Below are 144,179 nucleotides of genomic sequence, written 5' to 3' on the forward strand. Positions count from 1 at the left end.
GCATATTTGATGTGCAGGATTTTATGCTGCAGATTCCAATATAAACTAAATGACTGAATACAACTTCAAATCCTACGCAGAATACTGTACATGTGAATAGACCCTAAGGGTACGTTCACACATACAAGATCCTGTGCAGATTTGATGCCCAGGATTTGTAACTGACGATTAGAATTACAGCTGTTATAGATAATAGATGTAAAATCATTCTTCTAAAATGGAGGTCACATCCTGTATTACTCCCTGTGCTTGGCACAGAAAAATATGAAGCAATGATTACATAAAGTGTTTGCTAACCAAACAGAGGCAGTCTTAGTATATATTCACAAGAAGATAGAAAATTTGTCCGCACTCACCATGCCGTGGTAGTAGGTAAGCTTTACTGAAATCTTCAGAATTTCATATAGATAGCCAGTATCAAAAACACCCGAGTGCAGGGAGGGGGGAGCAGCTCCGTTCACGAAGACTAGGAGCAGCTGTCAGGAACAACAGCACCGTTTCACGTTATCCACGCATCTTCCGGTTATACAATGTGCTACGCCCTACTGAAGGATTTATCTTGTGTGTATACTATACAATAAATCAGAAACAACAATTTTGATCTAAAGTGTGTCAGTGTGAGTTTTTTCTCTACGTGCACGTATTTTATCTAATTTGGAGCAGTACATCAACCTAGAGAGTCACTTGGAACGCATCCAAAACAGTTGGTGCCCGAACGTGGGGATCGAGATGGTCTTCTCTGACTGAGCATCAGGACTGCAGCCCGTTAATCAAGGTAAGAAAGTTTGTAATCTTACCTCTGATAGTGTCCTTTGTTAGCGTTACTCTGATATCTGGTGTGGGAGGCACAGTCACAGAGGACAGCTTCAAGGGGCAAGAATAAGAACCCGAATCTGTGAGTAGGTTGATGTTCTGTGAATTTTGTCAGTAAATCTTACTCATGTGCGATATTGAAACTTCTGTGGTGTGAGGCGCTTCTCATATTCCTGTATTGAAGTCAGCCCAGTGTCTGATTCAAGGACAGAAAGGGGAGAAGACAAGAGCTGTTGAGATAGCTGAAGGTGTCTGCCTCAAGGCAAAATCACAGTTAAAAAATACACAAAGGGAGCTGAGAGGAGAAGTACTCAGTCATTTAGTTTACATTGAAATCTGCAGCAGAAAATCCTGAGCATCAAATCCTGTGCATCAAATCTGCGTAAGTGTGAACGAACCCTTAAAGGAAATCTCTCTACAGAGAGCTTCTGTAAAAACTACTACTTGTGAGTGTGTGCTGAGTAGTCCACAATATTTTTGAGCTTCCACTACAGACTGGTAGTGTTGCTCACGAATATTCGCAATACAAATTTTATTCGTGAATATCGCATATTCGCGAATTCGCGAATATTCGCAAATATAGCACTATATATTCGTAATTACGAATATTCGCTTTCTTTTTTTTTTCACAGTACACATCACAGTGATCACCCCTCTCTGCTTCCAGCTTGTGTGGTGTAAACAAGGCTCAAATACTACTGTGTGAGACTTTGCATATGTAAATTTTCGCATATGCGAATTTTGTCTTATGGTAATTTTTGATATGCTAATTTTCGCATATGCAAATGTTCGCATATGCGAATTTTTCGCATATGCGAAAATAAAACGCGAATATTACGAATATGCGAATTTAGCGAATATATGACGAATATTCGTCCATATATTCGCGAAATATCGCAAATTCGAATATGACCTATGCCGCTCAACACTACAGACTGGCAGTTTTCTGTCTATACGGTGCATAGAAAGTAAGCTGCCATTTATTGGTGGATAGCTCATAACCATTGCAGACTACATTTAGGCCATGTTCCCACATCCGGAATTCTGCATTGGAATTCTGCAGGAGATTCCACAGCAGCAGAGTCCAATTGTATTCAATGGGATTCTGCTGATCTGTGCACACAGCGGAATGGCACAGAAATTCCGATTTCCATGTCCACAGAAAGAATTAACCTGTCCATTCTTTCTGTGGAATCTGGATGGAATGCACTGTCGTCTATGAGACTGCACATTCTCATGTGGTCCTAGCGTCAGTGGACCGCTTCCGCAGTCTACGTAATTTCCGCATGGAAATTTCCCATTCTGTCATTACAGACGTGTAAATATAGCCTTAATTAGGGCATCGGGAAAAAGAATAAACACAGTGCCCCAGGCTTGGTGTGATAAGGTACATGTCCTTGAAATGCCTCACTGCTGTTAAAGTAGGTATCACTATGTGTTGTTTATCTAAGAAACCATTTTATCTTGGTCTCCATCTTGTCTGCACACAGAGAAGTTGAGAATTCCCTACTTCAAACGTCCTGCATAGTTTTAATAGATAACATTGTTTAGTTTCTCTTACAGGCAGAAATGTATAAAGGCCTCTTTGGTGAGGGGGCAGTCAGATATCTGTAGTACATTCCTTATTTCTTCTCATGGGAAAATAAATTCAGATAATTAATAATTTCTTTTCAGGAGTTAATGTTATTATAATGTATTCATGCATAAAAAATGTTATGTACTCATACATATTGTATCATGTGTAATGATGATTGTTCAATTGATATCTGATATGTTACTGTCTTTAAATGGATTGTTATAAAAGCTGTGTAATCTGCCCAAAAAATCAGAGAACCGTGAAGAGAAGTTTTTCTTCTATAATATGCTATAATATATTTTTTATTAGACCACTGCTGGTACCCTTTGAGCAAATTAATTGCTCTCCCAAATTGATGAGTTCACACCAGCACTACTTTAAAGCTGTTTTTCCACTTAGGGAATTTTTTGTAAAACTGTTACTGCAGTTTTTTAAGGGTGTGTTCACATATGTCCAGCATCCGGTATAGGTAAACTCAACCTAGATCTTGACGCAACTGTTGCCACAACTGATGTGCATCAGTTGTCATCAGCTGTATGGCATCCAGCGTCCATTGTTTCTGGACACCGTACAGGGGAACGCAGCAAGCAGCAAGTGCCATCCGGCGTGTCCAACTATCAAGCATCAAAATTGAGACACTAGATGATTGTGAACTGTCATATTCAAATCAATGGGATCAGTTCTATCATCAGTTTCCATGCGATGCACACTGGAGGGAAACCATGCCGGATGCTGGATATATTTGAACCCAGCCTAAAATATCCAGAAGTGGATCCAGTAGGAAGGAGACCTTCAAGTCCTTTCTTCATGTTTCCATTTAGAGATGAGCGAACTTTTGAAATATTTTGATTCGGCCAATTCGCTGAATTTTCCGAAAAAAAAATAGTTTCGGGTTGAATTTATTAATTGCGAATTTATAATAAAAATGGCTATTTCTGGCCTACAGAGAGCCTCAATAGGGGTGCAGAACACTTTGCTTTGTTCTAACACGCATATGGAGTGTGATGGGGTAGTGAAATAATACTGTTATTCAGTACGACATGCAGATTACAGGCATTGCTATTAGAATCACTGCAGCAGAACGGCACAATGACAGAGTCTGGAGGTGGCATCAGTATGAGGAGATCATATAGTGGCTGAATGACACAGCCTGGAGTTGTCAGAAGCATGAGGAAACCATATAGTGGCTGAATAGCACAGCCTGGAGGTATTGGCAGCATAAGGAGACCACATAGTGGCTGAATGACACAGCGTGGAGGTGTTGGCAGCATAAGGAGACTATATAGTGGCTGAATGACACAGTGTGGAGGTGTTGGCAGCATGAGGAGACCATATAGTGGCTAAATGACACAGCGTGGAGGTGTTGGCATCATGAGGAAACCATACAGTGGCTGAATGGCACAGCCTAGAGGTGGCTGAAGCATGAGGATACCATATAGTGGCAGAATGGCGCAGCCTGGAGGTGGCTGAAGCATGAGGAGACAATATAGTGGCAGAATGGCACAGCCTGGAGGTGGCTGAAGCATGAGGAGATGATATAGTGTCTGAATGGCACAGCCTGGAGTTGGCTGAAGCATGAAGAGACCATGTAGTGTCTGAATGGCACAGCCTGGAGTTGGCAGAAGCATGAGGAGACCATTGAAATTTAAGATATTTAAATTTAAGAATTTGAAATTGAAATTTGAACTCCCAGATTTTAGTGTCCCGGGCCCGGCGTGTTGGTACAAAGGACCAAATTTAACAAGGAGTCACATGGCAGCACAATGACAGAGCCTGGAGGTGGCATCAGTATGAGGATACCATATAGTGGCTGAATGACTGCCTGGACTTTGTGGCAGCATGGGGAGACCATATAGTGTCTGAATGGCACAGCCTTGAGTTGGCTGAAGCATGAGAAAAGACCATATAGTGGCTGAATAGCACAGTCTGGAGTTGGCTGAAGCATGAGGATACCATATAGTTGCTGAATGGCACAGCCTGGAGTTGGCAGAAGCATGAGGAGACCATTGAAATTTAAGATTTCACTTGGAATGTCACTTGGGATGAAGTGGATGACTGAGTGAACCGATCAATCATGACTGCTGGGTTGCTGGTCGAGACCCAACTGCTAGCTGACATCGGGAGCTCAGACCTCTCGCTGCAACTCTGGCTGCCACACGCCCCTACTCTGCTGCGACCGATTAATTTAGGCCTCTGCCACTCCACTGTGCACATCCTGGCACTACTGAGGTGACTAGGAGATGAAATGCTGCTGCTTTTCTGTGTAACACACACACAGCGATGTCCATCCTATCTCTATACAGTGTAATGAATGAAATTACGAGTCGCAAAATGGCTGCCGAATATATAGGGCTGTGACATCACAGTTGTGACTGGCTGCTGATAAGCTGCATAGTGCATGTGATTCAGGGTCATCCTGCCTACCTACCTACCTTCCCGCCTTGTCTTCCCGCTTTCCTTGCCCCATGTATTGACATGTAGAATCTCCATTTTAGATGCCCTGGAGCCTGGACCGCAGTAAATGGAGTTTAATGAAGCAATTTGCTTCAAAGAATCGTGGCTATATTCGTTTTCGTTGCAAATCAAATTTTTCCTGAAATTCATAACGAATTCGGGTTTGTCCGCTTCGATTCGCTCATCTCTATTTCCATTCCTATTGAATCCACCTCTGGCTTTAGCTCAAAAACTGCTGGGGCAGTTTTCCATAATAACTGCAAAGTGGAAACCCAGCCTTATACATAGTCAGCTAATGTATAGTGACTACAAGTATATTTGCTTATTTGGCTTTTTCAGTAAAGAAGTGTAACTATTGTTGCATGCTATGCATTACTTATTCATCTCCTGCATAATAGAATCACATATCACTTATCTGAAATATACACCACCGTGATTGATATCCTCCTCCTTCATTAAATATTTATCCTTTTCACAGGGTGTTCAATACATTAGCTTCCTATAAGGGAAAACAAATTGGATAAAATTAAATTAATATTTTTTAGCTCCTATCAGTAAAGAACTTTTTGCTGATCTTTCCACTTCAAAGAGACATTTATGAAGTTGTAATCAGTAGAGATAGATAAAGGATAGGGAAAAAGATTTCTGATCACTGAGGGTCTGGCCGTTGGGACCCCAGCGATCTCGGCCTGCACCCTGATGTGCTGAACATTTATGTTCATAACATTGGTTATGAACACCCGCGGTCATGATGTCACACCCCCTCCACTTCATTCATGTCTACGGGAGGTCAAGCTCAGCCATCATGCCCCCTCCCATAGACATGAATGGAGGGGAGGGGGCGTGACATCACGACCATGGCCGCCACAAACCAGAGTTCTGAACATAAATGTTCAGAATGCTGGGGTGCAAGCCAAGGATTGACATCTTATGATTGACATCTTATGACATCTTATGACATCTTATGATGTCTAGGGGTGGAGGACCGCAGCATGCAGGGTAGTGCTTGGAACCCACCAAATCAGACACTCATAACATATGATTCATGTCCTTCATGGGAAAACCCATTGCCAGTACAGCATATTCTTGCTTCTGGAATATAAACAAAGAAAATACATGAAAAAAAAAAAATGAAAAAAACTGTGTGGATTCCTAGCCTTAAAGGGGTACTCCAGCGCTAAGACATCTTATCCCCTATCCAAAGGATAGGGGATAAGATGCCTGATCACGGGGGTCCCACCACTGGGGACCCCCATGATCTTCCACGCCGCACCCCGCTAGAATCAGCCTGATTACTGGCGATCACGGGGACGGAGCATAGTGACGTCATGGCTCCGCCCCGTGTGACGTCACGCTCCGTCCCCTCAATGCAAGCCTATGGAGGGGGCGTGACAGCAACCAATCAGATCGCTTCTTTCATTTTTCACGAGGCATCTGCAAAATCAAATAAGCGATCTGATTGGTTGCTATGGGCAACTGGACAACGTCCTTCATTTTTCAGAGGCCTTTTCAAAAATGAAAGAAGCAATCTGATTGGTTGCTATGGGCAACTCAGAAACTTTTCCTCTGGACAGGTTTTGATTTTATCAAAATCTGTACAAAGGAAAAGTTGTCCAGTTGCCCATAGCAACCAATCAGATCGCTTATTTAATTTTGCAGACGCCTTGTGAAAAATGAAAGAAACTATCTGATTGGTTGCTATGGGCAACTCATCAGCTTTTCCAGGAAAATCTGCTGAGTTGCCCATAGCAACCAATCTGATCGCTTCTTTCATTTAGCAGAGGCCATGTGAAAAATTAAATAAGTGATCTGATTGGTTGCTAAGGGCAACTCAGCAGCTTTTCCAGGAAAATCTGCTGAGTTGCCAATAGCAACCAATCAGATCGCTTCTTTCATTTAGCAGAGGCCATGTGAAAAATGAAATAAGCGATCTGATTGGTTGCTATGGGCAACTCAGCAGATTTTCCTTGAAAGTAAAATTTAGCCACAACACTGTAACACTCCGTCCACCCCCGTGACTCAAACCACCACCAGTGTCTCCCATGCACTGTACTGCCAAGACCCTCTTGCTTATCTTACAGTTTTACATACCGTTGAGATCCCCATAGACCACAATGGGCCTATTGGTTTCAATGGGCAAAAAATCAGAGTTAATGCACTAGCCCATAAGTTCCCTATAAAGAAAGGAGGGCTCAATATTCGCGAATATGAGCATATGCGCAGCTATTTTCACATATGCGCATATATATTTTCATATATGCGCAAAAAAAGCAAATATAACAAATTTGCGAATTTCGCAAATATATGACGAATATTCGTCCATATATTCGCTAAATATCGCAAATTCGAATATGGCCTATGCCGCTCATCACTACTGACTTTGTGATGTTTGTCACATGCTAATTCAAAGGCTCTAACATTCATCTATTAATAATTGGTGCTATGGGAAAGCATCTACTCCATTTATGCTAGAGTACAAGTATATATTACATGGTTAAGCATCTTCAAATGAACAATAGCAAATCCCAAACATAGCCTCCACCACCCTATGTTCTATGCGCTTTGCCCACACTGTGTTCCAGATACCTGACAACACTGCAAAATGTTGAAAGACACTGGCCCTCATTTACTATTCTAAACCTGACTTGTTTTGTCGGGTTTTTTTGTCGCATCTTTGTCTGCGACATGTCGCAGACATCGTGCGCCAGTCTGCGACACGATGCGACATTTTTTCCCGACGGACCGGATGTGGATTCTCCCAAACCCGAAAAAGGGGCATAACCCGACATTTCTGAGCTTTCCCAAGTATTTATAAAGGTTTCCAACCCGAATTTGTTGAATAGTTGTGGATTTTTTCCCGACAACTCAGAGGAGTTGGAAACCAAAACCTACAAAACCCACGTGCGACAGACAGGATGCGACATAATAATAAATATCAGGGGAAAAAAGCAGTCGGGTAAGAAAGCAAGATAGACTTACAACCCGATTTTCTAAGTAAATGAGGGCCACTAAGTGTTTGGGAATTTTAAAGGAAATCTGGAGTGTTAGACACTTATCCCCTATCCGCAGCAAAGGGTATAAGTATCTGATCATGAGGGGGTCTGAATTCTGGGACCCCCCCCCCCCCTGCGATCTCCTCCCGTGCAGGAGGCATGTCGGCCGCAGCATGACACAGTGGCCAACATGCCCCCTCCATGTATCTCTATGGGAGAGGCAGAGATTCTACACTCGTGCATCCCCTCCTTTCCAATATTGCTTTATGGAGGGGGCTTGTCATCGACCTTAGTGAGGTCGACGACACGCGCATTAGCTGCACAGAGCCACGGCAAAGCAGGGTCCCCGTCTGGGAGATTGTGGGCGGGTGAGGGGGGGGGTGCAATCAGACACTTATAGTGTCTAACACTGCAGTACTCCTTTAACCCCTTAAGGACTGAGCCCTTTTTCACCTTAAGGACTCGGCCATTTTTTACAAATCTGACCACTGTCACTTTAAACATTAATAACTCTGGAATGCTTTTAGTTATCATTCTGATTCCGAGATTGTTTTTTCGTGACATATTCTACTTTAACTTAGTGGTAAAAATTTTTTGGTAACTTGCATCCTTTCTTGGTGAAAAATCCCAAAATTTTATGAAAAATTTGAAAATTTAGCATTTTTCTAACTTTGAAGCTCTCTGCTTGTAAGGAAAATGGATATTCAAAATATTATTTTTTTTTATTCACATATACAATATGTCTACTTTATATTTGCATCATAAAATTGATGAGTTTTTACCTTTGGAAGACACCAGAGGGCTTCAAAGTTTTGCAGCAATTTTCCAATTTTTCACAAAATTTTGAAACTCACTTTTTTTCAGGGACCAGTTCAGGTTTGAAGTGGATTTGAAGGGTCTTCATATTAGAAATACCCCATAAATGACCCCATTATAAAAACTGCACCCCCGAAAGTATTCAAAATGACATTCAGTAAGCGTTTTAACCCTTTACGGGTTTCACAGGAATAGCAGCAAAGTGAAGGAGAAAATTCACAATCTTCATTTTTTACACTCGCATGTTCTTGTAGACCCAATTTTTGAATTTTTGCAAGGGGTAAAAAGGAGAAAATTTTTACTTGTATTTGAAACCCAATTTCTCTCGAGTAAGCACATACCTCATATGTCTATGTGAAGTGTTCGGCGGGCGCAGTAGAGGGCTCAGAAGGGAAGGAGCGTCAAATGGTTTTTGGGGGCATGTCACCTTTAGGAAGCCCCTATGGTGCCAGAACAGCAAAAAAACCCACATGGCATACCATTTTGGAAACTAGACCCCTCGGGGAACGTAATAAGGGGTAATGTGAACCTTAATACCCCACAGGTGATTCACGACTTTTGCATATGTAAAAAAAATAAAAAATAAAAAAATTTACCTAAAATGCTTGGTTTCCCTAAAGTTTTACATTTTTAAAAAGGGTAATAGCAGAAAATACCCCCCAAAATTTGAAGCCCAATTTCTCCCGATTCAGAAAACACCCCATATGGGGGTGAGAAGTGCTCTGCTGGCGCACTACAGGTCTCAGAAGAGAAGGAGTCACATTTAGCTTTTTTGAAGGAAATTTTGTTCTGGGGGCATGCCGCATTTAGGAAGCCCCTATGGTGCCAGGACAGCAAAAAAAACCACATGGCATACCATTTTGGAAACTAGACCCCTCGGGGAACGTAACAAGGGGTAAAGTGAACCTTAATACCCCACAGGTGTTTCACGACTTTTGCATATGTAAAAAAAAATAAAAAAATGTACCTAAAATGCTTGGTTTCCCAAAAAATTTACATTTATACAAAGGGTTAAAGCAGAAAATACCCCCCAAAATTTGAAGCCCAATTTCTCCCGATTCAGAAAACACCCCATATGGGGGTGAAAAGTGCTCTGTTGGCGCACTACAGGTCTCAGAAGAGAAGGAGTCACATTTGGCTTTTTGAAAGCAAATTTTGCTCTGGGGGCATGCCGCATTTAGGAAGCCCCTATGGTGCCAGGACCACAAAAAAAAAACACATGGCATACCATTTTGGAAACTAGAGCCCTCGGGGAATGTAACAAGGGGTTAAGTGAACCTTAATACCCCACAGGCGTTTCACGACTATTGCATATGTAAAAAAAAAAATAATAATTTTTACCTAAAATGCTTCTTTTCCCAAAAACTTTACATTTTTAAAAAGGGTAAAAGCAGAAAATACCCCCCAAAATTTGAAGCCCAATTTCTCCCGAGTACGGCGATACCCCATATGTGATCCTTAACTGTTGCCTTGAAATACGACAGGGCTCCAAAGTGAGAGCGCCATTCGCATTTGAGGCCTAAATTAGGGATTGCATAGGGGTGGACATAGGGGTATTCTACGCCAGTGATTCCCAAACAGAGTGCCTCCAGCTGTTGTAAAACTCCCAGCATGCCTGGACAGTCAACGGATGTCTGACAATACTGGGAGTTGTTGTTTTGCAACAGCTGGAGGCTCCGTTTTGGAAACCGTGGCGTACCAGACGTTTTTCATTTTTATTGGGGAGGGGAGCGGGGCTGTGTAGGGGTATGTGTATATGTAGTGTTTTTTTACTTTTTATTTTATTTTTTGTGGTAGTGTAGTGTAGTGTTTTTAGGGTACAGTCGCACGGGCGGGGGTTCACAGTAGTTTCTCGCTGGAAGTTTGAGCTGTTGCAGAAAATTTGCTGCAGCTCAAACTTGCAGCCCGATACTTACTGTAAGCCTCCGCCCATGTGAGTGTACCCTGTACATTCACATTGGGGGGGACATCCAGCTGTTGCAAAACTACAACTCCCAGCATGCGCTGACAGACTGTACATGCTGAGAGTTTTAGTTTTGCAACAGCTGTAGGCACACTGGTTATGTATCACGGAGTTTGTGACCTTACTCAGTGTTTCAAAACCAGTGTGCCTCCAGCTGTTGCAAAACTACAACTCCCAGCATGTACGGTGCATGGTGTAAGGTGACTGCTGGGAGTTGTAGTTTGCAACAGCTGGAGGCACACCGGTCGTGAAACACTGAGTTAGGTAAAAAAAAAAACTCTAAGTTTCACAACCAGTGTGCCTTCAGCTGTTGCAAAACTACAACTCTCAGCACTCACCGACAGCCAAAGGGCATGCTGGAAGTTGTAGTTATGCAACCAGCAGATGCACCACTACAACTCCCAGCATGCACTTTAGCTGTTTGTGCAAGCTGGGAGTTGTAGTTATACAACAGCTGAAGGTACACTTTTCCATAGAAAAAATGTGCCTCCAGCTGTTGCAAAACCATAAGTCCCAGCATGCCCATAAGGGAATGCTGGGAGTTGTGGTGGTCTGCCTCCTGCTGTTGCATAACTACAGCTCCCAGCATGCCCTTTTTGCATGCTGGGAGCTGTTGCTAAGCAACAGCAGGAGGCTGTAACTCACCTCCTGCTGCTGCTTCATCGCTGGACTGTCCCTCGCCGCCGTCGCTCCTGGGGCCCCGATCCCAACATGGACGCCGGGGATCGGGGTCCCCAGCACCCGGGGTCGTCTTACCGCACCCGCTCACGCCCTCCGGAAGAGGGGCGGAGCGGGTGCGGGAGTGACACCCGCAGCAGGCGCCCTGATTGGTCGGCCGGTAATCCGGCCGACGAATCAGGGCGATCGTGAGGTGGCACCAGTGCCACCTCCCCCCTGCAGGCTCTGGCTGTTCGGGGCCGTCAGAGACGGCCCCGAACAGCCAGTAATTCCGGGTCACCGGGTCACTGGAGACCCGATTGACCCGGAATCGCCGCAGATCGCTGGACTGAATTGTCCAGCGATCTGCGGCGATCGCCGACATGGGGGGCATAATGACCCCCCTGGGTGATATGCCGGGATGCCTGCTGAACGATTTCAGCAGGCATCCGGCTCCGGTCCCCAACCGGCTAGCGGTGGGGACCGGAATTCCCACGGGCGTATGGATACGCCCTGCGTCCTTAAGGACTCGGAATGCAGGGCGTATCCATACGCCCTGCGTCCTTAAGAGGTTAAGTCGCAGTGTTTTCTGCTAAAAATTATATCGATAAGCAATACCAGCCAACAATCTTTATGAAAAAAAATACAAGAGATGATAAAAGTGAGGAATGGTTTAGGCCACTGTTTAGGCCAAAGTTTTTTTGCCAAAACCTGGAGTGATCAGGAGAGAGAAGTATACATTCTTCCTTCATATTTCCCATTCTGACTTTTGCTGAAAATGCTGTGTGTAACAGGCCAATTAGGCCATTTCCAGACATCCGGAATTTCTATGTGGAATTCTGCATTGGAATTCTGCCAGAGATTCCAGAGCAGTAGAGTCCTGTTGTATTCAATGGGATTCTGCTGCACTGTGCACACAGTAGAATTTCCCCACCAGATGGTAATGGCACAGAAATTCCTTTTTTCCCTGTCTGCAGAAAAAATTAACCTGTTCATTCTTTCTGTGGACTCAGCACAGAATGCATCTGTGAGACGGCGCATTCCCGTGCGGTCCTAGCGCCGGCATATTATGCCAGTGCCCACAGTCTTCAGAATGTCTGCATGGAGATTTTTCATGCGGACATTCCGGATGTCTGAACATAGCCTTAGAGCAGGGACTGGGTTGTTGCTTAATCAATTATCTGATCACTGTTTTTCTCATGCTGCCCATTCTTTAAAATAACAAAGAGCTAAAGGTATGTTCACACAACATATTTTTTTCTGGATTTCTGCAGTGTATTTTGACACTTTGGACCACACTTTTGAATGAAGATTTCAGTTCGGCTAATCGGCACCCTACATCTTTAATGGTTACTCCTGAGCTAAACTCTGGCAATAAGTGGTTTGTCAATGACATTTCAGTTATTCTAACATATTTTAATGTGTGTGTAAAAAAAGAAATCATGCTACAACTGCAGCACCTTACAAGTGTAAAAAGACACGAAGTTTTGAGTAAAACTCTCAATTTTTAACAAAAATGGTTACTGAAAAATGTATGAGAATTTTTTTTTACCAAAGCCATCACAAAATCAGTTTACAAATTTCCCACAATGGATGCAGTGGGTAGCCCTGTGTGTCTGTTCATAGGAGAATACGCCAGTGGTGGATATAAGGGGAGGGCCAATGGGCCCCCGAGATTAAAAAATAAATAATAATAATAATAAAAATAATAAAAATGGCCTGAGCCTGGGGGGGGTTTCAATCGCTTCCAAGCAACGGTCACTGTTTCGCTCCTTCCTCAGCCCCCTGAGGAAGGAGCGAAACAGTGACTGTAGGGGTCCGGTGGTGTGCAGACGCTTATATATCATGGGTGAGTGCATATGATTCTGTGATTGTTTGACATCAGGCAGTGTGGGCATAATACATGCACACAGAGCAATTCTGGCTACGGAAAGGTCATTATAGACGGGAGGTTTTGTCCCCCTAGAGATACTAAGTAGTCCGCAGACTATAACAAGAATTCTATATGGTTCATGTGCAATAATACAATAACAGCACTTGCATTTAATATGGTCTGTACTCCACTGCAAGTTTTTATTGGTGTGCCATTTAGATTTATACCTCATGTTTTAAAATTCTTTCTATAATGTACAATAAAGTTTGGTATTTTTTTGGAGATTGTTTAAGCTATATTTTTTTCATTGATATAAAATGTGTATATATATATATATATATATATATATATATATATATATATATATATGATACATCATACAACTATCATTCATACACACTTCTATCATAAATACATACATGTATCATACATACATCTGTCATACATACACACATCTATCATAGACACATGTATCATACATACATACATCTATCTATCACATGCACATCATACACACATCTATCATACATACATACATACATCTATCATACATACACACATCTATTTTTTGTAAAACATTTTATTATGAAAACAGACAACAATACAATGTATAAATAATTGAGAGAAAATCGAAGACAGGTTTGTAGGAGCGCAATGATAATGTACAGCAGAAAGAGTTGAAACACTTTACAGTACTAGATTGTTAGTCATATAGGGAGTACGACAATATATTACAACTGAACCGTAAAAACAATTGTTGCAGAAAACATAGACCTATAGAGAAGTTAGCTTAATTGACAATCCTGATACCTCCTGAAACAGGAATAATTTTGATCATTATGCAGGAGCTCAGTGTAAGCATACAGAAATCTTGTGCACTTTATGAATGGGCATGGCTGTAAGTGGACTATAATGATCGGGTGCGTTGACTGCAAAAAACAAGACAATACATAAAGAAGAAAAAGCAAGCAGTCATTGAATATCGCACACCAACTAGGTTACAAAAATGAGAAAAAATCTTTATTTTACACAAGAAAAACACAGACATTTAAAAACATATAAAATAGAATGTACAGAGTGGAGGCTCACACATCCCTAGTTTGCTAAACTCACTTCTGAAGGGATATTATGGAACTTCAGTTGTCATCTTTCCCGCAGGGGTGAGTGTAGCAGGTCTGTAGCAGGTACATTTTATTTGAAATGTTTTATTTTTTTTATTTTTTTTATTCAAATGTTTATTTTTCATTTCATACAGAATACAAAAAAAAACACAACACAACATTTATAAAGTGTTTTTCCTGTGTAAAATAAAGATGTTTTATTTTTGTAACCTAGTTGGTGTGCGATATTCCATGACTGCTTGCTTTTTCTTGTACATACAGTATGTACATACACACATCTATCATACATACACATCTATCATGCACACACATCTATCATACATCTATCATACATACACACATCTATCATACATCTATCATACACACACATCTATCATACATCTATCATACACACACATCTATCTATCATACATCTATCAGACACATACATCTACCATACACACAAATCTATCATACATCTACCATGCACACACATCTATCATACATTTATCATACATACACACATCTATCAAACATCTATCATATACACATCTATCATATTTACACCAGTCATATACACATCTATCATACATACACATCTATCATGTACACACATCTATCATACACACATACATATACTGTATATCAATGCTGAGGGTTGAGGGATAGGGGACTGGTCGGCCTAAAGCAACATAACAAGCAAAAAATATTGAATTTACATAAAAACCTGTAAATAAATGGCAGGAAATTCTCAACAAGAAAAAGCTGGTCCGAATTTTACTGACCTTTGTAAATAAAGTGAAATCTGCCATCTGATTAAACTAATAGACTAATATAAACCCAACACTCCTAGTAACTCAGAGACCTAGATTTGTCAAAATATGTGAGAGAAAAACAGAAGAGATTTTACCCACAACGACCAATCACAACTCAGCTTTCATATCTTAACGAGCTCTGGTTAAGTGAACGCTGAGCTGTGATTGATTGATGTTGACAAAATCTCTCCAGTTTTTCTCTTACACAATTTGATAAATCAGGGATAGCTGGAGATTTAACCTCTTCCAGGTATAGGATGTCTACATACGTCCAATCATCCGACACGTTCGCGCAATTGGACGTATGCATACGTCATAGCGATCTCCTGCACTGGGCAGCGCAGGAGTTCGGCGATGGGACCTGGCTGTTAATCACAGCCGGAGTCCCGCCGCAGCTGCCGGAGCCACGATTGCGACGATCTCGGCAGCATTAACCCCCTAGATGCCGTGATCAATCCTGATCATGGTATCTATGGTATTGACAGAGGCTGGATCGCACAGGCTGTAGTGTGTGCAGCTCATCAGGTCATACTGTGCTGCAGTACAAATGCATTGCAGCATAGTATAACCTGTAAAAAATCTAATAAAAAGTTCTTCAATAAAAGTATCAAGTGTAAAAAAAAAACATGTACTATTAAACTATAATGTAAATTATCCCACACGGTGAACGCCGTAAAAAAAAACATTTAAAAAAGCGCAAAATTTACCAATTTTGGTACAAATAGCGGAATAAAAAGATTAAAAGGTAGCACAAAAATTATACCAATAAAAAGTACAGCTCATCCCGCAAAAAATAAGTCCATACTCAATGGCGTCAGACGAAAAATAAAAAAAGTTACGGCTGTTGGAAAATGAATTGCAGAAAAATAATTTTGCTCAGAAAAGGAAAAAGAACATAGAAAGCTATATAAAATGGGTATCGACATAATCGTACTGACCCACAGAATAAATATAACGTCACTTTTACCACGCAGTGTACACTATGAAAAAAATACGCCAAAAATGTTCCAGTTTTTCACAATATTTTGACGTTTTTCACAAAAAATGCAGCATGTGTCAACAAAAATGCCCTACTTATATAAAGTACAATATGTCACGAAAAAACAATCTCAGAATCGCTCTGCTCAGAAAAAGCGTTCTGACGTTATTACCATTTAAAGAGATACATGTCAAATTTAAAAAAAAGAGCCTGGTCATTGAGGTAAAAAAATGGGTCCGTCCTTAAGGGGTTAAGGACTGAGCGTTTTTATGTTTTTGCACTTTCGTTTTTTTCCTCTTTACCTTTTAAAAAATCATAACCCTTTCAATTTTGAACCTACAGATCCATATGATGGCTTGTTTGCTGCGCCACCAATTATACTTTGTGATGACATCAGTCATTTTACCCAAAAATATTTGTGGGACAAAATTTTTTAAAAAAATGCCATTTTAGGGGCTTCCGTAACTACGCAGTGCATTTTTCGGTAAAAATGAAACCTTATCTTTATTCTGTAGGTCCATACGATTAAAATGATACCCTACTCATATAGGTTTGATTTTGTTTTACTTCTGGTAAAAATTAATTTTTCAGAAGCCTTGTTAAAAATGAAAGAAGCAATCTGATTGGTTGGTATGGGCAACTGGGCAACTTTTCTCTGCACAGGTTTTGATAAATCTTCCACAATTAACTTTAGTCTTCTCAAAACTTGCAGGGCTGAGAGAAAAGACATGTTGCTCTGGCAAAGGCCAGACTCGAGTAACACTGTCAGTGACTTACTAGAACAAGGTTAGGTCCACATCTTTTCTCTGGGAGAGGAAGGCAGACTTGGACTGACCATTAATTAAGCACCAGTGTACATGTGACCACATTAATAATATGTCCAGAAAATACAGAGGAAGCTTTATCAAAACCTGTGTAGAGGAAGAGTGGTGCAGTTGCCCTAAGCAACCAATCAGAACGCTATTTTCATTTTCCAGAAAGATTTTTATAAATGAAAGAAGTAAGTTGACTGGTTACTATGGGCAACTGCACCACTCTACTCAGGATTTTATAGATCTCCCCCACAGTGTAATGACCATACAATCTTGGAGAAACATACTTTGGGAGATGTATTAAAACCTGTGCAAAGAAAAAGTTAAACAGTTGCCCATAGGAACCAATCATATTGCTTTTTTATTCTACAAAATTCTACAACCGTTTGAAAAACCATATACATAGACCTCCTATGCAAAAACATATGCAAGGTGCATCTGGTTGTGTATGTTATTGGTCGTGTATGGTTTTGTGTGTTATTTTTACCGTACACAAAACTGCAGTCTACTACAGTTTTGTGTCCTGTTTAACCCATTATGGATGCAGCTCATTTTCACCTTAACCCCTTAAGGACACATGACGTACTGGAACGTCATGTGTCCACTCCCAATCTATAACGCGGGGCCACGGCGTGGCCCCGCGTCATAGCGGGTCGGGCTCGGCCTCTAACAACGGCCTGAACCCGTGGCATTGATCGCAGTGCCGCGCGCTACTAACCCTTTAGATGCGGCGTTCAAAGTTGAACGCCGTGTCTAAAATGAAAGTGAAAGTGTGCCGGTTAGCTCAGTGGGCTGTTCGGGATAGCCGCGGTGAAATCGCGGCATCCCGAACAGCTTACAGGACAGCAGGAGGGTCCCTACCTGCCTCCTCACTGTCCGATTCCCTATGGGAGCTATAACACTGCAAAAAAAAATGTGAAAAAAAAAGTGAATAAAGATTTAACCCCTTTTCCCATTAAAAAAAAAAAACACAGTGTAAATAAAAATAAAAATAAACATATATGGTATCGCCGCGTGCGGAAATGTCCGAATTGTAAAAATATATTGTTAATTAAACCGCACGGTCAATGGCGTGCGCGCGAAAAAATTCCAACGTCCAAAATAGTGCATTTTTGGTCACTTTTTATATCATGAAAAAATGAATAAAAAGCGATCAATAAGTCCTATCAATGCAAAAATGGTACCGTTAAAAACTTCAGATCACGGCGCAAAAAAATTTGCCCTCATACTGCCCCATACACGGAAAAATTAAAAAGTTATAGGGGTCAGAAATGACAATTTTAAACGTATTAATTTTCCTGCATGAAGTTATGATTTTTTCCAGAAGTACGACAAAATCAAACCTATATAAGTAGGGTATCATGTTAACCGTATGGAAATACAGAATAAATATCAGGTGTCATTTTTACCGAAATATGTACTACGTAGAAACGGAAGCCCCCAAAAGTTACAAAACGGCGTTTTTTTTTTCAATTTTGTCTCACAATGATTTTTTTTTCCGTTTCACTGTAGATTTTTGGGCAAAATGACTGATGTCATTACAAAGTAGAATTGGTGGAGCAAAAAATAAGCCATTATATGAATTTTTAGGTGCAAAATTGAAAGGGTTATGATTTTTAAAAGGTAAGGAGGAAAAAACGAAAGTGTAAAAACAGAAAAATGCTTGGTCCTTAAGGGGTTAAGGACGGAGCCATTTTTTGCAAGTCTGACCACTTTCACTTTATGCATTAATAACTCTAAGATGCTTTTACCGATTATTCTGATTCTGAGAATGTTTTTTCGTGACATATTCTATTTTGTTAGTGGTAAATTTTCGTCATTATTTGCATCCTTTCTTGGTGAAAAATCCCAAAATGTCATGAAAATTTAGAAAATGTAGCATTTTTCTAACTGTGAAACTCTCTGCTTGTAAGGAAAATTGATATTCCAAATGCATTTTATATTGATTCACAAATACAATATGTCTACTTTATGTTGACATCATAAAGTTGACATGTTTTTACTTTTGGAAGACATCAGAGGGCTTCAAAGTATAGCAGCGATTTAAAAAATTTTCATGAAAATTTCAAAATCTGAATTTTTCAGGGACCAGTTAAGTTTGAAGTGGATTTGAGGCGCCTTTCTGTGAGAAATACCCCCTAAATGACCCCATTATAGAAACTACACCCCTCAAAATATTCAAAATGACATTCAGAAAGTTTGTTAACCCTTTAGGAGTTTCACAAGAATAGCAGCAAAGTAGAGGATAAAAATCTAAATCTGCATTTTTTACATTAACATGTTCTTGTACCCCCATTTTTTTCATTTTTAAAAGTGGTATTAGGTGAAAAAAAATTTTGCCCAATTTCTCTCGAGAACGGAAATACCTCATATGTTGGCATAAAGTGCTCTGTGGGCTCACAACATGACTCAAGAGGGAAAGAGCATCTGTGAGATTTTTTAAAACAATTTTTGCTGTCATGGTTTTTGGGGGCCATGTTGCATTTAGGAAGCCCCCCATGGTGCCATAACAGCAAAAAAAAACACATGGCATACTATTTTGGAAACTACACCCCTCAAGGAACGTAACAAGGGGTTTAGTGAGCCTTAACATCTCACAGGTGTTTGACGACTTTGCGTTGAAGTTGGACGTGAAAATGGAAAATTTTATTTTTTACACTAAATTGATGGTGTTACCCCAAATTTTTCATTTTCACAAGAGGTAATAGGAGAAAATGGACCCCAAAATTTGAAGCCCAATTTCTCCCATTTAAGAAAACGCCCCATATGTGCACGTTAAGTGCTCTGCTGGCGCACTACAGGTCTCAGAAGAGAAGGAGCAAACTTTGGCTTTTTGAAAGAGAATTTTGCTGAAATGGTTTCTGGAGGGTATGTTGCATTTAGAAAGTCCCCAGGGTGCCAGAACAGCAAAAAAAAAAAAAACACATGGCATACTATTTTGGAAACTACACCCCTCAAGGAAGGTAACAAGGGGTATAGTGAGCCTTAACACCTCACAGGTGTTTGACGGCTTTGCGTTGAAGTTGGACTTGAAAAGGGAAAATTTTATTTTTTACACTAAATTGACGGTGTTACCCCAAATTTCTCATTTTCACAAGGGATAATAGGAGAAAATGGACCCCAAAATTTGAAGCCCAATTTCTCCCATTTAAGAAAACGCCCCATATGTGCACGTTAAGTGCTCTGCTGGCACACTACAGGTCTCAGAAGAGAAGGAGCAAACTTTGGCTTTTTAAAAGAGAATTTTGCTGAAATGGTTTCTGGGGGGTATGTTGCATTTAGAAAGTCCCCAGGGTGCCAGAACAGCAAACAAAAAAAAAAACACATGGCAAACTATTTTGTAAACTACACCCCTCAAGGAACGTAACAAGGGGTATAGTGAGCCTTAACACCTCACAGGTGTTTGACAACTTTGCGTTGAAGTTGGACGTGAAAATGGAAAATGTGATTTTTTTACACTAAATTGATGGTGTTACCCCAAATTTTTAATTTTCACAAGGGATAATTTGAGAAAATGGACCACAAAATTTGAAGCCCAATTTCTCCCGATTAAGAAAATGCCTCATATGTGGATGTTAAGTGCTCTGTTGACATACTACAGGACTCAGAACAGAAGGATTGCCATTGGTCTTTTGAAGAGAGAATTTTGAAATTGAAGTCGGGGGTCATGTACATTTTCAAACCTCCCATGATGCCAGAACAGCATAAACCCCCCACATGTGACACCATTTTGGAAAGTAGACCCCTCCAGGAATGTAACAAGGTTACAGTGAGTACTTACACCTCATAGGTTTTTTGAACAGTGGGCCGTGAAAGTGAAAAATTAGATTTTTAACACTAAAATGATGGTGTTACTCCAAATTTTTCATTTTCACATGGTGTAATAGGAGAAAATGGACCCCAAAATTTGAAGCCCAATTTCTCCCGATTATGAAAATGCCCCATATGTGGATGTTAAGTGCTCTGCTGGCGCACTACAGGTCTCAGAACAGAAGGAGCGCCATTGGTCTTTTGAAGAGAGAATTTTGCTGAAATTGAAGTCGGGGTCATGTACATTATCAAACCTCCCATGGAGCCAGAACAGCAGAAACCCCCCACATGTGACACCATTTTGGAATCTAGACCCCTCCAGGAACGTAACAAGGGGTACAGTGAGTACTTACACCTCACAGGTTATTTGAAAAGTGGGCCGTAAAAGTGAAAATTTTAATTTTTAATACTACATTGCTGGTATTAACCAAATTTTTTTAGTTTCACAAGTAGTAAGAAAAAAAAGCTCCACAAAATTTGTAGCCCAATTTCTCCAGAATAAGAATATACCCCATTTATGGCGGTAAAGCACTATGCGGGTGCAAAATAGGGCTTAGGAGTGAGACAGCACTGATGAGATTTGAGGACTAAAGTGGTGCTTTGCACTGCAATGGTTGAGGTTCTGACGTAAAAGCTAAAAAAAAAAAAAAAAAAACAGCAAGTGACCCCAATTTTGAAACTACACCCCTCAAGGAAGGTAACAAGGGGTACAGTGAGTACTTATATCTCACAGTTTTTTTGAACAGTGAGCTGTAAAATTAAAAATTAGATTTTTTTACACTAAAATGCTGGAGTTACCCAATTTTTGACATTTTCACAAGGGGTAATTGGAGAAATTGGGTAGAAAATTGCAATTTTAATACTAATATGCCAATTCCCAGAATGATGACCCAGAGTATAGCCGAAAGTAAAAATTATGCCCACCACAAACCCTATGCTCTGAATCATCATTCTGGGAATGTGATGTGTGTGGCTGTCCCTAACCTGTTACCTCAAATGTGCACCCCGGTCAGGTGAAGAGAGAGCGCTGTGCATTTGAGGCGACTGCAAACCCCCAATGCTGTTGACTCTGTGTCCCATGACGATTTTTTGGGTGGGAAAAAAAAGATAACAGGGGTATTGGGAAAGAGGTTTTGGGATTTTTTTTTGGGGGGGGGGTTGTTTTGGTTTTAAAATTTGGAAGACAATGTACTCTGGACTGGTACATTGGAGTTGATTTCTGGGGGGAAAAAATCAGGTGAAAGGATAAAAAATTTAGTACTCCATGGAAGTGTGATACTCCCTGAAGCAATCGTTAATGCAGAGGCCCGGATGATCGGCGCAAGTGTCGCATTGAGTGGTGGTGTCCTTACGAATCCCCCTCTTGCGACACACTCTGCATTTTTTCTGAGATCGTCCCTTCTTTCCAGTGTGGGGGACCTCACTTGGAAAATGTTGGCTGGGGACGATCCGGGGGCCCACAGTTCCAGAGGTGCTCTGACCCGCTCTTTGGCGGTCACCAAAGATGAGGGTCTTTAGAACTTCCTCTTGAAACTGCAGGAATGTCCCTGTGTTGCCAGCATACTGGGACAGTACAAAAGCACTGTACATGGCAACCTGTACCATGTAGATCGCAAATTTTTTGTACCATGTACATGTTTTCTGCATGGCATTATATGGTTTGAGGACTTGATCAGAAAGATCAATGCCCCCCATATACCGATTGTAGTCCAGAATACAATCGGGCTTGAGGATCGGTCCCACGGTACCTTGCACAGGGACAGGGGTGCTGCCATTCCCATGAATAGCGGTGAGCATAAGGACATCCCTCTTGTCCTTATACCTGACCAGCAACAGGTTGTCATGGGAAAAGGCATGGGACTCACCCCGGGGGATAGGAGTCTGCAGGGGATAGGAAGGAAGGCCTCTTCGATTCTTCCGGACTGTCCCACAAGCGAGCGTGGATCTGGGGGCGAGGGATGTGAAGAGAGGGATACTAGTATAAAAGTTATCCACATAAAGGTGGTAACCTTTATCTAGCAATGGGTGCAAAGGGCCCCAAACGATTTTCCCGCTAACACCCAGAGTGGGAGAATAATCTGGGGGTTCAATGCTGGAATCTCGTCCCTCATACACCATAAACTTGCAAGTATACCCTGAGGTACTCTCGCAAAGTTTATACATCTTCACGCCATACCGCGTTCGCTTGGTAGGGATGTATTGCTGGAAGCTGAGTCTCCCCTTAAAGCTGATGAGAGACTCATCAATAGTGACCTCCCTTCCAGGGACATAGGCCTCCCATAATTTGGCTCCGAAGTGATTGATGACCGGCCTGATCATACGCGGGATCAGTTCGGGGGGGACATGCCACATTATCAGCATAATGCAAACATTTCTGAATGGCCTTGAACCGTGGACGTGCCATGGCCATATTGTAGAGCAGGGTCTGGTAAAGGATGTCCCCACTCCAATATTGCCGGACACTTGGTTTCTTGAGCAGGCCCATATGCAGCACGAGGCCCCAAAACCAGCCATTGGGCCTAGCCAAGAGTGAGCCCGGGTGAGCGGCGACAAACTGTTGAGCGTTCAGATTCGTCTGGTCAACCATCAGATTGACAAAGTCGTCACTGAAAAAATAAATAAAGAAGTCTATTTCAGTGAACCCGACAATGGCAATCTTGATTCCTGAGTCGCCAACAAACTCAAAAAACGGGGCACCAGTGAACTTGGCCGGGGGGCTTGACTAGTATGAGCGCCAGGTGGACTCATACTAGCATGGGGCACAGGGTCAGGAGCAGAGGAGGTTTGCGGACCCGCTTGGCGGCGTCTCCGCCGCCTTGGTGGCTCATCATCAGAACTAGATGATGAGGAGGACGAGGAAATAAGGAAGGTGGGGTCTTCCTCGTCCTCTGAGACGCTTTCAGTGTCGGAGGCAAGTATGGCATATGCCTCCTCTGCTGAAAACGCCTTGCGGGCCATTTCCCTACTCTAATGTGGGTGAAGTGTATATATGTGGGGGGAAAAACTTTATTGGTGTATGTGCTGCGTGTGGTGCGGTGTGATAATACCTCCATAACCAGCCCTAACCCGCCCTAACCTAACTAACCCGCCCTAACAGAAAAAATATAAACTAAAAAGGGGAAAAAAATGTTTAAAAAAAAAAAGGACTTCTAGCGGAAAAAAAAAGCCCTGCGCCAAAAAAAATTGTGTACCTAATCAGTGGTGTGCACACTGATTAGCTCTTGGTGGCGACAGGTAGCGCAGACATCAGTGGGGGTCCAGCCACTCAGCCCAGAACAGTGGCTGGTGGTACGTACACAGACCCCCACACAAAATACCCGAAAAATAAAATAATAAAACGCTTAACCCCCCCAAAAAATGCAACCGCCTCAACCCAAAAAAACGCTGATCAGTGATAAATCACTGACAGCAGTGGGGCAGGTCGCACACAGACGTACGGTCCGTCCACACAGCACAGGCGAGCTACTGGTGGCACGGACCGACTGTAGGTGCAAAAATAAAAAAGCTGCTATAAGCCGAAAAATGTCTGCACCTCAAAAAAAAAGCTGATCAGTACTATGGAACTAATCAGCGGCGGGTGGGCTTTAGCTAACTGTGGCGGACCGCTCTTTTATAGCTAAGAGGGTCCAGCTACATGTTAAGCAAAAAAAAAAAAGGTCTGCGAAAAAAAAAATGCTGGCGGCAGACCGCAGCGACCCAGTAGGGCTGGGGTCACACAGCTAAAGGTGCTACGGACCCACGGACACCTATTGAAAATTCTTTTTTTTAACTACTAACTGTCCCTACTTAATCTAAAGCTAACCATTACTGTTTTCTGTGCCAAGGGGCCACAGAAACGGGGCAAGGGGGCACTTTTTCACACTTTTTTAGGTGTGAGGGGGAGATGTAGGAACAGAGCTCCGTCCTGCACACCAGATGAGGCGAAAACGGTGGGCAAAACGGAGCATCGTGCTCCTGATCCCACCTCCCCCTCCCCAAACTGCAGTGATTGGTGCGGTCACTGCGGCCGCCCAATCATTGCTGTTCTGGGGGATGGCTACATTGCCGCCCCCCAGTACGTTATGGATGATGATTGGTGGTGTCTGTTACACCACCGATCATCATCCTTATTCGGGTCATGGGGTCACATGTGATCCACGTGACCCGGAAGCGCCGCAGACGGCCGGTAAGTGTTTACCGGCGTACTGCGGCGATCGCCTGTATGAGGGGATCTCAGGATCCCCTCTGGCGATGAGACGGGATGCCTGCTGAATGATTTCAGCAGGCATCCCGTTCCGGTCCCCGCCCGGTGAGCAGCTGGAACCGGAATTGCAGAAAATTGCATGTCTGAATTGACATGCAATTTTCTGCGATCGCCGACATGGGGGGGTCTCAGGACCCCCCTCGGCGATGTCCCGGGATGCCCGCTGAATGATTTCAGCAGGCATCCGGGTCTAGTCCCCAACCGGCTAGCGGCAGGGACCGGAATTCCCACGGGCATATGCATACGCCCCACGTCCTTAAGGACTTGGGATGCAGGGCGTATGCATACGCCCTACGTCCTTAAGAGGTTAAAAGACGCATACATATTTTTTTTTTAACACTGAAATTAATGAAAAACAGATGTGTCTACAGTGCCATACATTTTTTGGGATATGTTTTTTTCTTGTACATGACAAACCACACCTACTTTCCTTGGAATTTCAATTAAACAATTGGAACTTTATTGCACTTAAGTGTTAACCAAAAAAGTAAACGTTTTTTATTACAAAAACTGATGCGACTAGACCTCTAAATGCAAACCGCATACCGTTTAAAACCGTATACAGTTTACTTTCAGAGCATATGTTTACAAACAGTTTTATCAGTTTTTAGGGCATACTTTCTGCAAAAAAACTGATGCAAAACAGTATGGCAAAATCGTGATGTGAATGCACCTAATTTGCTGATCAGGGCAGAGGCTGGGTTCACACCATGTTTTTGCAATACAGTTCCTGTATACATTTTCAATTTGAAAACCGTACAGAACCATATTGAAAACCATATGCATTGACTCTTCATTGAAAAGATGCATCCGGTTGTGTCCGTTTTGCAGCTTGTACGGTTTTGTCAATTTTTTTTCCCGCATTACCATGTTTTTTGATCCGGGTGAAAAACCGTATTGAAACGTATGCTTTTTTTTTAACATGGGAGTCAATGGGGACCATACAGAACCATATGTGCGTGCGGTTCCATCCAGTTTTCAACGCATCATTTTTGACTTTGCACAGTTTTTCTCTTGGAATTTCAATCAAACAAGTGAAACTTTATTTATAATGGAGTGAAAAGTTAAAAACATATACATTTTTTTTCTTAAAAAACGGATGCAACCGGACATAATTTTTCAAACTGTATACGAATTTAAATGTGTACACATGTTTTGATACAGTTTAGTCAGGTTTTGAGGAATCTGTTTTTTATTCAAAACCTGATAAGGGAACTGTATTGCAAAAATGTGGCGCGAACCCAGCCTTACTCTGTGCCATAAGGAAAAATTGTTTTTACAGTGAATCTCAGTAACGTTTTTACAGTGAATCTCAGTAACGTTCACCCATTTTTGCAGGTTATCAGTAGGTCTAGATTGTATCAGTTGCACACACATTACAGGTACACCCCTCCAGACATGTCACCCAAGTATATGCTTGATTCAGGAACCTACAGGGTTAGCAAGCCTTCCCTGACAATAAAATACACTTTGCCCTGGGGAATAATGGGGGAGATTTATCAAAACCTATGTAGAGGAAGAGTGGTGTAGTTGCCCATGGCAACCAATCAGATTGTTTCTATCATTTTTAAAGAAACCTGTAGAAAAATGAAAGAAGCAATCTGATTGGTTGCCATGGGAAAGTGCACCACTCTTCCTCTGCACAGTTTTTGATAAATCTCCCCCAATATCCTCAGCTGCCGAAGACTGCTATCCCCAACCTCATGTACTATTTTGGTCCTGTGCATATTTAGGTGAAACAAGTATGGGAAAATGCATTTCACTTTATTTATTAATGTTTTTCACTTTAAAAGGGTTAATCAGCATGAGGGGTTTTTTTCAGGACTAAACACTATTAGTTTACATTGAATTAAAAACCAAACGATTACTGTACTCCAGCAGTGGCTCTGGTGACCCACTCCGGTCCACGGTCGCGGTCCTCTTCTGCTTAGAAACCGTGATGCCTGGGCCTGGATTGTCACACTGAGCATAGGAGCAGTGTTACACTCTGGGCCCTGATTTTTGAGGAGAAGAAGTCTTGGAAAAAAAAAAAACCCTACTGCTGGATAACCCCTTTTAAGGGGTAATCCACTCCTAGACATCTTATCCCCTATCCAAAGTATAGGGGATAAGATGTCTGATTGGGAAGGTCCAGCCTCTGGGACCCCCATGATCTCGGTGCAGCACCCAGCGTTCTGAACATTATGTTCAGAACGATTGGTGTGGGCGGCCATGGTCGTCACGTCCCACCACACCCCCTTGTGATGTCATCCCACACCCCCTTCATTCATGTCTATGGGAGGGGGCGTGGTGGCCATCATAGACATGAATGAAGGGGGCATGGTAGACATCACGAAGGGGGCGTGGCATGATGTCACAACCATGGCTACCCACACCAAGTGCTCTGAACATAATATTCAGAAGCTGTGTGCTGCACAAAGATTTCACTATGAAAAGGAAAAAAAAGGGGAAGCAAACTACATGAGACCCCGTGTGTAAAAGCCTTGAGTGGCCCAGCCAGAGCCTTGACTTAAACCTAATCGAACATCTCTAAAGAGACCTCCAGAAATCCAGGTGTGCAAACAACAGCAGCATCCCCAAGAAGAGCGGTGGCTGTCATCACTGCCAAGGGGACTTCAACTAAGTACTGAGTAAAGGGTCTGAATACTTATGTCAATGCTATATTTCAGCGTTTTCTTTTCAAACAATTAGCAAAGATTTGTACCCTTCTGTTCTTACTTTGTCTTTAGGGGGTATTAAGTGCAGGACATTTTTTTTTTACTTGGCACTAGTCCACAACATAGCAAAATGTGAAAAAAGTGTAAGGGTCTGAAGACTTTCTGAATGCAGTATAACCTAACATGAAATATATATTCCCCCTTACTTCAAAATATTGATAGGATACACCGACCTGCATCCCAACTGATCAGGGGTGGACATATCACCTGTTCAGCTGGTTCGGCTGCACAGGGGCCCAGCGTGTTAGGGGACCCGCCTGGTGGCCCAGGTCACAGTCTGGGCCCCTGCAGGGCCCCCTGCCAGTACTTCATACTATATGCTGCAGCAACAGGTCCCGGACCTGCCGCTGACAGCAGTAATTTACCAAACCGGCCAGGCGAGATGGACAGGCCAGGGGCTGATGGGAACAGACGCAGGCACGCACGTCTGTTCCAAGCCCCTGACATCACGTGTCATGGCCTCTGAACCCGGCAGAAACGACAGGAGCAGCAAACCCTCCCGCCTCACACGGCTGCATCGCTGAGCAGATGAGGTGAGGAGAGTGACGATCGGGTGCAGGGTGGTGGTGGGGGTGGGGGTATTGTAATGATGATGAAGAGGACAGGAGGGGTGCTGAAGAGGTTGGTAGTGTAATGATAAGGAGGTTTGGGGGTCTGGGAGAGCGTAGTGTTGATAAGGAGGACCAGAAGGGGGGTCAGGGGTGTAGTGATTAGGGGGTTTAATGTTGATGAGAAAGATCGGGGGGGGGGTCAGCTGCATAATAATGATGAGGTGCTTGATGCATATGGGGTGATGAGGAGACTGAGGATGGAGTGCATGGGGTGTATGGGGTGATGAGGATGGAGTGCTTGGGGTGTATGGGGGTGATGAGGAGACTGAGGAGGGGGTGCGTGGGGTGTATGGGGGTGATGAGGAGACTGAGGATGGGGTGCGTGGGGTGTATGGGGGTGATGAGGAGACTGAGGATGGGGTGCGTGAGGTGTATAGGGGTGATGAGGAGACTGAGGATGGGTTGCATGGGGTGTATGGGGTGATGAGGAGAGAGTGCGTGGGGTGTATGGGGTGATGAGGAGACTGAAGATGGAGTGCGTGGGGTGTATGGGGTGATGAGGAGCATGAGGATGGGGTGCGTGGGTGTATGAGGGTGATGAGGAGACTGAGGATGGAGTGCCATATGGGGGTGATGAGGAGACTGAGGATGGGGTGCGTGGGGTGTATGGGGGTGATGAGGAGACTGAGGATGGAGTGCGTGGGGTGTATGAGGTGATGAGGAGACTGAGGATGGGGTGCGTGGGGTGTATGAGGGTGATGAGGAGACTGAGGATGGAGTGCGTGGGGTGTATGGGGGTGATGAGGAGACTGAGGATGGGGTGTATGGGGGTGATGAGGAGACTGAGGATGGGGTGCGTGGGGTGTATGGGGTGATGAGGAGACTGAGGATGGAGTGCGTGGGGTGTATGGGGGTGATGAGGAGACTGGGGATGGAGTGCGTGGGGTGTATGGGGTGATGAGGAGACTGATGATGGAGTGCGTGGGGTGTATGGGGTGATGAGGAGCATGAGGATGGGGTGCGTGGGTGTATGAGGGTGATGAGGAGACTGAGGATGGAGTGCCGTATGGGGGTGATGAGGAGACTGAGGATGGGGTGCGTGGGGTGTATGGGGGTGATGAGGAGACTGAGGATGGAGTGCGTGGGGTGTATGAGGTGATGAGGAGACTGAGGATGGGGTGCGTGGGGTGTATGAGGGTGATGAGGAGACTGAGGATGGAGTGCGTGGGGTGTATGGGGGTGATGAGGAGACTGAGGATGGGGTGTATGGGGGTGATGAGGAGACTGAGGATGGGGTGCGTGGGGTGTATGGGGTGATGAGGAGACTGAGGATGGAGTGCGTGGGGTGTATGGGGGTGATGAGGAGACTGGGGATGGAGTGCGTGGGGTGTATGGGGTGATGAGGAGACTGAGGATGGGGTGCGTGGGGTGTATGGGGGTGATGAGGAGACTGAGGATGGAGTGCGTGGGGTGTATGGGGTGATGAGGAGACTGAAGATGGAGTGCGTGGGGTGTATGGGGTGATGAGGAGACTGAGGATGAAGTGCATGGGGTGATGAGGAGACAGAGGATGGAGTGCATGGGGTGTATGGGGTGATGAGGAGACTGAGGATGGAGTGCATGGGGTGATGAGGAGACTGAGGATGGAGTGCATAGGGTGTATGGGGTGATGAGGAGACTGAGGATGGAGTGCGTGGGGTGCATGGGGTGATGAGGAGACTGAGGATGGGGTGCGTGGGGTGTATGGGGTGATGAGGAGACTGAAGATGGGGTGTGTGGGGTGTATGGGATGATGAGGAGACAGAGGATGGGTTGTGTGGGGTGTATGGGGTGATGAGACTGAAGATGAGTTGCGTGGGGTGTATGGGGGAGTGATGAGACTTAGGATGGGGTGCGTGGGGTGTATGGGGTGATGAGGAGACTGAGGATGGGGTGCGTGGGGTGTATGGGGTGATGAGGAGACTGAAGATGGGGTGTGTGGGGTGTATGGGGTGATGAGGAGACTGAGGATGGAGTGCGTGGGGTGTATGGGGTGATTCAGTGGTTGGTACAGTTTGGCAGTATTATATTCATGGAGTACAGTGGTTGGTAGTATTATATTAATGGAGTACAGTGGTTGGCAGTATTATATTCAGGGGTACAGTATTTGGCAGTATTATATTCAGGGTACATTGGTTGGCAGTATTATATTCATGGATTACAGTGGTTGGCAGAATTATATTCATGGAGTACAGTGGTTGGCAGTATTATTTTCAGGTGTACAGTAGTTGGCAGTGTTATATTCATGGAGTACAGTGCTTGGCAGTATTATATTCATGGAGTACAGTGGTTGGCAGTATTATATTCAGGGGTACAGTGGTTAGCAGTATTATATTCATGGAGTACAGTGGTTGGCAGTATTATATTCAGGGGTACAGTGGTTGGCAGTATTATATTCGGGTACAGTGGCTGGCAGTATTCAGGGAGTACTGTGGTTGGCAGTATTATATTCAGGGGGTACAGTATTATAACGATTATTGTCATCATACAGAGGATGAGGATCCACTGACAATTTAAGGAACCAATGATGTCCAGGTGTCAGACTCTGCAGAGAAGATGGAAGAAATCCTGGTGTCTGGACTAGATGAAGAAGAAAAGTAAAGACAACAGAGAAGACGTCACTCAGGTCAGTGATATCATTCCTAACTGTCCCATCAGAGCTGTAGTCACTGATATCATTGTGTAGTCTCCTGACTGTCCCATCAGCTGTAGTCACTTCAGACATGATGGGAGTTGCAGCTTTCCAACATCTGGGGATCCACTTGAACCAATGTGATTGGTAGGGGTCCCATGTAGAGATGAGCGAACTCTTCAAAAATTCGATTCGGCCGATTCGCCGAATTTTCCCGAAAAGTTTGTTTCGATCTGAATTTTTTCGCGGCAAATCAATGTTAAAAAAGGCTATTTCTAGCCTACATACAGCCTCTACAGGGGTACAGAACACTTTGCTGTGTCCTAAAACGCATATGGAGTGTGCTGGGGTAGTGAAATAATTCTGTTATGCAGAATAGCATGCAGATTACCGGCATCGCTCTTAAAATCACTGCCGCACACACAGCACAATGACAGAGCCTGGTGGTGGCATCAGTGTCAGGAGACCATATAGTGACTGATTGACATAGCGTGGCAAGAGGAGATCATTTAGTGGCTGAATGGCACAGCGTGGAGTTGGCTGATGCACTAGTACACTACATGCCAGGGCTTCACAATCCCTCCCAAAAAAACAACACAATATATGAAATTTTTGACAAAGATTTCTCATTGGTAGCACCCGCTATCCAAAAATTAGAAATTTCCAGACCCAGGCCCCACCTCTGCGGCATCAGTAACCCATATATTGCCTATAGGACACAGCCTGGAGTTGGCTGATGCACCAGTACACACCAGGGCTTCACAATCCCCCCTCCAAAATCAACACAATGAGACATTTTTGTCAAAGATTTCTCATTGGTAGCACCAGCTATCCAAAAATTTGAAATTTCCAGAACCAGGCCCCACCCCTGTGGCATCAGTAACCCATATATTGCCTGCATGACACAGCCTGGAGTTGGCTGATGCAAGAGTACACACCAGGGCTTCATAATCCCCCCCCCCCCCCCCCCAAAAAAAAAAAAACAACACAATATATGAAATTTTTGTCAAAGATTTCTCATTGGTAGCACCCCCTATCCAAAAATGTGAAATTTCCAGAACCAGGCCCCACCCCTGCGGCATCAATAACCCATATATTGCCTGCATGACACAGCCTGGAGTTGGCTGATGCAAGAGTGCACACCAGGGCTTCACAATCCACCCCCAAAAACCAACACAATATATGACATTTTTGTCAAAGATTTCTCATTGGTAGCACCCGCTATCAAAAAATTTGAAATTTCAAGACCCAGGCCCCACCTCTGCAGCATCAGGAACCCATATATTGCCTGAAGGACACAGCCTGGAGTTGGCTGATGCACCAGTACACACCCGGGCTTCACAATCCCCTCCAAAAAACATTTTAATTTTTTTTTAAAGAAATACCTTTGTGTAAGAACAAGCGCATATCCAACAGTTCACAAGACTCTATAATGCAGGACGGTGGACCACCCAAAGACATTCTTCTCAAAAATAATAAACCACACAATGTTTAAAAAATTTTTACAAAAACTAATTCAATATGTGTGTAAGCGCATCTGTGTCCAAAAGATCAGATCACCAAAGGACTTTTTTCGCCCAAAATGATTAAGCAGAGTTAATCCCTGTCCGTATTTTATATTTTTATTTTTTAATTTTCATTAAAAAATCACACGCAACAAGCGTTCCGTTGTGTAACGATTAGCATTCTGGAAAATTCAATTTTATTACTGATAAAATTATCAGTAAATAAAAAAAAAACACTACCCAAGAGTGTTTAATTACCCCATACATTGCACCAGGAGCAGTCAAGAGTAGGCCTCAGCAGTACCCAAGAGGCTTTAATAACCCCCTACCTTTGCACGATCTATTGAGAGATCGAGCAATACCAGGTGTGTTATGCCCCCTGATTTCCAGGGCCGCAGGCGCGCTCCACTGAACGGATTAGCGTGTCTCTATCGTTCATCGACCGGTGCTGGTAACCCGCTAACTCCCGGAAATGTAAGCTGCAGCGAAGCAGGTGGTCTCCCCCGTGCACGTTTGGCTCCAGAATTTCCACTACTGCCACACCACGCTGACTGCCAACCATGCTACCGCCTTGCTGACTCAAGGGCAACTCTCTTCTCCCGATGATGAACCCCCTTCTCCTGAGATCGAGCAATAACAGGTGTGTTATGCCCTCAGATGTCCGGGGCCGCAGGCGCGCTCCACTGAACGGATTAGGGTGTGTCCATCTTTTTTTGTAGCACCAGCAATCCAAAAATTTTAAATTCCCAGACCCAGGCTCCACCTCTGCGGCATCAGGAACCCATTTATTGCCTGAAGGACAAAGCCTGGAGTTGGCTGATGCACCAATACACACAGGGCTTCACAATCCACCCCAAAATCATTTTTTTTTAAATTTACAACTTTGTGTAAGCACAAGCGCATATCCAACATTTCAGAAGACTCTATAAGGCAGGACGGTGGACCACCCAAAGACTTTCTTCTCAAAAATAATGAAACACACAATTGTTGAATTAAAAAAAAAATAAATGAAATCCCTAGACCCAGGCCCCACCTCAGCTGCATCAGTAACCCATAGATTGCCTGAAAGACAAAGCCTGGAGTTGGCTGATGCACGAGTACACACCCGGGCTTTACAATCCACCCCAAAAAAAATGCAAATGTTTTTGAAATTGTCTGACAAAATACCTTTTTGTTAAAACAAGCGCATATACAGCAGTTCAGAAGACTCTATAATGCAGGACGGTGGACCACCCAAAGACATTCTTCTATAATATAATAAACCACACAATATGTACAATTTTTCTTAAATAATTGAAATTCCAAGACCAAGGCCCCACCTCTGCTGCATCAGTAACCCATATATTGCCTAACGGACACAGACTGGAGTTGACTGATGCACGAGTACACACTACACACCCATCTACAGGGCTTCACAATCCACCCCAAAAAAACACAACATTTTATCGAAATTGTCTGACAAAAGACCTTTTTTTTTTTAAAAAACAAGTGCATATACAGCAGTTCAGAAGACTCTGTAATGCAGGACGTTGGACCACCCAAAGACATTCTTCTAAAATATAATGAACCACACAATATGTTAAATTTTTTAAATAATTGAACTTCCAAGACCAAGGCCCCACCTCTGCTGCATCAGTAACCCATATATTGCCTAACGGACACAGACTGGAGTTTACTGATGCACGAGTACACACTACACACCCGTCAACCGGGCTTCACAATCCACCCCAAAAAAAACGCTAAATTTTATCGAAATTGTCGGACAAAATACCTTTTTTTTAAAAAACAAGCGCATATACAGCAGTTCAGAAGACTCTATAATGCAGGATGGTGGACCCCCCAAAGACATTCTTCTCAAAAGTAATAAACCCCACAATGTTTGAAATTTGGTTAAAAAAATTATTACATGTGTGTAAGTGCATCTGTCTCCAAAAAATCAGATGGCAAAAGGATACTATTCGCCAAAAATGATTAAGCAGAGTTAATCCCTCTCCATCTATTTATTTGTTTTTTTCATTAAAAAATCACACGCAACAAGCGTTCCGTTGTGTAACGGTTAGCATTCTGCAAAATTCAATTTTATTACTGATATAATTACCAGTAAATTTAACAATAACACTACCCAAGAGTGTTTAATTACCCCATACATTGCACCAGGAGCAGTCAGGAGTAGGCCTCAGCAGTACCCAAGAAGCTTTAAAAACCCCTTATCTTGCCCGATCAATTGCGAGATCGAGCAATAACAGGTGTGTTATGGCCTCAGATGTCCTGGGCCGCACTAGCGCTCCACTGAACGGATTAGCGTCTCTCTATCTTTCAAGGACAGGTGCGTGTTGCACGCTGAAACCAGTTCGTGATAGGGATCTGTGATTGCAATTATTTAATCTTAAAACGAGGAATTACCAGTAAGTGAGGGTCATAAGCTGGCGTTTATTAAGTCCCTGTCCTTAGTACACACAGCCCATCGCTATAAGCGATTGGATTAGTTAGTGAGTTGGTTAGTGAGGTCCTCGGATCGGCCCAGGCGGGGTAGGAGAAGGCCCTGGCAGAGCGGCGAGAATTTAACGATCATTGTTGAAATTTATATTAAGCATGTATTCAGCTACTGCTAAACATCCAAAAATGTAAGGCCCAAGGCCAGAGGCACCAGGGAGGCAAGAAGTTCCTGAAAGACACAGAATGAGTCTGGAGCATGCATTTGCAGTACCCAACCCCTTACATAACCCCTTACATTTAAAGATCAATGTTTACATTTGCATTAAGCATGTATTTAGCTACTGCTAAACTTCAAAAAATTATAGGCCCAAGGCCTGAGGCACCAGGGAGGCAAGTAGTTTGTGAAAGACACAGAATGAGTCTGGAGCAGTCATTCGCAGTACCCAAGAGGGTTTCATAACACCTTACATTTAAAGATCAATGTTGACATTTGCATTAAGCATGTATTTAGCTACTGCTAAACTTCAAAAAATTATAGGCCCAAGGCCAGGAGCTTCAGTTTTCCCCATATTAGGAGCATAGTTGTCCCCCAGATTAGGCAGCATAGATGTCCCCCAGATTAGGCAGTATAGATGTCACCCAGATTAGGCAGCATAGATGTCCCCCAGAGTAGGCAGCATAGATGTCCCCCAGATTAGGAGCATACTTGTCCCCCAGATTAGGCAGCATAGATGTCACCCAGATTAGGAGCATAGTTGTCCCCCAGAGTAGGCAGCATAGATGTCACCCAGATGAGGCAGCATAGATGTCCCCCAGATTAGGAGCATACTTGTCCCCCAGATTAGGCAGCATAGTCGTCCCCCAATCAGCGCGGGCCGGTCAGAGCCAATCAAAGGGTCGTATGTGTCAAGCGGGCCGTACAATGCCCAGGTCTGCCCCAGAGGGTTTCATAACCAACCACAATAGAGAAAATTTAGTTGTAGGAGCATGGTCAATCTACTCAGACCCATCTGTCATTGGTGGCTGGAAATCCTGGCTGATCCATCCCTGATTCATCTTGACAAACGTCAGTCTCTCCACATTTTTAGTGGACAGACGAGTTCACCTTGGGGTGACTATGGCCCCGGTCGCACTAAACACCCGCTCTGATGGCACACTACTGGCCGGGCAGGACAGCTTTTCCAGGGCAAACTCCGCTAGTTGCGGCCATAAATTGAGTTTGGCTGCCCAGAAGTCCAGCGGATCTTCAACGGTTGTTGGCAGGGTCATGTCGAGGTAAGCCATCACCTGCTGGTTCAGGTCCTGCTCCATGTCCACCTGCTGATGATGAGTAGCTTCACTATGCAGCTGAAGGAAGCTACTCATCAGCGACTGTAGACTCAGGCTGCTGCTGATTGAGCCGGTACTGCTCCTGCCACCCCTCCCCTCCCCAGAAGCCCCGGCAGTGGAAGGTGAGCGCAGAGGGTCCCCCGAGTCAGACCTGCGAGTGGATTGACCATGTGGCCGATAAGCATCGGCCAACCGACTACGTAGAAGCTCCCTGAAGTAGGTCAGTTTGTCCTCCCTCTCAGTGGGTGTAAAAAAGACCCCCATTCTGGCCCAGTAGCGAGGGTCTAATAAGGTGGAGATCCAGAAGTCACCGCGAATTTTGACAATTCGGGGGTCACTACGCAAGCAACTCAGCATGCATTGTGCCATTTGTGACAGTGTCTCACTGGGACTACCTGCCTCCATCTCCACTGCATACTGCCACGGTGTATCTGGGTCCTCTGTCTCGCCTCCCTCGTAATAACCCTCCAACTCCTCTGGCTGCTCCTGCTCCTCCCCTCCTGTCCAATGACCAGAAACACCGGCCATCTCATCCACCGTAAACTGCTCCGCTCTGCCCCTCATCATCCTCCTCTAGTTCATCCCCCACAGGACTCATGTAGCCTTCTGATGTAGGAGCAACATCTCCATTGCCGTGACCAGCCATGTTTTCAATCATTTTTTGGAGTAAATGTAGGAGTGGAATTACGTCATTCATGGCGTAATTCAAGCTTCCTCAAAGGGCCTCAGCAAACGGCAGGTGTCACGTATGAGCTGCCACTCGTTCACATTGAAGTTACATAGGGGAGTACTCCTATCTGCTTGTATCATCAAAAAATCCGTGATGGCTTTTCTTTGTTCGTATAGTCTGTCCAACATATGGAGGGTGGAATTCCAACGTGTGGTAACGTCACAAATGAGACTATGTTGTGGGATACCGTTCTGACGCTGCAGCTCAAGCAAAGTAAGCTTGGCGGTGTATGAGTGGCTGAAGTGCATGCACAGTTTCCTTGCCATTGTCAGGACGTCTTGCAAATGGGGTGAATACTTGATGAACTTCTTGACAACCAGGTTCAACACGTGTGCCATGCAGGGCGAATGGTTCACACTTCCTTGTCGCAGCGCGGCCACAATGTTCTTCCCATTGTCGGTCACCATGGTTCCCAATTCCAGATTTCGTGGAGTAAGCCATACTCGGATTTCTTCCCTAATGAACTTCAGCAGTTCCTCCCCATGGCGCATACTGTTGTCTCTTGGACATGGCTTCGCCGATCGAATGTTGGCGGAATGGCTGACTACGAGCGGAGGAAGCAGAAGCGCAAGAAGGATGGTTTGACACAATGCTCCCTTCGGCTGAGGTGGTGGAGCCATGGCTGGATGACGGAGGGAGCGGATGGCCACTGGGTGATGCGGCAGGCTGGACCACTACCTCGGAGCCACGGTTATCCCAGGCTGCTTTATGGTGGCGAATCATGTGTTGACACAGGGCCGTGGTGCCGAGATCGGGACCATGGCCACGCTTCACTTTCTGCCCACAGATTTTGCATGTGACTACGCTAAGGTCCTCCGGATTCTTTATGAAGAACAACCACACCGCAGAGTAGCTGATTCTCCCACCCGTAGTTCGCATTATTTCACTGCTATTGGCACCGTCTCCAGGAACCCCTGTTCCACTACTTCCCTGAATGGTAGCTTGCCGCGAAGCAAGTGGTCTCCCCCTGGCACGTTTGGCTCCTGAATTTCCACTACTGCCACCACCACACTGATTGCCAACCGTGCTACCGCCTTGCTGCCTCATAGACAAAGAGCAAATCTCTTCTCCTGATGATGATGAAGCCCCGGCTTCTGCACCCGGCTCCCAATTGTGATCGGCTTCATCATCATCAAAAGATGTGTGCACGTCACTGATGTCCTCCTCGTGTTCCACAACAGTGTCTGCCTCAGGACCCTGAGCAATTGAAACACTGCCTCCCATGTCACTCTCCGCATCACTACTTGGCCGCCTTGCGGAGCAAGGGACGCATGTCTCCTCACATTCTTGGCTGCCCATTAGATGCTGACTGTCCTCTATTACATCGTCCTTGCTAAATAGTGGAGCTGAACCCAAAGCATGAGATACTTCTTTGGGAGAGGGAACAGCATAAGACAAAGGCAATGGGATTACAGGGACTGCTCCAACTGAGGGTTGTGTCTGAGGAACCCACCGACTCTTGACTGGGGTTGTCAGATGTCGCTTGTGATGATGGGGATGAGTGTGCAAACCAATTGACGAGGAGAGATCGGTTGACGACACGACCGCTGGGTGTTAACAGGAGCTCAGGCCTATTGCTGCGACTCCTGCTGCCACTCGCCCCAAGTCTGCTGCCAACTCTGCCTGACGTATGTAGGCCTCTGCCCCTTCTCTGTGCACGTCCTGGCACTTCCCTGCCTGACATACTTAGTGAGTTTATGAGGGTATAGAACAGCAGCAGGCGATTACTTACGGCAGTCCTTTCAAAGTATATAGGCCCTAGACAGAATAACAGTTACTAAATAGTACACTCCTTTGTTGTATGTATGCCCTTTGCATTGATGAGTGCACTGTTAAGTGAATTTATACGCAGAAAAAAACTCTTTTTTTGTTGTATACACCAGCCAGTGTATACTAATGTGTGGAATAGCACTGAATTTAGCACCGAGACAGAAATACAGGTGCTAAATAGTACACTACTTGGTTGTATGTATGCCCTTTGCAATGATGAGCGCACTGTTAAGTGTATTTGTACGCAGGAAAAACGTTTTGTTTTCTTTAATACACCGGCAGGTGTATAACGTGTGGTATAACACTTAATTTAGCACAGAGACAGAAAAAAAGGTGGTATATGGTACGCTATTTGCTTGTATTTAGGCCCTTTGCAATGATAAGGCCACTGTAAAGCGTATTTGTACTCAGGAAAAAAAAAAATTCTTTAATACACCGGCAGGTGTATAACGTGTGGTATAACACTTAATTTAGCACAGAGACCGAAAAAAAGGTAGTATATGGTACGCTATTTGCTTGTATTTATGCCCTTTGCAATGATAAGGCCACTGTTAAGCGTATGTTTACTCAGGAAAAAATTAATTTTCTTTAATACACCGGCAGGTGTATAACGTGTGGTATAACACTGAATTTAGCACAGAGACAGAAAAAAAGGTGGTATACGGTACGCTATTTGCTTGAATGTAGGCCCTTTGCAATGATAATGCCACTGAAAAAGCGTATTTGTACTCAGGAAAAACTTTTTTTTCTTTAATACACCGACAGGTGTATAACGTGTGGTATAACACTGAATTTAGCACAGAGACAGAAAAAAAGGTAGTATATGGTACGCTATTTGCTTGTATTTAGGCCCTTTGCAATGATAAGGCCACTGTTAAGCGTATTTTTACTCAGGAAAAACTTTTTTTTCTTTAATACACGGGCAGGTGTATAATGTGTGGTATAACACTGAATTTAGCACAGAGACAGATTAACAGGTGAAAAATGGTAAAAAGGCACTAAAGTCCACACTAATATGACTTATTTCTGAACAGCAGCAGGACCCAACAGTGTAGCACCACCCAAAAAAAAATCCAGGGATTAAACCCTAAATTGCACTCTGTCACACAATTCTGAGCAGCAGAAGATTTGTAGGGGGGAAAAAACTCAATTGAGCTGAAAAATGAGGAGATAAGATGATTCAGAAAGTTCAGGCAGCTTGGAGATCTGTATGAGGCAGCTGACAGCTATCTGCCACTCTCTGCTGCAATGCTCAATAACGTGAATAGGAGGTTTAGCTATCAATGATCCTTCTCAGTGTAACAGCACAGGTCTCTGCACTCCTGCCTTTCCCTAATGCTGATGTGACTAGCAGTTGCAGTGTAACGCTGTGGTATGAGCTATTCACACACACACACAGTCCCGTCCTCTCCATCTGAGTGCATAGATGAAATGAAGGGAGGCAAAATGGCCACCGATTATATAGAGGCTGTGACATCACAGGGGTCAGTGAACACTGATAGGCTGCATCTCACATGTGTTTCTGGGTCAGCCCGCCTACCTTCATTCCCGCCACTGTTTCTCACCCTCCCATAATCCTCTGCCCCATGTACTCACATGTGGATCCAACATCTTAGCTCTACAATAGCCTGGAACGCTGTAAAATGGAGTTTAATGAAGCGATTTGTGCGATAGAATTGCGGCGATATTCGTATTCGTTGCAAATCGAATTTTTCATGAAATTCGTAACGAATTCGGGTTCGTCAAGTTCGATTCGCTCATCTCTAGTCCCATGAGTCAGACCCCCACCATAAAAATGGGCTGTTTATTTAAAAATGCCTGGGCCTGTTTGTGGTCCCAGTCTGGCCCTGCCTGTAAGTCACTTCTATCACTAAGGAGCCAAGGAACCAGGGGGTGCCAAGGGGTGTCGTGCTAAGTCCAGGGGTGTGAGTGTAAAGGGGAGCACTGCCCTCTGCCTCCCAGCTAGATACGGGTCAGGCTGACCCGTGGGAGTACTCACTGGGCCTGGGTTGCACACTGAGAGGGATAGAGGCCACCCGAAGCCCACCTCAGGAGCCGTTCCATCCACCTGTGGCGACACTACACGCGCGGGGTAAGTGGAGGCACTCCGGTGGGGTCTAGGTACATGAGGGGGCACAGTGCTGAGGGGGGGGCACATTTTTTGCACAGGGGCCCTCTGCTGTCTGTGTCTGCCCCTGCACCTGGTGAGGCATCTGCTGGAGCCTGCCTCCAAGTGAATAATAATGAAAGATGTGGCCATGCATGTACACGGCTGTCAAAGACAACATGGGTAGGGCCCATGGATTTGCACCATGATATGTCATCTAGTAGTTAAAGGGAACTTTTTACCAGATTTTACCATATATAACGCATGGCAACGTGTTATGTATGGTAAAACCTTCTTCCTTACTATCCCCAAGAGACGTTCCTGCCCACATAGATGGTGAGGATATAGGCCCAGATTTATCAAACTGTGTGGAAGAAAAAGTAGAGTGTTTTTCCCACAGCAACCAATCACAGCTCAGATAACGAGCTATGGTAAAGTGAAAGTTGAGCTGTGATTGGTTGTTGTGGGAAAACCACTCAATTTTTTCTCTCTTAAAATTTGATAAATCTGGGCTTTATAGTTAAAAGTGTCTCCCGTCGGCCCTGTAAGTAGTTCCCTGGCAAAGAAGCTATACTCACCTAGTCCTGCTGCTCCATCTGTAATCATGCCCCCTCAGTGTGATTGACAGCCCTCGTCTCTAAGCAGACGGAGCAGAGCAATGATGCGGGCTGTGCCTGGGCTGTAAAACACCCTGAGGGGATGTGATTATGTGGTGTGGGATGGGGTAATGTTTGTATTAACCTCTTCGTGACGCTAGGGCGTGGTTATCCTATACACCACCCGAGGTAGACCAGCTTTACCTAGGCCAGGCACGGGGCAAATATTCATTCCGACGCAAGGTTACAGTTAACTGGTATGCTTTACTGTGGTAGGCAAGGTGTTACAGTCTTTACAGCTCAGTTCAGAACTGGGGAGATGCAGGGTGAACTTCAGGAAGCTTATCGGCTTGCTGGGACTTATAGTTGCTATTGACTTGACTGATGCAGCAACGCTTGTTAACAGACTTGTGTGGTGGCGGGGTGTGTGGTGCAGGGCAGATGTTGTTACCCTAGAGGCAGATGGTATTAAACCCTTGTATTTGTGACGCCAGGGCATGGTTTAGCCTATAACCACCCGAAGGTATACCACTGGATCCTGGGCTAGGCACGGGGGCAATAAAGACTCCAACGCCAAGTTATGGACAACGGTAGCTTTACTGATGGTGGACAGTTGGTAAAGTCTATACAGTTCAGCCAGGGCCCAAGGAGGTGACCAGTGATGCAGAGACCTTAAGGGCTTGCTGGGACTTGTAGTAGGACTGGACAATTGAATGCAGACCATGCTGACTTGACAGATGACGTGGCTGCAGGACTTGACTTATCTCCAATATCTGGACACACACACAAGGCACGACTGCACTGGACCTCATCTTAGCAGAAGAGCAGAGCTCAAAGAGAGGAAAGCTAGCTCTATCCAAAGCTTATATGGGGGAGACTAGCAGGGAGCCCATAGGTCACTCTTAGGATCACCTGGTCACTGGTACCTCCTGGGTAACAATCACATGACATATCACATGGTATAACTCTTAAAGCAACGTAACATTTTATAACACTTTACATGGTAAACATATTTACAATGGGAAAACAAGTGCAGGGAGCCTTGGGGACACTGAAAAAGGCTGCCTGACAGGACAGCAGGAGCACGGGGTAACACCACTTGACTGTATCTCAGCATGCACGAATCTCAAGAGAGCCAGCTGAAACCTGATCTCACTATATAAGAGGGCCAGTTTAGAGAGATCCCATTGGTCACTGGCAAGCCACCTTGTTTAATGCATAGATGCGGCGGCAGCTCTTCTCTGGTCCTCTGCACTCACGTATATATACACATATTCATATTTCCCGCAGAGCTGTGATTGGCCAGATGGTTCCAGCCAATCACAGCTCTCTGTGAGAAATAGGAATATGTGTATATATACGGCCGTGCAGGGGACCATAGGAGAGCGGCTGCCGCATCCATTCATTATACAGGAGCATCACAGCGGTGTCAGGAGTGATACCCGCAGTGATCTTTCCTTTACTACAAGTACTACTACTCCCAACATGGGGTACACTCTGCTCCATGCTGGGAGCTGTAGTACCTGCATTAATAGACAGATCGCATCGGGTGTCAGAAGTTACACTCGCTGCGATATTTCTATTAATGCAGGTACTACAGCTCCCAGCATGGAGCAGAGTGTGCTCCATGTTGGGAGTATTAGTACCTGAAGTAAGGGACAGATCCCAGCGGATGTCACTCCTCCTGACACCTGCTGCGATCATCCTTATGTGAATGTCGGGATCAGCTGTTCTCAGGGCTACAGAGCCCGGAGAACAGCTGATGCTGAGCCGTAGGTATACATAGTATATCTACTGCCCAGCAAGAACTTACAGTGAGCCTGCAATGTGTATACAGTATACACATTGCTGGCTCACTTAACCCCTTGCTGAGCTGTGCGCTATGCACAAACCAAGCAAGGAAAGAGTTAACTTGCACTGCTGGACAGTGTAGGTTAACCCTTTGGGTGGTATACACCATATACAGCTATCTACAGACAGCTGTGTATAGTGTCTACAGAAGACGAAGTCCGCTTACTTCCCTCGAGCAGGTCTGTGTAGCTCCGCCCCTAGTGATGATGTCATTAGGGGCGGAGCTACAGAAGGGAACAAGGCTAGTTAATCTGAAGCTCTGTTCACATTGTCCGTTTTGTATATTGTGAACAGACACTTCTGGCAGTGTCTACCCAGACAGGGAGACTCCAGCTGTTGCTAAACTACAACTCCCAGCATGCCCAGACAGCCAAAGGCTGTCTGGGCATGCTGGGAGTTGTAGTTTTGCACCAATTGGTGGCTCCCTGTTTGGGTAGCCATTGCATCATGGGTGCTCTCCCCAGCGGACAGTGCCAAAAATGTCATAACCAATTTTTTGTGTTTTTTTTCTTCTCGTTTCAGATCCATGTATGCAGAGGATTACTGCGGATTTGATGGATTACGGCGGATTATTTTTTTTTTCTTTTAATAAAATGGTTAACGAGGGCTGTGGGGGAGTGTTATTTAAAATAAAATAATTTTTCCAATGTGTTGTGTTTTTTTTAATTGAATTTTCAGGCTTAGTAGTGGAAGCCGGTCTTATTGACGGAAGCCATTACTAAGCCAGGGCTTAGCGCTAGCCCCAAAAACAGCTAGGTCTGTTCACATTATGCAAAACGGAGAATGTGAACAGAGCTTCAGATTAACTAGCCTAGTTCCCTTCTGTAGCTCCGCCCCTAATGACGTCATCACTATGGGGCGGAGCTACACGGACCTCGAGGGAAGTAAGCAGACTTCGTCTTCTGTATACACTATATACAGCTATCTATAGATAGCTGTATATAGTGTATACCACCCAAAGGGTTAACCTACACTGTCCAGCAGTGCAAGTTAACTCTTTCCTTGCTCGGTTTGCACATAGCGCACAGCTCAGCAAGGGGTTAAGTGAGCCAGCAATGTGTATACTGTATACACATTGCAGGCTCACTGTAAGTTCTTGCTGGGCAGTAGATATACGATGTATACCTACGGCTCAGCGTCAGCTGTTCTCCAGGCTCTGTAGCCCTGAGAACAGCTGATCCCGACATTCACATCAGGAGGATCGCAGCGGGTGTCAGGAGAAGTGACAACCCTGGGATCTGTCCCTTACTGCAGGTACTAATACTCCCAACATGGAGCACACTCTGCTCCATGCTGGGAGCTGTAGTACCTGCATTAATAGACATATCGCAGAGAGTGTAACTTTTGACACCCAATGCGATCTGTCTATTAATGCAGGTACTACAGCTCCCAGCATGGAGCAGAGTGTACTCCATGTTGGGAGTAGTAGTACTTGTAGTAAAGGAAAGATCACTGTGGGTATCACTCCTGACACCCGCTGTGATGCTCCTGTATAATGTATGGATGCGGCGGCCGCTCTCCTATGGTCCCCTGCACGGCCCTATATATACACATATTCCTATTTCTCACAGAGAGCTGTGATTGGCTGGAACCATCTGGCCAATTACAGCTCTGCGGGAAATATGAATATGTGTATATACGTGAGTGCAGGGGACCATAGAAGAGCGGCCGCCGTATCTATACATTATACAAGAGGATCGCAAGGGACCCCTGCGATCTGTCAATTAGTACAGGTAACTACTACTCCCATCATGGAAGAGTGTGTTCCATGCTGGGAGTAGTAGTACTACCTAAAAAATGTTTAAAAAAAAGTGAAAAGCATGCACACACTACATTTTTATTATTGTCGGCTACATTTTTAGCGCTTTACCCGCTCACATAAATTGATCCCTGTTTAAAAACGAATAAACATTTCATAATAAAAAAGATACATTTCGTTAGATACAATTTTTTCCATCACTACTGTATCTTTTTTATTATGATTTTTTTATGGTACCCTACAAAATTTTTAAAAAAAAAGGTATCTCCATAATTTTTTAGGATCGCTAAAGTCCAAAAAAAAGAAAAAATTTACCGAATGTACCTGAATACCGAATGTATCCGGAAAAAAAAATCAACCCGAACACCCGAATACCGAATGTATCCGAAAAATCTAAACCGAAAATATTGCCGAACCGAAATTTTTTTCCAAAACTAAAAAACGAAACGAAATGAAACGAAAATGTTTCTAGTGCACAAGTCTAGCGGACAGTACTAGGTGAGTATACCTCCCCGACCAGGGGACTACTTACAGGGCCGGCGGGGAACACTTTATAACATCATTTCCTCACCATTCCTGCAGGCATGAACATTTCCCAGGGTTGGTGAGGAAGAAGATTTTACTATACATAATGCATTAACACACATTATATATGATCAAATCTGATGAAAGGTTCACCTGTACTGAAGAGCACCTAACATTGTCTCAGTATAGTAAAGTGGCACAAGTCATGTGACCCATGGCATTTAGCTAGCCCTAAGGTTACATGATAAAGAACTGGTGCTGGTTCAACACAAAGGACACCTCCATGAGGTAACACTGAATGAAACGAATAATTGAAATAATATTATCATTAGTATTTTTTATATTTAAATATCTAGAGTGCTGTACTGAGACATCTTACTTGTATAAAATGGCTTCCTATCTCAAAATGTTGTATGACATGGTTTCTTGTCTCTAGGAGATGTATAACATGGCTGCCTATGATTTATCAAACTGTGTGAATAACAAACTGAAGAGATTTTACCACAGCAACCAATCACAGTTCTGCTTTCACTTTACCAAAGCTTGTCAAGATAGGAAGTTGAGCTGTGATTGGTTGTTATGGGAAAATATCAGTTTTTTTTCTTTCACACATTTTGATGTGCTGTCATGTTGTTAATAAAGTTAAACGAAAACACATTCCTTATTCTCCTGTTAGATACCTGGACAGTGCTAACTGAATACCAATGGTCACATGACTGGCACCATGTGTAGTAAGAATTATAGAGGGAGATTCATCAATACTTGTGCATAGGGAAACATAGAAACATAGAATGTGTGGGCAGGGCTGGATTAATGTAGGGGCGGATGGAGCTGCCGCTCCAGGCCCTTACATTAAAATAGGCCCAGTGGCCTGCACAGGCGGCCCGCATAGGCCGCCCGGACCGGTGACCCGCCTCCCGTTCTGCCGCCAACACCTAACGCCGACACCTAACACCTAACGCCCCCCCCCCCCCCCCCCGCTCCTCACTATCTTACAACACCCGGGCCGTCGTCACCTCCGCCAGTCACACGCGCTGCGGCAGCTGTCAGTGAGAGCTGCGGTGACGTCATCCACTTCACGGCGGCGCCCGGAAGTCATGTCCCCGCGGCTCCCACTGACACAAGGACTGAGCAGCAGCCGCCGCAGCGTGTCAGTCTGAGTCGCCGGGTCTCGGAGAGAAAGGTGACAGCCCTTGGGGCCATTTATAATGTAAGGCACTGTGAGGGGCACAATTTAACATGTCAGGGGGGCAGCAACCGCATTATAGGTTGCAAGACATGGTTTATTATATATGAGGGGGACATTATATGTGGGGGCACATGACAGAACCCCCCTGTCATGTGCCCAAATAATGCCCCCCTGTCATGTGCCCCTCATATATAATACCCCATGTCCTGTGCCCCTCACATATAATGCCCCCCTGACATGTGCCCCTCACATATAATGCCCCTGGCTGTCCTGCCCCCTCAGGGGCATTATATGTGAGGGGCACATGTCAGGGGGGCATTATATGTGAGGGGCACATGTCAGGGGGGCATTATATGTGAGGGGCACAGGACATGGGGTATTATATATGAGGGGCACATGACAGGAGGACATTATATGTGGGGGCACATGACAGGACCCCCCCCCCCTGTCATGTGTCCATATAATGCCCCCCTGTCATGTGCCCCTCATATATAATACCTCATGTCCTGTGCCCCTCATATATAATGCCCCTCATATATAATACCCCATGTCCTGTGCCCCTCATATATAATGCCCCTCATATATAGTACCCCATGTCCAGGGGGCATTATATGTGAGGGGCACATGTCAGGGGGCATTATATATGGGGGGAAAATGACAGGGGGGCATTATATGTGGGGGCACATGACAGGGTCCCCCCTGTCATGTGCCAATATAATGCACATATAATGCCCCCTGACATTTGCAGCTTACTTATAATAGCCCCTGTCCTGTGCCCCTCACATATAATGCCCCCCTGTCATGTGCCCCCACATATAATGCCCCCCTGTCATTTGCTCCTCACATATAATGCCCCCTGACATGTGCTCCTCATATATAAAGCCACATGTCCTATGCCCCTCATATATAATGCCCCTCATATATAATACCCCATGTCCAGGGGGCATTATATATGAGGGGCACATGTCAGGGGGCATTATATGTGGGGGGCAAATGACAGGGGGGCATTATATGTGGGGGGCAAATGACAGGGGGGCATTATATATGGGGGCACATGACAGGGGCCCCCTTGTCATGTGCCAATATAATGCACATATAATGCCCCCTTGACATTTGCCGCTTACTTATAATACCCCTTGTCCTGTGCCCCTCATATATAATGCCCCATGTCCTGTGCCCCTCACATATAATGCCCCCTGACAGGTACCCCTTATACATAATGCCCCATGTCCTGTGCCCTTCACATATAATGCCCCCTGTCCTGCCCCCTCAGGGGGCATTATATTTTAGGGGCACAGGACAGGGGGCACTATAAGTCAGGGACATATGTCAGGGGGCATTATATGTGCATTATATGGGCACATGACGGGGGGGGGGGCTATCCTGTGCCCCCCACATATAATGCCCCCTGAAATGTGCCCCTCATATATAATGCCCCATGTCCTGTGCCCCTCACATATAATGCCCCCTGACATGTGCCCCTTATACATAATGCCCCATGTGCTGTCCTGTGCCCCCCACATATAATGCCCTATGTCCTGTGCCCCTCACATGTAATGCCCCCTGAGGAGGCAGGACAGGGGGCATTATATGTGAGGGGAACATGACAGGGTGCATTATCTGCGAGGGGCACAGGACAAAGGGCATTATTATTATGTGGGGGGAACAGGACGGGTTATCATTATTATATGTGGGGGCACAGGATGGGGCATTATTACCATATATGAGGGGCACAGAGTGTTTTGCATTTCAGAGGTATGGGCCGGCATTTATTATTGTAGGTGTAAGAGAAGCATTTTTAATGCTGTAATGTGTAGGAGCACCAAATTTATTAAAAGGTAGCAGACCATTTGATAAATTTTGTGCAGGTCACATTTTCTAAAATTTCACATACACCAAAAAGCTAAGTCTGGGCTGGTGTAATTTTAGAGACTTTTCAGTGGTTTTGCGCATTTTTTGTGCCTTTTCACAAAAAGGTGCAGTTCATAAAACCCGTCCATATTATGTGTATTGCCAAAATCAGTGGATTACAACTCAAGCGCAAAAAAGGAACAAATAAACCCTGCTTGCGCCTTTTTTGCACCATTTTTAGACACAAAAAAAACTGTCTAAAGACAATTATACATGTCGGCCATAGTGTATATTATAAGGAATTTTGGGGTAGTATGGTTTTTATGGGCCACATAATTACGGTATTGTATTCAGAGGGTGCATGGCAAGGTTATATTCAGAGAGCACAGTATGTGGTAGTATTATATTCAAAGGGTTCAGTGTGTTGTAGTAATATATTCAGAGGATATGGTGTTTGGCAGTATTATAATAATTATTGTTTTCATATAGAGGATCAGAATCCGCTGACATAGTGAGGAGACGTCTGGGCATCAAGTTCTGCTGAGTGAACATTTAGCTGAAACAATTCCTGGCGGTATGTACCATCTGAATTAGATAAGAAAAGACTATAGAGAAGACGTCACCTGTAGTAACAGATTTTATTGTGTATTCTCTTCACTATAGAGAAGACGTCACCTGTAGTCACTGATATCATTGTGTATTCTCCTCACTATAGAGAAGACGTCACCTGTAATCACTGATATCATTGTGTATTCTCTTCACTATAGAGAAGACCTCACCTGTAGTCACTGATATCGTTGTGTATTCTCCTCACTATAGAGAAACCATCACCTGTAGTCACTGATATCATTGTGTATTCTCTTCACTATAGAGAAGACGTCACCTGTAGTCACTGATATCATTGTGTATTCTCCTCACTATAGAGAAGATGTCACCTGTAGTCACTGATATCATTGTGTATTCTCTTCACTATGTCCTATCAGAGCTGGAGTCACTAGTAAGTTCTGCAGTAATGAGGGGTGAAACAACAACTCCTAGCATCTCTTCACCACATACTTAAGGTCATACTGGGAGCTGTAATTTTAAATGGTAAAAACTTTTTTAGCACTTTCCCATTCTGTGGCAGTTGGTATATTTGATTATTATACTGGAAATAATTTTCTGCAACATGCTACAGTGTGGGCATCACAACATGCTACAGCGCGGGCATCACAACATGCTACAGTGTGGGCATCACAACATGCTACAGCGCGGGCATCACAACATGCTACAGCGCGGGCATCACAACATGCTACAGCGCGGGCATCACAACATGCTACAGCGCGGGCATCACAACATGCTACAGCGCGGGCATCACAACATGCTAAAAAAATCAGGGCCTATATCCCTTAATGTTATGTTTTTGCAAATATTCATCCATTTGCTGTTTAAACGTCTTTACAGACTCTAATAAGATCATATCTGCAGGCAGAGGATTCCACATCCTTATTGTTCTTAGTGTAAAAAACCCTTTCCTTTGCCTTAGACAAAATCTCTTTTCTTCCAGTATAAAAGTTGCTGAGTTGTCCATAGCAACCAATCAGATCACTTCTTTCATTTTTGAAAAAGCCTCTGGAAAATGAAAGAAGCGATCGGATTGGTTGCTATGGTTAACTCAGCAATTTTTCCTCTGGACACTAACATATATTCAGCTATCCTGGTAATTTCATATGCATAAAACATGTGACAGATGCGCTTTATTTGTGTTAAGAAAAATTACTTTGTGTTGCATTTTCATTTTATATATTCCGATAAAAAGGCCCATCAAAATCTTCAGCACCAGGCCCATGATGCTCTTAATCCGGCCCTGTGTGTGGGCAGATAATAACCATTTGTCCCATCTAGTCTGCCCAATAATCTAAATCATATCAATAGTCCCTGGCCCTATCTTATATGAAGGGTAGCCTTATGCTTATCCCTATCTTATATGAAGGATAGCCTTATGCCTATCCCTATCTCATATGAAGGATAGCCTTATATTTATCCCATGCATGTTTAAACTCCTTCACTGTATTTGCAGTGACCACTTCTGCAGGAAGGCTATTCCATGCATCCACTACTCTCTCAGTAAAGTAATACTTTCTGATATTACTTTGAAACCTTTGCCCCTCTAATTTAAAACGATGTCCTCTTGTGGTAGTTTTAAATATGTTCTCCTCCTTTACCGTGTTGATTCCCTTTATGTTTTTAAAAGTCTCTATCATACTGCCTCTGTCTTGTCTTTCTTCCAAGCTATACATGTTAAAGGGGTACTCCGGTGCTTAAACATCTTATCCCCTATCCAAAGGATAGGGGATAAGATGCCTGATCGCGGGAGTCCCGCCGCTGGGGACCCCCGGGATCATGCACGCGGCACCCCGTTTGTAATCAGTGCCCGGAGCGTGTTCGCTCCGGGACTGATTACCGGCGACCGTAGGGCCGGCGGCATGTGACGTCACCCCATTCACCCCCGTGTGACGTCACGCTCCGCCCCTCAATGTAAGCCGACGGGAGGGGGTGTGATAGCTATCACGCCCCCTACCGTAGGCTTGCATTGAAGGGCGGAGCATGACATCACACGGGGGCAGAGGCGTGACGTCACACGCCGCCCGCCCTGCGGTCGACCATAATCAGACCCGGAGCGAACACGCTCCGGGCACTGATTACAAACAGGGTGCCGCGTGCATGATCCCGGGGGTCCCCAGCGGCGGGACTCCCGCGATCAGGCATCTTATCCTATCCTTTGGATAGGGGATAAGATGTTTAAGCACCAGAGTATTCCTTTAAGCTCCTTTAAAGCGCAACTGTCATGACATTTTAGTGTAATAACCTGCACACAGCCTTTGTACTGTGTGCAGGTGTTGTGTACAGCAAGTATTTTACCTCATATTTGCAGGCTTTCGTGACGCTAAAAAGTGCTTTTAATCAAAGCCACTGAAGGTCGGATAGGCGTGGTGCATGGTATGCGATGCCCCGCCACTGCCACGCCCACCCATATCCCCACTTTGCATTTCATTGCTGGGACCGCTGAGTGATTGACACAAAGGTCCCAGCACATGCGCCCTTCAACTAATGTAACATGAGCGCCACTGCGTGTCATCCAGCAAGCGCTCGCTCCTCCAGCAAGCGCTCGCTACCGCCGCTGTCGTCGTCCTCAGTGCACTTGCGCAGGGCTAGGTGCAGAGAGTGCGGGGGAGAGCGCTTGCTGGAGGAGCGAGCGTTCGCTGGATGACACGCAGCAGCGCGCACGATACATTAGTTGAAGGGCACATGCGCTGGGACCTGTGTGTCAATCACACAGCGGTCCCAGCACTGAGATACAAAGTGAGCATGTTGGTGGGCGTGGGGGCGGCGGGGCATCGCATACCATGCACCACGCCTATCCGACCTTCAGTGGCTTTGATTAAAAGCACTTTTTAGCGTCACGAAAGCCTGCAAATATGAGGTAAAATACTTGCTGTACACAACACCTGCACACAGTACAAAGGCTGTGTGCAGGTTATTACACTAACATTTCATGACAGTTGCGCTTTAAAGGAGCTTAAAGGAATACTCCGGTGCTTAAACATCTTATCCCCTATCCAAAGGATAGTATAAGATGCCTGATCGCGGGAGTCCCGCCGCTGGGGACCCCCGGGATCACACTAAAATTTCATGACAGTTGCCCTTTAACCTTTCCTGGTAAGTTTTATCCTGCAATCCATGTAGTAGTTTAGTAGCTTTTCTCTGAACTCTCTCTATAGTATCTATATCCTTCTGTAGATACGGCCTCCAGTACTGCGCACAATACTCCAAGTGAGGCCTCACCAGTGTTCTGTACAGCGGCATGAGCACTTCTCTCTTTCTACTGCTTATACCTCTTCCTATACATCCAAGCATTCTGCTAGCAATTCCTGCTGTCACATTGTCATACCATCTTTAAGTCTTCTGAAATATTTAGCTAGCCCTAAGGCTAAGTTTCTACTTGTTTTATTTATTTATTTTTTGGGGAAAAACGCCAATTCTGACGGCGTTTTTTGGGGCAAAAAATGCTGCGGCCAGATGTTAGCTGTAAATCAATGAGAAATCGCAAAATTCTTATTTCACTTGGCATTTTTCACTTTTGCGTTTCTTTAATCCTTTTGGCGCTTTTCACTCTCTATTGGCGTTTTTCAGCTCCTTGGCGCTTTTCAAAAATTGCAGCATGTTGAGCCACTGGCGATTCTTTTGTCAAAATCGGGGCGTTTTTCTTCCATAGAAGTCTATGAGAGTGAAAAACGTCATGAAAAATGATATGTGGGAGATACCTTTTTTAATAAAATTTCGTAGGGTACCATTAAAAAAATAAAAAAGATACAGTAGTGAAGGAAAAAATTGTATCTTACGAAATGTATCTTTTTTATTACAACATTTTTATTAATTTTTAAACAGGGATCAACTTATGTGGGCGGGCAGGGACCCAAAAATCTAGCCGACAATAATAAAAATGTAGTGTGTGTTTTTCACTTTTTTTTCTTCATTTTTTACATTGTTTTAGGTAGTACTGCTACTCCCAGCATGGAACACACTGTTCCATGATGGGAGTAGTAGTACCTGTACCAATTGACAGATCGCCCATTGCGATCCTCCTGTATAATTTATAGATGCGGCTGCTCTTCTATGGTCCTCAGCACTGCCGTATATATACATATTTTGCGGTATATATATACATATATTCATATTTCCTGCAGAGAGCTGTGATTGGCCAGATGGTTCCAGCCAATCACAGTTCTCTGTTTGAAATAGGAATATGTGTATATATACAGCAGTGCAGGGGACCATAGAAGAGCGGCCACTGCATCTATACATTATACAGGAGGATCACAGCGGGTGTCAGGAGTGACATCCGCTGTGATGTGTCCTTAACTGCAGGTTCTACTACTCCCAACATGGAGCAAACTCTGCTCAATGCTGGGAGATGTAGTACCTGCATTAATAGAAAGATTGCAGCGAGTGTCAGAAGTTACACTCGCAGCGATCTGTCTATTAATGCAGGTACTACAGCTCCCAGCATGGAGCAGAGTGTGCTCCATGCTGGGAGTAGTAGTACCTGCAGTTAAGGACACATCACAGTGGATGTCCCTACTGATACCCACTGCAATCGTCCTGTCTTTCACAGAGAGGCAGAGTGTCTTTCTCCTGCGCTCGCATCTCTGCACTATACTCCGGCCACTCACTCATTCATATTTCCCTCAGAGCTGTGATTTGCTGCAACCATCCGGCCAATCAACACTCTGGGCGGAAAATAGAGTGACGTTCTAGTCACATCATTAGCCGGAGTATAGTGCAGAGATGCTGTATACAGATGCATCTCTGCTATATTATGGACGATCGCATCGGGTGTCAGACTGACACCCGGGGCAATATATCTATTAGTACAGGTACAACTACTTCCATCATGGGACAGTCCATTCCATGCTGGGAGTAGTAGTACTACCTAAAAAAATGTAAAAGTAGGGAAATAAAAAGTGGAACACACACACTTTATTAAACATAAATTAAAATTTAGTTATAAAAAATAATATTTCGTAAAATAAATTTTTTTCCATCACTACTGCATCTTTTTATTTTTTTTTTGTACCCAGCAAATTTTGGGTACCAAAAAAAAATGCCAAAGGTGCCAAAAATGCAATTTCCACATAAATGAAAAAACGCCAGAAAAAACGCTAGACGCAGGACATTGCACTGGCATTTTTTTCAGGCGTTTTTTTCAACCCAAAAAGTGTAGGACAAAAAAACAAGTAAGGCTTAGGTTACATGATAAGGAAAGTTGACCAGATGCCCATAGCTACCAATCAGATCGCTTCTTTCATTTTTGAAAAGGTCTCTGAAAAATGAAAGAAGCAATCAGATTGGTTGCTATGGGCAACTGATCGACTTTTCCTCTGCACAAGTCTTGATGAATCTCCCCCTAAGTAAGGCTGGGTCCACACTACGTTTTGTCCCATACGGGAGCGCATACGGCAGGAGGGAGCTAAAATCTCGCGCTCCCGTATGTGACCGTATGCGCTCCCGTATGCCATTCACTTCAATGAGCCGACCGGAGTGAAACGTTCGGTCCGGTCGGCTCATTTTTGCGCCGTATGCGCTTTTACAACCGGACCTAAAACTGTGGTCAACCACGGTTTTAGGTCCGGTTGTAAAAGCGCATACGGCGCAAAAATGAGCCGACCGGACCGAACGTTTCACTCCGGTCGGCTCATTGAAGTGAATGGCATACGGGAGCGCATACGGTCACATACGGGAGCGCGAGGTTTTAGCTCCCTCCTGCCGTATGCGCTCCCGTATGGGACAAAACGTAGTGTGGACCCAGCCTAACCAATGGATGCAATACAATACAGGATATACGTTTTTTTTGGTACACGAAGGCCACCACCCTGCTATATTGGAGGTATGTGAGCAGTGTTTGAAAAAGTTTGGTGTTATGAACCTTATTCCAAGACTGTATAGTTTTATTTATCCATTGTTTTAAGAGGTATATTCTATGTGTGGTTTGCATTTCTTATAGGAAACCTGTTACATTTAAAATGCAGTCCAATCTGCAGGCATTATATTATAGAGCAGGAAAACATTTGTAGACTGATATCTATAGTTTTATGGGTAAAGCTACAGGATAACTTGTCATTTATTTCTGTAAATCTCTGCTAATTCTGGGGATAAGTAGTCACGTGGGTGGTCCTATTCATTGACTGACAGCTTTCTCTGTACACACATACACAACAAAGGACTACCCACTTGACTACTTACCCCAGAATGAGCAAAGGTTTACATGAATAAATGTTAACCCCTTAAAGACTTAGCCCATTTTCACCCTAAGGACTCAAAACTATTTTCATTTTTGCACTTTCGTTTTTTCCTCCTCCCCTTCCAAAAATCATAACGCTTTAAATTTTGTACCTACAGATCCATATAAGGGTTTTTTTGTGTCACGAATTGTACTTTGTAATGACATCACTTACTTTATAACATAATCTGCCGCAAAACCAAAAAAAAACGTATTTGTGGGATGATATAAAAAAAACACGCCATTTTTCAACTTTTTAGAGCTTCACGTTTCTACACAGTGTACTTTTTGTAAAAATGACACCTTATCTTTATTCTGTAGGTCCATATGGTTACAAGGATACCCAGTTTAAGTAGGTTTTATTTTATTTTGCTACTTTAAAAAATTATAACTACATGCACCAAAATGAATATTTGTAAAATTGTCATCTTCTGACCTCTATAACTTTTCTTTATTTTTGCGCATATGGGGCTATATGAGGACTCATATTTTTGCACTGTAGTCTGCAGTTTTTATTGGTACCGTTTTTGTTTTGATGGGACTTTTTAATCGCTTTTTATTATAATTTTTATGGTTTATGAAGTGACCAAAAATGCACAATTTTGGTCTTTTGTATTTTTTTTATGTGTATACCATAGACCGTGCGGTTTAGCTACCCTTATATTTACATAGTTCGGACATTTACGCACACGGCGGTACCACATAGGATTATTTTTATTACATTATTTTTTTTTTAAGGGTAATGGGGGGTGATTTAAACTTTTATTAGGGGAGGGGCTTATTCACATTTATAAACTTTTTTTTCTACTCTTTTTACAATTTTTTTTAGCTATATCATGCAATCTTCTGATTGCATACACTGTTCAATGCTATGCATAGCATAGCATTAATCAGGGTTATTGGTGCTCCGCTGCTTCAGCCTGCATGGCAGGCTTGGAGCAATAGATCACCGATTGGACGGCGAGGAGCCAGGTAAGTGCCCTCTCGCCGTCCTCTCAGCTGATCGGGACATCGCAATTTAGTCGCAATAGTCCCGATCAGCTCCTCTGAGCTGCCGGTATTCTTTCACTTTCATTTTAGACGTCGCAATTGTGGTGTCCCGGTACTGTATTGCATACCGTACCTTGTATGATGGTCCCCAAAGTCAGAGTTACTACGTTCAGGTAGGTTCCCCCAGGTGGGACAGCCCCTAGTCGCCTCCTCCTTCTCTAATTTCATAATGCTATTATGTATATATTTAATAATGTGTATTCTTAATATAGTATATATTAGTCTACTTACCTTGTTAGCGTCACAGGACCTTCGGTCATGTGACCATGTTAATTCCTCTATGGTATGTTGGAGGACCTTTGGAGGTCCTTGGGTCACATGTTTACCCATAACTCTCTGTACAGAAGATTGACAGTTGTATGGACCAGTGAGCATAAGTCCAGCCCCTGCCCATATAAGGGAGCTGTAGCCAATTATCGCTCTCTGGGGTTGCTGCTCTCGTGGATGCCGGACTAGCAAGACGGATCTGCGCAACTTTCAAAGACAAGCTAGGCCAGAAAACCTGCCAGCCTCAGCATAACCTAAACCGTGAGTTAAAATCTCAATCTCCGCTAAAGCTAGCGTGATTACTGGACCGACTCTAGACCCCTAAATCCAGTGGACCACCGCAACAATTATCTTCCTAAGCTCAATAGACTCACGAGGTCCCAACCACTTGTCAAGCTTTAATAGACTCTGTTGTATGGACTGTTCCTGTTCATTATTGCCTAAAATCTTCAGTAAAAGTTCCGACAAGTTTCTGCAAAACTCTGATTGTGGATAATCAATTATTTCCTATCTCCTTATCGCTTTTGGGAAGGGTGGCGGTAGGACAAGCATCCAAAGAATAGCCCTCACCCTGGCATCATGAATAGAAAGGGTTAAGCAAGCACCCTTAGTAACCGCACAGCTACACTACCATATACCCTACTCCCCCAGGCTCCCCCATCACACAATTAACTTTGATCACGGCGTCTAAAGGGTTAATGCCGGGCATCAGCCTGATCGGCAGTGCCTGACATTAACCCTGGGTCCTGGCTGCTGATACCAGCCTGGACCCACCGGGTTTAAAGTGTTCTCCATTCGTGAGAACGCTTTAAACCTCGGTAACAGGACTCAGGAAGTACAGGTACGTCCTGAGTCCTTAAGTACAAGGACACCAGGGCATACCTGTACCCCCTGCATCCGTAAGTGGTTGAGTTATCCTGGAACTTTTCTCAAAAAACTATATACGGATCTACTCAGCTTTCCTGCATTATAACGTAAAGCCTGCCAGGGACGTGCACACATAAGGTCAAAACAGAGCTTCAGCCCATCTAATGCTCCTGCCCTCTGGTGCCCTCACTACTTGTCAGGCACTTGCGTTAGCTCAGAAATCCTCCTCCTATGCTGGGTTGGCTCCTCCTCCTGGCACATGGAGGTGGAAGTCACCACAGCACTACAGGGGGGGGGGGGGTAGGAGCTTATTGCTAAGGCTGCAGGTGGTGAGTACATACTACAGTACAGAACCTTTGTAAATTAGCTTTTTAAAGGATGTGGGACAGGTATGGGGGGTGCACTATAAATCCTCCATGTTCATACCATCCCCATTAGCCTCTGTGTCCTCCCTCCTAAGCCTCCATATCAGTGTTTCCTAACCAATTTGCCTCCACAACTCAGAGCATGCCTTTGTCTGTCTAAGCATGCTGGAAGTTGCTGTTTTGCAACAGTTGGATGCACACTGTTTGGAAAACACTGTTCCATGCCCTCACTCCTCATAGTCTCCATATCCTTCTCCTGAGCCTCCATACCCTCACACCCCTTAGCCTCTATGTCAGTGTTTGCCAACCAGGGTGACTACAGCTATGGCAAAACTGCAACTTTTAGCATGCCCAGACAGCCAAAGGCTGTCCGGGAATGCTGGGAAATGTAGTTGTGCAACAGCTGGAGACACCCTGGTCGGGAAACACTGCTCTGTGTCCTCACCTCACACATCTATTACACGGTGGGATGTCCATATGGAATTCTGATGGATTATTGTGCATGGACATTCAGCTGTAACACAGTCTCATTAATTTCAATGGGATTGTGCTGCACCGTGCCCAAGGCAGAATTTCCGCCACAGATGTTTATCAAAAAGTTCCATAAAAAAAATATATAACCAATAAAAACTACAGATCACAGCCAAAAAATGTTACCTATACAGAAAAAAAAAGAGTTATAGAGGTCAGAACAGGAAAATTTCTCAGTTGCTCTTCATTGGGGGATACCTTACTGATGGATATATGCTCTTGCCACTAGGAGGTGCTGACACAAGGGAAAAAAAAGTTGGCACCTCCCTGGCAGGCTGTACCCGCCTACTGGAAAGGAGGTAATCAGTTTTAGCTAGTGTTAGTAGGAGGCAAGACAGAGGTCCCCCACTGCCCCAGCTCGCCCCGCTATCTTATGATGCGGCATGGCCATAAGCTGGTTGAAGACGCCTGAGGTGAGTACAGAAGATGGCGTCCACATGTAAGTATGTACCCCCCTCCCCTCTTTAAAAAGGGACTCTGTCCTTTATTGCAGGGCTCGCTCAGGGTTTCATGGGAGGGCTGTGTGTCTGCATACTATTTCCTGTGGAGGACAACCGCCGGCCTTTTGCATCGGCTCCCTCCACAAATGTTCTTTTCCGGTTAACCTTAAAACAGCCTTGCTGTTCCTCCTTTCCGCCAGCTATGTTTTCCTTCATTGCGGGGTCGTCAGCTGGTCCAGGGTTTCACCTCGATGGGGTGTTCCTCTCAACGCTGTTGGTTGCTGTGTGCATGTGCTTCTTACTCGCATTCGTAGCCATGTCTTTGTTTCTTTGCCCAGCACCTGTGTCCAGGATTCCGATCCCACCATATCTCTATATGTTATCGTAGGGTTTCTGGGGGGCTACGTCCACCCAGTACTTTGTCCCATTGCCATAGGGCGGCATTTCCCTGCTTCAACAGTACCTGGTGCACTTTGTCAATCCCCCTTCCACAGGGGGTATGGAGATCAGGGTGCTGGCATGGTCGGTGCCTGGGCTTTCTCTTGACCACCCCTTGTTTTTTCCCTCCACTAGGGAGACTATTTCGCTGAGCGCTATCTTCTGCCAAAATGGAGCTCTCGCCTACTGTTTTTTTTTTTTTTGTTATCTACTGCTGCTCATGTAGCCTTAGCACTCTCCTGACACCACAGTCTTCTAGAGTGACCTTCCTGTGCCCTGTACCTTGGAGTCTCTGCTGGGTTCCCTTCTGTTTTTTCCCTCCGTTCCCATCATGATGGGATTTTACTTCGGAGTGCTCTGGTCTTCTCGGACTGCTGTGGTCCAGCTCTGGTTAGTCTCCTTGGATTGGACACTATCCTAGACTGCTGTGGCGTGCCTTCTGTTTTGGGTTGGCCCTCCTGGTTGTTTGGGCCTTAGTGATGGTTGAGGTCTCGGACATGGGTAGCGATCCTTCTCCGCAATTCCATTTGTGGAGCGGTCTTTCTGTACCGCACTTCTTCTTCTCTCAACATGGGAGTTTGTCTCCCGGAGCGTTTGGTGGCCGTTGGGTTTCCTTCCACTTCAGGTGTATGTCTTACAGGTGACTCAGGAACCTCCAGTTCCCATGTCTGTCACTCCGGCATTCCGGGATGCCCCTTTTTCAGGGCATTCCGTTCCTTTTTTGGCTGTTTTTGCGGTCCATGTACTCCCTAGATGGGGGGGGCGTTTGGGTCATTCGGATTATACCAGTCGAGCTAATTTTGCCTTCCGGGTGCTCGCAGCGGGCCCCTGGGACAGAGGTTTTGGGTCTCCAGATGTTCAGGTCATCACTCTTATGCTCCAGACCTCTCTATAGCTGGTTTATGTCTTTCTTTTTTCCAGTGGTTTTCTGGTCTTCACCTCCTGTGCTCACCTTCTTCTCAGGCGTACGCTGCCCTCCCTGGCGTCTTTCCGCCATGTTCTCTTGAATCGGTCAACTCTGGATGGGGTTCTTTTGTTGTGCCCTTTTTCCATTTTTGTTTTCCAGCCGAGCTAGCCCTCTGTCTGGTTTTGTGTTCCTTGGGGTTGATTTCCTACTTCCTTCCGGGATGGTTCTGACCCAGCTGGCTTCCTAGTCGACCTTTTTCTAGTCTCTCTGTGTGGACCGTAGGTTTAGTCTCTGCAAAAGACGGTCCCTTCCCTTGGCGTCCTAGTCCATCTCCATGGACGGGGGGATCTTCCGGGAGCTCAGTTTCTGGGCCTCTGTTGTCTATGGCCTGGGGTCTTGTCCGCACCAACCCCTAACGGATGAGGGGGTTCGGTCTCTGACTGTTTCCCTTTGTTTCCCTTTCTCTAGTGGTTGTTATTCCCACCCTAGGGGACTGCTTTGGTACGTCCCATCAGTAAGGTGTCCCCCAATGAAGAGAGACTGAGAAAAGGAGATTTTTTTTTGTACTCACCATAAAATCTCTTTCTCATAGCCTTCATTGGGGGACACCGCACCCACCCATATCTTCCTTTTTTGTCCGGATGATCTTTTCTGGTTCTTTTTCCATGATTCTTTTCTGGGATCCTTCGGACTTATGTCTTTTTTGGCTTCTCCTGCAGCTTTGTGACAAAACTGATTACCTCACTTCCAATGGGCGGGTATATCATGCCAGGGAGGAGCCGACTTTTTTTTTCCTAGTGTCAGTGCCTCCTAGTGGCAAGAGCATATGCCCATCAGTAAGGTGTCCCACAATGAAGGCTACAAGAAAGAGATTTTACGGTGAGTACAAAAAAATCTCCTTTTTACGCATACTCATTTTCGTGCAAAAAGTTATCAATTTTTTTAAAGTAGCCAAAGTTGCCAAATGGCATTTGTTTTTTAAATGTTGGGTGTTACCATAGACTTTGTGGCAAAATGAGTACCAATACAATTGCTGGAACAAAAAACAAGCCACATGTGGGTCGGTAGATAGAAAGTCGAGGATTATAGTTATTAGAGGGCGAGGCGGAAAAAAAGAAAGTGCAAAAAAAAAATATCTTATGGGGTTAAAATGGTGTTTTCTCAGTCATGAAAAGCAAAAAACTGACCTTCTTCAGCCATTTAGGGCTGTAAGGAGTTTTACTAACACAAAACTGCTGACAGATTTAATTTAACCTTTTTTTAACAAACATTTTTAAATAATTATTAGTGACTTTTTTAACTTGAGCCCCTGCCCTCCCCCCCCCCCCCCCCAAAATGTCTGTGCACGTCCCTGATGCTAGCAGATTGGACTGGATTGTCAGTCTCCCTTTACCACAGAGGCAGGTGTGGATGAAGGTCTGGATCTCCAGTAGTTCTATAATAGTATGGTATCACTATGAATCATGGGAGACTCTGTGTCCCCATTAAGTTGTACGTGCACAGTACCAATGACTGTTTTCCTCTATTCAGAAGAATTACTTTTTATGCGCATTAGGATTTGTTTAAAGGGGTACTTCGGCGCTTAGACATCTTATCCCCTATCCAAAGGATAGGGGATAAGATGCCTGATCGCGGGGGTCCCGCCACTGGAGACCCCCATGATCTTGCATGCCGTACCCCGTTTAAAATCATTCCCCAGAATGTGTTCGCTCAGGGTCTGATTACCGTCGATCACGGGGCCGGAGCGTTGTGTCGTCAAAGCTCTGCCCTGTGTGATGTCACTCTTCTTCCCCCTCAATGCAAGCCTATGGGAGGGGGCATGGCAGCTGTCTCGCCCCCTCCCATAGGCTTGCATTGAGAGGGGCGGCCCCGTGATCGACAGTAATCAGACCCGGAATGAACACGCTCCGGAGACTGATTTTAAACAGGGTGCAGCGTGCAAGATCACGGGTTTCCCCGGCGGCAGGACCCCCGCTATAAGGCATCCTATCCCCTATTCTTTGGATAGGGGATAAGATGTCTAAGCACCGGAGTACCCCTTTAAGATTACAGGGAAACTAGTCTGTTCCATACAGCATAACAATACAAGGAAATGTAACCCATATATCTCATATAACAAGACTTTAAATGGCATCTTTCTTGTGAACTAAGAAAACACTTTAGACATTCAGTCCAGTTTGAAGAAAATAGACATGTCTGCTGAATGCAAGGAGTGACAATGACAGACCAAATACAGCAGGCAAGGTTTTTGTGTAAAGGTATGCAGGCACAATGTTCTATATGCAAACAAGACAAAACTATCCAACGGAATTCTCCATGGCTACATACACCAATGTGTTATATTAACCCCTTGCTGCTACAGCAAGTCCAGGCAAAGCCCATAATAATCAGTGGATTGCAAGAGTTAGTGGCCATGGCTAGCACTTGCAATTCACCGATCATTACAGGCTGCAACTCTACTTGACAATGTTTAAATCAGTAAGTGAGTGTCATGCTGGGAGTTGTAGTTTTGCAACAGCTGGAGGCACCCTGGTTGGGAAACACTACAGTAAGTCCAGGTCACAACCACATGAACTAATCTTAGTACTGCGAGCGTTTCCTGACACACAAATATTAAAGGGGGACTCCATTGGAAAACATTTTTTTTTTAAATCAACTTAATCCTTCCAGGACTTGTCAGCTGCTATATGCTCCCCATGAATTTATTTCCTTTTTGAATTTATTTTCTGTCTGACCACAGTGCTGACATTTTAGAAACTGTCCAGAGTAGGAACAAATCCCCATAGCAAACCTATCCTGCTCTGAACAGTTCCTAAAATGGACAGAGGTGTCAGCACTGTGGTCAGACAGAAAGGGAATTCAAAAAGAACTTCCTCTGTAGTATATAGTAGCTGATAAGTACTGGAAGGATTAAGATTTTTAAACAGAAGTAATTTACAAATCTGTTTAACTTTCTGGTGCCAGTTGATTTAAATATATATATATATATATATATATATATATATATATATATATATTATTATTATTTTTTTTTTTCCAGTGGGGTACCCCTTTTAAGTGAAATGTGAAACTGAAAATGTAATATTTAGGATGTGAGAGCATTCAGAGAAACCCCTGAGGTGCTAGTGCCACACATGCTAAGGACAAAGACTGTTATATTTAATGCCTCTTAAACGTAAGGTATCAGTCTGCAAAGAAGCATTTTCTTGCAAAGAAGTGTGATCTGTGAACCTGTATTAAATAGGTCATATGTTGGCTTAGAACCGCACTTTAAGTTAAACCTAGTTCTAGCAATGAAAGTACCCTTGGAGAGCCTGTGGAACTGTGACAAAGTTAAACTATTCAGATTATCTGTTGTTATAGACACTTGCTTGTTTAGGGTTCATTCACACATACAGGACGTGCTGCATATTTTTGCCGCATATTTTGTGCAGCTGATTTTCTACCCATTAACTTCAATGAGCAGCAGAATCAGCTGCAGAAAATATGCAGCAAAAATACACAGCAGATCTTGTACGTGTGAACGTACCCTTGGGGAACATTAACACATACAGGATCTGCTGCATATTTTCTGCAGCTGATTTTGCTACCCAGGGAAGTCAATGGGTAGCAAAATCAGCAGCAGAAAATATGCAGCCTAGAACTGTCTATATATGATGAGGGGAACAATCCCTGACACCATCTGCACCCTACTCTCACTTATCCCACTTGCTGGTATTTTAATGCTGAAATGAAATACACTTGTAATGATAGTAAATAGCTAGGATTTTAAGACTTATGAGTATGAATATGAGATATGAGTTATTATCTTGCTGTAGAATACAGAACTTTTCCTAATGTCAGTATTTTGTGGCAATATCAGTGCCTTATCGTTGTATTAAACATTCTTATGTATATCATATTGATAATTACACTATATTTCCTACATTAAAGACCAAACTAGTCATAAAACCTGTCACTGTATTTATGTCAAACATTGGGCTTAAACTGAAGTCTTAGGGCATGTCCACATGGCTAAGATCTGCACCATTTTCCTCAGTTCACTGAATGTCCATCTGTAATTGACTCTAAAGGGAATATCTACACAACACTGAAACATCTGCATCTTTTTTTAAAACTACTTTGCAGATTGTGTAGTGTGTAAAAAATAAAAAATAAAAATTGTCCCTTTACTCCACATTTCCACATGGAATTGCTGCAGATATCTTCTACTGTAAATTGCACATCAAAAGCCATGTAAAAAAAAAAAAAAAAAACACATGGATTTTTAATAAAAATATTAAAGGGGTACTCCGGTGGAAAACTTCTTCTTTTTTTTTTTTTTAATCAACTGGTGCCAGAAAGTTAAACTGATTTGTAAATTACTTCTATTAAAAAAAAATCTTATTAGCTGCTGAATACTATGTAGGAAATTATTTTCTTTGTGGAACACAGAGCTCTCTGATGATATCATGACCACAGTGCTCTCTGCTGACATCTCTGTCCATTTTAAGAACTGTCCAGAGTAGGAGAAAATCCCCATAGCAAACAAATGCTGCTCTGGACAGTTCCTAAAATGGACAGAGATGTCAGCAGAGAGCACTGTGGTCATGATGTCAGCAGAAAGCACTGTGTTCCAAAAAGAAAATAATTTCCTATGTAGTTTTCAGCAGCTAATAAGTACTGGAAGGATTAAGATTTTTTTATAGAAGTAATTTACAAATCTGTTTAACTTTCTGGCACCAGTTGATTAAAAAAAAGTTTTCTACCGAGGTACCCCTTTATAGACATCTAATCCCCGGTGATCTTGCACGCAGCACCCCGTTATAATCAGTCCCCGTAGCATGTTCGCTCCGGGTCTGAGTACTGGTGATCATGGGAGGGGGCCTATGGGAGGGGGCGTGACAGGGCCCCCGTGATCGCCTGTAGTCAGACCCGGAGCGAACATGCTCCGGGGAATGATTATGACGAGGTGCTGCGTGCAAGATCACGAGGGTCCCCAGCGGCGGGACCCCCGCAATCAGGCATCTTATCCCCTATCCTTTGGATAGGGGATAAGATGTCTTAGCGTCGGAGTACCCCTTTAAGGCTGAATTATCTGCCTCTTCAATTTACCAAGTGAACAAGTTCTTATAAAAACTCTTTAACATCATCTATTAATGCAACAATAAGTCTGAAAGGTAGGTGGAAAAATCTACGCAGCGAAATACAGGTGTCAGTTTTATCAGATCTTTTTTTTTTTTTTTAAAGATCAATTACATAAGCCATTGGGATCTATTTCTAAAAGTACTAAGAGGGCATGTCCATTCCTACTATGTCTTCTCTAACTAGTGCCTTCGTTTTTTCCCCATACTGCGAGCATAGAACCTGAATTGCTACTGCTTTAGAGGTAACTAACAACGATAAAGACAAGAACTAACAACATGAAAGACAAGAAGATTAGAAGGAAACTAGTAAGCTATCATACTCATATTACCTTCCATAAACCAAATAAAAATTCTGTATAAATAAGCTGCTTTTCATTGTAATACGGTAAAATATCTCTGCCCCCCCCCCCCCCCCCAACCCCCTTCAGTCATACACACAATTTTCTGCACTCTTCTGAAAGGCACTTACCCCTGCAATGAGCAACCCTATTTACCCATTACTTTTCTCTTTTGTCCTGTATCTAGCTGTGTTATTAATGCTCATTCCAAAAAGCACACAATGCCATCTATGGTGTAGCCCACTTAACAATGATGGTGGTAAAAACACTTACATGGTACAGCTCAGACTCTCTTAAAGATGGCTTTTCAAAATCCTCTCCTATGGATTAACGTTGTTATAAGTAACCAATTTCCACGGCACATTTGTGACAGTCACTGAGCTTGTACAAAAATAAGTTGATCCAACAGCACTATAGTGGGCTTGGCATCTCAGTAGATGATGGGATGCAAGTCTGTAGGCCAACAACCCCTTTTGTTGGCTCTAAGAGGACTGAAGAAGGACATCCAGAAGTGCAGAATAGTCATTGTTAATTGAGTCACCAAGAACATAGCTTGAGTCCAGCCTTTCTTGAATGTTTCTGGTTCATTGAAGGTTTGGGGTGGAGCTGAGTTAAGTTGTCTTCTTTGCAACAAGCAAATTATCCTCCCAGAAATGTTATCATGAATCACCCTAGGGGCATAAACTAAAACTACTGCTACTAGATACTGACTAATGTTGTATAAGATACATGTGTAAAACAACGTATAAAAATACAAATATGATTAACTTATATATAGTGTTGCTCGCGAATATTTGCAATGCAAATTTTATTAGCGAATATCGCATATTCGTGAATTCGCAAATATTCGCGAATATAGCACTATATATTCGTAATTACGAATATTCAGGTTTTTTTTCACAGTACACATCACAGTGATCACCCCTCTCTGCTTCCAGCTTGAGTAGTGTAAAGACGGCTCTAATACTACTGTGTGAGACTAGCGTGCGACTTTTCGCATATGCAAAATTTTTCATATGCTAATTTTCGCATATGCAAATTTTCGCTTAAGTTAATTTTTGTATATGCTAATTTTTGCATATGCAAATTTCCGCATACGCGAATCTTCGCATGTGCGAAAATAAAATGCGAATATTACGAATATGCAAATTTAGCGAATATATGATGAAAATTCATCCATATATTCGCGAAATATGGCCTATGCTGCTCAACACTACTTATATAGATACAGTCCATATACATCCCATGCGATGATAGATAGATAGTGCAAGATAAGAACAGCACTGCTTTAAAAGTGAACAGTGGAGCAAACAGGAAAGTCATTGATCATAAATAAATGTATACAAGCAGAATCAGTCTCTGTAAATACAGTCCAAGTGTGTTTATTCTATGACACAACAAAAAGATACAGTGCAACATTTTGACAGCCTTATGCAGTCTTTTTCAAGCAAACAAAGTGACTGTACACTAGAAAAAGACTGTGTGAGGCTGTTAAAATGTTGCACTGTATCTTTTAGTTATATGATAGAATAAACACACTTGCACTGTATTTACACAGATTGAGGGCTGCATGTTTTCTCTGCTTAGAAAGATAGATACAGTGAAACCCTTCCAAAAGATAACCTCTTTGTGAAGACCAACCCCTTTTTCAGACCAGATTTTGTATGATGGATATTAATTCCACCACACATTTTGTATAGAGGCCATTTTCTTTGACAATACTATTACCATGAAAGACCACCTTCCATGCAATTTTGGGAGCTATTCTCAAAGAGGTATTATGATTGATAGATAGATAGATAGATAGATAGATAGATAGATAGATAGACAGATAGTTTATATATGCTTTCAAGCATTTATGTTACACCGAGCGCTCCGGGTCCCTGCTCCTCCCCGGAGCGCTCGCGGCGTCCCTCTCTCTGCAGCGCCCCGGTCCGACCCGCTGACCGGGAGCGCTGCACTGACATTGCCGGCGGGGATGCGATTCGCATAGCGGGACGCGCCCGCTCGCGAATCACATCCCAAGTCACTCACCTGTCCCAGTCCCCGGCTGTCACGTCCTGGCGCGCGGCTCCGCTCCTTAGGGCGCGCGCGCGCCAGCTCTCTAAGATTTAAAGGGCCAGTGCACCAGTGATTGGTGCCTGGCCCAATCAGTCCAATTAGCTTCCACCTGCTCCCTGTCCATATTACCTCACTTCCCCTGCACTTCCTTGCCGGATTTTGTTGCCTTGTGCCAGTGAAAGCGTTTAGTGTTGTCCAAAGCCTGTGTTCCAGATCTTCTGCTATCCACATTGACTACGAACCTTGCCGCCTGCCCCGACCTTCTGCTACGTCTGACCTTGCCTCTGTCTAGTCCTTCTGTCCCACGCCTTCTCAGCAGTCAGCGAGGTTGAGCCGTTGCCGGTGGATATGACCTGGTTGCTACCGCCGCAGCAAGACCATCCCGCTTTGCGGCGGGCTCTGGTGAAAACCAGTAGCAACTTAGAACCGGTCCACCGACACGGTCCACGCCAATCCCTCGCTGACACAGAGGATCCGCATCCAGCTAGCCGAATCCTAACAGTAGATCCGGCCATGGATCCCGCTGAGGTGCTGCTGCCAAGTCTCGCTGACCTACTCACGGTGGTCGCCCAGCAATCGCAGCAAATTGCCCAACAAGGACAGCAGCTGTCGCAGTTGACCGCCACGTTACAGCAACTTCTGCCACTGCTACAGCAGCAACCATCTCCTCCGCCAGCTCCTGCACCTCCTCCGCAGCGAGTGGCCACTCCTAGCCTCCGCTTGTCCCTGCCGGACAAATTTGATGGGGACTCCCGACTCTGCCGTGGCTTCTTGACTCAATGTTCCCTGCATATGGAGATGTTGTCGGACCAATTTCCTACAGAACGGTCTAAGGTGGCGTTCGTAGTGAGTCTTCTATCTGGAAAGGCTTTGTCTTGGGCCACACCGCTCTGGGACCGCAATGATCCTGCCACAGCCACTGTCCAGTCCTTCTTCGCTGAAGTCCGTAGTGTCTTCGAGGAACCAGCCCGAGCTTCTTCTGCCGAGACTGCCCTGCTGAACCTGGTCCAGGGTAATTCTTCAGTTGGCGAGTACGCCATCCAATTTCGTACTCTCGCTTCTGAATTATCTTGGAATAACGAGGCTCTCTGCGCCACCTTTAAAAAAGGCCTATCTAGTAACATCAGGGATGTGCTGGCCGCACGAGAGATTCCTGCCAACCTGCAAGAACTTATCCATTTGGCCACCCGCATTGACATGCGTTTTTCTGAGCGACACCAGGAGCTCCACCAGGAAAAAGACCTTGATCTCTGGGCACCTCTCTCACAGTATCCTTTGCAATCTACCCCTGTGCCTCCCACCGAGGAGGCTATGCAAGTGGATCGGTCTCGCCTGACCCATGAAGAGAGGACTCGCCGTAGGGATAACAATTTATGTCTGTACTGCGCTAGTACCGAACACTTCTTGGTGGATTGCCCTATTCGTCCTCCACGTCTGGGAAACGCACGCACGCACCCAGCTCAGGTGGGTGTGGCGTCTTTTGGTACGAAGTCTGCTTCTCCACGTCTTACTGTGCCCGTGCGGATTTCTCCTTCTGCCAACTCTTCCTTCTCAGCCGCGGCCTTCTTGGACTCTGGTTCTTCTGGAAATTTTATTTTGGCCTCTTTGGTGAATAAGTTCTGCATCCCGGTGACCCGTCTCGTCAAGCCGCTCTACATTTCCTCGGTCAACGGAGTAAAATTGGACTGCACCGTGCGTTACCGCACAGAACCCCTGCTCATGAGTATTGGACGGCATCACGAAAAAATTGAACTTTTTGTTTTGCCCAACTGCACATCTGAAGTCCTTCTTGGTCTGCCATGGCTCCAACACCACTCTCCTACCCTTGATTGGACCACCAGGGAGATCAAGAGCTGGGGGGCTTCTTGCTATAAAAAATGCCTCACATCTGCTCCCAGTCCCGTCAGTCAAACCTCAGTGTCTCCTCCTTTACCTGGTCTCCCCAAGGCCTATCTGGACTATGCTGTGTCTCCTCCTCATAGCCCCCGTCCTGGTAACACTTTGCCCCATGCCCAGCTTCACCCTCTTACCCCCCTCCCCACTCCCACGCCTTCTGGTTTGCCCGCTGTTGATGAGGTTTCCTGGGACTTCTCCACCATCTGGAAAGAGACTCAAAAATCCCTCATACAGGCCTCATCCCGGATGAAGAAACATCCCGACAAAAAGAGGGGGAGACCTAAGGGGGGGGGGTACTGTTATGCTCGCGGCGTCTCTCTCTCTGCTGCGCCCCGGTCCGACCCGCTGACCGGGAGCGCTGCACTGACATTGCCGGACGTGCCCGCTCGCGAATCGCATCCCAAATCACTCACCTGTCCCAGTCCCCGGCTGTCACGTCCTGGCGCGCGCGGCTCCGCTCCTTAGGGCGCGCGCGCGCGCCAGCTCTCTAAGATTTGAAGGGCCAGTGCACCAGTGATTGGTGCCTGGCCCAATCATCCTAATTAGCTTCCACCTGCTCCCTGTCCATATTACCTCACTTCCCCTGCACTTCCTTGCCGGATCTTGTTGCCTTGTGCCAGTGAAAGCGTTTAGTGTTGTCCAAAGCCTGTGTTCCAGATCTTCTGCTATCCACATTGACTACGAACCTTGCCCCCTTCCCCCGACCTTCTGCTACGTCTGACCTTGCCTCTGTCTAGTCCTTCTGTCCCACGCCTTCTCTGCAGTCAGCGAGGTTGAGCTGTTGCCGGTGGATACGACCTGGTTGCTACCGCCGCAGCAAGACCATCCCGCTTTGCGGCGGGCTCTGGTGAAAACCAGTAGCAACTTAGAACCGGTCCACCGACACGGTCCACGCCAATCCCTCGCTGACACAGAGGATCCACATCCAGCTAGCCGAATCCTAACAATTTATAGGTTATTGTATATAGATCTTTAGGCAGAAATACAATACACTTTTACAATATTACACAAATACACTTTTTACAATTCACAGTATTATATCTTGCTGTAGAGATATACTCTCTGTCCAAAGTAAGATATACATGATGAAGAGCTTATATAATTACTCCTAAATCCTCTGTATGTCGGCTTCAGACTTTAAAAAGTAAATACCAGTCTTGATTTTAAAACTGGTCCTCCCACTTACCATAATGGAGTAGATTCTCTGTAGATAATGAATTTTCCAAAACCTGTTTTTCACATCTTGCCTGTTTCGAGCAGAAACTAAGACCAGGGTGTGAGAAGTCATGAAGAAACAATTACCTTAAAAATTAGATATGGGTGGTTATTTAGGGAAAAAGTTCTTTAGGTGGTAAATGATTGAACCATATCTGAGGTTTACATAACATTTCAGCCATTTGCATAGTCACCCACTCAGTAGGGAGGACACTTACATAATGACTTAGCTCTGAAATATTTTATGATTCCATATGCACTGAATTTGAGGGAAAAAACACCACAACATAAAAAAAAATGATGATAGAGCCAAAGCATACTGCGATTTATATGGACACAAAATGTCCAAAAAGGTAAAAAAGCCATAATGATATGACATTTCATATTTTCCCTTTTGACTCCAAGTTAATATCTGAAAACAGCATTTTGACCCAAAAAATGCCACTGACAACAGCATTTATTGGGCATTTTTACAGAAAAAAATGTGTCTGAATCTAGTGTTAGCATAAGAAATATAGTTCACCACTGACAGGTATTTTGTACTTTTAGGGTACGTTCACATGTGCATATTTTGTGCAGCTGATTTTGCTACCCATTAACTTCAATGGGTAGCAACATATGCAGCGAAAATATGCAGCAGATCCTATACATGTGAACATACCCTTAGTGTAATTATACAGGGTGGGCCATATATATGGATACACCTTAATAAAATGGGAATGGTTGGTGATATTAACTTCCTGTTTGTGGCACATTAGTATATGTGAGGGGGGAAACTTTTCAAGATGGGTGGTGACCATGGTGGCCATTTTTATGTTGGCCATTTTGAATCCAACTTTAGTTTTTTCAATAGGAAGAGGGTCATGTGACACATCAAACTTATTGGGAATTTAACAAGAAAAACAATGATGTGCTTGGTTTTAAAGGGGTACTCCGGTGCTTACACATGCCTGATCGCATGAGTCCCGCAGCTGGGGACGCCCGTGATCATGCACACGGCACCCCGTTTGTAATCAGTCCCCGGAGCGTGTTCGCTCCGAGTCTGATTACGGTCAACGTCAGTGTGATGTCACACCTCCACCCCCGTGTGACGTCATGCTCTGCCCCGTGTGACGTCATGCTCCACCCCTCAATGCAAGCCTACAGGAGGGGGCGTGATAGCTGTCACACCTCCTCCAGTAGGCTTGCATTGAGGGGCGGAGCGTGATGTCACACTGGGGCGGAGGCGTGACGTCACACGCCGCCGGCCTTGCGGTCGACCGTAATCAGACCGGGAGCAAACACACTTCGGGGACTGATTACAAATGGGGTGCCGCGTGCATGATCACGGGCGTCCCCAGCTGTGGGACTCCCGCAATCAGGCATCTTATCCCCTATCCTTTGGATACTCTGGAATGCTTTTAGTTATCATTCTGATTCCGAGATTGTTTTTTCGTGACATATTCTACTTTAACTTAGTGGTAAAATTTTATGGTAACTTGCATCCTTTCTTGGTGAAAAATCACCAAATTTGATGAAAAAAATGAAAATTTTGCATTTTTCTAACTTTGAAGCTCTCTGCTTGTAAGGAAAATGGATATTCAAAATATTTTTTTGGGGGGTTCACATATACAATATGTCTACTTTATGTTTGCATCATAAAATTTATGAGTTTTTACTTTTGGAAGACACCAGAGGGCTTCAAAGTTCAGCAGCAATTTTGAAATTTTTCACAAAATTTTCAAACTCGCTATTTTTCATGGACCAGTTCAGGTTTGAAGTGGATTTGAAGGGCCTTCATATTAGAAATTCCCCATAAAAGACCCCATTATAAAAACTACACCCCCCAAAGTATTCAAAATGACATTCAGTAAGTGTATTAACCCTTTAGGTGTTTCACAGGAATAGCAGCAAAGTGAAGGAGAAAATTCAAAATCTTCATTTTTTACACTCGCATGTTCTTGTAGACCCAATTTTTGAATTTTTGCAAGGGGTAAAAAGGAGAAAATTTTTACTTGAATTTGAAACCCAATTTCTCTCGAGTAAGCACATACCTCATATGTCTATGTTAATTGTTCGGCAGGCCCAGTAGAGGGCTCAGAAGGGAAGGAGCGTCAAATGGTTTTTGGGGGGCATGTCACCTTTAGGAAGCCCCTATGGTGCCAGGACAGCAAAAAAACACACATGGCATACCATTTTGGAAACTAGACCCCTCAGGGAACGTAACAAGGGGTAAAGTGAACCTTAATACCCCACAGGTGTTTCACGACTTTTGCATATGTAAAAAAAATCATTTATTTTTTACCTAAAATGCTTGGTTTCCCAAAAATTTTTAATTTTTCAAAAGTGTAATAGCAGAAAATACCCCCCAAAATTTGAAACCCTATTTCTCCCGATTCAGAAAACACCCCATATGGGGGTGAAAATTGCTCTGCTGGCGCACTACAGGTCTCAGAAGAGAAGGAGTCACATTTGGCTTTTTTAAAGCAAATTTTGCTCTGGGGGCGTGACGCATTTAGGAAGCCCCTATGGTGCCATAACAGCAAAAAAAAAAACACATGGCATACCATTTTGGAAACTAGACCCCTCGGGGAACGTAACAAGGGGTAATGTGAACCTTAATACCCTACAGGTGTTTCACGACTTTTGCATATGTAAAAAAAAAAATATTTTTTTTTACCTAATATGCTTGGTTTCACAAAATTTTTACATTTTTAAAAGGGGTAATAGCAGAAAATACCCCCCAAAATTTGAAGCCCAATTTCTCCCGATTCAGAAAACACCCCATATGGGGGTGAAAAGTGCTCTGCTGGCGCACTACAGGTCTCAGAAGAGAAGGAGTCACATTTGGCTTTTTGAAAGCAAATTTTGCTCTGGGGGCATGCCGCATTTAGGAAGCCCCTATGGTGCCACGACAGCAAAAAAAAAACACATGGCATACCATTTTGGAAACTAGACCCCTCGGGGAACGTAACAAGGGGTTAAGTGAACCTTTATACCCCACAGGTGTTTCATGACTTTTGTATATGTAAAAAATAATTTTTTTTTTTATCTAAAATGCTTGTTTTCCCAAAAATTTTACATTTTTAAAAAGGGTAATAGCAGAAAATACCCCACAAAATTTGAAGCCCAATTTCTCCCGAGTACGGCGATATCCCATATGTGGCCCTAAACTGTTGCCTTGAAATACAACAGGGCTCCAAAGTGAGAGCGCCATGCGCATTTGAGGCCTAAATTAGGGATTGCATAGGGGTGGACATAGGGGTATTCTACGCCAGTGATTCCCAAACAGGGTGCCTCCAGCTGTTGTAAAACTCCCAGCATGCCTGGACAGTCAGTGGCTATCTGGTAATACTGGGAGTAGTTGTTTTGCAACAGCTGGAGGCTCCGTTCTGGAAACAGTGGCGTACCAGACGTTTTTCATTTTTATTGGGGAGGGGAGGGGGGCTGTGTAGGGGTATGTGTATATGTAGTGTTTTTTACTTTTTATTTTATTTTGTGGTAGTGTTTTTAGGGTACAGTCACACGGGCGGGGGTTCACAGTAGTTTCTCGCTGGCAGCTTGAGCTGCAGCAGAAAATTTGCCGCACCTCAAACTTGCAGCCGAATACTTACTGTAATCCTCCACCCATGTGAGTGTACCCTGTACGTTCACATTGGGGGGGGGGGGGGAACATCCAGCTGTTGCAAAACTACAACTCCCAGCATGTACGGTCTATCAGTGCATGCTGGGAGTTGTAGTTTTGCAACCGCTGGAGGCTCCGTTTTGGAAACAGTGACGTACCAGACGTTTTTCATTTTTATTGGGGAGGGGGGCTGTGTAGGGATATGTGTATATGTAGTGTTTTTTACTTTTTATTTTATTTAGTGTTAGTGTAGTGTAGTGTTTTTAGGGTACAGTCGCACGGGCGGGGGGTTCACAGTAGTTTCTCGCTGGCAGTTTGAGCTGCGACAGAAAATTTGCCGCAGCTCAAACTTGCAGCCGGATAATTACTGTAATCCTCCGCCCATGTGAGTGTACCCTGTACGTTCACATTGGGGGGGGGGGGGGGGAAACATCCAGCTGTTGCAAAACTACAACTCCCAGCATGTGCGGTCTATCAGTGCATGCTGGGAGTTGTAGTTTTGCAACAGCTGGAGACACACAGGTTGTGAAACACCGAGTTTGGTAACAAACTCAGTGTTTTGCAACCAGTGTGCCTTCAGCTGTTGCAAAAGCTACAACCCCCAGCATGTACGGACAGCGGAAGGGCATGCTGGGTCTTGTAGTTATGCAACAGCCGGAGGCATACTACATTGGCTGGGGATGCTGGGGATTGTAGTTATGCAACAGCTGGAGACACACTGGTTTACTACTTAACTCAGTGTGCCTTCAGCTGTTGCAAAACTACAACTCTCAGCAGTCACCGACAGCCAACGGGCATGCTGGGAGTTGTAGTTATGCAACCACCAGATGCACCACTACAACTCCCAGCATGCACTTTAGCTGATTGTGCAAGCTGGGAGTTGTAGTTACACAACAGCTGAAGGTACACTTTTCCATAGAAAGAATGTGCCTCCAGCTGTTGCAAAACTACAAGTCCCAGCATGCCCATAAGGGCATGCTGGGAGTTGTGGTGGTCTGCCTCCTTCTGTTGCATAACTACAGCTCCCAGCATGCCCTTGTTGCATGCTGGGAGCTGTTGCTAAGCAACAGCAGGAGGCTGTCACTCACCTCCAACTGCTGCTCCACGATGCCTCCGCACAGGTCAGTCCCTCGCCGCCGCCGTCGCTCCTGGGGCCCCGATCCCAACAGGGACACCGGGGATCGGGGTCCCCAGCACCGGGGGTCGTCTTCCCGCACCCGCTCACGTCCTCCGGAAGAGGGGCGGAGCGGGTTGCGGGAGTGACACCCGCAGCAGGCGCCCTGATTGGTCGGCCAATCAGACTCTGGCTGTTCGGGGCCATCTCTGACGGCCCCGATCATCCAGTAATTCCGGGTCATCGGGTCACTGGAGACCCGATTGACCCGGAATCCGCCGCAGATCGCTGGACTGAATTGACCAGCGATCTGCGGCAATCGCCGACATGAGGGGACATAATGACCCCCCTGGGCGATATGCCGGGTTGCCTGCTGAACGATTTCAGCAGGCATCCGGCTCCGGCTCCCCTCCGGCTAGCGGCGGGGGCCGGAAATGCTCAGGGCGTATCCATACGCCCTCGGTCCTTAAGGACTTGGAAACGGGGGCGTATGGATACGCCCTATGTCCTTAAGGGGTTAAGGTGCATTAATAAACAGATAAAATTGTGCTATTACGTTGCCAATAATCACAAGTTAACTTATGACAACTAATAATTGTGATTAAACATTTAAAGCAATTGCCAGTTGTAAGATATCTGAGCACTGTAATACACAACTATTTGAACATAGCATAAGCGTTTTTATTGTTGTTATTGTGCGTTACTAGTAGTTGTGGGTTGCACTTTCCAGATGTGGACACTTTATGGCTATAATTATTTAGTATTACACGTCCCCATAAGAGAATACATAAAGAGCCCTCCTTACAAAAATGAAGCTGTTTGCCTAAGAATAGTGTCCAGGGTAAGGAGCGTACAGTTTACCAATGCCTAAGGCAATGTAATGATCATTATGTTTTTGAAGAAGATTTGTCATAGCAACAAATTAGATTACCTAGTGTAGCTGATTGAAAAGCTACCATGTGTTACTACAAGGGTAAAGGGTGGGGGTCAATGATAGGAATGGTAATTTCAATCTGTGTATCTCTCTTGGCCAATCTTACAAAATTCTGTCAGCCATAACATTTATACCTATATGTATTTATTTTTATCTACATAGCTGTTTTTTGTGGGATGAGTTGAAAATATTTTTTGACAGTATTTTGGGGTTCTTATAAGTGGAAATATGCTAAATTATGGAAATTCTATTATTTAAAAACTATAATTTAAACATTTTGAGCTTAATTTACAAACTAACAAAAATGCTTTTCTCAGCACTAAAAAAAAAAAGGTATGCCTTGGCTTATGTACACCTCTTTTATTCCACTGACAGGTTCCCTTGTAAATGTAATGTTGACATATAATTTTTTTTTATAATATACTTTCCATATTTTTCATATTCCCAATAACCATAACTGACAAAAATTACAATATTGTGTATGTGCATTATCATTTTTATTTGGTGGTGAGTTAAGGAATAGCTAGTAGATAAGTTATTTACTCTAAGGATGGGCTCACCCAGTATTTTTAGCCAAAACCAGGAGTGGAACTGACAAGATAAAGAAAGACAATAAAGGAAAACATTACCACTTTATACCCATTCCTGGTTTAAAGTACTGACCAAATAATATGTTAACCCAGCCTTAAAATATTTTTATTCAATAATAACTACATTATTTACAAAAAAAAGATTTGTATGTTTTCTGTTGTATCATTAGTTAATTATTTATGTAAGATAATGTTAAGGCCCAGTGGGAGGCGGGGAACCCTTCCTGAGACAAACAGTATGTAATGATGCAGGAAGGGTTAAATGCCTTATTAACAAAATATATATGTTAAATATTACTTTTTTACAATGTTACATAATCACATGTGTAACAGACAAGATGTATAAAACTGTGTTGCGTCTTTGTATTTTGCCTCTGTGAAGTATATATGTTTCTTAATAAATTAGCCTCAGGCTGCCATGTACGCCTCATACTGACAATATACACCATCTGGCATAGATTTCAGTTACAATTTACACTCACTTTCAGGTGTAAATGTTTGTAAAAAAAAAAAAATGGTGTGGGAGGCTCCGTCTGCTTTCAGGACCCACCCCATTTACACTAAGCTCCACCCTTTTGGCAAACATGATATACAGTAACTAGTCACAAAACTGGGCTTGCTCCAATTTGTTTTACTTTTTTTTTTTACGACGTAAGGCTATAAAAAAATTCCCCCCATGGCCCTAACCCCTTTGAAACCTGCCTTTTTTGGCTCTATTTTCTCAGGAAATTTTTCTTGTCAGAAGAGCTGTAACATAAGAGGCATTTTTTTCCCCTGCGGGACAATATGTACTTTTTAATGGCACCATTTTAGTGTTTGTAGAACTTATTTGATTACCTCTCTTTGTGATGTCCCAGTACAGGATGTCATCCTGTGGGCTAAAGCTTGCCTCAGGCATCCCTTGTGTCTCTGTTCTGGGCCCACTGTTTCATGGTGTATTGTGTTATACTGAAGTCTGATCCTGTGTTAAGTTATAATGAATTATGTTACTGTCTTTTTAAGGGAATGCTGCAGAGTGACCCAGGTGACCCTGATGCCCGAATGGGAGCCCCTCAACATTGCCCTTTATATAGTGTAGGGGGGAGGAGCTGGTCAGTTGAGTTAGTGAGGAGTTAGAGTCCAGTCCAGCTCATGTTTAGTTGTGAGCTGAGTTGCAGGGTGGAGAAGTGTGAGAGGAAGTCAAAGAAGGCCTAAGGGTGCGTTCACACGTGTGCATTTTTGCTGCAGATCTGCTGCAGATTTGCTTCTGCAGATTTTGCTGCCCATTGAAGTCAATGCAAGTCAAGATCTGCAGCAGATATGCACATGTGAACACACCCTAAGGAAAAGAAAACTTTCAAACCTGCAGCCACGCAAATCTCAGGATTTAGGTCGCTCAGGTGAAGGTCAAGGTCAAGCCTGACGGTAAGCACAACACTCTAGGGGAAAAAATAGCCTCTAGTCAGTCAGCATTCAATCTCGAATTCAGCGTGGGCTGTCTTTAATCCCAAGTTTGCAGTTTCAACAACTACAAGTCCCAGCAAGGCGACAGGTTTTCCAGGCTCACTATGCACTTCACTCTGCATAAATCTGTACTGTGAAGGCTGTAACAACATCTGTGCCTCAGTAAAGATAGCTTTCTGTAACCATGCATCATTCTCATTATTGTCCCAGCACTTAGCCCAGGAGGGCTATCTCAACCGTGTAGGTTAACGCTGCCCTGGCATCAAGAATTTTGCATCCCAACCACATTCCACCATGGTACCAAATCATTATAGAGGGATTCTTTTTTGTATGCCATTCACCATTTGTATAGTTTATTTAACTTTAGCACAATAGTAACACTTTTTCTAAAAAAAAAAAAAAAAAAAATACATTGTGCCACAATATTCCAAGACCCTCAGCTTTCTTATTTTTCTCTTGATGGAGTTGTTTTTTGTAAAACTGTTTTTTTTTGGGGGGGGGGGGGAGTGGTAGATTTTTTTCTTGTATTAAAGTGTTTATTGTGTGGGATAAATAATGACACGACTTTATAGTTCGATGGAGACAATTTACACAGCCATGTCTTTTGGCTGCAGACAGGTTGACAGAGCCCCAGAGTTTTCTAACCTGCTGCAGTCATGATTTTACAGAGGCAGGTAAGGATTGAATCCAAGTGGATTGGAGGTTACTCTGGTCTTTAGAAAAGGAGCAGGGGGATCACTGCCGATGCAAGTATTTTGGTCTACACAGGCAAAGCTGTATTTTGGTGCCCTCTTCCTGACCCAACTCCAATCAGCATACAGTGTATACAGATTTATGGGCCACCATATACACCTAACCCCCATAAGGTAGGTAACAGTATCTTTTGACACCTAAAAGCATAGTACAGAGGTACACATGGTCCCTGTGGCTCCATTGTACTTAGCTGCAGTGGGTATAGAGCACATGCCAAATGTGGTGTGTACAGTGGCTTTAGACTTACTTTTAACCTCTTAAGGATTGGGTCTATAACTTTTTCATTTGGTATACCTGGCTATGTAAGGGCTGATTTTTTTGCGCTGTGGTCTGTAGTTTTTATCGGTACTATTGTAGTATTAATTGGACTTTTTGATCTCTTTTTCCTTTATTTTTTCTAGGATATGATGTGATAAAAATAACACAATTCTGGGGTTTGGTATTTTTTGCATTTACACATTTTTGCATTTACGACTTTTAACCTATGGGATAAATAATGTTATATTTTTTTAGTTTGGACAATTACCCACGCCAGGATACCAAATATGTATGTTTTTATTTATTATTTATTAATATGTTTACATATTTTTCTATGGAAAATGGGAAAAAGGGGGTGATTTAAACTTTTATTATGGAAGGGGTTAAAGCGGTACTTGGGGATACAAAAATATATCCCCTATCCAAAGGATAGGGAATAGGTGTCAGATTGCGGGGGGTCTGACCGATGGGGCCCCAAGCGATCTTCCGTGCTCAGCACTGGCTCTCCTTCTGAATAGGGCGTGTTCGACCACTGCAGGAAGCGGTGGTTGACATGCCCCCTCAATGCAAGCCAGCAGCAGGTAAATTAACCCTTACCTCCTCACCAGGGGTGGACTGACAACTCATGGGGCCTTCAAGCAATAGACAAACATGGGGCCCCCACAAATGTCTGTGCTAGGCAGTGATTGCGGCATCTAAAAGAGAAAAACCTCATGCTGACTAGCCTAGTGGGTTGATCGGGACCACCGCAATGAAATCCCAGGGTCCCGATCAGCTGAGAGGAAAAGCAGGAGGGCCCTTACCTGCCTCCATCTTTCTGCCAATAACACTGACCAATGCTGTTCTATGGCACAGCATTGTTCAGTGTTTGTAATCCAAAGATTACAAAAATAGTAAATAAAATGTTAATAAATGTGAAAAAGCCCCCCTTATAAAAGATTGAATATCAGCTCTTTTACCATTTTTTAAATAAAATTATGGGAAAAAAAATGAAAAAACATGAACATATGTGGTATCACCGTGTGCAGAAATGTCCAAATAAAACATAATGTTTATTAAAATGCACAGTCAATGGCGTAAACGTAAAAAGATCCCCCAAAATAAGGCCATAATTGCAGATTTTTGGTCACTTAATATGCCATAAAAACTTAATAAAAAATTATCAAAAAGTCCCATGAACAAAATAGTGCCGATAAAAACAAATCATGGCACAAAAGATGAGCCCTTATGCATCCCTGTATCTGGAAAGAAAGCTAAAAACTTTATAGGGGTCAAAAGAAGATAATTTAAAACATAGTCATTTTTGTACAAATAGGTATTTTTAAAAGTAGTAAAGTAAAAGAAAATCTAAATAAATTGTGCATTGTTGTAATTGTATGGACCTACAAAATAAAGATAATGGGTTATTTATACTGTGTATTGGGGGAGATTTATCAAAACCCGTCCATAGGAAAAGTTGCTTCTTTCATTTTTGAAAAGGCCTCTGAAAAATAAAAGAAGCGAACTGATTGGTTGCTATGGGCAACTGAGCAACTTTTCCTCTGGACAGGCTTTGATAAATCTCCTCCATTGTGTAGAAATTGAAGTCTTTAGTCAGGCTATATCAGTGGATCGCTGTTCATACTGTGTACTGCTATGCCACAGGCAAAGCATTATACAGTGAATGCAATCTAATAATTGCATATAAAAGCCCCCTATGGGGACATAAAACGTGTAAAACAAAAAATGTAGAAATGTTTGTAAAATTATATAAAACACCTTTCCCTAATAAAAAAAAATTATTTTTACCTCTTGTGAAAATGAAAAGTATGGGGCAACACCAGCATGTTAGTGTAAAAATTTTTATTTTTCTACAATAACATGCTAGAGTAGACCCCAACTTTACCTTTTCTTAAGGGGTGAAAGGAGAAAAAGGCCCTGAAAATGTGTTAGGCAATTTCTCCTGAGTACGAAAATACCCCATATGTGGCCCTAAACTGTTGTCTTGAAATAAGACAGGGCTCCGAAGTGAGAGAGCAACATGCGCATTTAAGGCCTAAATTAGGGATTATTGCCTCCTATACCAAAATTATTCTATGGCAGTGTTTCCCAAACAGGGTGCCTCCAGCTGTTGCAAAACTCCCAGCATGCCTGGACAGTGAATGGCTGTCCGGCAATACTGGGAGTTGTTTTTATGCAACAGCTGGTGGCTGCGTTTTTGGAAACAGTGCCGTACCAGACGTTTTTCATTTTTATTGGGGGTGGGGGAGGGTGGTGGTGTGTAAATATGTAGGGGTATATGTATATGTAGTGTTTTACCCTTTATTTTGTGTAGGTGTAGTTTAGTGTTTTCAGGGTACATTCACACGGGCGGGGGTTTACAGCGAGTTTCCCGCAGGGAGTTTGACCTGCAGCAGAAAATTTGCTGCATCTCAAACTTGCAGCGAGAAACTCACAACTCACCCTGTACATTCACACGGGGGAGGAGGGGCAAACCACCTGAGAGTTTGTTACTTAACTCAGTGTTTTGCAACCAGTGTGCTTTCAGCTGTTGCAAAAGCTACAACCCCTAGCATGCACGGACAGCCGGAGGGCATGCTGGGATTTGTAGTTAGTAGTTATGCAACAGCTAGAGGCATACTACTAACACTCCCAGCATGCCCTTTGGCTGCCCATGCATGCTGGGGGTTTTAGTTATGCAACAGCTGGTGGCACAGTGGTTGCAAAACACTGAGAGTTTGTTAATTAACTCAGTGTTTCGCAATCAGTATGCCTCCAGCTGTTGCAAAACTACAACTTCCAACATGTACAGTCTATCAGTGCATGCTGGGAGTTGTAGTTTTCAACAGCTGAAGGCACACCGGTTGCAAAACACTGGGTTAGGTAACAAACTCTGTGTTTCGCAACCAGTGTACCTTCAGCTGGGACTTGTAGTTAGGCAACAGCTGGAGACACACTACTGCAACTCCCAACATGCCCTTTGGTAGTTTGTGCATGTTGGGGGTTGTAGTTATGCAATTGCTGGAGGCACACTTTTTCATAGAAAAAATGTGCCTCCAGCTGTTGCATAACAACTCCCAGCATGCCATTTTGTGCATGCTGGGAATTGTTGCTAAGCAACAGCAGGAGGCACGGCCTTACCTCCTGCTGCCGCACACATCCTGCCTTTCATCCTGCCACCGCCTCTGTTTCCACTCCGGGGGCTCCGATCCCGCCGCCGATGCCAGGGATAAGGAGCCCCCAATACAGGTACACACTCCCGCCACCCGCTCTCGCCCTCTGGAGTAGGGGCGGAGAGGGTGCTGTTAGGGATACCCCCACAGCAGGCGACGAATCAGGACGATCGTAAGGTGGCACCAGTGCCACCTCACTCCTGCTGCTAAAGGGTGATAGGTGCCGTGTCGGACGGCACCTATCACCCTTTTATACCGGGTATCCGGGGACCCGATTGACCCGGAATCACTGCAATTCACCAATCTGAAATGACAGATAACATGGGAGGGCTCAGGACCCCCCCAGGGGTTTGTACAGGGTGCCTGCTAATTGATTTCTGCAGGCATCCTGGTCCAGTCCCCCCCTGGCGAGGACTGGAATTCCCACGGGCATACAGGTATGCCCTGGGTCCTTAAGTCCCAGGACGTCAGGGCGTACCTGTACGCCCTGGGTCCTTAAGGGGTTGAAGGGCCTGTATGTTGAAAAATAAGAGATATGGATTCTAAAAGGGTAGGAGGGAAAAATGAAAACGCAAAAATGAAAATTGGCTTTGTCCTTAAAGCGTACCCGTCAGATCCAACAAAAATTTTTTTTTCTTTATATATGACTCAGTACCTAATCCTGACCATGTACATCTAATTTTTATGTGTCTAGCGCCTTTATTTATTTTTTTATTACACTTTTAATTTAGTCTGAACTAGTCTGAACTAGTCTGAATTCCTCTCAAAGGAAGGAGGCGTGGCCTCACTGTGCAGGTCTCCGCCCCCCTCCCTGTATGCTGTCTGCTCACATCTCCACTAGCATTAGAAAAACTACAACTCCCAGCTTGTCCTCACTGACAGTAGCAGGACACAAGCTGACAGTGGGAGGATTTTTCCTCTAGCTGTGAACCCTGCGCTCTCAGCTGTCATTCAAGGAAGTGTGTCCATGACATAGGTGATGATGCATGGACACAGCAGGACTAGTATGTATCCAAGCAGGCAGGGGGGCAGTTGTTTGACTGTTTTTTTCAGTATGAAATACTGAACATTTTCTAATGAAAGCAATTGCAAAACCTATTGGTTTTACATGCTTTACAACATATCAAAAGTTTTTGTATCTGACAGTGCCCATTTAAGGCCAAAATTAGCTATGTCCTTATAGGGTTAAACTCTAAAGCTCCTTCAAATATTTTAGTTTTTTTCCGGGCCCCTGACTGCAGGCCAGGCCTTAAAACTTAAAAAAGAAATTCAGGCAGTGGCAACCCCCTCTCAGGTGCGGGCCCTCGAGCAGTGCCAGACCTGTCAGTCCCCCTGCTCCCCAGTCTGTTCTGTTTACAACCACCTTGCATTCACATGTCTGAATCCCCTGCCAGTGAGTGGCTGGGGATTTGGATTTTTCAACCCAACCCCGCCACCCACCCAACTCAGCAGCGTCAGCACCCTAAGACACCTTAGGCACCTTAGCTGCCTTTGCTAAAGTCAGCCAAGACAGCAATAACTGAGTTCCTGCTGTGACTGGTCCTACAGGTGTCAACTGTTTGCCTTACATTGACTGTTTCTGAGAGCACTCAGATCCCCAAAATAAAATATTCTGATCCACAAAAATGAGATCTTGAAAATTGTAAGGATTTGAAAGTCAAATATTATAAAATGCTATATATTTTTTATATATAGCATATATTTTACCTTAACTTCTGTTCTTTCTTTCTTTTTCAGTCCAGCAGCATTCCTTCTAGCTCTGGTTTCTCACGTCATTTTCATAACATTTAACTTTACTTCCTGGTGTGTGCTGTAATTTTAGATGGCAGTGCTAAATAAACTTTGCTGACTATTGTGTGGGCTCCATTTTTTTTTCTATTATCAGATAGGTTTCTCAGAATTTAGGATATGAATCATATACATGTACGTGTATATGGTTAACATAAAATCATCCAGGAGACTTCTACTGTATAATAACACAGTTGCTCAAAGCAAGCATCTCACCAAACACTAAACAACTGCTCAGGCATACATTTGATATACACACTGATGGGTTCTTCCTTCCCTCCAAATTGCGTGCACAGTGGGGGGTCATATTAAAAACTTTTCACATCAAAAATTTCCCGTAATGCGCCAATATTTTGGGGCAAAAAAGTTTCCATCAGATCTTCAAAGTGTTTTACATGAAAATGATTCAAGGTTTACACTAGTCACAACAGTTTTGCATAAGTGGGCGTGGTTATGTAAATTTGATGTTTCAGATTATATTTTTAAAGGTTTTGGGTTTATTTTACTTTTTTGCTTTTTCTTTTTGAGAAAAAGGTGTTATTTAATCAATGATACAGTTATCATTTGTATAGGAACTGGTAATCATGGAATATTATGTAAGATGGTTCCCCCAGATTTTTTCTGTGATGTACAATTTGATGCAAAACTCGCTAAATTGCCAATTTTTCCGCTCAACTCTGCAATTTTGGAGTAAAAAATAAATAACTATTGCAGCAACAACAAAAAAAATGTGGCGCCAAACACTGCAATTTTGGCGGCGAAAAAAACTAAAGTGGCACAAAAATGAACTCGCATATTTTCCAAGCAGCATAATAGACCTTTGAAAATATGAGAAAAAAAATGTCATTAATATCGGTGTAACAAATATTACAGTCATTTTTGAATATCTCCCCCAGTGTGTTTTTTATCTTGCTCATTGACTACCAGGCGGGAGTGGTTAGCAGATGCACTGGTTGGTGAACTGAATTTATTACTTGCGCAAAAATTATATTTGCACAAATGCCCTCCAGGAATGTGTGCAAGCTTTTCACCCTATTTTATTTATTTTTTTAACAATTCAGGGGCTTCCTGTCATTTGTTCAAATTTATGAAGTGACAAAGTAAGTTTTGCGCATCAACTGGGAAAACCACACACTTGCGCATCGGATTTCGCATTATGCAAAAATCTATGCTATGGGCCAAATAGACAGTTTGGGAAAGATTTATCAAACCCTGTGTAGAGGAAGAGTATTGCAGTTGTCCATAGCGACCAATCAGATTTCTTCTTTTATTTTTAAAAAGGCCTGTGAAAAAATGAAAGAAGCAATCTTCCTCTACACAGGTTTTGATAAATCTCCCCCTTTGTGTCTATTCTGGGCCTATATGTACAAGTAAAGGAGATATATATAAAAAAGAAGAGATGCGCTCCTAGTGGAGAATCATAAGGTGGGTTGACATGTGGGCGTGTCTTTTGCACCTTACCGTGTAGCGTTGTGCTGAGGGCACAACACCTTGATGAGCTTGTAGACTCGCTGTGGTTTGTAGTCGAAAATACGGGCGGCAGCCTGGGCGTCTTCACCGTGACCTACAGGCCGTGGTGTAGCTTTAGTATGAGGAGAACCGAAAAGATAGGACTTGCTTAGCCCTTGGCGCCTATTCCCCAAGTATCGATTCCAGCCGGTAGTAGTCCATAAAACAACTGGCCTTTATTGGTAAAAAAGAAGGGTGCAACACATTGGTTTCGAACCCGGGCCGGGTTCTTCATCAGGCAGTGGTTGTTATAAGAGCACATTCCCGCTCGTTTAAATATACACCTGTGGACCGGCATAGAACTGCTGCCGGGTCACCGGGTCATTGCAATTAACACATTTTGGCAAAAAGTTTTTTTACACATAAGGAAATTAACAAACATGAAACACTTGAAATATGTAAAGCAGAATTATAGATATGGTATAACACCTCTATATTGGTTAAATTAGCACTTATACCCTCGTCACTCCTAGGAGGCGCTGAGGTCTCCCTTAGAAGGTGCCCACTGCTGTTGGGCTGCAGTCAGGCTGCGAATATTAGCAAGATGAGGAACTCTCCGCAGGTTGGTGCGCCAGGTTTGTGATATTCCTATTAGGTATTGGAACTTTGTAACTTCTAGGAGGCGCTGAGGTCCTAGAAGTTACAAGGTTCCAATACCTAATATGAATATCACAAACCTGGCGCACCAACCTGCGGAGAGTTACTCATCTTGTTAATGTTCGCAGCCTGACCGCAGCCCAACAGCTGACTTCTTTACAGATAAAATAATGTCTATAAATATTTTGTAGAAAATCCTTTCCCTGTATTACAGAAATTAAATGACAATACTGTACATTAATAAGAGCAGACTGTCTCATAGACTTAAATGCTTTTTCTCCAACATTTATGGTATGTCCACGGGATATGCCATATATATCTGACATATGTGGGTCGCACCTCTGAGCTCCAAAGCCATCTCGAGACCAAGGGCCCCTCAACCTCATTCATTCCTTCTTGCAGTGGTTGTAGGTGGCCAGGATGCCAAAAATTACTGAGCAGGCTGGTTTTACAGTTTATCTAACTTTTAAAGACGTTAAGGGGAGTTGTGTAAGCTACACTGTTTACGTGACCTGGTTCATATGGACGATGTAGCCAGAGAAGTGGCTCGCTTAGTTATTGAACTGAAGACTATGTGTGATAGCCTGGGGGTGTAGGGTATATGGGGGTGTAGCTGTGCGGTTGCTAAGGGTGCTTGCTTAACCCTTTCTATTCATGACGCCAGAGTAGGGGCTATTTTCTGTATGCTTGTCCTACCGCCACCCTTTCCAAGAGCGATAGGGGAATAGTAAATAATTGTCCACAACCGGAGATTTGCATAAACTTGTTGGAACTTTTACTGAAGATTTTATGCAGTAAAGAACAGGAACAGTCCATATAACAAAGTCTATTAGAGCTTGACAAGTGGTTGGGACCTCGTGAGTATATTGAGCTTAGGGAGGTAATTGTTGAGGTGATCCACTGGATTTAGTTGTTTAGATTCGGTCCAGTAATCACGCTAGCTTTAGCAGGGATTGAGATTTTAACTCACGGTTTAGTTGAGGTCGGCAGGTTTCTGGCCTAGCTTGTCTTTGAAAGTTGCGCAGATCCATCCTGCTAGTCCGGCATCCATGAGAGCAGCAACCCAAGAGAGCGATCATTGGCTACAGCTCCCTTATTTGGGCAGGGGCTGGACTAAAGCTCACTGGTCCATAACAACTGTCAATCTTCTGTACATAGAGTTATGAGTAATCATGTGACCCAAGGACCTCCAAAGGTCCTCCAACACACCATTGAGGAATTAACATAGTCACATGACCGAAGGTCCTGCGACGCTACCAAGGTAAGCACTAATATACATTATGTTAAATATATACATTTAGACATTACAAAAGAGGCGAATAGGGGCTGTCCCACCTGGGGGACCCTACCTGAACATAGTAACTCTGACTTTGGGGACCACCATACAAGGTACGGTGTGCAATATGGTTTCCGGGACACCACAAACCACCTTACTAAAGATAAGTCGGCCTCGACGTCTGTCCCCTAAGTCAGAGGTACGTAGTGAAGGTTGATTTATAACAGTCCTGGGCATAACTTTTCAAATGTCCATTAGTCAGGCTGTATAACACTATAAGGTTATTTAACTTTTTAAGGTACAAACATAGGCACGGGTAAACTCATGAACAGGATTACTTGGTTCATGAATTTAGTAACAGGATGACATTATTATACATGAGATACATCCTAACATTTTCACTCAACATTTCTGAATCTCACTAGACATTTGTCAGGATTCGGCAGGCTGGAGGTGGATCCTCTGTGTCAGAGAGGGATTGGCGTGGACCGTGCCGGTGGACCGGTTCTAAGTTGCTACTGGTATTCACCAGAGCCCGCCGCAAAGCGGGATGGTCTTGCAGCGGCGGTAGCAGCCAGGTCGTTTCCACCGGCAATGGCTCAACCTCTCTGACTGCTGAGATAGGCGCGGTACAAGGGATTAGGCAAGAGCAAGGTCGGACGTAGCAGAAGGTCAGGGCAGGCAGCAAGGATCGTAGTCAGGGGCAACGGCAAGAGGTCTGGAACACTGGCTTGGGACACACATGGAACGCTTTCACTGGCACAATGGCAACAAGATCCGGCAAGGAAGGGAAGGGGAAGTGAGGTTATATAGGGAAGTGCACAGGTGAACACACTAATTAGAACCAGGCGCCAATCAGTGGCGCACCGGCCCTTTAAATCGCAGAGAGCCAGCGCGCGCACGCCCTAGGGAGCCGGGACAGAACAGACGGGGAAAGAGTCTGGTAAGCGGGCCAGGATGCGAATCGCGAGCGGGCGCGTCCCGCATCGCGAATCGCATCCCGGCTAGGGACATTATCGCAGCGCACCCGGTCAGCGGGTCTGACCGGGGCGCTGCGAACAGGAGAACGCTGCGAGCGCTCCGGGGAGGAGCGGGGACCCGGAGCGCTCGGCGTAACAACATTTTTGCCACACTAGTTACCTGTTTAGTACACTGAGGGTTTTACTGGCTTGCCTGAGGCTATCTACCAATAAACTAGCTACTCGGGTCCATTGGCTACACGCTCTTATCCCTAGAACACAACAGATAAACCTTACCTAGGTTACCTTTTGGATTACGTGTATTATTTTAGCTCGCCAGAGCATCTACTGGCCAGGCAGGGCATCTCGCACACGTAAGAGAAAGAAGAGAACAGTTAGTGTACATAACAGTGGCAGGAATTGGAAAATGACATATGCTTTTACTTAAGTGTGAGATATTTTTGTTGTTTGGTGTACTAAGTTTAAGTGAGGTAAGTACATTTGAGTGATTAGTTTGAGGTACTATGTGTACAGTACTACTTGAGAGGTCAGTCTTGGTACCTTAAGGGTGTTTTCCCTGTGTAGACCTTTGAGACCGACGCAACACCACTTCTTGACTTTCAGCAACCTCATCAAAAGACAATTCTCTAGAAACTTCAGTACCCGAGGGACCAGCTTGAGGGCTGGAAACAGGAGTCATATCTTCTGCAGGACTGGTGTGACCCATGAGACTTGGTGAGGAGAGTACTGGAGTACTTGGAGTTGTCACTGGAGTGCAACTGATGCTGGGCGAGGAGACCAAGGAAGGTTGGACTGCAGCTGGACATGGTACGCCATAGAACCTTGCTGGCTGATGAGGGGAGAACAGCGGAACGTCCATTGTAGGATGGATTCCCTCTCCTGGAACATACTCTCTCATTGGCCTTGCTTCTTGGGGAGCAGGAGGAGGCGGCTCTGGCAGGTCATCCTTCAAACATAATTTTATCCTGTTTTGATGGACCACCTGTGGTTGAGACCCCTCCTTCTGTACTTCATAAACGTGTTGGGATATGGCATTGCCGTAAAAGTGTAAGGTTCCGTCTCCCATAGGGAATTCAGCTTATGTGACCGAGGAAATTTTCTGAGGAGCCACACTCTGTCTCCAAGTTGCAGTGGCTGAGCAATGGCATGCCGATTGTAAACCTTTTGCTGCCTGTACTGAGCCTCGCCCATTTTCTTTTCCACAATGTCTTTAGCTGCTCTGGTCTGAGATCGAGTAGACCAGAGCAGAAGATGACTGATAATACTGATCAGTGTTATGTCCTATGCATAGCACTGAGCAGTATTAGCAATTGAATGATTGCTATAAATAGTCCCCTGTGGGGACTATTAAAGTGTAAAAATAAAAGTAAAAAAAATAAAAGATTTAAGTAAAAACATTTTGAAAAATCCCCTCTCCCAATAAAAATGTAAATTGTCAGTTTTCCTGCAGTTTACCCCCAAAAAGTGTAAAAAAAAAAATTTCATAAACCTATTTGGTATTGCCACGTGCATAAATATCTGAACTATTAAAATATAGTGTTAATTATCCCGTACAGTGAACGTCGTGGAAAACAAAGCAAATTACCAAAAATGTTGCTTTTTTATAACATTTTATTCCAAATAAAATTGATAAAAAATGTATTAAAAGTTTTATATATGCAAATGTGGTTTAAAAAAAACTACAGATCACGGTGCAAAAAATGAGCCCTCTTATCGCCGCTTATACGGAAAAATGAAAAAGTTATAGGTCAGCAAAATAGAGGGATTTTAAACACACTAATTTGGTTAAAAAGTTTGCGATTTTTTTAAGTGGTATAATAATAGAAAAGTATGTAATCATAGGTATCATTTTAATTGTATTGACCCACAGAATGAAGAAAACAGATCTATTTTACCATGAAAATGTACAGCATGAAAACAAAACCTTCCAAAATTAGCAAAATTCTGGTTTTCCCCACACAAATATTTTTTTTTTGTTGCGTCATACATTTTATGGTAAAATGAGTGATGTCATTACAAAGGGCAACTGGTCGCGCAAAAAACAGGCCATCATACTAGTCTGTGGATAAAAATATAAAAGAGTTATGATTTTTAGAAGGCAAGGAGGAAAAAACAAAAATAAAATTGTCCTTAAGGCCCAAACGGGCTAAGTCCTTAACCCCTTAAAGACAATAGACGTACTCCTACACCCCCGTTTCCGAGTCCTTAAGGACCGAGGACGTAGGAGTACGTCCTGTCCATTCCCGGCCCCCCGCCGCTAGCCAGAGGGGAGCCGGTGCCCGATGACTGCTGAAATTGTTCAGTAGGCATCGCGGCATATCGCCCAGGGGGGTCATTATGCTCCCCCCATGTTGGCGATGGCCGCAGATCTGCGGCGATCTGCGGCGATTCCGGGTCAATCGGGTTTCCAGTGACCCGGAATTACTGGCTGATTGGGGCCATCAGAGACGGCCCCGAACAGCCATAGCCAGCAGGGGTGAGGTGGCACTGGTGCCACCTCACAATCGCCCTGATTCGTCGGCCGGTTTACCAATCAGGGCACCTGCTGCGGGTGTCACTCCCGCAACCCGCTCCACCCCTCTTCCGGAGGATGTGAGCAGGTGTGGGAAGAAGACCCCAGGAGCTGGGGATCCGATCCCCGGCATCAATGTTGGGATCGGGGCCCCAGGAGCATCTGCGGCGGCGAGGGACTGACCTGTGTCCCGGAGCAGCAGCAGGAGGTGAGTGACAGCCTCCTGCTATTGCTTAGCAACAACTCCCAGCATGCAAAAAGGGCCTGCTGGGAGCTGTAGTTATGCAACAGCAGGAGGCAGACCACCACAACTCCCAGCATTCCCTTATGAGCATGCTGGGACTTATAGTTTTAAACAGCTGAAGTCACATTTTTTCTATGTTACCAAACTCGGTGTTTCACAACCAGTGTGCCTCCAGCTGTTGCAAAACTACAACTCCCAGCATTCACTGATAGACCGTACATGCTGGGAGTTGTAGTTTTGCAACAGCTGGATGTTTCTCCCCCCCCCCCCCCCCAATGTGAATGTACAGGGTATACTCACATGGGCAGAGGTTTACAGTAAGTATCCGGCTGCAAGTTTGATCTGCGGCAAATTTTCTGTTGCAGCTCAAACTGCCAGCGAGAAACTACTGTGAACCCCCGCCCGTGCGACTGTACCCTAAAAACACTACACTACACTAACAAAAAATAAAATAAAAAGTAAAAAACACTACATATACACATACCCCTACACAGCCCCCCTCCCCTCCCCAATAAAAATAAAAAACGTCTGGTACGCCACTGTTTCCAAAACGGAGCCTCCAGCTGTTGCAAAACTACAACTCCCAGCATGCACTGATAGACCGTACATGCTGGGAGTTGTAGTTTTGAACAGCTGGATGTTTCTCCCCCCCAATGTGAATGTACAGGGTACATACACTCACATGGGTGGAGGTTTACAGTAAGTATCAGGCTGCAAGTTTGAGCTGCGGCAAATTTTCTGCCGCAGCTCAAACTGCCAGCGAGAAACTACTGTGAACCCCCGCCCGTGCGACTGTACCCTAAAAACACTACACTACACTAACAAAAAATAAAATAAAAAGTAAAAAACACTACATATACACATACCCCTACACAGCCCTCCTCTCCTCCCCAATAAAAATGAAAAACGTCTGGTACGCCACTGTTTCCAAAACGGAGCCTCCAGCTGTTGCAAAACAACTACTCCCAGTATTGCCAGATAGCCACTGACTGTTTAGGCATGCTGGGAGTTTTACAACAGCTGGAGGCACCCTGTTTGGGAATCACTGGCGTAGAATACCCCTATGTCCACCCCTATGCAAGTCCCTAACTTAGGCCTCAAATGCGCATGGTGCTCTCACTTTGGAGCCGTGTCGTATTTCAAGGCAACAGTTTAGGGCCACATATGGGGTATAGCCGTACTCGGGAGAAATTGTGTTACAAATTTTGGGGGGGTATTTTCTGCTATTACCCTTTTTAAAAATTTAAAATTTTTGGGAAAACAAGCATTTTAGGTAAAAAAAAACATTTTTTTTTTTACATATACAAAAGTTGTGAAACACCTGTGGGGTATAAAGGTTCACATTACCCCTTGTTACGTTCCCCGAGGGGTCTAGTTTCCAAAATGGTATGCCATGTGTTTATTTTTTTTTTTTTTTGCGGTTCTGGCACCATAGGGGCTTCCTAAATGCGGCATGCCCCCAGAGCAAAATTTGCTTTAAAGAAGCCAAATGTGACTCCTTCTCTTCTGAGACCTGTAGTGCGCCAGCAGAGCACTTTTCACCCCCATATGGGGTGTTTTCTGAATCGGGAGAAATTGGGCTTCAAATTCTGGGGGGTATTTTCTGCTATTACCCTTTTTAAAAATGTAAACATTTTGGGAAACCAAGCATTTTAGGTAAATTATTATTTTTTTTTTACATATGCAAAAGTAATGAAACACCTGTAGGGTATTAAGGTTCACATTACCCCTTATTACGTTCCCTGAGGGGTCTAGTTTCCTAAATGATAAGCCATGTGTGTTACGCCGAGCGCTCCGGGTCCCCGCTCCTCCCCGGAGCGCTCGCTACACTCTCCTCACTGCAGCGCTCCGGTCAGATCCACTGACCCGGGGCGCTGCGATACCGCCTCCAGCCGGGATGCGATTCGCGATGCGGGTAGCGCCCGCTCGCGATGCGCACCCCGGCTCCCGTACCTGACTCGCTCTCCGTCGGTCCTGTCCCGGCGCGCGCGGCCCTGCTCCTTAGGGCGCGCGCGCGCCGGGTCTTTGCGATTTAAAGGGCCACTGCGCCGCTGATTGGCGCAGTGGTTCCAATTAGTCTGATCACCTGTGCACTTCCCTATATCACCTCACTTCCCCTGCACTTCCTTGCCGGATCTTGTTGCCATCGTGCCAGTGAAAGCGTTTCCTTGTGTGTTCCTAGCCTGTGTTCCAGACCTCCTGCCGTTGCCCCTGACTACGATCCTTGCTGCCTGCCCCGACCTTCTGCTACGTCCGACCTTGCTTCTGTCTACTCCCTTGTACCGCGCCTATCTTCAGCAGCCAGAGAGGTGAGCCGTTGCTAGTGGATACGACCTGGTCACTACCGCCGCAGCAAGACCATCCCGCTTTGCGGCGGGCTCTGGTGAAAACCAGTAGTGACTTAGAACCGATCCACTAGCACGGTCCACGCCAATCCCTCTCCGGCACAGAGGATCCACTACCTGCCAGCCGGCATCGTGACAGTAGATCCGGCCATGGATTCCGCTGAAGTTCCTCTGCCAGTTGTCGCTGACCTCACCACGGTGGTCGCCCAGCAGTCACAACAGATAGCGCAACAAGGCCAACAGCTGTCTCAACTGACCGTTATGCTACAGCAGTTACTACCACAGCTTCAGCAATCATCTTCTCCGCCAGCTCCTGCACCTCCTCCGCAGCGACTGGCCGCTTCTGGTCTACGCCTATCCTTGCCGGATAAATTTGATGGGGACTCTAAGTTTTGCCGTGGCTTTCTTTCCCAATGTTCCCTGCACTTGGAGATGATGTCGGACCAGTTTCCCACTGAAAGGTCTAAGGTGGCTTTCGTAGTCAGCCTTCTGTCTGGAAAAGCCCTGTCTTGGGCCACACCGCTCTGGGACCGCAATGACCCCGTCACTGCCTCTGTACACTCCTTCTTCTCGGAAATCCGAAGTGTCTTTGAGGAACCTGCCCGAGCCTCTTCTGCTGAGACTGCCCTGTTGAACCTGGTCCAGGGTAATTCTTCCGTTGGCGAGTATGCCGTACAATTCCGTACTCTTGCTTCAGAATTATCCTGGAATAATGAGGCCCTCTGCGCGACCTTTAAAAAAGGCCTATCCAGCAACATTAAAGATGTTCTGGCCGCACGAGAAATCCCTGCTAATCTACATGAACTCATTCACCTAGCCACTCGCATTGACATGCGTTTTTCCGAAAGGCGTCAGGAGCTCCGCCAGGATATGGACTCTGTTCGCACGAGGCGTTTCTTCTCCTCGGCTCCTCTCTCCTCTGGTCCCCTGCAATCCGTTCCTGTGCCTCCCGCCGTGGAGGCTATGCAGGTCGACCGGTCTCGCCTGACACTTCAAGAGAGGACACGACGCCGCATGGAGAATCTCTGCCTGTACTGTGCTAGTACCGAACACTTCCTGAGGGATTGTCCTATCCGTCCTCCCCGCCTGGAAAGACGTACGCTGACTCCGCACAAAGGTGAGACAGTCCTTGATGTCTACTCTGCTTCTCCACGTCTTACTGTGCCTGTGCGGATGTCTGCCTCTGCCTTCTCCTTCTCTACTATGGCCTTCTTGGACTCTGGATCTGCAGGAAATTTTATTTTGGCCTCTCTCGTCAACAGGTTCAACATCCCAGTGACCAGTCTCGCCAGACCCCTCTACATCAATTGTGTAAACAATGAAAGATTGGACTGTACCATACGTTTCCGCACGGAGCCCCTTCTAATGTGCATCGGATCTCATCACGAGAGGATTGAACTTTTGGTCCTCCCCAATTGCACTTCTGAAATTCTCCTTGGACTTCCCTGGCTTCAACTTCATTCCCCAACCCTGGATTGGTCCACTGGGGAGATCAAGAGTTGGGGGCCCTCTTGTTCCAAGGACTGTCTAAAACCGGTTCCCAGTAACCCTTGCCGTGACTCTGTGGTTCCTCCCGTAACCGGTCTCCCTAAGGCCTATATGGACTTTGCGGATGTTTTTTGCAAAAAACAAGCTGAGACTCTACCTCCTCACAGGCCTTATGATTGTCCTATCGACCTCCTCCCGGGCACTACTCCACCCCGGGGCAGAATTTATCCTCTGTCCGCCCCAGAGACTCTTGCCATGTCTGAATACGTCCAGGAAAATTTAAAAAAGGGCTTTATCCGTAAATCCTCCTCTCCTGCCGGAGCCGGATTTTTCTTTGTGTCCAAAAAAGATGGCTCCCTACGTCCTTGCATTGACTACCGCGGTCTTAATAAAATCACGGTTAAGAACCGCTACCCCCTACCCCTCATCTCTGAACTCTTTGATCGCCTCCAAGGTGCCCACATCTTTACCAAACTGGACTTAAGAGGTGCTTATAATCTCATCCGCATCAGAGAGGGGGATGAATGGAAAACGGCATTTAACACCAGAGATGGACACTTTGAGTATCTGGTCATGCCCTTTGGCCTGTGCAACGCCCCTGCCGTCTTCCAAGACTTTGTTAATGAAATTTTTCGTGATCTTTTATACTCCTGTGTTGTTGTATATCTGGACGATATCCTGATTTTTTCTGCCAATCTAGAAGAACACCGCCAGCATGTCCGTATGGTTCTTCAGAGACTTCGTGACAATCAACTCTATGCCAAAATAGAGAAATGTCTGTTTGAATGCCAATCTCTTCCTTTCCTAGGATACTTGGTCTCTGGCCAGGGACTACAAATGGATCCAGACAAACTCTCTGCCGTCTTAGATTGGCCACGCCCCTCCGGACTCCGTGCTATCCAACGCTTTTTGGGGTTCGCCAATTATTACAGGCAATTTATTCCACATTTTTCTACCGTTGTGGCTCCTATCGTGGCTTTAACCAAAAAAAATGCCGATCCCAAGTCTTGGCCTCCTCAAGCGGAAGACGCCTTTAAACGGCTCAAGTCTGCCTTTTCTTCGGCTCCCGTGCTCTCCAGACCTGACCCTTCCAAACCCTTCCTATTGGAGGTTGATGCCTCCTCAGTGGGAGCTGGAGCTGTTCTTCTACAAAAAAATTTTTCCGGGCATGCTGTCACTTGTGGTTTTTTTTCTAGGACCTTCTCTCCGGCGGAGAGGAACTACTCCATCGGGGATCGAGAGCTTCTAGCCATCAAATTAGCACTTGAGGAATGGAGGCATCTGCTGGAGGGATCAAGATTTCCAGTTATTATTTACACCGATCACAAGAACCTCTCCTACCTCCAGTCTGCCCAACGGCTGAATCCTCGCCAGGCCCGGTGGTCTCTGTTCTTTGCCCGATTTAATTTTGAAATTCACTTTCGGCCTGCCGATAAGAACATTAGGGCCGATGCTCTCTCTCGTTCCTCGGATGCTTCGGAAGTTGAACTCTCTCCGCAACACATCATTCCTCCTGACTGCCTGATTTCCACTTCTCCAGCCTCCATCAGGCAAACTCCTCCAGGAAAGACCTTTGTTTCTCCACGCCAACGCCTCGGAATCCTCAAATGGGGTCACTCCTCCCATCTCGCAGGTCATGTGGGCATCAAGAAATCTGTGCAACTCATCTCTCGCTTCTATTGGTGGCCGACTCTGGAGACGGATGTTGTGGACTTTGTGCGAGAATGCACTATCTGTGCCCGGGATAAGACTCCTCGCCAGAAGCCCGCTGGTTTTCTTCATCCCCTGCCTGTCCCCGAACAGCCTTGGTCTCTGATTGGTATGGATTTTATTACTGATTTACCCCCTTCCCGTGGCAACACTGTTATTTGGGTGGTCGTTGATCGATTCTCCAAAATGGCACATTTCATCCCTCTTCCTGGTCTTCCTTCAGCGCCTCAGTTGGCTAAACAATTTTTTGTACACATTTTTCGTCTTCACGGGTTGCCTACGCAGATCGTCTCGGATAGAGGCGTCCAATTCGTGTCTAAATTTTGGAGGGCTCTCTGTAAACAACTCAAGATTAAATTAAATTTTTCTTCTGCATATCATCCTCAATCCAATGGACAAGTAGAAAGAATTAACCAGGTCTTGGGTGATTATTTACGACATTTTGTTTCCTCCCGCCAGGATGACTGGGCAGATCTCCTTCCATGGGCCGAATTCTCGTATAACTTCAGAGTCTCTGAATCTTCCTCCAAATCCCCATTTTTCGTGGTGTACGGCCGTCACCCTCTTCCCCCCCTCCCTACCCCCTTGCCCTCTGGTCTGCCCGCTGTGGATGAAATTTCTCGTGACCTTTCCATCATATGGAGAGAGACCCAAAATTCTCTCTTACAGGCTTCATCACGCATGAAGAAGTTCGCGGATAAGAAAAGAAGAGCTCCTCCCATTTTTTCCCCTGGAGACAAGGTATGGCTCTCCGCTAAATATGTCCGCTTCCGTGTCCCTAGCTACAAGTTGGGACCACGCTATCTTGGTCCTTTCAAAATTTTGTGCCAGATTAATCCTGTCTCTTACAAACTTCTTCTTCCTCCTTCTCTTCGTATTCCTAATGCCTTTCACGTTTCTCTTCTTAAACCACTCATCATCAACCGTTTCTCTCCCAAATCTGTTCCTCCCACTCCTGTTTCCGGCTCCTCGGACATCTTCTCCGTCAAAGAGATTCTGGCATCCAAAAAGGTCAGAGGGAAAACCTTTTTTTTAGTGGATTGGGAGGGTTGTGGTCCAGAAGAGAGATCCTGGGAACCTGAGGACAATATCCTAGACAAAAGTCTGCTCCTCAGGTTCTCAGGCTCTAAGAAGAGGGGGAGACCCAAGGGGGGGGGTACTGTTACGCCGAGCGCTCCGGGTCCCCGCTCCTCCCCGGAGCGCTCGCTACACTCTCCTCACTGCAGCGCTCCGGGGCGCTGCGATACCGCCTCCAGCCGGGATGCGATTCGCGATGCGGGTAGCGCCCGCTCGCGATGCGCACCCCGGCTCCCGTACCTGACTCGCTCTCCGTCGGTCCTGTCCCGGCGCGCGCGGCCCCGCTCCTTAGGGCGCGCGCGCGCCGGGTCTTTGCGATTTAAAGGGCCACTGCGCCGCTGATTGGCGCAGTGGTTCCAATTAGTCTGATCACCTGTGCACTTCCCTATATCACCTCACTTCCCCTGCACTTCCTTGCCGGATCTTGTTGCCATCGTGCCAGTGAAAGCGTTTCCTTGTGTGTTCCTAGCCTGTGTTCCAGACCTCCTGCCGTTGCCCCTGACTACGATCCTTGCTGCCTGCCCCGACCTTCTGCTACGTCCGACCTTGCTTCTGTCTACTCCCTTGTACCGCGCCTATCTTCAGCAGCCAGAGAGGTGAGCCGTTGCTAGTGGATACGACCTGGTCACTACCGCCGCAGCAAGACCATCCCGCTTTGCGGCGGGCTCTGGTGAAAACCAGTAGTGACTTAGAACCGATCCACTAGCACGGTCCACGCCAATCCCTCTCCGGCACAGAGGATCCACTACCTGCCAGCCGGCATCGTGACAATGTGTTTTTTTATTTGCTGTTCTGGCACCATAGGGGCTTCCTAAATGCGGCATGCCCCCATAGCAAAATTTGCTTTCAAAAAGCCAAATGTGACTCCTTCTCTTCTGAGACCTGTAGTGCGCCAGCAGAGCAATTTTCACCCCCATATGGGGTGTTTTCTGAATAGAGAGAAAATGGGCTCCAATTTTTGGGGGGGTATTTTCTGCTATTACCCTTTTTAAAAATGTAAAATTTTTGGGAAACCAAGCATTTTAGGTAACATTTTTTTTTTTTACATATGCAAAAGTCGTGAATCACCTGTGGGGTATTTAGGTTCACTTTACCCCTTGTTACGTTCCCCAAGGGGTCTAGTTTCCAAAATGGTATGCCATGTGTTTTTTTTTTTTTGCTGTCCTGGCACCATAGGGGCTTCCTAAAGGTGACATGCCCCCCAAAAAACATTTGTCACTCCTTCCCTTCTGAGCCCTCTACTGTGCCCGCTGAACAATTAACATAGACATATGAGGTATGTCCTTACTCGAGAGAAATTGGGTTTCAAATACAAGTAAAAATTTTCTCCTTTTTATCCCTTGCAAAAATTGGGTCTACAAGAACATGCGAGTGTAAAAAATGAAGATTTTGAATTTTCTCCTTCACTTTGCTGCTATTCCTGTGAAACACCTAAAGGGTTAATACACTTACTGAATGTCATTTTGAATACTTTCGGGGGTGTAGTTTTTATAATGGGGTCTTTTATGGGGTATTTCTAATAAGAAGACCCTTCAAATCAACTTCAAAACTGAACTGGTCCCTGAAAAATAGTGAGTTTGAAAATTTTGTGAAAAATTTCAAAATTGCTGCTGAACTTTGAAGCCCTCTGGCGTGTTCCAAAAGTAAAAACTCATAAATTTTATGATGCAAACATAAAGTAGACATATTGTATGTGTGAACCCAAAAATTTTTTATTTTGAATATCCATTTTCCTTATAAGCAGAGAGCTTCAAAGTTAGAAAAATGCAAAATTTTCATTTTTTTCATCAAATTTTGGGATTTTTCACCAAGAAAGGATGCAAGTTACCATAAAATTTTACCACTAAGTTAAAGTAGAATATGTCACGAAAAAACTATCTCGCAATCAGAATGATAACTAAAAGCATTTTAGAGTGACAGTGGTCAGATTTGCAAAAAAACGCTCTGGTCCTTAAGGTGTAAAATGGCCTGGTCCTTAAGGGGTTAAGGGGTTAAACTACATAATAAATATGATAATTTGTATTCAACATATATTTAATTACTCAATTGTTTTAAACTTTTCTTGGGGACAGTACAAGGCAATGGGACTGCACTTTATGAACACACTGTATGGATTCTGAAATCTGCAGCATATCCATTTATATATATTGATAACAAACAAGGATAGAAAAACCATAAGGATGTTGTATACAGATGAATAAAATGGTGCATTAATTAATTTAATAAATAAAATAAATATATATGAATAAAATAAATATATTTGGTTGTGTATATATGAAGACCAGTGAGTCTACGCATTGGAGAACAAAATACCATAAATACATTTGTTGTCAATCCTGGTTTGATGAAAGAATCTTAATTTTTTTATAGGGACACTGCGGAGCTGGAAAGGGTGCAAAGATGTGCGACTAAACTAATATGGGGCATGGAACATTTTAGCTATGAGGAGTGATTAAAGGAATTACAATTGTTTTGTCTTGAGAAGAGACGTTTAAGGGGGGATATGATAAACGTATATAAGTATATTAATAGCCCATACAAAAAATATGGAGAAAAACTGTTCCAGGTTAAACCTCCCCAAAGGACAAGGGGGCACTCCCTGGAGAAGGCACTCATCTGGAGAAGAAAAGGTTTAGTCTAAAGGGGCGACACGCCTTCTTTACCATAATAACTGTGAATTTATGGAACAGTCTACCTCAGGAACTGGTCACAGCAGGAACAATTAATAGCTTTAAAACAGGGTTAGATACATTCCTGGAACAAAATAACATTAATGCTTATGCAGAATTATAAAACTACATCCCTTCCCCTTATCCCCTTACACCCTTCCCTTCAATACCCTGGTTGGACTTGATGGACGTATGTCTTTTTTCAACCATACTAACTATGTAACTATATAAATACACCCTGTTCCAAATTATTATGCAAATTCTATATAAGTGTCACAAAGATAAACCCCTTAAATGGGCACTGTCATTAACTTTTTTTTTATATATGTTGTAGTATATATGTACTACAACATATCTCTAATACATTTTCATTATTTTTTTTTTTTTTTTAGTAAAATGCTTTAATAAACATTTGAAAACCGGCCACTAGGGGTCTCCCTCCTAGTGGCCGGCTGCAGGCTGGTGTGACGTCACGCCTGAATTCGGACCAATGCCGGCCGGGCATCGGTCCTAACTCATTCAGCCTGCACTCGCTCCCTGCCTGTCAATCAGACAGGCAGGGAGCAAGCGCATTGGCTCCCTGGCCGGCCAGCCACTCCTCCTGCACATGACGCCGCCGCTGCCTCTGCATGCTGGACTGTCTGGCAGTATGTATGGATCTGTTTTAGGGGAGAGAGGGGGTTGGGGGAGAGCGGGGATCGGGGGTTGGGGGAGAGTGGGGTTCGGCATTTTAACACGGGGGGGATCGGGGAACAGACGGAGGGAACAGGGTAGCGCCGCGCCCATGGCCCTAACTAATTGTTTTCTGCACAGGTTGCCTCCAGCTGTTTCAACACTACAACTCCCAGCTTGCCCTGACAGCCAAAAGATGTCAGTTCAAGCTGGGAGTTGTAGTGGTGAAACAGCTGGAGGTACCCTATATAGATGAAGTAAGGGAAGAAGTCGCCCTCCCCAGCAGTCATCAGTGATGTGGTGCCTGCTGGGGAAGTCTGCCTGGTAGTGAGCACACTACCAGGCAGACAAAAAGTCATTTTTAACATAGTAAAAAAAAAAAAAAAATTAAAAGCAGGGAGGGGGTTAGGGATAGATGGTTAATAGGCAGGGATAGAAAAAAAAAGGAGACCCTTTAAGGACTCAGGGTGTTTCCGTTTTTGCATTTTCGTTTTTTCCTCCTTACATTTAAAAATCATAACCCTTTCTATTTTGCACCTAAAATTCCATATTATGGCTTATTTTTTGCGCCACCAATTCTACTTTGCAGTTACAGTAGTCATTTTAACAAAAAATCCACAGCGAAACGGAAAAAAATCAGTGTGCGACAAAATTGAAGAAAAAAAATGCCATTTTGTAAGTTTTGAGGGCTTCCGTTTCTACGCAGTGCATTTTTCGGTAAAAATTACACCTTTACTTTATTCTGTAGGTCCAGACAATCAAAATGATACCCTACTTACATAGGTTTGATTTTGTCTTACGTCTGGAAAAAATCATAACTATCGTATTTATCGGGGTATACCACGCACCGGCCTATAACACGCACCCTCATTTTACCAAGGATATTTGGGTAAAAAAAGTTTTTTACCCAAATATCCATGAAAAAATGAGGGTGCGTGTGTGCGCGTGTATACCACGATATACCCCCAGGAAAGGCAGGGGGAGAGAGGCCGTCGCTGCCCGCTTCTCTCCCCCTGCCTTTCCTGGGGTCTAGAGCGCTGCTGTCGGCCCTTTTCACCCCCTGGTTATCGGCGCCGCTGCCCGTTCTGTCCCCCTGACTATCGGTGCCGGCCCCGTTGCCTCCCCCCATCCCCGGTGACATAATTACCTGAGTCCGGTCCGCGCTGCTCCAGGCCTCCGTCGTGCGTCCCCAGCGTCGTTGCTATGCACGGCGCGGCGCTCTGACGTCATGCGCCGCGCCGTTCAGCGCATAGCAATGACGCCTGGGGACGCACGACGGAGGCCTGGAGCAGCGCGGACCCGACTCAGGTAATTATGCCACCGGGGATGGGGGGAGGCAACGGGGCAGCGGCGCCGGCACCGATAGTCAGGGGGACAGAACGGGCAGCGGCGCCGATAACCAGGGGATGAAAAGGGCCGACAGCAGCGCTCTAGACCCCAGGAAAGGCAGGGGGAGAGAAGCGGGCAGCGACGGCCTCTCTCCCCCTGCCTTTCCTGGGGGTGTATCGGCGTATAACACGCACACAGACTTTAGGCTAAAAATTTTAGCCTAAAAAGTGCGTGTTATACGCCGATAAATACGGTACATGCACAAAAATGAATATGCTTAAAATTGTCATTTTTGACCCTTATAACTTTTTTATTTTTCAGCCTACGGGGCGGTATGCACCGTGATCTGAAGTTTTTAGTGGTACCATTTTTGTATTGATCTGACTTTTTAATTGCTTTTTATTCATTTTTGCGTGCCCGCCATTGACCGTGCGGTTTAATTAATTATACATTTTTATAGTTCGGACATTTCCACATTACCACGTATGTTTATTTTTATTTTAATTTACAAAGTTGTTTTTTTTTTTTTTTTTTTATGGGAAAAGCGGGGTGATTCTTACTTTTACTAGGGAAGGGGTTAAATGATCTTTATGAACTTTTTTTTCATATTTTTTTTTTTGCAATGTTATAGCCCCATCTAGTGGCTATAACACTGCAAACACTGATCTTCTACACAGATCACAGCCATGCATTAACATGGCAATGATCCGTGTTATCGGCGGTCGATTGCCAAAGCCTGGATTTCAGGCTTGGAGCAATCAATCGCCGATCGGACGTGACAGAGGCTGGTAACGGACCCTCCGCTTGGGTTCCAGCTATTCGGGACATCACGACTTCACCGCGATGGTCCCCATCAGCCCAACTGAGCTGCTGGGAGTGTATTTTTGTTACTTTAGATGCGGCGATCAACTTTGAATGCCGCATCTAAAGAGTTAATAGCGCGTGGCAGAACGATCAGTGCCACACGCTATTAGCCCAGGGTCCCGGCTTTCATTAGCCACCGGGACCGACCTGCAATGACCGGGACTGGGTGCAGGGCATACAGGTATGCCCTGCATCCTTAAGAGGTTAAATATGGTTTTTCAGTTTAACTCATGGATGGCATTGTGTCTCAGGGCTCTTTTGATCACTGAAAACAATCTCTGACACCCGTGATAATTAGATTGTCAGGTAAGCCCAATTTAAGGAAAAACTACTTAAGGTGGGTGTTCCACATTATTAAGCAGACACCATTTTCAAGCAATATGGGGAAGAAAGAGGATCTCTCTGCTGTCGCAAAGAGTGAAATAGTTCAATGCCTTGGACAACGTATAAAAACATTAGATATATCACAAAAACTTAAAGGGGTAGTTTAGTTAAGTAAAATATCATTTATTTAATTCCCTCATATACTGATAAATATAACTTCCTAAACAAGTAATTATAAGTAATGCACCATTGCCATTGCAGAGCTATATGAAGCACAAAATGTGCGAAATGCAGTAAAATGAGCCATCCTGCGTCTACTCTGTCTCGGCTTTCTTCCCCTAACTGCCTCTGGCCCCCAACCTTGGTGACAGAGTCATGTAACTTTTATGCTGTCTCTGAGTCCATGTAAGCCATGCCCCCAGAAGCAACTGCACAGAAGAAAGATCTGATAACTCTGAGGAAGTGAGGGGGTTTACAGATGGACTTTTTGGGAATGCTGGGAGTTGTAGTTTTGCAACAGATGGAGGCACTCATTTTGTGAATCATTGCTATATAAACTGCTCTAAAAAATAAAATGAACACTAAGATAACACATACTAGAACAGAATGAATGAACTAATCTTATGAAATACTTTCGTCTTTACATAGTTGAATGAGCTGACAACAAAAATCACATAAAAATTGTCAATGTAAATCAAATTAATCACATGTGCTCAGCGTGAACCTGCTTTCATCTGTGAAGAGCACAGGGCGCCAGTGGAGAATTTGTCAATCTTGGTGTTCTCTGGCAAATGCCAAACGTCCTGCACGGTGTTGGGCTGTAAGCACAACCCCCACCTGTGGATGTTGGGCCCTCATATCACCCCCATGGAGTCTGTTTCTGACCGTTTGAGTGGACACATGCACATTTGTGGCCTGCTGGAGGTCATTTTGCAGGGCTCTGGCAGTGCTTCTCCTGCTCCTCCTTGCACAAAGGCGGAGGTAGTGGTCCTGCTGCTGGGTTGTTGCCCTCCTACAGCCTTCTCCACATCCCCTGATGTACTGGCCTGTCTCCTGGTAGCGCCTCCATGCTCTGGACACTACGCTGACAGACACAGCAAACCTTCTTGCCACAGCTCGCATTGATGTGTCATCCTGGATGAGCTGAACTACCTGAGCTACTTGTGTGGGTTGTAGACTCTGTCTCATGCTACCACTAGAGTGAAAGCACCGCCAGCATTCAATAGTGACCAAAACATCAGCCATAAAGCATAGGAACTGAGAAGTGGTCTGTGGTCACCACCTGAAGAATCACTCCTTTATTGGGTGGTGTCTTGCTAATTGCCTATCATTTCCACCTATTGTCTGTTCCATTTGCACAACAGCATGTGAAATTGATTGTCAATCAGTGTTACTTCTTGAATGGACAGTGTGATTTCACAGAAGTGTGATTGACTTGTAGTTACAGTGTGTTGTTTAAGTGTTTCCTTTATTTTTTTTTTGAGCAGTGTAGTACAGAAGATGAAAGCAGGATGGGAATGGTTGCTTAGTAATGCTCTGATGATTGGGGCCAAGGGACTGAGGCAGCCAACGGCAATTAGGAGGAAGTGAGCACAGAGCGGCAGCAAAGGATGCTGGGACCTGTAGTTTAAAGACAGCATGTGGGGAATGGAACAAGTAGGAGGGCAGAAAGGTGTATTAGAGCCACGTACAGGAGATTTAATAGGTCACAGTACAGGGTGGGCCATTTATACGGATACACCTTAATAAAATGGGAATGGTTGGTAATATTAACTTCCTGTTTGTGACACATTAGTATATGTGAGGGGGGAAACTTTTCAAGATGGGTGGTGGCCATGGTGGCCATTTTGAAGTCGGCCATTTTGAATCCAACTTTTGTTGGAAGAGGGTTTGGGAATTTCACAAGAAAAACAATGTGCTTGGTTTTAACGCAACTTTATTCTTTCATGAGTTATTTACAAGTTTCTGACCACTTATAAAATGTGTTCAATGTGCTGCCCATCGTGTTGGATTGTCAATGCAACCCTCTTCTCCCACTCTTCACACACTGATAGCAACACCGCAGGAGAAATGCTAGCACAGGCTTCCAGTATCCGTGGCCCACCCTGTAGAATAATAAATGCAAGGTTAATGCCCTTAGCTGATCTGAGTTTTTTTTCTTTTTTATTCTGTTCATTTGATAACCCCTTTAAGCATGATCATCAACTATTAAGAGATTTGTGGTCATTCAGAGCACAGACAGTTTTGTGCAGATAAAGGCACATTGAGGAAGATTTCTGCCAGATCCATGCATTGGATCAAGAGAGCAGCTACTAAAATATCATTACATAACAGCAAACAGATATTTGAAGCTGCTGGTGCCTCTGCTGGTGCCTCTGGAGTCCGACGGACATCAAGGTGTATAGTCCTCCAGAGTCTAGCAGCTGTGCATAAACCTATTCGGCCACCACTATCCAATGCTCACAAGCAGAAACGGCTGCATTGTGCAAAAAAAATACATGAAGACTAATTTTCAAACAGTCCTGTTCACTGATGAGTACCGTGCAACCCTGAATGGTCTAGACGGAGTAGTGGATGGTTGGTGGACGGCCTCCCTGTTCCAACAAGGCTGCGACGTAAGCAAGGCAGTGGTAGAATCATGTTTTGGGCCAAAATCATGGGAAGAGAGCTGGTTGGCCCTTTTATTGAATGCCTGCTCCCATTCCATAACGTGGGGTCACGCGTCATATCGGCTCAGACCGTCCGCTAATACCGGACATCACGGTGATGTCCAGTAACAACCCTTTAGTATTAACCCTTTAGTGAAACTAATAGCTTCCCAGCAGCTCAGCTGGGCTTATCGAGAAGCGAGGAGGGTCCCTACCTGCCTCCTCGTTGTCTGATCGCCGAATGACTGCTCCATGCCTGAGATCCAGGCAGGAGCAGTCGAGCGCTGAAAACACTGATCAATGCTATGCTATGGCATAGCATTGATCAGTGTCTGCAATCAGTGTAATGCATGTCATAGTTCGCTATGGGGACTATAACATTGCAAAAAAAAAGTTACAAGACAGAGATAGTTTGGCATTGCGCAAATCTGATATTTGGACAGTTGAGGTAGGAATACTGCTATATGCAGACAAGTGGTGATCTGAAGTCGGCAACTCACCGGTAAACCTTCGTCTTCTTTAGTGAAAACACATGAAAACAAACATGTTTTGCGGGGAGGGACATGTAAGGGGGGTGGTACAGCTAGGCGGCAACAGCAGCCATTTCGCACTATAGTAGTGCTTCTTCTGGCCTCAACCATGCTAGGATTCACTAAACTTATATAGGTGCAAATCAATAATATCCAATCACCAAACACCAGGGTTACACCACGTGACTAAAAAAGTAACGGGTAGGAGGTATCTTGCAGAATGGTTACTTAGAAAACATTAAAATTACTTTATACAGAAAGAACTACTAAAAGCATACTGAAATATCGACCTTGTCATTCAGTCCTAGTGAACCAGTAGCATTGGCATTAATTAGCCAGTGCGTCTCTCTTTGAAGGAGACGCTTATCTGCTCTTATGCTGGGCATAGCTTCCACCTTCTCTATACCTGCATACCGCAATACTTCTGGATTGCCCCAATGGGATTCTATTACATGGGATATTAGATGTGGAGCACCCTTACCGATGCAAATGGAATCGAAGTGCTCTCTGATGCGATTACATAATTGTCTAATAGTTTTCCCTATGTAATAGAAGCCGCATGGGCAAAATATATCGTATACCACATTTTTGGACCAGCATTATTAATTCGCTCACGGTGTAATTCACATGTCCCAGCCTAAGGTTTTTGTCACGAGAGTTATATTTACAAAAATCACAGTTTTTGCATTGAAAGTTTCCTTGTGGTACAAAATCTCCTAACCATGTTGTTTTTTGTTTTTCTGAGTTTTCGTTTTTAACGCATCCCCTAAGGTTTTATTTCGTCTGTATGCTATGAGTGGTTTTTCATGGCTATATTTTTTTATATCCTCATCTGCTTCAACAATATACCAGTTACATCTGATTGCTTGTTCAATAATTTTATTTACAGGAGAATTATTGAAAGTAAAAGCAAGCCTTCCATCAGTAGTTTTAGTTTTTTGTTTAGATGTTAGTAATGTTACTCTATTCTGAGAGTCATCTGTTTTTCTACCTGTTTTAATCAATTTTTCTGGGTATCCCCTTTCTTTTGATCTTTTTCTAATTCATTTGCTTGTTTGTGATATGTTTCACCTTTCATATTATTTCTTTTTAGTCTTAGGAACTTGCCGTATGGTATCCCTTTTTTTAACTGTTGCTGGATGTGAACTATTAAAATGTAATAGAGTGTTTTTTGCTACTTCTTTATGATACCCTTCACTAATTAGCTTGTTATTTTCAATCTTTAGCCTCACATCTAGAAACTCCAAACTCCTACATATTGCTGTGTGAATGCCATATTCGATGTATTACAATTATTTAAATAGGTAAGGAATTCTGAAAACTGTACTACTGAACCCGACCATATTAATAAAATGTCATCCACGAAATGAACATAAGATTTGATGTATTGGAGGAATGCATTCTGAGAAGTGTTTATGTATCTGTTTTCAAATACCGCTAAAAACAAATTAGCATATGTACAGGACACCGGAGTCCCCATCGGGGTTCTGGTGTCCTGTCTATACCACTTCTCTTTATAAGTAAAGGTGCTCTTTGACAGAATAAATCATAATGCCTCACAGACAAATGTGATAGAGGTTTCTGAGCTGCCGGTATTCTTCAAGATGTCGCTCACAACTTATACATCAGCATCATGAGGGATGCGGGTATACAGGCTGACCACTTCTATAGAGCATAAGCTCCATCCTTCCTGCCAATGCATTTCACCCAAAACTTGTAGCAAATGTCTAGTATATTTAATATATGCTGGGATTGCCGGCAGTAGAGGACGCAATAGCCAATCTAAATAGTGTGATAAGTGCTCGGTCACTAAGCCGACCCCTGCCACGATCGGCGACCTATGGGGCGGCTCAGTGATTTATAAATGTGATTTAATCCCTTCCATAATAAAAGTTTGAATCACCCCCCTCTTCCCTTTTAAAAAAAACTGTGTAAATAAAAATAAATATAAACATATGTGCAAATTAAACATTAAATATTATACAATATTAAACATTTTATCAATTGCAATACGGCGACTGTTATATATCTATTAACCTGTGAAAAATGCCATGTACAATATGTGGTTTGTACTTCGAATGCTCTTAAAGTTTGGATTAGAAAGCATCTATCTGATATCCCACACTTTTTGTCTCGCCATGTTTCTATGGCCACCAAACACTGTGTTGAGAAACACGGGGGAGATTTCTCCTCCTTGTCTCTCCTCGGCATTAAAAAAATTGTTAACCCCATGAGGGGAGGGGGTGTCAGGCAGAAATTATTGGATAGGGAAGTTTTTTGGATAATAGAGCTTCAAACTAGATATCCGAATGGTATGAACCTAAGACAAGATGTTATTCTCCACTATTAGTGTCTTCAACTCATTTAAATTTATTACTCATATTTATATATGTATTATTTTTGTATACATTCTATAGAAGACATTCAGGGTGGACGAATTTTATATATATATACATTTTTTGTTTCTCTTAAGAGGTTTTATACTTGAAATTATACCTGTGTCTCATGGGTTCATACCTGCCCTCTCTTTCATTTTTCATATTTCTCCCGACTGTTCGTGTGCTCCTATTCATTTATTTTATTTTATTCCATCTATTTTCCACTGACAGAATTTATACATTTTTTATATATATATATATATATATATATATATATATATATATTTATTTATTTATTTGTATAATCTATTCTAATAATGATAAAAATGTTCTTTTTTTCTCTTTCTTCTTTTTATTCCCAGTTTTCTTTCTCTTTCTTGTGAGTAGCGCACATGGGCATACTATTCCTGGATTTTTCCCAACATGGACATTTGGAATATTTTCCTGATATTATTCAGTATGAAGAAAAAGGAAGAAATCACATAAAAAACAAGTAATAAAAAATGATTATTCTCTTTTCTATATGCTCATGTGCGATATCGGAAAAGACAGAGAGGAATCGATCTCTCAAGTATTGAAGATAACATACAAAATTTGGCTGTTTGATACATAAATTTCTCTTTTTTTATATATATATTTTATATTCAAGGTGTTTACATTCATGTTCACATAGCAAGATACTACTTCCTTGCGTTTTTATTGTTATCTTGGTTTGTTAGGGAGGGAGGGGGTTAAACACCTGGGCCTAGCCCCGTGGTGATTTCATCCCCTTCCTCTATAAATAACATGCACCCATGTCTGTTAATTGTACGACTAAGGCTACGTATTGTGGCCGAAACGTGTCACCTGTCTTCCATGTTGGCTGATTGCTAAATAAAATATTGCTTGATTTGCCACGCTGGACTTTCTCTTCATTTCTCCATAAACATATGTGGTATCACCACGTGCGTAAATGTCCGAACTATAAAAATATATAATAAATCAAACCACATGGTAAATGGCGTACACGTAAAAAAGTTCAAAATAGCGTATTTTTGGTCAGTTTTTACAAGAAATTAATAAAAAGCTATCAAAATGTCCGATCAAAACAAAAATGGTACTGATAAGAACTTCAGATTATCGCATAAAAAATAAACCCTCATACTGCCCCATATGCTGAAAAATAAAAAGTTATAGGGGTCAAGGAGGACATTTTAAAACATATTAATTTTTGTGCGTGTACAGTCATGACCGTAAATGTTGTCCCCCCTGAAATTTTTCAAGAAAATGAAGTATTTCTCAGAGAAAATGACTGCAGTAAAACATGTTTCGCTATACTCATGTTTATTCCCTTTGTGTGTATTGGAACTAAACAAAAAAGGAGGAAAAAAAGCTAATTGAACATAATGCCACACCAAACTCCAAAAATGGGCTGGACAAAATGATTGGCACCCTTTCAAAATTGTGAAAAAATATGATTGTTTAAAGCATATGATGCTCCTTTAAACTCACCTGGGGCAAGTAGCAGGTATGGGAAATACAAATCACACCTGAAAGCAGATAAAAAGGAGAGAAGTTCACATAGTCTTTGCAGTGTGTGTCTGTGTGTTACACTGTCTGAGGACTTGAGAACCAAAATTGTGGAAAAATATCAACATCTCAAGGTTACAAGTCCATCTCCAAAGATCTAGATTTGCCTTTGTCCACAGTGCGCAACATTGTAAAGAAGTTTGCAACCCCATGGCACTATAGCTAATCTCCCTGGGCGTGGACAGAAGAGAAAAATTGATAAAAGGTGTCAACGCAGTAGTCCGGATGGTGGATAAGCAGCCACAAACAAGTTCCAAAGATATTCAAGCTGTCCTGCAGGCTCAGGGAGCATCAGTGTCAGTGCAAACTATCCCCCAACATTTAAATGAGATGAAATGCTATGGCAGGAGACCCAGGAGGACCCCATTGCTGCCACAAAGACATAAAAAAGCAAGACTATATTTTGCCAAAATGAGTTAGCCAAAATCCTTCTGGGGAAATGTCCTGTGGACAGATGAGATCAAGATAGCGCTTTTTGGTAAAGCACATCATTCTACTGTTTACCGAAAACGGAATGAGGCCTACAAAGAAAAGAACACAGTACCTACAGTGAAATATGGTGGAGGTTCAATGATGTTTTGGGGTTGTTTTGCTTCCTCTGTGACTGGGTGCCTTGAATGTGTGCAAGGCATCATGAAATCTGAGGATTACCACTGTTTTTTTGGGTCGCACTGTACAGCCCAGTGTCAGAAAGCTGGGTTTGCATCTGAGATTTTGGGTATTCCAGCAGGACAATGGCCCCTTAAACATATGTCAAAAAGCATCCTAAAAAGGATGGCAACAAAGCGCTGAAGAGTTCTGAAGTGGCCAGCAATGAGTTCAGATCTAAATCCCATTGAATACCTGTGGAGAGATTTTAAAATTGCTGTGGGGAAAAGACCCCCTTCCAATAAGAGAGACATGGAGCAGTTTGCAAAGGAAGAGTGGTCCAATGTTCCGGCTAAGAGGTTTAAGAAGCTTATTGATGTGTGGTGAGCTTGTGGGGATGTAGGGTAGGAAGGGTGTAACTGTGAAATGATGAAAGTGTTGGATTAACTCTTAACTGTCGTGACGCCAGGGTGCGGGTTCTTCCTCTATATATATATATATATATATATATATATATATATATATATCCTACCGCCACTCGTCCCAGGAACGATAGGGAGGAATAAAGGATTGTCCACAACCGGAGGTTTAGTAAACTGGAAATAACTTTACTGCAACTTTTATGCAGGTTAACAGTAGTAACAGTCTTGACAGAGGACCGGACTTTAATTTCCTCACAGTTGGTTGGATGTATAGGTAGAAGAAAAACCCGGTTCCAAGGCGCGATCCACAAAGTCAGTCATATGGTGGTGATCAGTAAAGTATTTATTTAGCCAGGGTGCAACGCGTTTCGGGGCATGGGATCCCCTTCGTCAGGCAAATAGGCATAACATCATGTACAACAGACTGGTTCATTTTAAATAGACCTATTTGGCGCCAAACAGATGTGGCTCCACCCAGTGGGCGTGGTCTTGTGGGCGGACCCACAGCGCCAAAAGCTAATAGCAATAAAATAGTAATAAATATAAACATTTAAAGTCATTACCGCATAAAACATATATACTTAATACAAACATTTAGTGTGAAATTTGAAAGAAAGGAAAAGATGCATGCCGCCGAACCTACGGCGCATGCGCTAGACTCCAAGGATAAGGAATTGATGACGGCCGGAGTGTAGAAAGCATACGGCGCATGCGCCCGCCCCCAGCAGGTAGATATCAGAGCGCACGCGCACCCGGATCAGAAGGGCACGGACTGCGAATCCAGTGCGCGTGCGCCCCCGACATCATGTAAACAGACCCACGTGCGGGCGAGGCGCGCACGCGCCGACGCCCCGGCAGTTCAACACTCAATTCAAGAAGTAAAAAGGAACCGCGCACATGCGCAGACCTCCCGTCACATATACAACTAATATATGTGGGCTCACAAGAGTCATTATAAATTTCAAATAAAAATATCAACAGTACATAATTATAAATGCATAAAAGTTTTTATGGCTCACTTGTAACCATTCTTAAAATATCTATAAAAAATCTATAATTATGGCGTACATGTAATGCGCCCTAATTGGACATAAAATAAACTATAAATGCATAACATTAATAAAAATACAATAAAATTAATACCCATAATAGATGCCTGAGAGTACGCTTCTGGGGATATAGTATTCGTGGGGACTACACCCTAGGTATGCTGTACGTGCACTATTTTAACGAATAATATCAATGGCTTCGTTCAAGCCTAATGGGTACAGGCTATTGAGCTTGTAGATCCAGTAGGATTCTCTTTTTGGCAATCTGTCAAATCTATCATCTATGTTGATAGGAATCTGCTCGATGACCCTTAAAGAAAAGGCTGAGAAGTCTTTATTATGGTGTGTACTGGCATGTTTGGAAACACTATGATTGAGGAATCCTCGCTGGACATTGAAGCAATGTTTATTCATCCGGCAACGTAGCTGTTGCATGGTTCTTCCTACATACTGTAATTTGCAGGAACATTCCAGTAAATAGATCACATAAAATGAGGAGCAGTCTACTCTACTCTTTAAACTGAAACGTTCCTTAGTCACATTACTAGTGAATTTGGTAGAGCCTTCAATAATGTTGCTGCAACATTTGCAGGTTTTGCTTCTACATTTATATATCCCTGGAGTGCTCTTACTTACAACAGGGAGTGGATCACTATTTTTTAGACGGCTCGGTGCCAGGACGTTCTTCAAAGTGCCTGCACATCTAAATGTGATAGCCGGTCTTTCAGGTATGTGCTTACTCAATATTGGATCCTGTCTCAGGATATTCCAATGGTTTTCCAGTATGTGTTTTATATTGCCATGGGACGCAGAGTAAGTTGTGATAAAATTATATTTGAATTTCTCCAAGTCTTGAGGTTTTTCTTAGCTTCCGGGTGGTTCATAGTAGTGGTCGACTCACGTTTCGACGGATCAATAAGAGCACGCTTATATGCTGCCTTTATAACTTTGCTCGGATATCCTTTGACTTTCAGTCGTTCTGAGACTATCTTACTCTGTGAGATGTAGTCACTGGTTCTTGTGCAGTTGCGTCGTAAGCGATGGAATTGACCATAAGGTAAATTTAATTTCCATTTTTTTAAATGGCAGCTGTTGAACGACAGTAAACTGTTCCCATTAACCTTCTTAAAATAAGTTTTGGTAACAACCCCATCTCCTTCGCTGGACAACACAAGATCGAGATATTCCATAGTGAGGGGATTACATTTCCCACTCAAAGAGATGTTATAGGTGTTCTCATTGAGGTACTCTGTAAACTTATGGAATTCTTCTTCTGAGTCGTCCCAAACAAATAGAAGGTCATCTATGTACCGTTTAAATAGCTTAATCTTGCTGCGCCATTTGTTTTTATCTCCATATATGTATGTGTCTTCATATTCTCCCATATATAGGTTGGCAAAGGCCGGGACAAAACGCGTCCCCATGGGAGTTCCTTGGGTCTGCAGGAACACTTATTCCTCAAAAACAAAATAATTGTGTTCTAGTATGTATTTGACGGAATCGCAGACGAATGTTTTTTGAGGCTCCGGCATATTGTGGTCACTGCTGAGGACCCGTTTGATAACCTGTAGTCCTTTTTTATGGGGGATATTGGAGTAGAGGGACGTGACGTCTAAAGTGGCCCAAATGTATCCGGGTCTCCACTTGAAATCAACCAAAGCGTGAATAAGCGTGGGTGTATCCTTAAGATATGATTCTAGAGTCACTACATATTTCTGAAGAATAATGTCAACATACTGTGACATGTTGCTGGAAAAAGAATTTATCCCAGCAATAATTGGTCTCCCAGGAGGATTAAGAGTGCATTTATGCACCTTAGGGAGGTGGTAAAAGGTAGCAATTTTAGGATTCTTGATCATCATATAATCATTTTCGTTTTTGTTGATAATCCCATCGCAAAAAGCTTGGTTAACTAAAGCATGACAGGTTTTTTGGTATTCAATTGTTGGATTGTGAGACAGAGTTGTATAATAGCTCTTATCATCTAAGATCCTGCGTGCCTCTTTGATATATATATATCGCGGTCCTGCAGTACTATACCCCCCCTTTGTCCGCACTTCGTACAATGATGGAAGTGTTGGCGGACAGGGATTTTAAGGCACTTTTTTCAGCCTTGGACATGTTAGATTTATTCGGAAAAGCTTTTCCGAGTTTTCGGAATTCCGTAGCCACCATATCAAAAAAAGTTTCCACCCAATGTCCCCTACGATGAAGAGGATGAAATTTGGACGGAGGTTTTAATTGGGTAGAAATAGGTGGAGGGTCGAGCACTTTGACTCCATGGTCGCCATTTTTGGAAGTTTGGGAGGTTTCTTTATCTTGTAAAGAAAAGTATCTGGTGAGCGTCAATTTGCGTACAAATCTGTTCAGATCAACGTACAATTCAAATTCGTTGATCCCAGTGGTTGGGCAGAAGGACAACCCCTTATTTAAAAGGCTGCGTTCTGCCTCTTTTAATACGTGTGAAGAAAGATTGAATATTTTCACACTGCCACTGGTGTTGTCTCTCTCTATTCCAGAATTTTGTTCTTCTTTAACCTTGGTAGTGTCGTGTCTTTTCTTCTTGTGACTACCCCCTCTGCACCCCCTTTTGGTCTTTCTTCTTCTGGCTCTTTTCGTTTCTGGGCTTTTGGGCTGTAGTAGTTGGTAATAAACTTGCACATTGGATCTGTTCTGGTGGCATACGTCGGTGTTGCTGTAAGTGCCACAGGAAGATCTAAAAAAACATTTGTGTGGTTGGATTGTCTCTCCAGACTAGGTGACAGGGGATCGGGTGGAGTGTCCAAAAATAATTGTTGGGTTTCACAAATGGTAATGATAGAATTGTTACTCATGTCTTTCAATGTTTTGTCCTCTCGTATGTTATCGCCAGAGAAAGATCGTAGTTCATCTGGTAAGGTGTCCTTAAAAAAGGTAGGTGGTAATGCAAGGGAAGACCATACAGTTGCAAGTTCAAATAATTTATCCAACTCATCTGTGTCCAAGGTGTTACTAGGGACTGGTTGGACCGATGCTACATGAGGGGCCAAGGGAAGGGCCTCTCTGGTGTTTGGATCACCAGTGGTGGTAAGATCCATCATAATAGGTAGATTGTTAGAGGTAAGGTTATTCTGGACAATCGGATTCTCCTGTGTCATATTCCGCAGTTCTCTAAGGATACAGGCCTGATCTGAAAGCCGTTTGGAAAGTAGGGGGTAATCAGGTAGATCGGTGGTAGGTTCCTTGGGTGGTGTTTCGGATATATGTATATCCTGTTTGTTAATATTTGTGAGTCCCAATTGTGTTTTAGGGGTACCGAGCTTGGTCGCATTATTAGGTCCATTATACTTGTTGGGTTGTCTTGTACCAGCAAAACCCTTTTTGTCTTTACCGGACCGTGGTTTTTTTGGGCTGGAGACGTGTCGGGACTTACTGTTAGTAAAATACCTGGTATGTTGCTAACCGTGTCGAGATGGTGGTTTAGAGGGTGAAGGCTTCCGGGAGATATAAGTATCCATGGGTTTATTGGGACCTAAATCCACGTCCGGGTGTGATGGAACTTGGTTCTTTTGATTGCTCTGGTCCTTCAACCAATATTTGATGTTGCCATGCTTGTAATCCAAACGATGTCTCCTAAATTTGAGGATCTTTTTATCTAAAACTTCTTTTTCAATGTTAAGTATACGTAATGTAAGTATTCTATCAAGCCTGGAAAATGTTTTATCATTTCTATGTAAATTAATAATGTTGGTAATCTCAGAGTTTAAGGTATCACAAAGTAACTCACGTTTATTGCATAGTGTCTGCATGATGGTGATAGAAAACCCCTGTAACATATCGGACCAGTTATTCACAAAGTCAACATCATTAGTGAATGCTGGTTCAGGTCTTAACCTGAGCCCTCTTGGCACAATCTTTTCCTCAATATAAATGCAAAGGAATTTCAAGTCAATATGATGCTGAATTTCTGATTTAAGAACTTTTTCAAGGTCATAAAACATTTTAGGAAGGTCTACCTCATCTCTGCCCATTTCTGGGTTTTGTGGTGAGGGGATGTCACTGTTGTCAGTAAGGTTATTGTTAATAGTCAGTTGATCAATCAGACGGTTCCTCTCAACCAGTCGTGTGGAGCAATAGTCCATATTGGAAACAGCTCAAATGCAAGGGTATACAGAAAGGGTGAGGAGCTTCATTGTTAGATGGACTCCCTGTCCTTCAAGGGGTAACCAGTCCCAAGGGGTTAACAGGTGTCAATCAGTCGGAAACCTACTAGAGGTCCGAAATGCAAGACTTCATATATCTCTAAAACAAAAAGCAGAGCTCCTCATAGGGCAGTATGTTCTAAGCAGCGTAGATGTAGGTGGATGTAGGATACACAATTGTTTCAGTGGTCCTCTCACCTGGCACGGTTGTGTAAATGACACAACTACACAAGCGCGTAATAGATAGTGGTGCAGCCTCCCGGTATCGGATCCAGACAACAGCAGGCGGATCAGTAGCAGGATGTATAGGTAGAAGAAAAACCCGGTTCCAAGGTGCGAACCACAAAGTCAGTCATATGGTGGGGATCAGTAAAGTATTTATTTAGCCAGGGTGCAACGCGTTTCGGGGCATGGGATCCCCTTCGTCAGGCAAATAGGCATAACATCATGTACAATAGACTGGTTTATTTTAAATAGACCTATTTGGCGCCAAACAGATGTGGCTACCGCATAAAACATATATACTAAATACAAACAGTTAGTGTGAAATTTGAAAGAAAGGAAAAAACGTACGCCGCCGAACCTACGGCGCATGCGCTAGACTCCAAGCATAACAAATTGATGACGGCTGGAGTGTAGAAAGCGTACGGCGCATGCGCCCGCCCGCACCGGGTAGATATCAGAGCACACGCGTACCCGGACCAGAAGGGCACTGTCACGATGCCGGCTGGCAGGTAGTGGATCCTCTGTGCCAGAGAGGGATTGGCGTGGACAGTGCTAGTGGATCGGTTCTAAGTCACTACTGGTTTTCACCAGAGCCCGCCGCAAAGCGGGATGGTCTTGCTGCGGCGGTAGTGACCAGGTCGTATCCACTAGCAACGGCTCAACCTCTCTGGCTGCTGAAGATAGGCGCGGTACAAGGGAGTAGACAGAAGCAAGGTCGGACGTAGCAGAAGGTCGGGGCAGGCAGCAAGGATCGTAGTCAGGGGCAACGGCAGGAGGTCTGGAACACAGGCTAGGAACATACAAGGAAACGCTTTCACTGGCACGATGGCAACAAGATCCGGCAAGGAAGTGCAGGGGAAGTGAGGTGATATAGGGAAGTGCACAGGTGATAACACTAATTGGAACCACTGCGCCAATCAGCGGCGCAGTGGCCCTTTAAATCGCAAAGACCCGGCGCGCGCGCGCCCTAGGGAGCGGGGCCGCGCGCGCCGGGACAGGACTGACGGAGAGCGAGTCAGGTACGGGAGCCGGGGTGCGCATCGCGAGCGGGCGCTACCCGCATCGCGAATCGCATCCTGGCTGGAGGCGGTATCGCAGCGCCCCGGGTCAGTGGATCTGACCGGAGCGCTGCAGTGAGGAGAGTGTAGCGAGCGCTCCGGGGAGGAGCGGGGACCCGGAGCGCTTGGCGTAACAGTACCCCCCCCCTTGGGTCTCCCCCTCTTCTTAGAGCCTGAGAACCTGAGGAGCAGACTTTTGTCTAGGATGTTGTCCTCAGGTTCCCAGGATCTCTCTTCTGGACCACAACCCTCCCAATCCACAAAAAAAAAGGTTTTCCCTCTGACCTTTTTAGATGCCAGAATCTCTTTGACGGAGAAGATGTCCGAGGAGCCGGAAACAGGAGTGGGAGGAACAGATTTGGGAGAGAAACGGTTAATGATAAGTGGTTTAAGAAGAGAAACGTGAAAGGCATTAGGAATACGAAGAGAAGGAGGAAGAAGAAGTTTGTAAGAGACAGGATTAATCTGGCACAAAATTTTGAAAGGACCAAGATAGCGTGGTCCCAACTTATAGCTAGGGACACGGAAGCGGACATATTTAGCGGAGAGCCATACCTTGTCTCCAGGGGAAAAAATGGGAGGAGCTCTTCTTTTCTTATCCGCGAACTTCTTCATGCGTGATGAAGCCTGTAAGAGAGAATTTTGGGTCTCTCTCCATATGATGGAAAGATCACGAGAAATTTCATCCACAGCGGGCAGACCAGAGGGCAAGGGGGTAGGGAGGGGGGGAAGAGGGTGACGGCCGTACACCACGAAAAATGGGGATTTGGAGGAAGATTCAGAGACTCTGAAGTTATACGAGAATTCGGCCCATGGTAGAAGATCTGCCCAGTCATCCTGGCGGGAGGAAACAAAATGTCGTAAATAATCACCCAAGACCTGGTTAATTCTTTCTACTTGTCCATTGGATTGAGGATGATATGCAGAAGAAAAATTTAATTTAATCTTGAGTTGTTTACAGAGAGCCCTCCAGAATTTAGACACGAATTGGACGCCTCTATCCGAGACGATCTGCGTGGGCAACCCGTGAAGACGAAAAATGTGTACAAAAAATTGTTTAGCCAACTGAGGCGCTGAAGGAAGACCAGGAAGAGGGATGAAATGTGCCATTTTGGAGAATCGATCAATGACCACCCAAATAACAGTGTTGCCATGGGATGGGGGTAAGTCAGTAATAAAATCCATACCAATCAGAGACCAAGGCTGTTCGGGGACAGGCAGAGGATGAAGAAAACCAGCGGGCTTCTGGCGAGGAGTCTTATCCCGGGCACAGATAGTGCAGGCTCGCACAAAGTCCACAACATCCGTCTCCAGAGTCGGCCACCAATAGTAGCGAGAGATGAGTTGCACAGATTTCTTGATGCCCGCATGACCTGCGAGATGGGAAGAGTGGCCCCATTTGAGGATTCCGAGGCGTTGGCGTGGAGAAACAAAGGTCTTTCCTGGAGGAGTTTGCCTGATGGAGGCTGGAGAAGTGGAAATCAGGCAGTCAGGAGGAATGATGTGTTGCGGAGAGAGTTCAACTTCAGAAGCATCCGAGGAACGAGAGAGAGCATCGGCCCTAATGTTCTTATCGGCAGGCCGAAAGTGAATTTCAAAATTAAATCGGGCAAAGAACAGAGACCACCTGGCCTGGCGAGGATTCAGCCGTTGGGCAGACTGGAGGTAGGAGAGGTTCTTGTGATCGGTGTAAATAATAACTGGAAATCTTGATCCCTCCAGCAGATGCCTCCATTCCTCAAGTGCTAACTTAATGGCTAGAAGCTCTCGATCCCCGATGGAGTAGTTTCTCTCCGCCGGAGAGAAGGTCCTAGAAAAAAAACCACAAGTAACAGCATGCCCGGAAGAATTTTTTTGTAGAAGGACAGCTCCAGCTCCCACAGAGGAGGCATCAACCTCCAATAGGAAGGGTTTAGATGGGTCCGGTCTGGAGAGCACGGGAGCCGAAGAAAAGGCAGACTTGAGCCGTTTAAAGGCGTCTTCCGCTTGAGGAGGCCAAGACTTGGGATCGGCATTTTTTTTGGTTAAAGCCACGATAGGAGCCACAACGGTAGAAAAATGTGGAATAAATTGTCTGTAATAATTGGCGAACCCCAAAAAACGTTGGATAGCACGGAGTCCGGAGGGGCGTGGCCAATCTAAGACGGCAGAGAGTTTGTCTGGATCCATTTGTAGTCCCTGACCAGAGACCAAGTATCCTAGGAAAGGAAGAGATTGGCATTCAAACAGACATTTCTCTATTTTGGCATAGAGTTGATTGTCACGAAGTCTCTGAAGAACCATACGGACATGCTGGCGGTGTTCTTCTAGATTGGCAGAAAAAATCAGGATATCGTCCAGATATACAACAACACAGGAGTATAAAAGATCACGAAAAATTTCATTAACAAAGTCTTGGAAGACGGCAGGGGCGTTGCACAGGCCAAAGGGCATGACCAGATACTCAAAGTGTCCATCTCTGGTGTTAAATGCCGTTTTCCATTCATCCCCCTCTCTGATGCGGACGAGATTATAAGCACCTCTTAAGTCCAGTTTGGTAAAGATGTGGGCACCTTGGAGGCGATCAAAGAGTTCAGAGATGAGAGGTAGGGGGTAGCGGTTCTTAACCGTGATTTTATTAAGACCGCGGTAGTCAATGCAAGGGCGTAGAGAGCCATCTTTTTTGGACACAAAGAAAAATCCGGCTCCGGCAGGAGAGGAGGATTTACGGATAAAGCCCTTTTTTAAATTTTCCTGGACGTATTCAGACATGGCAAGAGTCTCTGGGGCGGACAGAGGATAAATTCTGCCCCGGGGTGGAGTAGTGCCCGGGAGGAGGTCGATAGGACAATCATAAGGCCTGTGAGGAGGTAGAGTCTCAGCTTGTTTTTTGCAAAAAACATCCGCAAAGTCCATATAGGCCTTAGGGAGACCGGTTACGGGAGGAACCACAGAGTCACGGCAAGGGTTACTGGGAACCGGTTTTAGGCAGTCCTTGGAACAAGAGGGCCCCCAACTCTTGATCTCCCCAGTGGACCAATCCAGGGTTGGGGAGTGAAGTTGAAGCCAGGGAAGTCCAAGGAGAATTTCAGAAGTGCAATTGGGAAGGACCAAAAGTTCAATCCTCTCGTGATGAGGTCCGATGTGCATTAGAAGGGGCTCCGTGCGGAAACGTATGGTACAGTCCAATCTTTCATTGTTTACACAATTGATGTAGAGGGGTCTGGCGAGACTGGTCACCGGGATGTTGAACCTGTTGACGAGAGAGGCCAAAATAAAATTTCCTGCAGATCCGGAGTCCAAGAAGGCCACAGCAGAGAAGGAGAAGGCAGATGCAGACATCCGCACAGGCACAGTAAGACGTGGAGAAGCAGAGTAGACATCAAGGACTGTCTCACCTTTGTGCGGAGTCAGCGTACGTCTTTCCAGGCGGGGAGGACGGATAGGACAATCCTTCAGGAAGTGTTCGGTACTAGCACAGTACAGGCAGAGATTCTCCATGCGGCGTCGTGTCCTCTCTTGAGGTGTCAGGCGAGACCGGTCGACCTGCATAGCCTCCACGGCGGGAGGCACAGGAACAGATTGCAGGGGACCAGAGGAGAGAGGAGCCGGGGAGAAGAAACGCCTCGTGCGAACAGAGTCCATATCCTGGCGGAGCTCCTGACGCCTTTCGGAAAAACGCATGTCAATGCGAGTGGCTAGGTGAATGAGTTCATGTAGATTAGCAGGGATTTCTCGTGCGGCCAGAACATCTTTAATGTTGCTGGATAGGCCTTTTTTAAAGGTCGCGCAGAGGGCCTCATTATTCCAGGATAATTCTGAAGCAAGAGTACGGAATTGTACGGCATACTCGTCAACGGAAGAATTACCCTGGACCAGGTTCAACAGGGCAGTCTCAGCAGAAGAGGCTCGGGCAGGTTCCTCAAAGACACTTCGAATTTCCGAGAAGAAGGAGTGTACAGAGGCAGTGACGGGGTCATTGCGGTCCCAGAGCGGTGTGGCCCAAGACAGGGCTTTTCCAGACAGAAGGCTGACTACGAAAGCCACCTTAGACCTTTCAGTGGGAAACTGGTCCGACATCATCTCCAGGTGCAGGGAACATTGGGAAAGAAAGCCACGGCAAAACTTAGAGTCCCCATCAAATTTATCCGGCAAGGATAGTCGTAGACCAGAAGCGGCCACTCGCTGCGGAGGAGATGCAGGAGCTGGCGGAGGAGATGATTGCTGAAGCTGTGGTAGTAACTGCTGAAGCATAACGGTCAGTTGAGACAGCTGTTGGCCTTGTTGCGCTATCTGTTGCGACTGCTGGGCGACCACCGTGGTGAGGTCAGCGACAACTGGCAGAGGAACTTCAGCGGGATCCATGGCCGGATCTACTGTCACGATGCCGGCTGGCAGGTAGTGGATCCTCTGTGCCAGAGAGGGATTGGCGTGGACCGTGCTAGTGGATCGGTTCTAAGTCACTACTGGTTTTCACCAGAGCCCGCCGCAAAGCGGGATGGTCTTGCTGCGGCGGTAGTGACCAGGTCGTATCCACTAGCAACGGCTCAACCTCTCTGGCTGCTGAAGATAGGCGCGGTACAAGGGAGTAGACAGAAGCAAGGTCGGACGTAGCAGAAGGTCGGGGCAGGCAGCAAGGATCGTAGTCAGGGGCAACGGCAGGAGGTCTGGAACACAGGCTAGGAACATACAAGGAAACGCTTTCACTGGCACGATGGCAACAAGATCCGGCAAGGAAGTGCAGGGGAAGTGAGGTGATATAGGGAAGTGCACAGGTGATAACACTAATTGGAACCACTGCGCCAATCAGCGGCGCAGTGGCCCTTTAAATCGCAAAGACCCGGCACGCGCGCGCCCTAGGGAGCGGGGCCGCGCGCGCCGGGACAGGACTGACGGAGAGCGAGTCAGGTACGGGAGCCGGGGTGCGCATCGCGAGCGGGCGCTACCCGCATCGCGAATCGCATCCCGGGTGGAGGCGGTATCGCAGCGCCCCGGGTCAGTGGATCTGACCGGAGCGCTGCAGTGAGGAGAGTGTAGCGAGCGCTCCGGGGAGGAGCGGGGACCCGGAGCGCTTGGCGTAACAGGCACGGACTGCGAATCCAGTGCACGTGCGCCCCCGACATCAAGTAAACAGACCCACGTGCGGGCGAGGCCCGCACGCGCCGACGCCCCAGCAGTTTAACACTCAATTCATGAGGTAAAAAGGAACCGCGCACATGCGCAGACCTCCCGTCACATATAAAAACATTGTACCAAATTCAAATAGTATGTGCTGGGCGGAGCAGGCTTTAAAGAACTAAAAATACAATGTAATGTATCTATTCAAACCCAGTAATGTTGATGTCAATAATAAATAAGTGATTGAACACTGCGCACTGACAGTGTCAGTCAATTAGATGGACCGGGCTATCAGATGGCATTGGTGGCTACCCATCAACACACAACCACAATACCCCATAATAGAATACGCAAAATTAGGAGCATATATGGTTAGGAACATATATCACAATTGGTAATGCAGGTAAAAACTAATATATGTGGGCTCACAAGAGTCATTATAAATTACAAATAAAAATATCAACAGTACATAATTATAAATGCATAAAAGTTTTTATGGCTCACTTGTAACCATTCTTAAAATATCTATAAAAAATCTATAATTATGGCGTACATGTAATGCGCCCTAATTGTACATAAAATAAACTATAAATGCATAACATTAATAAAAATACAATAAAATTAATACCCATAATAGATGCCTGAGAGTATGCTTCTGGGGATATAGTATTCATGGGGACTACACCCTAGGTATGCTGTACGTGCACTTGGAAGAACGTCCTGGCACCGAGCCGTCTAAAAAATACTGATCCACTCCCTGTTGTAAGTAAGAGCACTCCAGGGATATATAAATGTAGAAGCAAAACCTGCAAATGTTGCAGCAACATTATTGAAGGCTCTACCAAATTCACTAGTAATGTGACTAAGGAACTTTTCAGTTTTAAGAGTAGAGTAGACTGCTCCTCATCTTATGTGATCTATTTACTGGAATGTTCCTGCAAATTACAGTATGTAGGAAGAACCATGCAACAGCTACGTTGCTGGATGATTAAACATCGCTTCAATGTCCAGCGAGGATTCCTCAATCATAGTGTTTCCAAACATGCCACTACACACCATAATAAAGACTTCTCAGCCTTTTCTTTAAGGTTCATCGAGCAGATTCCTATCAACATACATGATAGATTTGACAGATTGCCAAAAAGAGAATCCTACTGGATCTACAAGCTCAATAGCCTGTACCCATTAGGCTTGAACGAAGCCATTGATATTATTCGTTAAAATAGTGCACGTACAGCATACCTAGGGTGTAGTCCCCACGAATACTATATCCCCAGAAGCGTACTCTCAGGCATCTATTATGGGTATTAATTCTATTGTATTTTTATTAATGTTATGCATTTATAGTTTATTTTATGTACAATTAGGGCGCATTACATGTACGCCATAATTATAGATTTTTTATAGATATTTTAAGAATGGTTACAAGTGAGCCATAAAAACTTTTATGCATTTATAATTATGTACTGTTGATATTTTTATTTGAAAATTATAATGACTCTTGTGAGCCCACATATATTAGTTGTTACCCGTATTACCAATTATGATATATGTTCCTAACCATATATGATCCTAATTCTGTGTATTCTATTATGGGGTATTGTGGTTGCGTGTTGATGGGTAGCCACCAATGCCATCTGATAGCCCGGTCCCTCTAATTGACTGACACTGTCAGTGCGCAGTGTTCAATCACCTATTTATTATTTACATCAACATTACTGGGTTTGAATAGATACATTACATTGTATTTTTTGTTCTTTAAAGCCTGCTCCGCCCAGCACATACTATTTGAATTTGGTACAAGGTTTTTATATGTGACGGGAGGTCTGCGCATGTGCGCGGTTCCATTTTACCTCTTGAATTGAGTGTTGAACTGCTGGGGCGTCAGCGCGTGCGCGCCTCGCCCGCGGGTCTGTTTACATGATGTCGGGGGCACTCTGATATCTACCTGGTGCGGGCGGGCGCATGCGCCGTACGCTTTCTACACTCCGGTCGTCATCAATTTGTTATGCTTGGAGTCTAGCGCATGCGCCGTAGGTTCGGCGGCGTGCGTCTTTTCCTTTCTTTCAAATTTCACACTAACTGTTTGTATTAAGTATATATATGTTTTATGCGGTAATTACTTTAAATGTTTGTATTTATTACTATTTTATTGCTATTAGCTTTTGGCGCTGTGGGTCCGCCCACTGAGGCCACACCCACTGGGCGGAGCCACGTCTGTTTGGCGCCAAATAGGTCTATTTAAAATGAACCAGTCTGTTGTACATGATGTTATGCCTATTTGCCTGACGAAGGGGATCCCATGCCCCGAAACGCGTTGCACCCTGGCTAAATAAATACTTTACTGATCCCCACCATATGACTGACTTTGTGGTTCGCACCTTGGAACCGGGTTTTTCTTCTGCCTATACATCCTGCTACTGATCGGCCTGCTGTTGTCTGGATCCGATACCGGGAGGCTGCACCACTATCTATTACGCGCTTGTGTAGTTGTGTCATTTACACAACCGTGCCAGGTGAGAGGACCACTGAAACAATTGTGTATCCTACATCCACCTACATCTACACTGCTTAGAACATACTGCCCTATGAGGAGCTCTGCTTTTTGTTTTATAGATATATGAAGTCTCAAAGTTGGTTGGGACCTTGTAGGGAATATGCTCTGAGGCTTGCTTTACACTGTTCCACTGAATTTAGGGTTTGGTATACGGTTGTTAGCAGGCTTCAGGCCTAGATTTGTCTTGAAGGTATGCACGGAGCTTCTCTCTCTCTGCTAGTCCGGAACCCAAGAGAGCATGAGGAGAAGAGAGCGATCATTGGATACAGCGCCCTTAAACGGCAAGGGGCAGACTCATAGCTTATTGGTTCCCACCAACTGTCAGTCCTTTCACAAAGCATTGTGGTACATCATGTGACCCACTCTCGTGACCTGGAAGGTCCTTAAGCTTAACCTAACAGTAGGCTTAGTAGTCATGTGACCTAAGGTTCTGGAAGTACTATACATATATATATATATGATATACAAATGATATACACCAAACACATAAAATGAAAGCAAAAAGAGGTAATTAGGGGTTATCCCACTAGGAGGATCCTACCGGAACTCTGACTTTGGGGACTTACCACACAAGGTACGGTACAACACACGGACTGAGACACCACAGATGGTTATAGGTTATTTTTTCCAAAGGGTGTGCAACCAAATATTAAGTGAAAGGGGTATTCCAGGAATCAAAATACAAGCATTTTTTCTTTCAAAGACAGCGCCCTCCTTGTCTCCAGGTTGAATGTAACTGAGCTGCAGAACCACACCCAACCTGGAGACAAGGAGGGAGAGGTCTTTGAAAGCAAAAAGGTCTGTTTTTGGATTCCTGGATAACCCCTTTAAGGGTGCCAATAATTTTGTCCAACCCATTTATGGAGTTTGGTGTGACATTCTGTCCAATTTGCTTTTTTTCCTCCCTTTTTTGTTTAATTCCAATACACTCAAAGGGAATAAACATGTGTATAGCAAAACATGTGTTACAGCAATCCTTTTCTGTGAGAAATACTTCCTATTGTTGAAAAATTTCAGGGATGCCAACATACATGGCCATGACTGTAGTTATGATTTTTACCAGAGGTAAAACTAAATCAAACCTATAAAATTAGGGTATTATTTTAATCGTATAAAGATAAGGTTTCATTTTTACCAAAAAATGCACTGCATAGAAACGGAAGCCCCCAAAAGTTACAAAATGGCCTTTTTCTTTTTTCAATTTTGTCCTACAAATTTTATTTTTCCGGTTTCGCCATAGATTGGGTGGTAAAATGATTGATTTCATTACAAAGTATAATTGGTGGCGCAAAAAAATATGCCCTCATTATGATTTTTAAAAGGTAAGAAGGAAAAAATGGAAGTTCAAAAACGGAGTCCCTAAGGAGTTAAAAGTTGATAACGAGAATTATGCTGGCTGTTATTTACATCAATTATTTATGTATATGAGAAAAATATCATATGCATAATCATTTGGAACAGGGTGTATATGCAACCAGATAAAATGGCAGATATAGCCGCGGGGCCCTTGCAGCTACCATAAGTTAATGGGGGTATATAATAAATATTATAAAAGGTGGTAATCCCAACAATATTAACAAACATATAAACTACATAATGGTAGTTTCAATACTGATGATAAAGCAGATAAGAGATACTATTCAGTATTTTTTTTTGCTGCTGCTGATGATGATAATTGTAAACAGTCGATGTGACTGAAAAAATATACTATTCTTCAGGTTGCATGGTGGTGGTAATAATGTTCCTGGAAAGCAATACTAATGTTTTCACTTCAAAAGTGCACTACTTTTATGTTGGTGGTTGGAGCAGGTTCTGTGCAGCGGGGCTGCTGCATGCTGTGGTAGTCTAAGAAATACAATGGGTGACATAGCCAAAATTTGGGCACGAAACTTGGACGTTTTGGTGCAAATGTTCAAAGGGTTGCTCAAAGGCTGGCCTTACAATGGGTCCCACTGGGTCAATTGGACCCAAGCGGCACCTTCACGGAAAATTGTGACCCGAGAAGATTTTTGACCCCGTCGAGACCCATCATGGACCATACTGCCGCTTAGGGTGTATGGAGCATGCTCCTGACTCGAGCCCGCTCCATACCTAATAGCAGGCATGCATTGATCGCTATAGTTGGCTATTAAAGGGGTACTCAATCTTGATCTTAATCCTTCCAGCTGCTGTATGCTCCACAGGAAGTGCTTTTCTTTTAAATTTATTTTCTGTCTGACCACAGTGCTCTATGCTGGCACCTCTGTCCATGCCAGGAACTGTCCAGAGCAGGAGAAAATCCCCATAGCCAACCTCTCCTGCTTTGTACAGTTCCTGACATGGACAGAGGTGTCAGCAGAGAGCACTGTGGTCAGACAGAAAAGAAATTCAAAAAGAAAATAACTTCCTCTGTAGGATACAGATACCGATAAGCACTGGAAGGATTAAGATTTTTAAATAGAAAGTAATTTACAAATCTGTTTAACTTGCTGGCACCAGTTGATTTAAGAAAATTGTTTCCACCAGAGTACCCCTTTAAGCTTACTGGTCTATGATTACCTGGCTAAAACCTAGAGCCCTTTTTGAAGATTGGCACCACATTGGCACAATACCAGACACCAGAGAACCTTTAAATATTATGATCAAGGGTATAGAAATTACTGAACTGAATTCTCTAAGAACTCTTGGGTGTAATCCATCCGATCTTGATGATTTGCTTACATTTACTTTACTTTATATACCTCCGACCAAGGTCCAAGGTGCCACTGCCATACTGTTGTAGTGATAGATGAACTTTATTATGTTTTATATCAGGAATTAGCTTCTCAGAGCCAGTAAAATACAAGAAACCATGAGTAATTTCATATAAATAAATTTAACAAACACCCTAACTGATAAATAGTAATAACTGAAATATTAATAAAATCGCAAGTTAACAGCAGCATTTCATAAGCAGTTACCAAATGTGGCCAACCGCAATGCAACCAGATTGTATGCTATTGCCCGCACATGATGTGTGGCCGACAATGATGAGATGAAGGGAAGCTAGATTGACTGAGCTTTGTGAAGGCTCAGTAAACAAAGGCCTTTCTAAGATCAGTTCTCATTATTGGGAGCCTGTCAGCCTGTTTAAAAGGGTGGGAGCCTTACCCTTAGGCATGAATTTTCTGTGAAAAAATGCTGTGGCCAGATTTTAGCTGAAAGTCAATATGGAACTGCAAAATGCCATATCCACTTGGTGTTTTTTTTTTTTTTTTTTTTAAGCATATTTTTTTTAAATACCTTTTGCGTTTTTTTTTTGCAATTTTGGGCAGTAGGGAAGGAAAAAATTGTAGGGAACAAAATCTTAGCTGTCAATATTAAAAATGGATTAAGGGGCCATGTAATTGTAAAAATAATATACTTTTTAAATTAATTTTGTGAAACTTTTCATTAATAATGTTTTTAAATAATGTGTTTTATAAAGTGTGTGTGATTTTAACAACGGTTCAACTTTATTCTGTATAATTCCGACATTATATACAGTAGGTATAACTTCTACTTCCAGAATCAAATAGACTGTTCCATGCTGGGAGCTGTAATATCTGTACTAAGAGACAGATCACAGCGGGTGTCACTCTTGAGACCTGTTGCAACCGTCCTTTATATTCCTGAGATGCAAGCGCCACTCTGAAGCAGTCTGGATTTCTGCTCTGTACTTTGGCCAGCCAGTGATGTGAGTAGAGATTCACATCACTGATTCATATTTCCCACTGAGAGTGGTGATTGGCTATTTTATTACTATTACTATTATTAACCCCTTAAGGACCGGGGGTTTTTCCGTTTTTGCATTTTCGTTTTTTGCTCCTTGCCTTTAAAAAATCATAACTCTTTAAATTTTGCACCTAAAAAATCCATATGATTGCTGATTTTTGCGCCACCAATTCTACTTTGTAATGTCGTCAGTCATTTTTCCCAAAAATGTACGGTGGAACGGAAAAAAAATCATTGTGCGACAAAATTGAAAAAAAAAACGCTGTTTTGTAACTTTTGGGGGCTTTCGTTTCTACGTAGTACATTTTTCGGTAAAAATAACACCTTATCGTTATTCTGTAGGTCCATACGATTAAAATAGTACCCTACTTATATAGGTTTGATTTTGTCGTACTTATGGAAAAAATCATAACTACATGCAGGAAAATTAATACGTTTAAAATTGTCATCTTCTGACCCCTATAACTTTTTTATTTTTCCGTGTATGGGGCGGTATGAGGGCTCATTTTTTGCGCCGTGATCTGAAGTTTTTAACGGTACCATTTTTGCATTGATAGGACTTATTGATCACTTTTTATTCATTTTTAAATTATATAAAAAGTGACCAAAAATGCACTATTTTGGACTTTGGAATTTTTTTTGTGCGTCCGCCATTGACCGAGCGGTTTAATTAACGATATATTTTTATAATTCGGACATCACGCGGTGATACCATATATGTTTATTTTTATTTACACTGTTTTTTTTATGGGAAAAGGGGGGTGATTCAAACTTTTAATAGGGGAGGGGTTAAATGATATTCATTCACTTTTTTTTTTCACTTTTTTTTTTGCAGTGTTATAGCTCCCATAGGGACCTATAACACTGCACACACTGATCTTTATCATTGATCACTGGTTTCTCATAGGAAACCAGTGATCGATGATTCTGCCACATGACTGCTCATGCCTGGATCTCAGGCACTGAGCAGTCATTCGGCGATCGGACAGCGAGGAGGCAGGTAGGGACCCTCCCGCTGTCCTGTAAGCTGTTCGGGATGCCGCGATTTCGCCGCGGCTATCCCGAACAGCCCACTGAGTTAACCGGCACTTTTTACTTTCGCTTTTAGCCGTGCGGCTCAGTTCTGACCGCACGGCTAAAGGGTTAATAGCGCGCGGCGCCACAATCGACGCTGCGCGCTATTAGCGGCGGGTCCCGGCTTCACTATGACGCCGGGCCCGCCGTGATATGATGCGGGGTTACACGCGTTATATCACGGGAGCAGGACCAAGGACGTACCGGTACGTCCTTGGTCCTTAAGGGGTTAATATTACTATTCACATCACTGGCCGGAGTACAGGACAGAGATGCGGAGCACTGCAGCGTGCGGCTCGCATCTTAGCAATTTAAGTGTAAAGTTTAGAATAAAGTTGAAAAGCAGTAAAAATCAAACACACTTTATAAAACACATTATTAAAATACATTATTAATAAAAAATTTCATAAAATGTATTAGAAAAATGTTATTTCTACAATTACATAGCCCTTTATCCATTTTTAATATTGACAGATACATTTTTATGTCCCTGCCCGCTCACAATAATAGGTCCCTGATGGAAAATTAATAAAAATTTAGTTAAAACAATATATACATTTCGTTCCCTACAATTTCTGTTCATCCCTACTGATTAATTAATTTTTTTTAACAAAATTCTAAAAAACGCCGGAAAAAGACCAAAAATGCAATTTCCACACAAAGGTAAAAACGTCAGAAAAAAACGCAGGGAAAATCAGTGGCAGTTTTTCATAAATTTTTTCTGGCATTTTTTAACCTGAAAAAAATGCAGACAAAACCTCAACGGGATCCTAGCCTTAAAGGGGTACTCCACTGCCCCGAATGCAGGGTGTGGGCTGCGGAGGTGGTGACATCATGGCCACGCATCTTGTGATGTCATGCCATGCCCCCTCAATGCAAGCCTATGGGAGGGGGCATGGCGGATGCCGTGCCCCCTCCCATAGACTTGCATTGAGGGGACGTGGTGTGACATCACGAGGGGCATGGTCATGACATCACGCAGCCCACATCCAGCATTTGGAACAAAATGTTCCAAACACTGGGGCAGTGGAGTATTTCTTTAAGGCCCTTTTACACAGGGAATTCAGAGGAATGTTTGCTCCCAATTATTACTATGTGTCCATCAGCTGATTGCATCCTTTGTGCAAACCTAAAAATCATTTTTTGTCATGAAATAGGTTGATCATTCATGTAGCCAATTTACCCCAACTAGGTAACAGACAATGAGGGGTTTTCATAAAAAGTAGTGTAGGTGAATGTCTTTTTACTCCATTAATTCATGTGGTGTAAAATGTGTTCCTACACCAAATTTATTACATGGCAAAGGGCATGTGATACATATGGTGCTGATCCCATTTTTTACTTCAGTACTCCACTTTGTATGATGCTTCCTTGACTCTTTGTGCATCTTTTTAACCGGTGAGACAAATGTGCGACTTTTTAATAATGCTGTCCAGTCAGTTTGTAAGCCAACCGAGGACTGGTGTAGAGTTTGCGCCTCAGTTAGTGCAGTTGTGTCAAACAATGCGACAAACTGAAAAGTCACACATGATAAATTCCTGACCACTGCATGATAGCCACTGAAATCACCACTTGGTATGCTCTTTTTAAAAAATTCTTCTAAAGCAAAAGTCACAATGAAAAGTCTCTAAACAGTGTCTGAGTCAAATTTACCCCGCAAAACCAGGGCAAAACCAATGATAACTCCCCCCCCCCCCCCCAATGATCTGCCAGTATAAAAGTATCTATAGGCTAAGTGACCATATATGGGAACTTTATGCTGTGAAAAAATACTGACTGTAAGGTCCAGGCAGGGTTGAATGATTATTGACCCAAAAGTGACTGAACCAATACAATAACAACTAATAAATCTATCTATATATATATAAAACTCAACGTGTGTGTGTGTGTATGTGTGTGTATGTATGTATGTATGTGTGTATGTTCCGGCATCACGTCAAAACGGCTAAAGATATTAACATGAAACTTGGCACACATGTTACTTATATGTCAACAACAAACATAGGATAGGTGATTTAACCCTTACTCACCCCCATTTGCTAGGGGCAGGGTTTTTGTTTAAAGTCCCATGCAAGTCTATGGGAAATATATGTTACCGCATAACTTCCAAACGGCTGGAGATATTTCTATAATACTGTTAATTATATGTCCACTTAAAATATAGGATAGTTAATTTAACCCTTAACTACCCCCATGTGTTAGGGTTGGGGTTTTTGTTTAAAGTCCCATGCAAATCAATACACATATTACAGGTACACATATTACAGGTCGGGATATGAGGACAGAATGGGAGGTCGGGATAGGAGGTTGGGATAGGAGGTCAGGTAGGAGGTCGGGATAGGAGGACGGGATATGAGGACAGGATATGATTACAGGATATGAGGACGGGATAGGAGGTCTGGATAGGAGGTCGAGATATGAGGACGGGAAAGGAGGATGGGAAAGGAGGACGGGATAGGAGGATGGGATAGGAGCACGGGATAGGAGATCGGGATAGGAGGACGGGATAGGAGGACAGTATAGGAGGACGGTATAGGAGGTCGGGACAGGAGGTCGAGATAGGAGGATGGGATAGGAGGTATGGGTCGGGATATGAGGTCGGGATGGGAGGTCGGCATAGGAGGTCAGGAAGGAGGTCGGGATAGGAGGACAGGATAGGAGGACAGGATATGAGGACGGGATAGGAGGTCTGGATAGGAGGTCGAGATATGAGGACGGGAAAGGAGGATGGGAAAGGAGGACGGGATAGGAGGACAGGATAGGAGGTCGAGATAGGTGGTTGAGATAGGAGGTTGAGATAGGAGGTCGAGAAAGGAGGATGGGATAGGAGTTTGGGATAGGAGGTCGGGATAGGAGCTCGAGATTGGAGGACAGGATAGGAGGTGGGGATAGGAGATCGGGATAGGAGGTTGGGATGGGAGGTGGGGATAGGAGGATGGGATATGAGGTCAGGATGTGGGGTTGGGATATGATAACAATATATGAGGACGGGATATGAAGTCAAAAGCTTCCTCCTTTGTTTATTTTCCTCCCCAACAAGGATTAGGAAGGAAAAACCGGGCAACGCCGGGTACTCAGCTAGTATATATATAAAACCTAATGTGTGTGTGTATGTGTATATGTTCCAGCATCAAATCCAAACGGCTAAAGATTTTAACATGAAACTTGGCACACATGTTACTTATATGCCAACAACAAACATAGGATAGGTCCTTTAACCCTTACTCACCCCCATTTGCTAGACTCTGGGTTTTTGTTTAAAGTCCCATAAAAGTCTTTGGGAAACATATGTTACTGCATAACTTCCAAACGGCTGGAGATATTTTGATAATACTTGGTCACATGTTACTTATATGTACCTTACTCCACAAACTCCGCTCTGCATCTCCTGGTGTATGTGTCAGTCTGGCTTGCAAGCCACACTCCATCTCACAAAGGCACGCTCACATTTAAGCCCCACCTTTTTATTCTCTACCCTTTTTGTGTATCAGCCTGGCTTGCAAATCACGCCCAGTCCCACAAAGCCACGTCCCCTTCTATTTTCAGCTTACAATATCTTCATCACAAATCAGTCCCACCTGAGGACAGGATATGAGGATGGGACATAAGGATGGAATATGAGGACGGGATGTCCCCCCCCCCCTTATCCCCAGCCCGTGCAGTGCAGTATGTCCTCCTTCACACATAGAAGTCATTAGGGAGGTGAGGAGCTGTGCACGTACGTCCTCTCTCCCCTCCCCCTGCTCTGTGTTTTCCCCATGCAAACTTGCAACCTCCCCGTGGTAAGTTAGGTCCTCTGAAGACAGAGCAGGGGGAGGGGAGGGAGCTGTGTGCATCCTCTCTCTTCTTCTGCTCTGTCTGCTTGTCTAATGCAGAGCTGTGTCCTCCATCCCCCGGGAGGGGGAGATAAGGGGGCATGGCTTAATTTTCTCATGCCGACGTGCGACCATGGGCTCGACTTTTGCAAAGGTTTGAAAATCTCCCCTTACACTGGCCTGTTACATTGCGAGCTGTGTCAGCCGTCCGGCACCCCTGTTGCTATGGTGCCCTGTGCGGCCGCACAGCTCGCACACCCCAAAGGCTGGCCCTGACGCTAGGTACTCAGCTAATAACTAATAAAATAACATCTTAATAGACAGTGTCAGTGACATTGCCTGATGTATGCCATTTAGATCAGACAGTGAAAATACATGTTCTAATGTCACAGGTGGGGTGGGCCGTGACAGAAGCAAAAACCTTTTAAACTAAATGCCAATACCCAAAGTTGCCAAACTGATGCAGAGGTGGAAACCAGTAGCTGTGTTATCCCACGCTCCATATAGAGGGATGACTTCATGAGTCATGCGTCAGGGAGATGACATCATTGCCTTAGTGATGACACTGCTGATAACCTCAGAAGAGATATTGTCAGGAACATGGGCTTGTGGGTCCCCAGTAGTACACAAGTGTATGTCATGATACCACAGGGGCAGTGGTCAGAACATAGTGTCTGGAACCAGATGTCCAAAGGCTTGTAAAGTTTATTGTGGCATAAAATACAAGAACACAGAGCATATATCCTACGCATTTCAGGTATTACTACCCTTAGTCATTGCCATGACTAATGGTAGTAATACCCGAAACGCATAGACTATATGCTCTGTGTTCTTGGATTTTATGCCACAATAAACTTTACAAGCTTTGGAACTGGTGTCGGACATTCTGTTCTGTTTGTTGTTCACGGCGGGTGACGCCTACCGCCAGCCCAAGCACAGGGGCATTAGCAGGAGGTTTTTGGAGCTGTCTATTTTTACCTTAATCCCTTACAGTGGTAGTGGTGGTGGTAAGATCAGAATAGGCACTGTCAATGACATGGCAGGAAGGTGCCTTAGATGCAGCTCAGGGGTACTGATTCTCATTGAGGAGATCCAGTGGTGTATGGAGACTTCCAGTGGACTGGCAACTCCAAAATTTATCTAGTCTTAATTTTTAGTGTTTTAGTGTTGGTATATGTTGTTGGAGTTACAATTGAGGGATCAAGGGAGAGGAAGGTAAGGATCCATGTGCCTCAGTCAGGGGCACTTTGGGGCACAACACTCTGCTTTAAAGGGGTTATCCAGGAATAAAAAAAAAGGGATTATTTCTTTCAAAGACTGCTCCCCGTCTGTCTCCAGGTTGGGTGTGGTTCTGCAGCTCAATTCCATTGAAGTGAATGCGGCCAAATTGTAATACCCCACCCAAAGGGGAGACAGACAGGGTGCGGTCTCTGAAAGAAAATAGGTATGTTTTTCGATTCCTGGAAAACCCCTTTAAGAGTTTCTTGACCTAGAGATATATATGTAACATCACAGATAAAGGAACTGTAGGGGCAGGAATTATCAGTTCGCAGATTTTTGAAGCAGTAGATTAAAGCTTTCCTTTCCTCCCTCCCCTACTTCTCTTATTGATTACTTCAGTAATCTCGGCTTATACATGTTGTGTTTTTTATAATTACTGTGTAATCTATTCATTGTATATTTTATTTACAAAACAAAAGGGAAGAGACAAACCTGGGAACAGAACTAGAGAGATGTCGGAAGAGAAAGAGAGAGGTAGAAAGCATTGAGGGGAAAACAAGGGGAAAGAAAATAACGTGAGAGTATTCAAACTCAGAGGTCACAGTTCTTGGCTGTTTTGTTAAGTATATGTTTACTGATGTAGCTATGCAATTAATTGCTGTTGCTACTGTTTGTCACAATGTAGCGGGGGGTTGTCAGCTCAGGAGCTGTAAAGTAGACAAAAAGGAAGAAATGCTGATTACATGCTCCCTCAGATGCAGGGCTGTTTATTGCCATTAGGTACCCGTGGCTAATACGGCAGTGTTAAAGGGGTACTCCACCCCTAGACATCTAATCCCCTATCCAAAGGATAGGGGATAAGATGTCTGATCGTGTGGGTCCCGATGCTGGGGACCCCCCACAATCTCGGCTGCAGCACCCCAGGCATCCGAAGTACGGAGTGAATTTCGCTCAGTGCCGGATGACTGGCGATGCGGGGCGGAGGCTTGTGACATCACAGTCATGCCCCGCTCATGACGTCACGGCCATGCCCCGGCAATGCAAGTCTAGGACATCAGCAATATCAGAGCAGGGTGTTAGCTGTGCAGGAACGGGGAAGTAAAGATTGCTACAGTGTGTACAATGCTCCAAACAAATGCAGGTATAACATTATTGGCATAGAAGAGCTGTGGAAATATTTTAGTTATTGATATAAAACACACAACTCTATACACATAACTGTCAGTGAAGTGGATTACTTGACACTCTGTTAAAAGCTTTTGTCACTCAACCTGTTCATTGACAAGCTTCTCATGTTTGAGGTAAATAGAAGCTTTAGTTCTCAAGTGAGCCCTAGGATTTTTTTTTTCAGGCAAACTATTCCTCTTCCATTTTAGTGTGGAATCCATGCATATGCTTCAAAACAGTCTCCTATTATTTTTATTTGATGTGTTTCTGCATGCATTCTACTTAGATTCTGGATAAAAACTGCATCAGGTAGCCAGTATTAACCCCAGTGGCCCTGATTTACTATTGTGAACCCAACCTGCTTTGGTTGGGCTGTGCATCAAAATATGGCCAAATGCGTCACAAATCGTGTCTGTGCCAGAATTTGTGGTGCAATGTGTCATAGTCTGAAACAACACTATACAATAATAAAAACCCAACACTTAGTAAATCAGGGTCATTGTATGAGCTTAAAGGGGCACTCCGGTGGAAAACTTTTTTTTTTCTTTAAATCAACTGGTGCCAGAAAGTTAAACAGATTTGTAAATTACTTGTAATAAAAAAGCGTAATCCTTCCTGTACTTATTAGCTGCTGAATACTACAGAGGAAATTCTTTTTTTTTTTTTTTTTTTGGAACACAGTGCTCTCCGCTAACATCTCCATTTTAGGAACTGACCAGAGCACCATATGTTTGGAATGGGGATTTTCTCCTATTCTGGACAGTTCTTAAAGTGGACAGAGATGTCAGCAGAGAGCACTGTGCTCGAGATGTTAGCAGAGAGCTCTGTGTTCCAAAAAGAAATATTCAGCAGATAATAAGTAGTGGAAGGATTAAGATTTTTTAATAGACGTAATTTACAAATCTGTTTAACTTTCTGGCACCAGTTGATTTAAAAAAAAAAGTTTTCCACTAAAGTACTCCTTTAAAGGGGCTCTCTGCCCCCTAGACATCTCATCCCCTATCCAAAGGATAGGGAATAAGATGTCTGTTAGTGGGAGTCCTGCAGCTAGGATCTCCATGATCTCGTGCAGCACCCGGCGTTTGTTTAGAACATTGGTGCGGGCAGCAGGGGGTCGTGACATCCTGACCATGACCTTTGTGATGTCACGGCCACGCACCCTCAATGCAAGTCTATGGGAAGGGGTGTGGTGGCCGCCATGCTCCCTCCCATAGACTTGCATTGAGGGGGTGAGGCGTGACATTACGTCACGAGGGGCTTGTCCGTGATGTCATGGCCCCAGTACCCCTTTAATCTGTGTCCAAAACCAGGGCATGATCCATGGCATACAAAGAGCATCTGATTTCTTCTGCTTTTACCATGGTGGAATTTTACAAAAAATAAAAAATACATTATGTGAACATATCCTTAAAGGGAATTAGAAAGATATCTACAATAAAGCCCAATTAATGTGACTGACAGTAGAAGAGTTGTAGAAATAACCTAGTTACTGTCACTCACTACCAATAAGATGAGAGGTTGGGGATGTCTTCTGGGCTCTTGAATTGCCTGGAAGGTGCTTTAAACATTACAAAAGTGAAGGGAGCAGATGTTCCTGGTGAGAACAAGTTTGGGGGGAAAACATGTAATAAATCTGTGTGGAATCCAAGGTCATCATAAATGTCATTGTTATAATTACTTACATAACAGACAGATAAAGTGAATTATGTTAGTAATTCCTCTAGGACAGTGATTGGTTTCACAATGTTTTTATTGAATTTTATAAACATAAGAAATGTAACATATAACATATTATGACATCAGATGTGTCAGAGTTTACATATGAACATGCATAACAACCTTGACTGGTGGAGCATAATTGTTCATCCAAACAGTGTCATGCATATTCACAAAGGATCTATCAGGTCCAAAGGGACCTTAATTGAAATTTGAGAGCAAGAAAATAACAATAAGAAGGAAAACAATAAAACAATAAAATAGTGAGTCTCCATAACTTCTACAAAATCAATCAAAATTGCTGAATCAGGCAGTTGTCTGGTATTTGGTAGAATTCAGAATCGAGGTGTCACAAGGGTGTCACAAGGGTCAGCCGTCTTATACACTCGAAGAACCGCTCTTTTGTGTGTAGTAAGCTAAATTGTATCATAACTTAGTTTAGATAGTAAGGGTCTATGGGGGTTTATAAAGCTTAATCCAGGATTCCCATGAGGCTGTACACTCATCTCTTTTTCCCTTTTGACCAAAAAATATTAGCTCATAGTTATAATGAGATAGCAGTGTATTTATTAATTCGTTAATGTGTGGAATCTCTTTTGATTTCCATTTGGAGGCTAGTAACATTTTATATGACAAACATATGTGTACAATCGGAGTTTGTATGTTTTTTGGGAGATCTTCCAGACCCAGAAGTAATAGAAGTAATTCATCTTTAGGTTGTGAGCAATGAGGGATCAATTTCAAAATCATACTTTTTACTTCTGAAACAAAGGTAACTATGGCCGGACAAGTGAGGAAGATATGTTTTAGGGAGCCTTGTTCCCCACAATCCCTCCAACATAGTGGCGACAGGTGAGGAAAAATCAAAGATAATTTTTTAGGTGTGTAGTACCATCTATTGACAAACTTGCAATGATGTTCCCATAAATTAGCACATACTGTTGCTTTTTTTATCTTTAAGGATGTATTCAGCCATTTAGATTCAGAGAAGGATTGTCCCAAGTCGGATTCCCATCGTACCATCCCCAAATTTTTGTTTAACCATTTGTCTTCATTAAAATAGGAATAAAAGTTTTTAAGTCCCTTTTCTTTCTCCTTTACAGGATCAAGGAACCAAGTATGGAGGCTTTTTGGGAGCGAAGAATAGGATTCAGGGAATTTTTGCAAGTGCTTCTGTAGAATGTTGTAATATTTTTTATCGGATTCGGGTATTTTGTAGTTTGACTGTAATTCATCAAATGATAGCATTTTGTTGTTCCTAAGTACATCAGAGATGTATTTAATGCCCAGATCCTCCCAATGTAGAATGTTCAGTTTAGGGAGAAAGAGCTGGAGAGATTGGAGTGGTATCGGGGAGTCCATGGTACCCTCAATTTTGTCAATGTTTATAATACTCGAACTCCACACTTTTCCCGCTATTGAGAGGGTTGGGGGAATTCCAGGTCTATTAAGTAATTGGAAGCGTGATTTATTTAATAGGGTAGTGCTCCAGTTCTCTATTTTAGTAATATTTGATTCAAGCTTAACCCATGGTTTCTGTTGTTCTAGGGGTATTAGCCATTCCAGGGATTGCCTGATAATAATAGATTTATAATAGGCATGATAATTGGGTAGTCCCATTCCTCCATGTTTAAAAGATTTTTGTAATGCCACTAGGGAAACTCTGGGTTTAGACTGACCCCATATAAATGATGTCATTTGTTTATTAAGACTGTTTAGTATGTTGGCTGGCACGTAAACTGGAAGGGATCGCATAACATATAAAACCCTGGGCATAATAAACATTTTGTATATGATGGAACGACCCATCCAACTCCATTCACCTTTCGTATATTTATCTAGAGAGGATTGGAGATCTGACTTTAGGGTGGAGAAATTTGTTTTCACCATGCACGAAATGTTTTTGTTTAAGATTATGCCTAAATATTTCATTTTCGGTGGGTCCCATTGGTATAAGAAGCGTCTCATTAATTGCTCCTTGGTGGGTGGGTCAATATGAATGCTTAAAATATTAGATTTAGGTTCATTGACTTTGTAATATGTGAGTTCACCGAATCTGTGTAGAATATTTTGTACTATCGGGAGAGAAGTGAGAGGTTCAGATAGAGATAAGATTATGTCATCTGCGAATAATCCTATTTTCTGGCTTTCTTTAGATATAGGGATGCCTTTGATGGAAAGATTGTCTCTTATCATTTTTGCTAATGGTTCTAATGAGATAAGGAATAATAATGGAGACAGGGGGCAACCTTGCCTAGTTCCATTTGTTATCTGAAAAGGGACTGAAAGAATGCCATTGACCAGGACTGAGGCGCTCGGGTTGCTGTATAGGGCAAAGACGGATTTTATAATTTCATCAGGAAAGCCGAATGATTTCATTGCTTTAGACGCATAAGTCCAGTGGATCCTATCGAAAGCTTTCTCTGCATCTAATGATAAATATATGGATGGATGTTTATTTTTGTTTGACCAGTGAATTAAATCAATTATTTTCCTGACCCCATCATTTGCTTGTCTATTAATCATAAATCCTACTTGGTCATCGTGTATAATGTGGGACAGGACTAGCGAAATTCTATTAGCTAATATCCTAGCATAAATTTTCACATCATTATTTAGTAAGGATATGGGTCTAAAATTAGATGGCCATGACGGATCTTTCCCTGGTTTCGGAAGAGTCACTATAGTCGCCTCTAAAGATTCGTTAGGGAAATGTCCATTCAATTTTGATTCATTGAAGAATTGTTCCAAATAGGGGAGAAGTATGGACTCAAACGTTTTGTAATATTCTGACGTAAAACCATCTGGCCCAGGGGATTTATTTAGTTTCATGGAGGTAATGGCTTCTGATATTTCTTTTGGAGAGATAGGGTTGTTTAGTTCTGTAATGCAATTCTGTGGTAGTTGAGGGAGGTTGCATTTTTTCAAAAAGAGGTCTATTTTGTCAGGGTCTGGTTGTGTTGTTAAGGGGTCATTTGATAAGTTATATAAGGATTCATAATACTTACTAAAGGAATCTGCTATACTTTGTGGGTTTTGTATTTTTTCTTTTGTCTGTGGGTTAATCAGGTGGGGGATTCTAGCTTTAGTGTTGATACCCTTCACTCTCATGGCCATCAATGAAGATGCTTTATTGTAATTACAATAATAATTGTATTTAAGTCTTTTAATCTGTTTATCAAACTTTGCGGACAATAACTCAGCTAATTTTATCCTAACTGCTTTTAGTTTTGTGTTTATATCCAAGTTCTGAGAGTGGTTCGATTTATCTTGGGATTCTAGGGTTGCTATGGATTGGAGAACTTTTTTGATGTTTTCTTTCGTGTTTCTATTGTATCTAGCAGTCTCTTGGATTAATAGCCCTCTTGCATAAGCTTTATGTGCATTCCAGAGGGTTGAGCACTTCGTAGTGGAGTTTACATTAAGCTTAAAGTATTCAGTTAAGTTTTTATAGAGTCTGTTTTTGACCTCTGGTAGGTTCATAATGTAAGAATTATTCCTCCAAATAAATTTATTCTTTGGAAAATCAGGTGTGGAGATAGTTAAGGACAAAGGGGCATGATCGGCCCACGTTATATTGCCAATAGTGCATAATTCAACATCAGAGATTGTATGAATTGTAGTTAGAAAATAATCTATTCTCGAGTAAGACTTGTGTGTCTGAGAGTAGAATGTGTAATCCCTCTCAATTCCGTGTTTACATCTCCAAATGTCGAATAGACCTTCAGTGAATAACCATTTGTTGAGTGTTAGAACTTTTCTTGAACTCTGAGAATTAGAGTCTAGTTTAAAGTCGTTTGTTAAGTTTAGGTCACCGCATATAATTAGTTTTCCTTGTTTAATCTTATTTATTTTTTTCATTAGTTTATTTAAGAACCTTATCTGGCCTGAGTTCGGGGCATATACTGATGCAATTGTGTAGTCCTTATTATTGATTGTGCAGGATACGATAATAAAGCGTCCTAGTGGATCTGTTTCTATTTGTTTCTTATGGAATGTCACAGTGTCTCTAACCAAAATCATGGAACCAGCTTTCTTCGTCGGAGCACAGGACATGAATATATTTGGAAAATGCTTATATTTAAATTTGTTGCTATCTTGATCCCTAATGTGTGTTTCTTGTATACAAATAATATCTGCATTAGATTCCTTAATGTCGTTCCATAGGAAAGTTCTACGTTTATGTGAATTTAGGCCCCTAACATTATGGCTATAAAATTTAAGCGTCATCTATCTGTGTAAGAAAATGATTTGCGTAGAGGAGGTTCTGAGTAGTAGATAATACCTTAGGGAACGTGGAGTGTAGCATTTCAGTTGTAGACGGCTGAGCACCTCGGACCACAGTATGTAGACATCATACCATAATGTCCTAAATAAGTATGGAGAAAATAGAGTGTGAACAACATAAATACAGTAGTTGTTATTAAACCAATAGAATGTGATAACTAGAATGAAAAAATAGATAACAATACAGAGCTGATTTAACATGTGCAAGTTGGGGTGAGCTTGCATCCAGAGAGAAAATAAATTTGACATGGGTAGTGACTTCCTAGAATAGATAATCAACAGAGCATCACCACCTCGGATAGATGGTTCAAGTTGGTGTTACAGTTCGTTCCAGGGATTGGTTTTCTTTCAGTGGTGGGAATGGGAAGGGCTCAACCGTTATGTTCCATTGTTCCAATGTCTCTTTGGCTTTGATGGGACAGGTGAGGATATGATTGATGCCGTTTCTCATCACAATGATTTTAGTCGGGAATCCCCATCTGTATTTGAAGCCATTTTTTCTCAAAGCTGTAGTTACAGGGGTGAAATTTCTTCTTGCCGCTAAGGTAGATGGTGATAAGTCTATGAATATCGATATTCCCTTGTATTGGTCTGGAAGGGAACCCGCTTTCCTGTTTGCTGTCAGGATTTTCTCCTTTGTTTGAAAAAATAATAGTCTCGCTATTACATCTCTTGGGACTGAATCAGGTAGGTTTTTTGGTTTGGGCAATCGATGTGCCCTGTCTATGGTGAGCTCAATATCTGAGCATTCTGGAACCAAACATTTGAACATCTTTTGTAGGTATGGGACTATTTCAGGGCTTGAGATACTTTCTGGAACT

At 43.9% G+C, this 144,179-nt stretch overlaps 1 long non-coding RNA gene across 4 annotated transcripts; it reads left to right on the forward strand.

Moving 5' to 3' along the window:
- Nucleotides 1-45,696: 45,696 nt before the first annotated feature.
- LOC130361881 (uncharacterized) lies at nucleotides 45,697-110,475 on the forward strand. 4 transcript variants are annotated; one of them, XR_008891190.1, is made up of 5 exons: nucleotides 45,697-45,739; nucleotides 48,981-49,065; nucleotides 65,520-65,608; nucleotides 108,449-108,526; nucleotides 109,963-110,475. It is a non-coding gene; the product is annotated as an uncharacterized LOC130361881 (long non-coding RNA). The 4 variants fall into 4 exon arrangements; XR_008891187.1 differs by lacking the exon at nucleotides 45,697-45,739 and adding an exon at nucleotides 46,108-46,182; XR_008891189.1 differs by lacking the exon at nucleotides 45,697-45,739 and adding an exon at nucleotides 46,479-46,634.
- Nucleotides 110,476-144,179: the final 33,704 nt, after the last annotated feature.

Source organism: Hyla sarda, chromosome 3, assembly GCF_029499605.1.
Source record: "Hyla sarda isolate aHylSar1 chromosome 3, aHylSar1.hap1, whole genome shotgun sequence".
NCBI lineage: Eukaryota > Metazoa > Chordata > Amphibia > Anura > Hylidae > Hyla > Hyla sarda.